The sequence below is a fragment of the Erithacus rubecula genome (genome assembly GCF_903797595.1).
Source record: "Erithacus rubecula genome assembly, chromosome: 3".
NCBI lineage: Eukaryota > Metazoa > Chordata > Aves > Passeriformes > Muscicapidae > Erithacus > Erithacus rubecula.
The window spans coordinates 47,039,104-47,183,282 of NC_136689.1; the positions used below are offsets into that span (position 1 = coordinate 47,039,104).

Sequence of the window (144,179 nt, forward strand, 5' to 3'; positions counted from 1 at the left end):
TTCAGTTGTCTTGGTCATTAAGGGTCATTAACTCCATTAGCGGCCATATCTCCACTTCTATTATGAATAATACTACATGAATACTTACTGTACAGGTTCCTATTTTCATTTTAGTTCCTATGATCAGATCTGTATTCCAATTCCACATACTTATTTCTATCAAAATAAGCTTGGACAGAATTCTTTTGGGAGGTGGAGAAGACTCATAGACTGGCAAGTCTCTTCAGAATTTTCAGTTTAAGATCTCATTAAAATGGGATTTGTGAAATTTATGTGATCCTCAGTTAATTTTCTAGGTTCGCTGGTGTAACTCTATGAGTAACGAGTAACATGGTCTGTTGTCTAGCCAAGGTAATTGGCTGTCTATACAGGGAAAGAATAGGAAGCTTTGAAATCCAAGCTCTAAGCAGAGTGCAGGATCAGTGTGAAAAGGAGAAATGGGGATATATTATTTCACTGGACTCTATTACTTCAGACAGCATCAAATTAATTGATGGTGAGAAACACAAGACTGAAAATGGAGAACCTCATGGTATCCAGAGCTCAGATGGAGAAGAGCAAGAATCTTGCCTTAATTTTTTTCATGTCTTCGTGGCTACTCATATTCTTGGTTTTCCTTTCTGTTATCCCTTGTAAAATGAGATTTTCCCCACTCTGTTGTTATTGAAGGATTACATTAGCTTGTGCTGCAAAATGGGGAAGATCTAACCTCTTCCGGTTTCTGCACACCATTCTGGTTAGTCCTTCCCTTTCAAAAAGTCGTGTGGCTACATTGTGGCAGAAGCCTCTGACAGTGCAACTTTCAAGTTTTCTCTTCCAATTGGACGAGCTTAGTTATCTCTATAGAGTTTGCTCAAGGTCCAGTGAGTGTAACAACTGTTAAAGACTGAAGATATTCAATGCTGCGCAGTGGCTTAAATCCAGCAGTCACAATGCCTAAGAAGGGTGGGAATGAAAATTTTTCCAGAATTTTGTCCGAGCTGAAGAATGCTGAATTGATGGGGAGGACAGTTAATAGTGTTAGGAGCATTACAACAATAATTAGAAATGCTGGAAGTCCTGTGCAAAATAAATTAATTGATCCTATACCAAAGATTGCTCTTTAATCAAATTGGTTTTGATTCACTAAGTTTAAAAATGTATTATATAGCAAAAGGGGTGAATCTGATCATTGTAAAATTACCATAAATAACTTTGAGTTCTTGAAAGCTACTCAGCTTCCTAAAGTGAAGTATTCTTGTCTTATTTTAGGGAAATAAGGGTTTCCATTAGTTTTTTTATCTCTTGCTCTATAAGCTAGATTTTCTTCTCATTTGAACAAATGCAGTTCTACTGCAGTCAGAAAGGCTGCATTTTATTTAGAGGTATAAAATAGTTGCATTAAATACACTTGATAGTAAAAGAAAGCTTCATGCCCTGTTTCCATTAGCTTATACTCTCCTCTCTATGGTGCAATAATTACTTGACTGCATATAGTTTGTAAATACCTAGTATATTCTGCACTAACTTAAATTTTCAGGGATGTAGCTTTTTCCAGAAGCATTTTAGGGAAAGCTGGAATTAGCAATTAGATGTACGGTTTGATTGTGACTGAGTGACTTTAAGTAGTCAAATTTTATAATACCAAATGTCTGTGGAAGGCTAATCAGCCCTAAATTAGTCCTCCTTTGATACCTTTCTTGCCTTTCTTGCCTTTCTTACCTTCATATCTTTCTCTTCCTTCTTTGATATCTTTCTTACCCTATTCTTAGAGCAAGTATTCATTTTTTGCCCATCATCTAAAAACTTATGTGCTTTCTCAGTAGAAGAGATCCACATCAAGGTAGGAAGTTTGGCTCCCTGAAAAGATCTGGGAAACTGAATACTTGGAAACTTCAAGGTGAATTGGTGGTTTAGAATTTTTTTCAGTGCCTTGGTCAATTGCGACATCACTTTACCTCCCTTGCTTTAAAAAAAAAAATAATCCTTTAGTCTCCTCTCTTACATAAAAGAAAAGGGTCAGCAAAAGGCTATGGTTCAGTTTCTCTATGAGGAGGTTGGATTAACAGAAGAAAGGAAAGAGCTTTGTGCCTTGTTCATCCTTTTCATGAAGAGCTGAAAATTAAATCACATGTGTTCTCGGTTTTCAATAGCCAAAGCTGAAATGATAGATTTCCATCAAGCTTAGTTTGTTTACTGGTGGACAGCCCATAAAGTCTGGAGGTCATGTTGCAAACAGACTTTGCCTTGAAACTGATGCATATCTCACACACTTGCTTCTTTACAGTGAAGAAATGGAAAATCCGCATTTGAATTGAAGAATGTCTTGTATTTCAAGTAACCCTACCCTGAAGAGAGGTATCTATGTATTTCAACAGGCAGCAGGGCTAGTTATTATTACTGAAGGCTGCCAAGACATTTAAGTGTTTGTGGATGTGCTCTGGCTTGTCAGAATGAAAGAAGAGGGCCATGTTCAGCTCCTATTTATCTAGGCTTGTACTATGGTTCAGAGTGACAGGGATGTGACAGAGATATTTGGATTAATAAAATAAGAGGGTATCAGCACCAAGTCACTGCAGATGGGAGACTAGGATGCTGAAGGGCCTTATGAACAAATTTTAACAAATGTTAAGATTTGAGGAGAGATACAAGTATGTGCTCAAGATCCATGTATGACCCATGGCATGAATTGAGCACATAAAGGAAATTCATGGTATAGTTAAGATCCCAAATTCGCTCTTCACCTACTATATTCCAGCTTGCTAAATATTCATTTGTTATTTGTATGGAAACATGTGATAGAGCATACTGGTGGAAGCCCATGTGATCCTGGTCTAATTGATGTTAGTACAGGGTCTCCAAGTTCTGTGAATAAAACAGAAAAAATACAATTTCTGTCTATTTTTTTTTCCCCTGTTGCCCCATGAAATAGCCTCTAATAGCATTGGGCTAATTTGTGCTATCTCCTAGTGAATTGTATTTATGGATAGAAAAGCAGTCCTAGTTTGAGTTCCCTTCCCTGAATGCAACATTCATTCTTCCTCCCTTTCAGGAGTGAAAAACAAAGTGCTGTACAGCAACTTCTTCTCTGATGTCAGAGTTCACAACAGTTATGTCTGCAGCCTAGTGAGACAAGTTTTTGTCCCATTTTCACAAATGAAGAAAAATCCCAGCTATGAAGGAAAGGCAAGATGTTTTAATTATTTTTATTTTATATTCAGAAACACCTCAGTTAATAGAAACATCAGCATAGGTACTGCAAACTGTGATAAGGGAGATACAAGCATGGTAACTCACAATGATCTTGTTTCCAGTCATGTTTCAAAGATTTCTGTCACCGTGAACCTGAAAAGACACCTATCCCTTCAGAGGCTTTGGATAAAGGTCTGGTCATGCATGGGTATTTCAGGGAACCAACACAATTCAAAGTGTTATAAATGTGATTAATACTAATTAAATTGTAAGAATATTTACAAAATTGTTGCTTAATATCGATAGAAAAATTGTACTTAATTGTTATAAAGCAAAAAGGATAAAGGAAATGGTTAAACAAAGCAGATAGAATTATCCTCCAGATGTTCGTTGGGAGTAAAAGATAGTAAGGATGTAGATCTAGTAACAGCAGCTAGAAATAAAGTTTTTGACCTTGAATTGGGCCAAATTGGGTTGATTCCAGGCATTAGACACAGAATAAGGCCTGCTGTGGGAACATATGCCTAATTATATAATACTAAGCTTAGTGCACCTGTACTACCTGCAAGGTCAAACAGCAAACACTGAGGAAGACCCAGACCTTCATCAAAAACAAGACCCCCGAAAGGAGGAGAGGCCCGGACCACTGGTGAGGCAAGCACAACACAACATAGTGATGTAGATTTTAGGAATAGAAACTAGAAGGATCTTTCTAGAAGATTTTGTATTAATATGTATTAGCATATAGTGTACAAATAAGATTTTTAGCTTGGTTAATTTGGTACGGTGTAAGAGGAAGAGCCCTACCCTACCCCCGGTTGGTGTATCCCTAGTTTTGCTTATGCTTTATTCAAACCTTGAACTTAATTATACTAAATTTCTCACTGCCAAATTTTGTATCTATGTAACTAATACATTTCAATTGTATTCATTTATATACAATTACTGTTATTAATAAATTGCTGCTACATTTAATTTTGTTATTTGATTAATTGGACAAATCAAACAATCCAAATCTATTCATAACAAAAGGACAGACATTAAAACACATTTTTAACTATATAGGACCTGCTTCCTCATTCCCATATGTTTAGTAGATCAATATTAGCTCCCCTACAGTCAATAGAGCTCACTGATGTAAAACTGCTGAGCTCATGTTCTTAATGATTCATAGTTTTGAATCCCGACCAGTTCTATAATTCAACCCTCGCAAAGACAAACAACCTCCTGCCAATCTGCCCTTTCTTCTCTTATCCTGTTATTTGTTAGGCATCTGTGGCCCATTAGCTGGCTTACTATGGTATTAATAAGTGATATAATTATTCATAGCCAGATCTGCTGATAAGAAATTGAATGCTCTGGTAAACAACTGACTGGTTTTTTCCGACATCAACAACAAAGTCAAACACGGTACTGGAAAAAGGGTAATTCCTGTGACCATGCAAAACGATTGCATAGTTATGTAGAAGAGGAGAAAAGCTGCTTTCAAAGCACTGATCAGGAATGTTCTGAGTCATTTCCAGCAGACACATGCCACCATATCTTCTGCTCCACCACTGACATATAAACTTACATGGCTGATCACTCCATGCCCAGTCTGGCCACCAAGGGAACTTGTCTGATCCCATACACTTTTCCTCCATAAAACCAGTGCCTCGGGTATAGGAGAGCACGAGTGACTATTGGATTAATTTACTTCTCTCCAATGCCAGTGTTGCAAGTGCTTGCTGCCCCTCCCTGGCTAGGACAGCGCTTTTGTGGGAAGCTCTTTGCAGGTCTGGCTGAGCAGGTGTCTGTCAGCACTCAAGGCTGCTTCTCACTGCTGCTGACTCATGCCAGTCACATTGGCATGGGCAGAATCCCCACAGTTAGACTATGTGTGGTTTGCAATATTTGTGTGTTTTATATTAGATGTGCTTTACATTATTGTGATTTTTTTGTTAGACTTTGTTAGGGTTGCTGTGGCACCCTGTGACATCAAACTCTTCCCCTCCTCCCCTTCCTTTCTCAGTGACTGCTTGACTATTAAGTGGTTTCAAGGCTGAGATTTACTGTGGTTAGAGAACTGGCAGCATTTCTTGACAAATTAAGTGCCATTTTTAATGCTTAAAGTCATTTAAACTCCTTGTTCCTTTTTGTTCTCTGAATAATCTGCATAGGAGTAAGGATACTTACAAGGAAATACCTCTCAGGGATTTAATACCATTTTCAGGTTTCAGGGTAATAACAATGATTTTCAATGATAATTCAGAGGTTAAGTTCTGACATGACCCTTATACTATCCTTCATATTTCCTGTGTTATTCCTGGTTTGGCAGTGTTACTGCTTTTTTGAGGATAGTAGCTTCTGTGCAGAATGAAGATAGTTTTCTAAGTCTTCTCTTCGTCAAACTATCATTCTTCTGGCATCTTGTTCAATCAGTGAGTTACCCTTACTCATCAAAACATTACAGAAAAATCTAAATTTTTCTCATCTTTGAGTTTTTGGGGCCTTTTATATCTTCTTTGGCAAATAGAACTTGTCACTGGCCTTGGCTTTGCTCTCTGAAAGCATTAACACCAACTGAAAAAATTACTCGGAAACCATCTTTTTGATAAGTTTCTGAGTAACTGTCTTGCTGGAAGTAATTTTTGATGTGTCTGACATAGTTTTTATGCCTTTTTCAGCACTAGGTTTTTCAGCACCTAAATTGCAACTAGTTCTGTAGCTAGTATTCAACTTCCCTGTGTTGCCTGCACAGCTAACATGATGTCCCTTACAGCTGGTCACATATTTATTTTTAAAATGTATTCTAGGATCTTTTATTAAATCACTAGGGCTTCCTGCTGAAACTTCTTTTGTGCTGAGTGGGAAAGCTGTAGAATTTATATTCTTTTCAGTGAGTTCCAGGATGTGACTGTCCTGATCTGAAGGTCTGTGGTATCTCTAAAGGTCTGTCTGGGAGAGATCTTGTGTCTGTGGGCTGTCAGACCACAGCATGTTTGAATTGGTCTGTTTACAGATGTTTCACCTCCTTGTGAGTATCTCTTGTTATGGCTTTGCAAAAAGGTAAGAGTTGTATTTGTCTAGTGCTGAACTGGAACTTCTGCATTAACATTAGCAGTTCTTAATATAACTTCAGTTGAACAGTCTGAAAACTTCTCTCTCCCAATCCTGACCATTCTAGATATTAACCTGGTATCTTCAGCACAGAATTTTTATGTGTAGAACATAGAAAATGAAAACTAAAGAATAAGGAGAAACCTATAAAATTTTTTTACGTGTTTTAATTTGTTCCATGTCCATTTCTACCAGCTTCTAGTTTTCTGTTTTGTAATTTCAGCAAGAGCATTCATTATTAGAGACCGAAAGAGAGTGTTTAGCAAAGGATTGCTTTCACGTTGTTGCACTAGAATTCCTCCATAAACAGAGACAAGGATTTGACGGTGTCCTTGGGCTAGCATCCTTTTTTCCTCAGAACGTATCTTCTCACACAGAAGTGACTTGGAAACTCATTCTTCTGTACTGACAATCTACACATCATCACCCTCATCCTGGCTGCAACATCTTCTTAGGTGGGCATTTATGAACTTCACAGGGTAGAGGATGTTTTTCTTTAAGGAATACGTATGTAGGCATCCTAAACATTCTAATTGCTAACAATGATGTTCCATTAATGGATCTCCTCTTCTCTTGAAATTTTAAGCTTTTTCTCAAATGCACGAATCTCCACCTCTTCCTTCTCTGCCTTTTGCACTGCACCTGTTTTGAAAAATAAATTTCTTAATCCATCTTGTTTAACCTGCCCTAAACAGGGAATGAGAGGTCAGATTCCTGTCTCTGTGAAAGTCTTTCAAGATTCTCAAATCATCAGGAGAAGCAGGATTAGGACCTGTTTGGTCTGAGCCATGAGCTTTTGGCAGTTAACACTTTTGCCTACACAAAATCTCAATGGTAACTCTGGGACTTTACTCAATGGGGATGAAGACCATCACATTTAAAGCAAGGACAGAGCACAAGTATTTCATTTATTTCTCTGGGATTTCACTCTTTTTCAGAATATAGGAGGCATTGTCAGTGTTATTTTACTCCCAGTTGTTTCAAGGGCAATGAAAGCTGAAGTGCTATATGCACTTGCTCAAATACAGATGTAACATTTTCTGTTGCTTTTCCAGTGGTATTAATTTAACAAAAGATGTCTGTCAAGTGGAAGGGTGAGGGGGTGGGCCAACACAAGATGACTGTCCTGGGTACATACAACCTTGCATTTCTGAGAAGAGTTTTAGCAGCTCATTTCTGAGTATGGAAAACAAGGCAGAACAGAAGGGCAGGTGGCATACCCAGCAAAAGGCTAAGGATAACAAACAATACATTAGTTGCCTGGATTTAGGTTTCAATGTTGTGGCAATTTGGGCATGAAAGCTTACCAGCTCTTACAATAACATCTGACTATTTTTTTTTCCTAGAAGGATGCTTATGTTCTGGAAAAGCCATTCTGAAGTTATTGTTTTATCTTAATTTAATTTAAAACCGTCCACTCTTTTATAACATTAACCTCTGCATATGACTACTGAGTGATAGTAATTTGCAGGGGGGAAAAAAAGGCCTGATAATTAACTTAGTTTTGTGTGTTTATCTACAGAACCACTACACCAGCAAGAGATTTGAGAGGACTGTTCCTTCTCCTTGTTCACCTTCCAATTGCCAAACATGCCATCTCTTCTGTTTTTCAAAGGAAGCAGCAGAGGTGATAAGTCATGATCTGCTCAGCTCATGCATTGTGCTCTGCTTGTGTATTCCATTCAGTACGAAATGCTGGAAATAAATAAATAAATAAAAAGTATTTTCCTTAAAAAATGGGCAAAGTTTGCACAAATATTTATTAGTTGTAAGCAATGCTTGAAGTCACATAATGCCATAACAGACCCCAAAGTTCATAGGAAGAACTTGGAAACAAATGTCCAAGTCAGAATATTCAATTAAACCCAAACAAACAAACATTAAAAAGACAATATAAAAAAAAGTGTGGTGGTATTTGTACTACAGAGGTCTTTACTGTGGGGGCAAAGCTGGACTGCAGCATTCTTCCTAAGGGAAGGTGTGTGTCTGGGCTTGGACCCACTACATCCAGAGCAAACAGAAGGTTTGCTGGGTGGGAATGTGTTGCAGTGCTGAGACCTGAATCACAGGTGAATTGCTCTAGGTGTTTGTCCTTGCAGGATGCCAGTGGGCTGGTGGTCTTGGGACTGTTTACCAGAGAACTAAAGACGAGTGGATGCTGGAAAAAAAAACAAAAATACAAGTGTTTGATCCTCAAGAACCAGCATACCTGCATTTGGTAGCAGGTGGTTTAATGCTGCACTTACAGTTATTTAACTCTTCCCTTAAGGTACTAGAAAGATAAAGTGTGTCCACAGCCCACTGCCAGGGGTTGGATGATGGGCTGAAACTTATCCTGAGACATGCTTTTCCCTTTCAATTTCACTTTTCAGAAGCTCCGTTTTCTCTAGCTATCATTCTTATCATGAGTCATGCCCCACATCCTGAGCAGTAATAGTGCATGCAAAGAGAATTGTACCAGCCAACATATTCGAAGAAAACAAAATTTTTGGAAAGTGGAATCTGCCATGTTGCAGCAGAGCTAGTTTCAAGTTCCCAATTTAATGAAATTGCTACCTGAACATTTTGTTCCTCTAGATGTATTTGCAGTTCTTTGAGATTTATTTCCAGTACATGAAAATGTGATACATGTGATACAGCAGCCTGAAAAGACATCACAGATCATTTGCAGAACATTTCGTCTCTGAAGTCAGCAGTATTGTAATTAGTTTAATGTCCACTAAATGACAGCTCAGTATGTGAACCTCAGTTACAACTGCTTTGGATGTTATTAGTCTTTCAAGACTTAGGATGAGCCAAGTAATGCATAAATGGTGTTTATCTCTGTATTGAAAATATGTCTGAGAGCTTATTATGAACTTCTCCAATTTCCTCAAGACTGATGCTTTAGATCAACCTGGCTTTGTATGCTTTTCCTATGAGCTGACCAGTATGTGTATACAAAAAATGGTCATTGCAACAAATACTGAACTTTGAATAGAAGTCATCAAAGTTTTATCAAAATTGGTCTTTTATTCAACAGGAATGAAAAAGTAATGACTGGATTCTTCACACATGTAGCAATGGAATCTCTAGTCAGTTCCATGGAGTGTGTGGATGCCTTTTTATAAAGCCATTCATCAAAACTCAAACTCAAAGAGGACTCTTTCAGGTTTGGGTGGGTTTTTTTTTGGTTTTTTTTTTTTTCTGTTTTGTTTTGTTTGTTTGACTAGTATTTTGGTTTTTTGGTTTTGTTTTGTTTTGTTTTTGGGGGGTTTTTTGGTTGTTTTTGTTTTTGTTTTGGGTTTTTCTTTTATTTGGTTTGGCTTGGGTTTTTTTGTTTGTTTTATTCTGATTTGTTTTTTGTTTATGTTTTTTTTTAAATGAAGGGGAAGTGGAGAGTAATGACTAATTTATCTGAAAACCACCATTCCAGGACCAAAGTGTGCTCCAAGAGGTAACTGGTCTTTGATGCTTGTATGCCAGGATTCAGTCAGAGATGCACATTTGAGGCACAGAGAAGATGAAAACTTAGTTCTCTGCTCTAGTTTATAGACTGTGAGGTATTCAGTAACAGCCAGGAGAGAAATTCTGAAAATATGACTATCTCTGAAATAAAATCTTAGTCCTGTCTTCTCCTTTCTTCTAGATAGAAACAATTTATGAATTGTCACTGATTATATTGATGAATTTGTAGATTATTTTTCCTCCTGGAAACTCTTCCCTTTCTCAAGTTTCCTCTGAGACCAAAGGGTTTTTATGGCAGCTGCTCATATGGCAAATTTGGATTGTGACAGCAGCATAGTGTGTTTTCCCTAAGTTGTACCAGACCCTGGCTGAAAACACAAATAGTCTCAACAGGGAAGAATAGCAGACCCTGCAAATAGATACCACAACCCTGTAGCCCCTACATTGTCTTTAAACATCTAAGTACATAAGAAGCACTATCCACTGCTATGTACAATTTTTTTCTATATGCTATTTTCTTATAGAAATGGCAATATGTAGTGGCTGAAGTTGGAATTTTTTGAGCTTCCAACTCAGAATATGCCATCAAGAAATTTTTTGCATTTTGCATGTATATCATCAAATTTATGTCATAGAGAATGTATTGAGCTTAATGAAGAGGTAAAAGAAACCCATGTTAAAACTGATTGCAGTTAAAAGATTGTGTTATAAATTGCTTACCAAAATTGGGTAGGTCAATCAATAAGGCAAATTATCAGTCCATTGATAAAGAACAGGCAAGCAGCGCTGGAGTTGTGGGGAGTCTGCACTCCACCAACACGTCCACTTCACCTTTTGCCACTGCCTCTTTTATAGACAGTTTCTTGGTGGCCTGTGACATGCCCACTGTGCTGGGGTACAAGTCTGAGCAAGCCCAAACATGTTGGCTAGCACTCAAGCAGCAATGGCTACAAGCCCCCACCAGGTCTGGATAAGGCTCAAATGTTCTCAGGTTACACTCCTAGCAGGCAGGTAACAGCAGTGACAAGTTTTTTTTCTGTTTGTACAAGCCTGCATTTGCTTATAAATAAAAAGTGATTATAGTGGCAAAGTAAAAAAAATACATAAAACCAAAAAGCATAGAAAGAGTGATTTTAACAAATATAATGAAATCATTATATTTTCCTGTGTCTCATGTCCATGTTTTACTTTGAATTCAGTATTGTTTATATTGACTCCATGGTGTGTTTATAATGACACGTATCACTATATAACATCTCATAATTGTATGCTGGTCAAGTCTTATCTCCCAATGACCTTTATGAATATAGCTTTTTTTATTGCTGAACACGATAAAAAAGCATTTCATCCCCAATTGTTCTAAACATAAGACTTTTCAGAGGAAAGGCCTCATAGGAATCTTTTAGGTATTTTTAGATTGTGGGCAGGTTTTATTGTGTTATGTTGGCTCTTCAAACCAGTCTATTTCCTCAGTTTTTTAGCACTTCCTTCTGAAAGAACATGGAAGCTGAAGGTGTTGCAGTCATTTTGACTGCACAGTAAAAAAGGCTCTCCGTGAGTCTGCAGCAAATCTGGGAGAGGTGAGTGGTCAGCAGAAGTTTCCCAGACAGCCCTTTACACAGTGCCACGTAATCTGTCTGGTGAATGTCAGCTGGACCTCCTTCCTACAATAACCTCAAACCCATGGTGAACTAGATTATTCTAAGCCTAAAGCCAAGTAGAGAGTCACCATTCCTCAGCAGCTCTGTACAAAGCTGATGGTTCTCTTTTGAGAGTAAGGGACTTGTGGTGACATAATAGATTCAAGACTATTCAAGATTCAAGATTCTCAGGAAGCAGGAATGCCATATTTACTTTATTTAAGAGTCATTTATGTTCCTGTTTACAGTTCCTGCTGGAACTTCCACCGTTTAAGGGAAGCTTTGAGTTTGGCTTTGGTATCACCTACAGTTATTTGGTTTTACTCCATCCAGTTCATTTAATATTAGTCTGTATCTGGTGTGCCAAGGGGTGGATCAAATAAACTGGTTAGCAGGTACTACTAATAGAGCAATGAACCTTAAAAGTAACATCTGTCTCATCCTACTCAGGCTCTCAGATGATTACATCACCTGCTACATAGCTCATTAACACTGTCACCTCTTTCTTCCTTGGCTCCCAAGACAGTGAGGGGAAGGCAAGGCACCTACTCCACCACTAAGCAGGTGTTGAATCTTCATCTTTTCATGTAGAGACTCAGAGGCTACAACGTTACATTAGATGCTGCTCTATCTACTTGTCAGGACTTTGTTTGACTGGTTGGTCTGAGACCAAAGCCACAGTGATATTACTTAAAAGAAGATGAAATCTGACTTACAAAACTGTGACATCTTTAAAAGCTGGCTATGAAAGTGGTATTGGTTTCATGGGCCGGGGGTATCACCCTGATCTTGAAGTTAAAACTTGCAAAGACCACTACCTGGTGATGCCTGCCTTCAGAAAGAACTTTTAGGGCCTGAGGATGTGGCTTAGTCTGGAGGTAGAACCTGGAACCCCCTTAAAGGGAGAGCAAAAGTGACCTTTCCTATTACCTTCACTGCCCAATGCTACACTAATCTGGCAGGCAGAGGAGTTCACTCACAGAGACAGCACTGAAGGCAAGAGGCTCCTTTGATTCCTCTGGCCTACTGCAGATTGTTTCATTAATTGCTAACATTAAATGTGAGTAGTGACCTAACTCTATGAAGTGCATAATTGGAGCACTGAAGTACTTAAAACTCAAGAAATTAAGGCCTTTCCTTCTCAATTACCAGACTTCATGTAACTGAAGGGGTGAGTACAGTGCAGTCAGATGAAGAGCTGTATGTCTGCTCCAACATCTGATCTCTTGGTTCATGTGTGATGGTGATTGGATTTTTGTGCTGGGGGCTGCATTGTGCAGAGAAGTGACATTACTAAAGTCACATGAGCCAATATAAAGGGCAAAGAGATTTTTGAGAAACCAAGCTGTAGCATCGTAACCTGTGAATACAATATGGACAACACTGGGCACATGCTGCCTGACCCCAGACTGGGAAGTGGTGCTTTCTGCACAGCTAACATTGACCCTGCTGAAGTGCAGCTGAGACCTAGCCTAAGAAAAAAGCTTCATTGTCTGCATGGAGTATTCTGTAGATACAGGAATGACTAGTTTGCTATCTTTTATTTGAACAAAATGCATATAAGTGTGCAGAATACAGAAATTTTCCCAGTTAACATTTCAGGCAGACTTGCATGTCCCATTGCACTCCTGGTACTTCAGTGGAGGATCAGCATAGGTTCTTTGTGGCCTTTCTGGGATCTTTAAAGAGCAGACCCTTGCCAGTGATGTGGAGGATAGCACTGCTCTCTGCAGTCTTCAGGAAGAAATGTCTCTCTTCCAGACTGGGTATGTAGGAGTTTTTGCACTCCTAAGGAAAAATGTTAAGAAATGCCTTAGCATCCAATGAAGATTTATGTAAAGGAATGAAACAAATTTTCTGTTTTTTTCCATAAAGCACGTGTGAGTTAGTTTCAGGATGTCAGTAAAACAGATATGCCTGCCAGTGGTACTAATAATGTGTATTACAGTAACCTCCAAAAGCCATAGGACTGTATGCATCTTTACAGAAAAACTACAGCAGGCAGTTTAAAAGCTGCAGGTATAAGATGAGGGGTAAGAGTCTATTAATTTTGTGTTGGATTACTTTTGTGTATTTACCATTCTATTTACATGGTAAAATACTACAAACTATATAAATACTAATAAAACTGATAGAGGTCTGATCACACTCAATCCTCAAAATCAAATAATTCAGCTTTCCAATACTCATCTATGGTCTACTTGTGCTTAGGTGGTCTACTATGGAGTTTTAAAAAGCCCACATGACCCTATGTTACCTTGCAGCAGGATGAATTGTAAACCAGGTGGCTGTACTAGCCATATTCGGCTCTGGCTGAGATACAGGTACAGTAATAGGGCTAGATGATGTCACTGTACCTTGGATACACAGAAAGCATCACCTGTGGAGAGAGGGGAAAAGCCAGGGAGAGGAGATCTTTGCAAGACTGAGCTGAAAATCACAAGGCAACAGCTGATGAGGATGTGGAGTGAGTGAAAGAGAAAGCAAGAAAGGTTTGCATTCAGTTTACACTTCTTGAGCCAAAATGTGGCAATACAGAATAATAAAGAATGTGGATGGGGTAAAACCAGAAGTTGTTCTTCCATGTTTAGTATAACTCATGCAACACTTGGGCTTAGAGACACTTGTTCCAAATGCGCAAAATAAGTTAGCTTTCCCCCTTCTATCCTTCATCATGTGGAAGTGGGCCCTGCCCATTCCCTGTGCTGGTGGGGATGGGGCCCATAGCAGGCCCATGCCCTTTTAAAAGAAGCTTTTTCAAGCAGTTCATAGATCTCCATGTGGGAAGGCTGCTGAGCAGCCTTCTCCTGCCAGGACCGAGTGAGACTCGGTGTAAAATGAGGATAGCTTGTGAGAAAGGTGCTGCAGCCTGGCCAGACAGAGAAGGACCAGGAGCAGAAGAGGTGACTGACACTTCTCAGGGAGGCACAAAGAAGAACCATATTTTGTAGTGCGGTTTGCAACACCGTAGGGGCTTGCAGGAAGGCCAGACTCCAAGGTTTTGGGCATTGCTGCTTTGTTTGGCTGCTGTTTTCCTTGGGATTATTATTATCTTTTACTAGACACAAGGGCAAGCAGTTGGCAGCCAGAAGCTGAACTGGCATGACCCTTGAAACGACGAAAGGCTGGAAAGGTAGTGGCTGAAATGAAGAGTGGCTCGCTCTGTTGGCATGGGGTAGGCAGTCTGGAAAGAGCCCAGAGATTTGCTCTTCAGTTGTGCAGTCGTTCCTGCAGTGCTGCCCTTGGAAGAGAGCAAGTGGTGGGATCTGCTGCCATGGCCACCCAGATTGGGCCTGCCAGGGAGAGAGGGCTACATGGAACAGACAAACAAATTGAAGGGTTTGCTTTAGTACCACTGCTGCATGCTTCTGTTAAATACTGAATTTTACCCACAGCTTTGTCTTCTTTTTTGCATCACTATTTGTGACTCTCACGGTCTCTCATTTTTGTGTTGTCAGTCTCTGACCCTGTCAGCCGGCAAACTGCTAAGTAGCATAGTAAGTATCCAGATGTTGATTTACTTCATTCTAATGAAGGTAGATTTAGGTGTGCAAGTGTGACTGATTAGCACTTTTTAAAGCCTCCTGGGTTCCTCTCCTTCAGGCATACCAGGAGGTTACTCTTTATTTTCAGTATCGCATAATTGTGAGGCACTGGGTCAAAACAGTATGATTTAAATGATGTTCTGACAATGTTTTCAAGCTGCCAATTTGTATGTGGCATGCAGTGCCCTCTTGCCTGATGAATGGCATGCACTTCAGAACTGTGAGCATCTAGACTCTGCTCAATGTACTGCATTATTTCCAGTTCAACTGCTGAAACTCTGGCTTTATATATTATATATATTGTCTAATATAAACAAAACTTCTAGACTTTGTCTATTTAGCTGCCTATTTCGGTACTTACTGGGCACCATTCATCAGTGTAACTTGGTGCTGAGCACAGTATGGTAAGAAAAAAGTCAGTCATGACAGAATTTTTAAGAGCCTGTACTCCTGCAATTGGATTACTGTTAAAGTATGTAAGATATACATACATACATACATATTTATGCATGTGTTGCCTGTATGTACATGAGTAAAATATGAAATTAATTTAGCTCATTTGATTGAAAAAATTACATTTATGCAGGCAAGTGCTGTAAAGAGTTTCTTGGGCCACTCAGGAGATGGATGCACAAGACCTGCAGCAGTCCTATTAAAGTTTTTCTGGGCCTCTGGGCCAACCCTGCCAGCTGTTCATTCTTGAGACACGTAACAGTTTTCTATATAAAGGATGGTTTTAAAAATAGCTCTCATGTACCTCTTAGTTCCAAATGCTCTTTTTAGCCATGGAAAACTCAACATTGTGATGACATATATTACTGCTTGGGAAAATACTTTTTCTCCTTGCATTGCAAAATATAGTTTGCAAAATCTGGATAATTTGGGACAGCATTTATTACTAAATGCCTCAAATATGTAATGAAACACTTGTGTTCATCTGATCCTATTTGTAGTAGAGCAAAGTACAGAAGGAGTATGCATGGGAATATCATTCACACTCCTCCCTCCTTATATTTTACGTGTTCTATTTAGGAAGTGACCCTTACCTACCAGCCAGTAAAGGAAATTCTATAAAAAGAAAAAGGGAAAGAAATGCACATTTTTTCTCATTTCTAATAATAATCACAAGCAGTATTTTCAGAGGTACTGTAAAAAGTACAAGATATGTGGTAGTCAGGTGTTACCTACTACGGATATAAATAGATCAGACAAATGACAGCATAGGTTTTTGGGAGAACAGAAACACTGATGAGCCTTTTGCAAGATAATGAACTTTAGTCCGTATGGCACTCAAGAGTTCTTTTTTGCTTTGGATTTAAATGGGATATGATTGATATGGCATATTGCATTTATTCTGCATCCTTTATGGAAAGATGTCTTTTAAATGCTCAATAAATCAGACTTGTCTGCACACATTTAAAAAAAACGAGTTGGGTTCATTCTATAAAGACAAATATCTAATTCCATTTTAGAAAACCTACATGGTCTCCAGTGGCTTCTTTAGAAGGTTACAGCTCTTTCAAATCTCCCATGACACTTTCCGCCGACCATGCCAGAAACAAGTGTTCAGGGTGGCCACACCACAAAACTTCCCTCTGAGTCTACATGTTACATACACTGCAGAAATGCGGTAGAAATGGTTTGCTAAATGTGGCAAATGCAAGTGCTGTAAATTTCAAATGGAAATGCTCAGTAACATCTGTTGCTGTTGGGTTTAGTGACTGTGCTTCAAGGTGGGTAACTGAAAATTCCATAGTCGATGCAAAAAAGCCAAGACACATACACTTCTATTCTACTTCCAACCATCAGATAGTCTTTATTAAGCAGAATATTAAATTAAATCTGAGCAGCATTTATCTCCCGGAATTCAATTGTTCTGAACATATGTCAGGATAAAATACCTTCCATCTTCTGACTTTTAATTGCTTGCTAACACAGTAGCTATTGCAAACAGCATATGGAAGTAAAAAAAGTGATGAGATACTTGTCTGGATTCAGAGTAAGGTATCCAAAATAAATTTGAGTAAAATGACCTTAATTTAGCAAAGTACTTCAGCTTTAAGCATAGAAATATACAATGAATCACATGCTTAAAGTAAGACTCATGTATGATATGTGCTTCTTGCTAAATTAGGCATAAATTACATCTACATATTGAATGGCAACAAAAGCCCTGTAAAAACACAAAACCAATCAACCAAAAAAATACACAAAGAAAAGACAAACATGAAAGCTTTGGTTCAGAAGCAATAGTTTCTCAGATGTAATGCAGTCCACATAAGGCCTGTTTTGTTTTCACTCAAGTCACTTTATTATTTATTGCTCAGTATCAAGAGGAATAAAACTGACATTGATTAAAGGCCATTGTGATTTGTAGGTAATATTAATATAATTATTTGAATAGTATGATGTACATTGTAGGGATAAATCAAAGTCATAGAAGACTGGAAAAGGGGGTAATCACAGTATGATGCAATCATGTAAACAGTATCCCATATGGAGAGATTAATACAAACTGCCTTTTGTCCACTTGACAGCCCTGATCAAAAAAGTGCCAAATATTTTAGTTGTAACAAACACGAGTTCTTCCTTCACATGGGTGAATATATATTAAAAAAAAAAAATCTTATAGACCAGACTGGATTAATATGTCTCTACTTCTTTTCCTCTTGATCCTTAAGGATCATCAGAATCCTCTCCCACAGAGTTTATTGGTTACTTAAGAAAATGAGCTGAGCAAATATTGTTTGAAGTGGAAAAAAAACCCCTGCTGATATTCCCATAGAAGATAAAAAATCAGATACTTTTCACCAGCCAGGAGTTTGTTAGTAATCAGTATGAACCAGCTGCATTACAAAGAGCCATTTTTCAGCAGTTGACAGCCCTGCAACTTCCTCTGCAATTAAATGATGCATAAGAGCTGCCAAATATGTCTCTGAGAGGCTGATGACCAATCTGCTCTGAGAACTTCCAGTTCAGTGTAGACTTCACCTGGATTTTATAAGGCTTTGAGCAAGATCAGCTATTCAAATAGGGCAATTCAGCTACTGAGACCTGGGCTATGCAACACAGATTCAATCTGACTGAATATATGGGAACAGGACCAGTAACTGCTTTTTTTAGAAAGAGAATCAATTTTGCAAAGGCCTATATTAGCCTGACATGCAGTATCAGGATATAGAACACCAATTTGTGGTTAGTCACAGAAAGGACAGGCATTCAATTTCTAGCTAGTCAAAGAAGGCATGAATTCAGCAGTGAGCTTTAGGACAGGGCTTAATCTCTACATCATAATACATACTAAGCTGTTTAACTGTACTTGGTGCAATTACATCCAATTAAATACTTGGAAATTAGGTTCCCTATCTTCAAATATAGGGCCCTTGTTCTACAACAGAATTGGCACCGACTGACTTTTGTAATTTAGTCAAGACCCACATGTTCCACTGCTCCCCAGTACTGAAAGGTTCCTGTGCCCGAACATATTTGAAGATGGAGGCCTATATGGACAAAACAGGGATGTCTGCACAGTCTCACTAGCATGGAAAAGACTCAAGGGATGATCATGGTTTATGCCAAGGAAAAATTTCTGTTGGTGTATTTACTGCTGAATCTACAAAACTTCTATTTAGCAAATGGAGAAGAGAGCTTTGATTTGTGAACACACCACCAAGACACTCAGTGCCCTTCTGACCTGAGTTCTGCATTTTGATAATTACAGACTCCAGTCCTGTGCAGCCCATCCTTTCCTAACATTTTCAGCCTTCCAGAGGGTTATATAAGTGTTTCTTTTTATTTATAAGTAGGAATAATATATAAAATGTTTTAAGTGAAATAAACACAGAAAAATATAAAATGTTTCAAGCCTGTGGCTGTCTCCCAGTATTTTACCCATTTTCTGTATCACCAGACAAGGTGAAGGAAACACAGAGCAATGCTTCCAAGCAGTCTTGTGAATCCAAGGACCAGAAATTTTTGTGACCTATGAGAGCAGTCAACACACAACACATGCTGAGGGCTTTTGTTCATATACAGAGAAGACAGAGGACACACAAATTTGCTACTTGTTCTTATGGGAAGATTGCACAGAAAGTTGCCAGCTTCTAGGGCACAGTGCATTTCTTGAACTGACATTCATATGGCGTCTCCAAACTGATTTGTTGTGAGACTAAATACCAGGACTAAACACTTAAACTCAGTTGGTATTGGGGACAAAACTGTAGAACCACAGCCACACTTTACTACAAGCACTGGACTGTAGTATGAGGACAGTTTGAACAGTATTTTCCCCCCTCCCCCAAAATACACACTTCAAACGAGAAAGCAGTCCAACAGTTTTCCAAGACACAAGAACAGGATGCTAGTTTAAGTCCTTCAGAACAAGCTGCCTGTCTCCATCAGGGTTGTAGCAGCCATCTTGCACCAGAAATAGTCCAGGCTTTGTTTTTCTCACTCCCTTACCTTATTCCTGTTAGAATCCAAGGACGTCTCATTTCTCTGGTGGTTTCTGACTACATTTTCTTTCAAACATTCAACTTTTCATATTTTTAGTATTACTGTGGCAGTCTAAATGTCTTTTTCTTCATATTGTTGCAGTTTTCTCACTATTTCCCTGAACATTTGCAAGACAGTCCATCTGGGTTGACACAGTGTGAGATGAGGCAGACAGGCATTGCCAACAAAGGGCTCCCACTGCAATGACTAGGCTGTTGGAATCAGATGTTTTCTAAGATGTCTATGGGGACAAAGCCTTTCTTCTTCCCGCTGTATACCTTGATAAAGCCATCATGTTCCTTTTCAGAAGTCACACAGATCTGAATACAAAAAAGGTATGAAAATGTTAAACTCTTTGCCATGATCAAAGAGACAAATTATTCCAGGGTGTTTATCAGGCAGGTTACACATCCTGCTAGTTACTTCTATAAGTAGAGCAATCCTTGTTGGATTCACACTGTTTTGATAAGAATCTCAAAATCATGTATTTAGAGAGTTACCTTTCCCCCATCTCCCTAAATTGCCACATAAGCATGAGAGAGATCAAAATTGTTAAGAATAAAATATTCTGAAACCTTGAAAAGGTTTGAATATCCTTGAAAAGGATAAAAGATTTTGAAACTTGAATTTTGACTTCAGCCTACTGTGATGATCATGCTGCAGTTGTCTGTGTATGACAGAAATGGGTATTTCAGATCATGAGTATCTGACTCCCTCAGTACCTGGTTGTGAAAAGTAATCATGGTTCACTTGTAGCAGCTGACCTGAATGTAAGCATATTCTCTTTTGCATGTTAAAGGAGCCTCAGTACTTCTGATTATGTTATTTGCTTAGCCCTCACACCTGCAGATGCCTGTTTTGGATACCAAAATGTGTGACCCAAATCCAGCTCTGTAAGAACATTTCCATAACACCTACTCCACAGGGAAGCAATCATGAAATTGTGTGGTCTTTATAATAGCACAAATATTACATTGTGATAAAGGTTTTAATTTCCTCCTGACCTTTGTGACCTCAGGCATTTCCACTTTAAGGCCCTTTTTGAAACATCTGATAATGGCAGAGCCATTTGAAAGCCTAGTGGCCCAGGCACTTTAGACTGGGCACAGCACCACATGGAATAAAGACTTGTTTTCAAACATCTGTGCCAAATAACTATGTATTTCCTACCAATCAAACAAGCTTAAAACTTTGCTGGAAAACTGATGGTCCTATTGAGGCCACTCCACACACTAATTTCTCATTTTGTCAGTGCCAGCCCTTTATCTGGACTAACACTCTGTCTGGTAAATATTTAAAATGTTCTTTTACAGTAATTCAGAGGATATGAAATGAACAAAAATAGCTCTAAAGTGTTCCTGGATAAATTAATTTCAGCATGACTATTATGGGTGACACCTAAATACCTCATCTGAATTCTGGGCCAGCTTGTCCTGTTGTTGCATACATAAAATTTATTAGCAGCACTGATGCTGCCAGAATGAAATGAAAGTTTACAAGAAGGAGGTGAAGCTGCTTCATATTTACCACCTCCAGTATTTAGCAATAGAGAGGTGGATCTCTGTACCTGCCAACAAAATTTTGGAAAGCAAATGGACTCATTAATTTTCTTACTTATTGTGCCTACTCAACACTAACTGAATTTGGATCCCTGGGGCAGAATGACTGAGGACACCAACAGGGCTGACATGTAATTAGAAAGAATAATGTATTGTTGCTTGGGCTAAATCAGAGGGAAAGTGTGAGAGAGGTTTGGAATTGATGCTGCCTAGTTTAGGTTCTATTAAAAAACAGCCAAGCTTATTTATATGAATCCCAGCACAGCGTCTGCTTCCTCTGCAGTCACATCACCATTCAAAACAGAGAGGTGCAAAGCACATGGACAGAGAAAGGTTTTTCTAACTACTGCTACATGTCTCTGAGAAAGAAATTATGAGAGAAAAAGCCTGCAAAGAAGCCCAGGACTAAGGTTGGCCAAGTATAGAAGACTATCCAAGTGTAGGAAGGAGCATTAGTTGAAAAGTTGATCAGTAGTTGATCCCTACTGCCATGAGCCTTTGCAGCTATTCTGTAATAGAGTGGCTGGTTAAAAGGAGTGATTCACCACATGACTGTGCTTTTCTCCTAACTGAAAATGTCTGCAAGACATCTAGCTGTTTGATATGATCCCCAAAATAATCACATCTCCAGCAGGTCTACATTGCTCACTAACCCTGGTGCAGTTTTTTGCTTATTCTGCTGCTGTGCAGGACATATTGCAAGAACAGAGTTGTTTTCCCTGTTGTCTTGTATTGCCAGCAGAATGATTTGTGGACAAAAGAAAAATACTTACTGAGTTTTCTGCACATTCATTTTCTTTGTTTTTGGAGTAAAAAATATGGCAGATTTCTTACTTTTTCAGTGTGGAGTATTACTTTTTTTTTTTATGTTGCTTGTTTGAGTGCTCCTTGATATCAGTGAGAGTGCTCTGCTACAGCAATAACTTTAGATCTTCAATGGGCATGAGGAGTACATTACTTTTATGTGAGAACTCTCACTCTACATACCAATGCACCTGAATTCTCCCAAATTCCAGCTGAAATTCTCTCATACTAAGACACTAAGACTTGCATGTGCCAGACCCCAGAGGGCAGAGGTTTTTTCCACTTCTTTCCAAGGAAGGGTAGGGTTCAGGGCAGAGTAAGCTTGGCCACAATATGCCAGACTTCAATAATCCTGTGCAATTCAGGAGGTCTCCTGGGTCAGTGCCAGCTGCTGGAACTTCTCAAAGCCCTGGACCAGCTCCAAATTCTGCAGTTTTCAGAGAAGACTGAATAAAACACCATCTATGACCACTTCTGCTCTCATCTCCTTTTAGGTATGCTACCAAGGATTTCACCAACAAATTTCGTCAGGAGATTTGGCTCTTGATTTTCTTAAATGGGTGTAAATTCAGAATAATCCCAGATGAGGACATAGTAGCATTCAGAGTTTTGGATTTCACCTGATGAATCAGCTGTTGTTGAGGATTACCCCTGATGAGAGATGGCAAAGATGATAGTTGTTAAGGCATGAGGTGCCAGAGGAACTGACAGGTGGTCATGGTTTTCTGGGTGAAGTTGGAAACTGTTTAAAATGGCAGCTACTCAGACTGGCATGCTAGCCTGACTAGAAAAGTGAGACAGAGAAACTACACTCCAGTCATTTTGGTAGGATCACAAAGAGAGACAGTTAGGATTTTTCCCTAGCACTCTGGCTCAAGAGATTAGTAGTGGAGAATGCCACAAGATAAGAAACGACATCTCAGGCTATTTCTCACTCAACGAGTTATCTTCAGAATTATCTGAAAGTGGGATCTATTATTATAAAATTACTTCCCCACTCTTTCATCTAATTTTCTTTAAACAATAGTCAAAACATTAAAAAAAACCCAAACAAATGTTCAGATTGTGACTGTTGTCTGAACTTGTCAACAGATGCCCTGAGAATTTTTTTATCTGTCAGTCAGCCCTGAGAAGGTGGGGGAGATGAGCAATTAGGAAATTGTCCTTTGACCTGCATGGTCATTCCTGTTCTTCTAAATCCTGTGCCTTCAATTTGGGCACAGTTCTTCAATGGGCCAGTTCTCTTTGGGAGTAATTATGAACTTGCTGTAACTTTGCAGCTGTCTTCTTTCTTCCACATAATTAACCCATCTGACAGCCACAGACTAGTTCTGATGAAGTACGACTTTGGTGATGACGGCAGTCCAGTTTCAAGAGCTGTCCTGGAGCCTGCAGACAGTGCCAGGTCAAGAGGTCTACAAGTTCACGTCTTCTCTTTGCAAGAATGACAGCACAGGGACACTGTGAGCTCCTATATCTGCTTCTGCGAGTGCACCAAGGTCCTTGACTATGTGAACCTTGTGGATGGAAATGCTAAGCAGTTTGGTTTCCACACCCATACAGTTGTAGTGCAAATGATAATGAAGGGCTTTATATCAGTTATTTCACTAACTTTTGGACTAGAACACTGTCTTGTTTCACCTATATAATTTAATTAGGGTTTTAAAGAAGACCTGGACTAGACTGTATGCATAATGATCTGTGCCCTTGTTTTGGACTCTTGCAAATCTTTTGTGCCACTCAGTATCCCCTAAATGAATGGGGACATCCATCCCTTCTCAGCAAGACTGATGTGAAAGAAAATCAGAGAGAGCTTGAAAACAACCCTGCTCCTTTTCAGCCTAGTTGTAAAGTGCAGCACTTAGAGTTGGGGAGCACATGAAGAACTGCAACATTGCTTTCAGTGATGAAAGCCTTTTAAGTGATTTAATTTGAATGCATAAGTCACTGTAATGAAACTGATTTTCAAAGGCAGCTGAGTCATGCTGTTAGAAACTCAGCTTCTTTTACAGCATTCCAGAAATATGGGGCCATAAAGCAACTCTTAGGAAATGAGGTGAAAAGCCAGGTAGCAACAAAGCATCTGGGCTAATCAGAAGACCTGAGAGAGGTGGATTTCCTGGGTCTATAGATCTGTCCTCCAATCCTGCTTTATTAAGCCTAGCCTTGTGGATATGTGACATTTATAAAACACCCATCAGAAAATGGGTCAGTTGCACTGACTTTTATGTAAACTCAATGCGTGCTGGATGAGGCAAAGAGGTTCTGATTCCTAGTTTGTTACAAATGTCCTGGTTTGGAGTAATTTCTGTTGCCCAAGATCACTTGCACAATTTAAAATCAATTGTGCTATTTAATTACAAAAAAAGCCCAACTCTAAACTAATTTGTGTTAGTGTGACTTTAGATATCAAAGGTAATCAGGGAAAGGTGTGAGTAGGATCTTTACGATCAAATACCTTAAAGACATTGTAAGAGATGCTTTTCCAAAGATGGATGTATTAGATATTGTGATTTTTTAATTTATTTTGTGAACAGAGGTCAAATCAGAGCCTGTTGTCATGCCAAGAAGTATTTGTATAATGTTTGGGAATGAATTTGGGTAGTCTAGGGCAGAAGTTACAGGCTGGAGAAAATTTTACATATATACAAGTGATGATACAAGAGATACAGAGTTGGAAATTATGCAGTTCATACTGTTTGTGAGAGCAGTTTAAAAGTGTGGAAAACCACTGAAATTGGTCAGGTTTGGTTTCCTTATTGATAATCTTGCTTTACTGATGTCAGGGACTATGCCTGCCTACCTCCTACAGAACCCTGATTGAGCCCTGTGGTGCCCAGTCATCTTCTGAAGTGGTTTCAAGACTCAAAAATCTGTTGGTCGACCCTAAACTGTAAGGTACTGGCATCTCTGAAGCAGAACACTTTTTTTCCTCCAGCCTGGGTTTCATATTGCACAGTGAAATTTTCAAGGGATCCTTTGTGAAGACTAACTTGTGCATATTGCTCAAGATGGGTGAACAAACTGGTTACTCTTCAGCCCTCTCCCTGAATATTGGCTTTGCCAGAAGGGTTTGCATGAAGCTGAATCTACAAATATTTTTTCCAAGGCATGAAACTGCCAAATGATTCCAGAAAAAGTATCACTCACTGTGCCTCAAACTTTGAAAATATCTCTGCTTGCCTAAAATGGCTTTTCTTAGGGTAGTCATGTGGCTTTGTTGATGTGAATTTATTGCCTTTTGCCTTACAAGAGTAGACTCTCTACCAGAAAAATTCATATAGGGCATGAGGGGACAGAGACCTGAAGGATAAACCATGGAAGATATCAAGCAATGTAAAGAAAATTTATGTTGTCACTGGATAAGTTTTTCTGTTAGTATATCATCCTTGCTTTCATTGTCAGAATGGTTCTGTACTCTGTTAAACCACACGGAAAGTGACTCAGTGAAGTAACTTTGCCATCCTATAGTCACAAGAATTTATTTAGACCAGCTAAAGTAAGACTTGATGGGAATAAGTAGTGATGAATACTCTCCCCTGTTTGCTAACCTGGAAGTTAGTGCTTTGCACATAGTACACGTATTGCACTCTGAACACTGTGCCCAGAGACAGGTAACGCAGCTGATGACATCCCACAGAAATTCCCAACAGAACAAAAGACAAACAAAAAAATTCTGCCAAAGTTTTCCCACAAGTCCCATTCAGTTGACTTTGTTTTCTTCATGCCTTTTCCTATTGCCCTCTCTTTCAGCTTTACATGAAAAATGTAAAATGGAGAAATAAAGGACAGAAAATAAGAGAAACAGCTGAAGAAATAAGAAAGGAAATTTGACTTTGGAAATATAAAATAATAATTTAAAGTAAAATATTCATAGTAACAGTTAAAATGTTTTTCAGAATAAGAGTTCTTCGGTAGTGAAGGCAGAGTTGTTTTTTTTTTTAATTAAAAAATGTAAAAAATTGTGCTTTGTATGGAGGGACAGCAGAAGCAGGTAAGTGTCCATGGCCTCACTGTTGCTGTCCCACTTGGGAAGTACCCAAAATGGCCTTCAAGCTACTTAAATGTCCCCCTTTTGCATAATTAGTGTGGGAGTGGAGTGGGACCTGTTTCTTATGGTCCTTTCCTCTCATGTCCATGCATTCATGTGTTTGTGCAGTCTGATCTTTGCCCCTTGTTTCACAACAAATATTTTTTCTTCCTCTGAAACCTCTCCCACGTGGAGTGAGCACCTGACAGCATTAATATTAAGCCTCAGCATTTGTGTGGGCTTGAGATAGAACTGAAAAAGTTTTTTTAATAAAAGGAGGGAGACAGGATAGATTAATCCCTTCCTTTACCTCCTGCCTTGCCAGAGATGATGAAGCACCCCGACCTTTTGTGACACTATTATGAAATATGGACAATAGGAAGGTCCTTGTGTTCAGGGGAAGCTGCCAGAACTACCCACTCAGAAATCATGGTTTTGTGATGACTGAGGTAAACAACTGCACTCTCACTGCCTGCAGCCATAGCCACGCTGACAGAGATGATCTGCTACGCCCCCTAATGAGAATTGACACAGATCTTGACCATTCCCTCATGCTGGCATGCCATGCTCCAACACTACCATTTCCTACCTTTGCCCTTGTTTATTGCTTATTTTAGAACATAAAGAATCCAAAAGCTCTTGTTCTGCTCTGGTAATATTTCTTTTGTCTATGTGCACAGATGGAAAAAAAATTAAAAGAGATGTTGAGTAAAAAGAATGTAGGAACTTTCTTTCTAGAAATGCCCAATGTACTATGTGTACAGGGGCAGTTAAAATATATTCTGGTCACTGTATTTCTGTGCCTTCTTTAAAAAGTTGTGTGCAGCCAAGGATTGTTAGCACTTTCATGTCTTGCTATGCACAAATCAGCAGCAGCCAAGCTACTTTATTAAATCAGTGGCTGCTCAGGCTATAAGGAAAACTATTTCTGGTTATGTGACACATCTGGTGAGTTGCCACGGGAATGGAAAGACCTAATGAGGTGGAAGAATATTGGGCTTCACAAGGTATAGTAAGAAAAAAATCTACCTTTTTATTGAATCCAGGTTTCAGAGAACTCAAGCTGTGCATCACCCTTAGCATGTCATCCTATTTACATGAGCTGATGCCACAAACCTGTCCTTTAGTGGAAATTTTGAGTCATGGCTTGTGCCTAGTGAACCCACCTGAAGGACACAAAGTAGAAGGAGCTGCTGAAAATACACCAGGGTGAATGGATCCTGCAAGTCCTCACTGTATGTAGTGTACTTAAGCTCACAGGAGCATGTGTACTTTAAAATATATTACAGCCTGTAGAGCGGGTATTTAAGTGGCCAGACACACAAAAAAGTATTAAATACACCTTGCAAATGGCGAACAAGTGTTACATTTAGGATTTACACCTTTGTGTGATGCTGTCTTAACTCTTTTCTTGTTGAAGCAAAGACAATGGCCTGTATTTAGTCCTTTAGGTAGTAAAGGTCTGGGGAGGCAGGCACTGTATTTTATTAGATAAGCTCTAATAGTGAGGAGAAAACAAGATCATTTTTCAAGCATACAAGGTCTACTGCTAAGATTCTGTGTTCATCCCTCTGAAGTCAGTAAGAGAGTGAGAAATATGTTAAGTATATGTTAATCATGAATGTCGGCTCTTAAATGGCTACTAGACACTGTTACCATACAAATAACAGAACTTGTAAAATTGCAGTGAAAAAATCTGCCTGTCTTCATCTTGCACAATTTTCCCTTCAGTCATTGCTAAGACTGCTGGATGCCCTAGTCCAGTGAGGGTCCAGCACAGAGGATCTTACCTGGTTCTCTTTCAGAGTTATCTGTCCCTGTTCCTTGCAGCCAATAAATGTTCTGATACACTTGTAAATCTTCTCATTTTGTTGCACTCTCTGAACAAAGTTAGCAGGAAAATATCCAGTTCTGTCATCAATTCTTCCCTATGAAGGAAACATATTGATAGTAGAAGATTCTTAACAGTAGCAGCCTTGATAGAGTTTGGTATTGAGAACAAGATATTTTTCCTTTTGGAAAGAAAATATATAAACTGACTAGCACATACCTTCCACCAGTCTTCATTAGAGTCTTCCAGAAGTGTTACCATATCCCCTGGCCTGTAATTAGAAGAGGAATAGTATGTAAGATGGCTCTTAATTGTCATGTTGAATGAGCTTCCACAATTCCATTCTAATAGGAAGGTGGTCTTTCCATGTTTATTTAGTCTGAGCAGATTTTGAAGGTAGACTCAATAAGGTGGCAAGGTTTTCTTCAGTCACACAAGTTTATGTAGAGAGTCTCTATATCTTGGGGCTAGATCTTTATTTGGAGACAACATCTGAGAACTGGAAGCTTTGCCTCCTGTTTATTAATGAACTGTTTAAAATACAGTCCCTCTTTGTTAAAGGCATTTTGCTTTATTTTAAGACATTTCACACTGTTGGGACACACTATTTCATCATTTGTGTTTTCAAGCTGTGATTGCAGAAGGAAGGCAGCAGGAAAATAGCTCTATTTTACTGACAAAGGCAATTAGTCAGCAGGAATATAATTCAGCCTAAGAATGTATTTTTTATTTGAATGGGACAGATTTACCTTTATAATGTGTGGTGCTGAGTTGTGATTGCTAAGTATCAGCATCCAGCTGACAAGTTCCAAAGCAGAGCTAAGAGAATCATTTGGTTGGAAACACTAATGGCAAAATTTGCTAAGCTGATTTTGTGCAGGTAGCTAAGCAGTTATTTGACCTTCACACCCCCCTCCCCCCCCACCCACTTGGTGAGACCTCATCAACATTCCTACGTAATTATAAAAGTGGTACGTTGTTCTTAATAAAAATAATTTTTGAACCCTAATTATTCAGCTTTCCCTGTTAGGCTCACTGTATTGCTGAGGTATCAGCACAAGAGCCTGCAAACACATCTGAAGCATCTGTTATGATGGATAACAGGTCCAGAGCCAATTTAGCAGGTTCTTTCAGAGCATGCATGGAAAATGTGAGTATGTTCAGGATGCAGCTGAAGGTGTGGTCAGTGGTGGGCCTCTTTGGTCCACTTTCATTGGTCCACTTATCATTGCTGCTGACAACTGGAGAAACAGGCATTTAGTCTTCTAACACTGCGCAATCTGAAACAGCATTGTCCTCAAGCCCTCCTCAAGAAACTGTTTCAGTGTATTTGGTATAATTAAATGTTGCTGAAGTGAGGAAGGAAGCTAGAGAAAATGGATGAGGTGAGGAAGGAAGCTAGAGAAAATGGACAACTTGATATCCCAGCTGTGAAAGATTTTTTTTCAATGGGAAAGAAGATCTGAGTCCTTTTTAGAGCTAATATTTAATATGAAACACTCAAAGAAGTTTTAAGGTACTCATAACTTCAAAGTGAATAAACTGGGGCAAACATCACTGGACCCATTACACTGAAAGTAAAAAAACTTTCAATAAGGATTTAGAGAGCCTTGTCCACCCAGCACTCTTCAGCCTGTCTGTTAGAAAAATAACCCAGAAAATATACATTTATTTGGCTGTCAGAGAAAGATGGCAACTGAATCTAAAGTCTCTCCCCATCATTTGTCTGAGCACAGAGAATTTTAGGTTGAAGGCCTGCTGAATTTAGTTGATTTTTTTTTCCTAGAAAAGGAGCTAATATAGATGCTTTTAATCTCCAGAAAGGATTCAAAATAGAAATCCTATCTGGACCTGTTATTCTTGCAGTCTAGATTTAAGCTGCTAATCCTTGATAGGGGGTAACCCACTTGGTTCTTACTACTGGTTGAAATCAGTCTCTTATCTTTTTCTTCTGTAAATCATAACCCTGGATAAGTTGTCTGCTCTCAGTGATCTAGATTTCAGCAGGTGGCAAGATAGGTTCTTTCCAACTGTTCTATTCTATTCTATTCTATTCTATTCTATTCTATTCTATTCTATTCTATTCTATTCTATTCTATTCTATTCTATTCTATTCTATTCTATTCTATTCTATTCCGTTCTCTGCAGTGTCTGAAACATGGGGTTGCTTGCCTTCAGCATTCTTTCTTGTAATAGAAGGCCATCTCTTAGAATACATGTGTTCTAAGTCCTACTTTACTTATGCCAGAGCACTGAAAAATCTGACAGCTCCTGCTGTTAGGGAAGAAATCCAGGTTGTGATAAATTATAATTTCAGTTGAAATAAGTGCTACACATCTTCACTGCAGTAATCTGCCACTCACTGTTCCTCTCAGAGATGAGCTGGGAACTCCAGAAATCTGCTCTAATTCTTCCTCTCAGCTCAGGTCCTTCCTCTGCTATTTGCTTTTGTTATGATGAAGCTGATCAGTGCCTGGCTGGTTCCCAGCTCGGGCTCCCAGGACAGTGCTTGTCAGCCTTGACAACATTGCTCTGCTGAACCTACCTCCAGCACCTCAAGTATGCAAAATGGGTATTCATGCAACTGAGTTGGATCCTGCCCAGCTCTGCAGTAAAAAACATTACTAGTTATTGGGCATCCCTTATGGAGCAATGTTAACAGGTATATTAAGGACTAATACTAATACTAAGGGACAAACAGCACTGCTGTGGTTGAGTACCACTAGTCTAAAACCAAGTATTCCTATTTCCTGATATCCCAGGAAAGAGCCTGGTGTTCCCTGAAAGAGCATGTTTCAGACCACAGGCTGCTTTTCCCCCTAAAACGTGGAACAGGAGGATTTTCTGGGATTTCTGTGTCTGGATGAGGATGGTAGTCCAGTGCAGGCTTGTCTGAGTTCTATGTCATGGAAGAAATGCACAAGATGGAATACACTCCTAAAGAGCAGAATGCAAAGTGGAAACTTTCAAGCAGAATAGCTGGCAAGTTCCAATAAAGGTTCCCATATACTGTGGTTATTTCTTGAAGAGCTAACATTCCTAAAATAATGATCAGGAAATGCCAGTAAAGCAGAATGATAGGAAAACTTGTAATTTCATTTTACATCCCACTGTTTAGTTCCAGAATATTGGGAGGGCACAGCTGGGAACAGGAAAAAGGCTTTCAGTGTTGGAGATGCTGAGGAAAGGGGGATTTCTCTGTCAAATTCCCTAAATTCTGTGGCACATGCATGATTATTTTGATATCAGGATGCTTTGAAGACAGGTGACGTGTTTCACAGTAAGAACTCTAGCAAGACCATGCAAAATATAAGTTGCATGAACAAAATCATTTCTGTGAAAGAAATGCTGTTATTTTACTTCAATGGTCTTGGATTAGACCTTGTAATGCAAGCAACTGATGCAGAACTGAGGAAGTAAGTGATAAAAATAGCAATGAACAAGTTTAGTTTGCAAAGTTCTCACGTGAAAACACTGCCATCCAGCAACTAGACACCATTCTCTTTTTTCATACACAACTGAATAAGAGGGAGGATCAAACAGGACTGTAGAATTTTTAGCATTAGCATGAGAGCTGGCGGGTAATTCCTAGCTGAAAACTTCTGATTGAAAAACCAAGCAACTGAGAACATTTTATAGCTGAAAGCCATCCTGCTACTAAAGTGATGTGCTTTGGAAGCTTTTAATCTGTTGTATCTCTGCCAAAATAATTGGTCATCTGTTTTTTATAATTGTGAGAACATCTTTGTATCTAGATGGTTACCTCCATAAAAATGTGTACTAAAAATGTCAGAAGAAGCCCTCCCTTCCCCAAAGTCATATATAACCAAATGACCATCAGTGCAAATGTGTCAAATCAACTAACAAATATTTTGGAGTTTACCTCATCTCCAAGTCTTCATTTTCTTGTGGTACAAATTTGTACAAGGCAACATAGGTGTTCATTTGTAACATGCTTTTATAAAATGGTCCCTTTAAGAAAAAAGAGAAAGATGAAATTTAAATATCTGCTCTGTAAACTAATTTGGTTCACTTTGTTAGAAAAAGAGAACCAGAAGCTGATCTTACAATAAATCAGCCAGAATCATCTGCCTGTTGTCACAACTTGGAGGACTACGGCTCTAGTACAATACAGGCCATTAACGCAGTAACTATCTTAATTTAGAAAGAAGATTATTTGAACTCCAAGATTAAATTCTAGGCTAGCAGAAATTTGCACTGGCTGGTCTTTGGGACAAGATCTTAAAAATGAGTGTGCCTTTTTTCTGTCTTTAGTATGTATGATAGCTCCTATGAGCCGAGTAGTGTATTATTTGCATTATATAAGGCGTCTAGTCTACAGTCCTCATTATGGATGGAGCTAAAATTGTACATTGCACAGGTCCACATTCAGAGCAGGAAAATCACTTTCTTAAAGTGATGTTAACATGTGAAATCTTTTTGTATTCGGTTTTCAACAGAGAAGACTGGCTACTCTCTCTTCTTGATTTTTCCACTATTAATCTGGGGGTGGGGGGGGGGAGGGAAGGAAAAAGCAGCTAAAACAAACACTAAATAATTTTCAAAATCAAATCTGTGATTTTTATACTATGGCAGTTCTATCATAATTACATGACCTGCACACTGGATCTTTTGTATTCCCAAATCAATTTTCGATAAGCAGAGAAACACAAAGTGATGACAAAGGATAAGCCAAAAAGCCATCCAATAATGTATATTGCTTCAGCTGTCCCAGCAGCCCAGAAATGGTGTAAGAAAATGACAGATATCAGTAACCCATCAGACCTAGTCAAGGCCCTCAGCCATAAAAACAAGAATTTTACATGACTTCCCATTACCATTGCATCATCACAAAATTTATGCTCATACCGGGCAATGTATACTTTTTGGTTCTTCTCCAAAGTGTTCTGTGCCATTTTCAGAGTATGTAAACACTGAAATAAAGAAAATACATGACATTTTAGGAGTAGCTTCAGATTCTTCACCTTAACAGGATCACTTGGATTTTGTTGATCTCTTCCCTTTCTCCCTTATTTTCTTTGATTCCTTGTGGTCTCCTCTGAACCCTTCTACACTCCCCCAAGCCCCACAGATGTTGTTGGCACATGACACAATCTCTGTCCTCCAGAATTTACAAGTGTAACAAATGAACCATTTTGTTCAGATGAATATACTTGCATTACTGTTTAAAGTCCAGCAGACTTCTTCTCATGCTGAGTACTCTGTTTTCATGTTTAGGGTAAGCAGTATTTTCGTTCTAAAGTACCTTGAAAAGCAGATGATCATATATGAGCAATATTGGGAAAGTCTGTATGTAAAACCCGTTCCTTCCCCTCTCTTATCTCTCTGCCTCTGTCTGATTGCCTTCTTTAGTCCCTCTCTCAACTAGTCCATGCCTGAGGTGCACTGGATAAACTACTTCTCTCTCTGAATTTACAGGATGTACCTGAATTGCTTTCAAATCAGGGTGGGTAAACTTAGAGGCCTGTAGATGTAAAAATTTGCTTTTAAGTTACTAAATAGGAAACTCATAGAATAAGACAAAGTCCCAGCACCTAACATACCTGATAAGTAATCAGTTACCCTCTATTGTAATGGATTCATGAGCTGATTGATACTTGTCCTCAGTTATCTTCATAGAAAAAACACAGTGGTTTAATCATTTTGACTGAATTCTCCCTTCACATTTTAAGAATTGCCCAGTGTTTGCTTTGGATAAAGTCTGAATATGTTTGAGGGTTTTTTTTTAATAGCCAGAGTCTTTGAGCAGCTACAACCATCAGAGTCTTCTCCTACCATTTACCTCTGTAGGTAGGTTTTGAGCAGAAGCTGGACTTTGTAGTGTTTAACAATTTGGAAATCTCCAAAGTGGTAGTATCAGGTGACTTGGTGATGCATTATTTTTGTTTCTCTGTCATACAGTGTCGAGATCCCCTCACTCTCCAACTCTCCAGTTTCTTCTGGCTAGCTTTAGGTCAGAGATGGGGGGGTTCAACATGGACAAAGCAAACCAAAGGAGGTTTCTTTTCTGGGATAATCCAAGGTTTATTACTGAATGGGGCCCAGGGAAAAGAGCAGGCACAATGGACTGACAGGGATACTCAAATCTCAGGTGAGGTGAGGGGAAACTGAGCTGCAGCCAATGGGGTTGCACCGGCTAGGGGAGGGCTGAACCAACTTCACCGAACTTCAGGAGAGTACAGAACAAACCATTTTTCTCAGTGCAATATAAGCCATTGACAATATAGAGTCATAACAATGCAATACATTGTTACATGTTGCATGCATTCAGGGGAAAAAAGTCCAGGGAACACCATACCACTGAATCTTTCTCCTCTGTTCTTTCTCTTATTCATCCTTTCATTAACACATATTTCTGGGACTAGTCTACACGGTAGTTGACAATCTAACAGAGTGTGTGGAAAAGCTTCATAAGGGAAATAGTAAAGTTCTTTGATAGTAGAGAGCTGTATTGAATATTGAAAAACATGGCAGTGTTCTTGTAACAGATGAAAGACAAACAAAACAGCATTCACAACACGAATGAGAAAGATTTTGTACAAAGTGACAGGCATTCATGAGCACACACACATATTCTCTGACAAAATGTAAGAGAATGTTATTGTCATAACATTCAATCTGTTAATGTGAAGGAAGCATGTGAGCTGATACCTGCCACAATGTGAAAATGCCCCGTATTGTGTCTGGCTGTCCAGACTGCAGTTGACTTGGGGCCTCAGTATGCTCCTCACCGAGTGAGTCCTATTGCAAAGGGGCTCTGACCCTGCAAACTGTAACAGGTATCAGAAGGAAAACCTTAGAAATTAGTCTAATTTTCTGTACCATTAATATAGGCATACATATATGTCTGGCATCTGTATGAAGGGGTTTAAAGTGCTGCTATTAGAGTTTGGCAGTGTTTAAGTCCTACTCAAATCACTATGCTTTGTTTTTCATATTCAGAAGAACAGGAGTTAGGAGGCAAATTGAAGATATTCTGGTGAATACTGGGTTGGGTAACCAGGAGCCTTTTGGACTTGCAAAAAGTCATTCACCAGATGAAGTAAAAGTATTTCAGCATCACATCTAGAATAATTCTGTTTGGTGACAGAAAATAAAGCAAGTTAATAATGTAAAGCCTCATGAACTGTGGAGCTGACCTACTACACAGGGAGGGAGCTGAACTGTATCCTTGTGTTGGCTGAGAAATGCTCACTAAAATTTGCTTTGCAGGAAGGACATCCTGTATTTGATTCAAGGGGATAGTGCTCAAATCTCTGTTTGTAACAGACTCATAGATTTAATCTAAAGTACATTTTGGCTTTTGGGACTTCTGTTACAGTCAGCAGTTAACAGCAGTTAAAGAATATAACTGGTTTAGAGGAAGCTGAAGGTCTGGAAATTAGGTAAAACCTCTCACAGTTGTAAACTGGGAAGCTTTCCTTTATAGGATTTATGCCGGGGCCTGACTGAAAGAACCCCGCCTTGAAGTTGTTGTCATAGGAGTTCTACAGGAAAAATTACATGGCCACACAGTTGCTAGATCCTTCTGGAGGCTGTCTTTTCAGCAGTTTCTCTTTACCAAAGACCATCAAGGGTACATTTTCCCAAATACTTATTTGCAGAACAGTATTTTAGTAGGAAAAAACCAAACACAAATTCAACCAGAATGGACCTGAGTCATCCAGGCATTAGTAGGGAACGTCCTGATAAAGAGGCAGTGGACAACTGAGGGAAAAGGAGGCATGAGTCAATTTGTAAAAACATTTTGTACTTAAATTTTTAATCTATATATAGTTTGTGGTCTCTGCATGTTAATAAGAAGCACATGAATCCAAAAGCCACAGAGGTATGTTGTTCATACCTCCACACAACAGAAATCCATCTCTTTTCCTATTTGTTTGCCCTAGCAGCAGCAACCAAAAAAAAAAAAAAAAAAAACAAACCGGAATTTTTACACTCTGAAAAGGATTTTACCATTTCCATAGCTTGTGCAAACAGTGCAGCCAGTTTATTAAAAAACTGCCAAGAGGAAATTTTTGGAGTGACTGATGCATAATTTATACCCTGAGACTCTAAAGGACGGATTGTAAAAAACCCAGTGCTGAGCTGATCAAAGGAATCATTAATGTGCTATGGAAGTTATATAGAGATTTGACACATGCTGAGTATTTAAACTAATCTTTTTAAGTAAGTTCATTGAGCTCTTTCTTGTGCATTCAGTGAATACAGATTTCAGAGAAAAATGTTTCTTTGGGTTTCAGAAATGAAACTACTGACTTGCAAAGAAATAAAAGTTATCTGAACATTCAAACAGGATCGATTTAATCTCAGGTGGGCAGGATTAAACAATGTGGTGCAGACTGAATTCTCTAACCCGGTCAGGTCAACTTGCACTTGCAAGATAGAAACTTCACAACATTTTCAAGAGAAATCAGATAATATGGATGAGATGTTCACAAAATGAGAGAGAGGAACTGATTGAAGAAAGTGAGGAGAGGTGATAGGACCAAGAGGGGAAGAAAAGAATAAGGAGGTGGCAAAATACAGAAATAGACATCTGAAGGCAGCCTTTTACCTACATGAATTGCTAGCAGTATGTGAAGAGCACTGGGGATACCACGAAGAAAAAAAGTTATGCTAATTGTGGTTGGTTTTTGTTTCTGTATATCTTGTGAGATTCAGTAAAGTAGATTTCAGTTGCTGTTAGAGAAGTTGCCCTGATGGTTTGGGCTGAAGCTGCACTGAGCAATAACTCTTTTTGTTTATGACTCCCATCACCATGACTGAATTCAAGAACAGGGTCACAAACACCAACTCTTAGTGGCTGAGATTTTATTACTAAACTCTTGATGCTACGCTGGTTTTCAAATTTCATCAAGCCAATGCTGTAAAAAACATTACCTTGGTACTGCATAACAAACAAAGGAATTTGGCCATTAATATTACTGGCACATACTGCAGTTGTATTGAGAATCTGCAATTATAATCAAAATTCACTGTGTTGTGTATTTTACAGACACAAAGATATTTTATGATTCATTTTCTGCCCCAAAGAGGTTATGATATACAAAATCATATGGAAAAATCATACATATGGAAAATAAAGTATTTTTTGGTTCCACTTCTCCAATGTGGAAATGAAGCATGTTAAATCTACAGCCATGATCATGAAGTAATGGTAGGAGATAGGGAATGGACCTGAACCTTGTCTAATTGCAGTTTTGGACACATCACATTAAGGAAAGTGGTGGCTTCAATTTCATCTGTATGGCAAAAAACATTCTCCAAATTCTTGCACCAACTCACCTCCTGCTTTGAAAACTACAACACTGCTAAAACCTGGACATGCCATAACCCCCCATCTGGGGAAGACAGGCTGTCCATGGGCCTTTACACCTGAAGGTGCTGTCCTGGCCTGGAGGGCACTCACCGCTGTTGCTGCGTTTTCTGCTTATGTTAAGTGTGCCTGCAGAGCTATTGCCTTCCTCCGGAACTTCCACCAAGTCAGCTGTCTGCAGGGACAGAAACAGCAAATGACATAGGATAAGCCAGAAAAAGTGACTGATGAAGTGAAATAAAACCACAGCAAAAGTCTTTGGGAAATGCAGTACGTAAGTGGTGTCAGAGCAGAGCAGAGTCAGCCTAATGGGATGGAAGGAAATATTTGATCTGGTGATGCACAATGCATACCTACTGCACAAGGAGCAGTGTAATCCCAGGAAAAAAATTCCAGACCAAGTTTGGAGTCTGAAGCATGAAAGATTTCTGTAGTATAAAATAAAGTGAAAGTGCTTCTCTGTACAAAACAGAAAGGGCACGAGGGAATTTGCAGATTCTGCAGGTATACTAAATAGCTATCATCCAGGAGACTGAGTGTTCATTGAAACTACTGAGTTTTAATATATCAGCCCTGAATACATTATTCAGTAAAATAACTGTAATGTAAGGGTCATTTAAAATACGTTAAAATGCTGTAAAAGATAGAACTAGAGGGCAATGGAGTGGATGAAGTCAGTCTTTAAATAGTCTGCCCTCACTTTCTTTTTAAACAGTCATTTGGCCAGTATTGTTAGGGAAATTGAAACCTAACTGTTGCTTTTAGAATTACTATGATTTCTTCTTTATATCGTATTAATGTTAGTCATGATTAGGAACCCTGTGTTCCAGGGTATAGGAAAACATGGGATGATATAATCTCAAGCCTCATAAATACACTCTGAATACAACACCAGATTCCTTGGTTGGGTAGTCAGCTTCTCCTTGTATAGCCCAACAGGAATGAGGAGCTGCTCCAAACAACTCTGTGCGAGTCTGACCTTAATAAAACTTTAGTCGTTGAACTCTCAACATCTTTGATAACCAGAAAAAATCCAAAGATTGAACATTAGTCAGGTGCTTTCTCTAATATGAATAAATGTTTACACTGTTATTAGATAAATATATACACTGTTCCTAAGATTCATTTGTTTCTAGCTCACAAATTTTAAGTCACAAGAAGGATTTAATGTTATTGTGTGATGTTTTACAATTGTACTGTACACATAGCTTGCTCTATTGCTTTGCAGTCTTGTGGCTGAACATTCCTGTTTTTGTTTAGAGAGCAGAATCTGAATTGCTTTATAGATTTTATATGTTGGCTTATTTTCCCTTTTACTAGTGTTGACAGCAAAGCTATTTTTACAAAGTACTTTCATAATTTTATTTCTCCTATCTAGTACTTTACTAGCTATTTCTCCATGAAGGAAATCAATGAACAAAGGGGTTAAAAGTAGATTAGTGCCACAGGTGTTTTGTGACTATCTTGTTTCCCTTGTTATTTTAAGAATATATACTTTGCTGCTCTGTTGCTTCTTGTTTTCAGACTCAGTCTTTTGCAGCAGGTCATGTTTGTCTTGCATCTTGCCCAAATAGGTAACCTGAGGACAAGAAGGCACCGCAATAGCAAAGTTTACACAGATCCAGTGTAGAGAATATCCATTGATTCTGGTTGCTGGGTGAAGAAGAGAAAGACTGGCTTTGTTGAAACACTAACTCCCAGCTATTTTTCAGCTCATTGCTACATGTTTCTCAGTTTTCACAGACTAGCTTCATTATTGCTGATTAGCAATTAATGTTATTTTGTTAAGTTCTAGTGCATATGGGATGTGTAGTGACTGTCTCTTCAGTATATACCTCACCCAAAACCTTCTGAGGAAACCTCATTTACCTTTAATGATTTTTTACTAAATGACAACGTGACAAACAGTCTAATAGAAATGAGGTGCAAAAGCTGATTTTGAGAAGAGCTGATCCACAAAAAAATTAACAAGAATTCACATTTGCATCACCTCAAGTGACTTTTTGTACAAATGTGGGTTACAGAAGCAGAGTTTTGAAGCAAGCAGTAGGTAGTAAATCTGGAGCATATGGACGCTTTCTTTTATGGGAAATGCAGAATCCAAGCGGAAAAATCTACCTACACAGCTCAGTCATGTTAAAAATACTTTGGCTAGTTTAGAGGAAGGTCGTTGTCTCTACTTTCTGCAGACATGAACTGCACACAGTATGAAAGCTTCATGGCTGTAGGGGCAAGGTGCAGCTCCTACACCTGTTGCCTTTGCTTTTAACCTTCAGCAGGAGCAGTTCTGCTTTGCTGACCCAAAGTGAGGCCTTGGACAGCTTGGACATCACCTGGAAGGTGAAGTAGTATCCCAGGTTTCCCCATGTCCCTGGCATCCTAGTTTGATGACATGGCAGAACCATGAAGCACATTCTATCTCCCAGGCCTGGGACTCAACACAGCCTTACAGCTGCATTGCTGCTTCTGCTTGGAGAGGAGCAGAGTAGCCGAGAAATGAGGATCACTGGGGAAAGGTCATAGTCCCTCTGAGTTAGTCCCACTAACTACACATCGTTCTAAGGGCTCTGTGCCACATCCCTGTTGCAGTCATTGGTCAGTACCTACTCCCAGGTTACACATCAGTTTTTAAGGTCCACAGCTCCACCATTTCATTCAGGGTTGTGTCTACCCTGTTTTTGTATTCTTGTCTCTATACACAAGCTTGTGCTTGCAAAATGTATGGTTTCTCAAGTCTGTTTATTCAATTCTCTAATGTCTTCTATTTCCTGTATGCTGACACGTGTTGCATTCCCTCTAAGCTTCAATACCCTGGAGAAATTCCTGTAATGAACTTGCGTTCCTAATTCTACACCCACATCTCACCTGATTGTGATCAGCTCCCTAGAGGAAGCTGACACAGCATCAGTGATTTCTCTGCTTGAGTTTTCATTTATAATTCAACATAAACTTTATTGATTTAGAAAGCAATAATTACATTAGTAGAAATTTTGTTTCAAAGGGAATTAAATAATTGAAAGAAAGAAATGTAATAGTGTGACAGAAGGTAGAGTCATTTTGGTTTTAAAAAAAGAAAAGGGTGTTAGCAAATTCCTTTTAAGGCACAAATGGGGTAGGATAGAGGACATATCCCTTAATAAATCCCTTGCAGGCTTCACTTAATTATTGCTTAAATTAGTTTGTCTTCTTTCCTGTCTGACACGAATTGATGCCTGTTTAGAGTCCACCTATACCACCTGATATTACAGGTCAGCCATGTGAGTGAGCATGCATTTAAATGCCAGGGAAATGTTGTACCAAACATATACTAGCATCAATTAATATTAAGCATATAAGTATTTGTTTTAAGACCTGGAGGCCAACTCTCATCATGTCTCTGTGCTCAGTGATTTGTCTTATGAGGTGTGTGCAGAAGAGATTGTCAGATAATGTGAGTCTGATTTTTAAAGGTGACAACCAGCTTTATCCTCCAGTGGATTCAGGTATGATTTATATATTTATATATATATATATTTATTTATTTATTTATTTATTTATTTATTTATTTATTTAGTAATGGGGGAGGGTGGAGTGGGGAAGATCTCTTGGGAATGGAAGAGAACCTCAAACATAGGTGTAAGCACCTATTTATAAGAGGCTGAGAGGGTAGAAAATGTTCTTTCAACACTGTGAAGGAGCTCCTGATCTTGTGGAATCAAATACTAGGATAAATAACCATTTCTATAAGGGAGAAACTGGCAATTGTTACTGTTGAAAAAGGTATGGATATAGCAAAAGCAGGGCCAAGAGAACTATTACTTCCCTTGCTCTCCACCTCTTCTGCCATGGTCCTTAAAAAAGTGACTTTTATGATTTGAGAGAGTGAATGACAAACATTAGCATTAGGGCTAAAATCTCCCTGTCTGGATACAACAACCTCATCATACCTCTATGTATTGGGGTTTGGAGAGAGAAGCCCAGATCTGTAATGCTCACCTCAAGATTCTGCACTGGACAGGGGTGGAGGTCCCAGTCCCTTGCTTTGTTGCAGTAGAAGTGTCTTAATTTGGTCTGGGCTTGTACTGGGGTAATTTACTTTTAAATCAAGGTTCTGAGGACTCCAACTCATCATTATCAGTTGTACAAAGATGAAATGGCCACCATCAACAACAGGCACTATGCATCTACTCCAGCCTGACAGTTCAATATCTCTGTTGCACTTCTATATGGATATGTAAAATAAAAGTATTAATGTTTCCTTTCCCAATGTGATAAAAACAGTTTACTAATTTAATTCGTCCTTCTCTCTTTTTCTTAAGTCATCTAAAAGATACATAAAACTTGAATTGGCAAAGATAACAAGTTTTCTGTTCTCAATATGGAAGCTAAGAGTAAGATTTTCGGGGTTTTTTATGGTTTGAAAGACAAGTTTTGTGAACTCTGACACAAGCTCATATAAGTGAATATCTGTTGCTCCTCCAGAAAGAAAATGGAAAAACATGTGGGATACTTACAGAGTTTCTGTTGGGAGAGTCAGACCCACTTCCAGAGCTGCCCTTTTTGGTTTTCTGTGCTAAAGAAGTCCCAAAGCGGAGAGCTTCATACACAGGATCAACCTTATTTCCACAGGCTGCAACAGGAGCAAAATATACCTCAATCAATACCTAAAGGATATTTCTGGTCAAGTTCCTGCTTATCTTGGACCAACACCTTGCCTCCACCAAGAGGTTAAGCTGTATGCTTAGAAACAATTGAGAAATTATCTTGATAAAAAGTGAGTGCTGAACTTAATGGAATTGCTGTTAATTTTCTGCTGCCTCTATAGTCCCATAAAGATTATCCTCCTCTCATGCTAGCTTTTCCATTCTTGGCCATTGCCTTGTCTCTTGTCACCTGCTATTCTCCTTCCCTAATCATCACTGATGCTACCTACATGGAGGTAAGAAAGACAAAGTACCAAGAGGTTCTAATCCATGTTTGTCTCTACCAGTAACTTCCTGGATTGTTCTCAACAGTAGCTTTCCCTCATATCTAGCCACAAAAACTGTCTCCCATGGAAGAGAAATGGATGTCTTCACCGGGAACAAGCAAATTCAGCTTAAACTCTCTTCTACACATTGCATTCTTGGACCTCGACTTCTGTTGTGACACAAGGCCGTGGGCATGTAGAATATGGCACATTTGTAGCACTACATAGAAGGAGGGAAATTTTAGCCAAAGTACAGAGAAAATAGAACAGATTTTGGATTTTGATTCGAGCAAAGCGCACTTCATTTTTTAGCCAGAGTTTACTCAAAATGTTTCTATTACTTCTGATAAAAATGATGGGTGTTTTTTAGAAAGAGAAACTTAGATGAAATCCTTGTAATTAATTTTTTTTAAAACTGCTGACAGTAACAATACAAATGTGATCAGACAAGTAGTTTTAAACTGACTGTCTAGTTTTAGCTTTGATTTTTTGCACTTCCAGATCTGACTGGTAAGAGTTCTAGTGGGGAAAAAATTTTCCAGAATAAACTTCACTTCTCCATTTCAAAATGTTTCTTTTCAGAAATTTGGTATTACAGTGAGAAAAAAGTAATCTTTCAAGTACTGAGACAATGTGTAGAAATGATCAAGGAAAAGTATTAGGAAAGTAAGAAATATGGATGAAAAAGGACAGGAACCTAGCAGCACCCCTCAGAAGCAAGGAGTATTTGAATACCCCCTGCTATTCTGATCTCCCTGTCTTTTATCTGTTTCTTCCTAGCTCAGATTCTCATCTCAATATTTGACTTCTGAGTTCCTACCTTGATTTCAGGTAGTTGTTATTACAAACAGGGTAATTGCTAAGGTGTATGTATATAGGGTTTTGTATGAACACACCCTCTCCTCTTCTAGCTTTGTATCTTCGAAGTGGTGCTTTCCTGAGATGGCAGAAGGGCATCCAGTCCCTGAAAGGGGCTGGATGGCTGTTGAGGGTAAATACCATGGCTGGAAGTCTGCCACTGTTGTTGCAGAGCATTGCTAAAGGAAGACTGAATGGAAAAGCAGTCAAAAACCTACCAATAGGCATCACTTCTTTGATGCAGCCAAACTGTTCGTGAATGAGCAGTGGTGAGCTGTAGTACCGTCTAAATCCCTTTGGCTGGAAGGAGAAAAAGCAAAACCAAGTGAAGTACATTTCTTGCCTTGATTGATGAAATAGAAATAGCCTCAGCTCTTTGGTTAATTGAACATTGTGGTGAGGCTGAAAATTTGCCTCCTGTTGTCCAAACTGTGAGGTTTAGAGATCATATGTTAATTTGATTTTTCTCCTAGGAAAAAAACCTATTTCCTATATTTATGTGGAAGGAGGGGCTCATTTTAGCTCTCCTTTTTCTTTTGTCTTACACAAAAGCAGCAGCAACTAATTGCTGAATCATTAGAGGTTCTGGGAAGTTTCCCTCTTCCTGTCGTCTTACATAATGTGAATTTGCATTGTGTTATATTTGTTAAACATGTGACTATCCTTCCCCACCGTAACTCCAAATCCTCATGTTCTCACATATGCATATGTGAAACCCAAGGAACACAGAACATTTTTATAGGTTTTTCTAAGTTTTACTGCTGACTAATTGCTGCTTCACTTTATTTTGTTTTTGTTTTGTTTTGTTTTGGGGGTCTTTTTTGTTTGTTTTTTTTTGTGGGTTTGGGTTTTTTTTTTGTTTTTGTTGTTGTTGTTGTTGTTGTTGTTGTCGTCATTTTTGTGGGTTTTTTTAATTTTTCCTTTTATCTTGTAAGATAAAAAAATTCTCCTAGATATTCCCACAGTGTCCAGTAGAGAAATGCACCATAACAACTCAAGCTATATTAAAGAATACCATAATATGGAAATAATGGTGCCTATACCACTTTAAAAAATGTATCTCAATTCAGGCAAATACTTAGTACTCAAAATGAATGCCTCCAAGGCATTGGAATGTCACAAATGGTCTCCTCAATTTCTAATGTCTGCAGGCTGTGAGAACTTCTAGTCACAGTGAGAAGTGAGGAAGATTTGCAGAGATGTGCATCTTTTCCATATCCATTCCATGTTCAGTGTACCTCAAAATCTGATAGACAACTAATTCTTTGGGTAACGAGCTGCAGAAAAGATTGAAAAAGACTGAGGGGACTGATAATCTTGGAGTCTTAGAGGAATAAGTTCCAGATTCTTCAGCCTTTGTTTAGTCCCAAGATAGATTCAGACAGAGCATCAGGATGACTTTACAAAATTCCTGTGACTTTGCTGTAAATTTGGTCTCTATATTTTTGGTTTTGTAAACTAGCAACCACAAAAGCTGAGGCTGGAATCAAGAAATGCATGAATCAATTAACACAAGATAATATTTGCCTTATGTGGGACTTGTCATTTAGCTCTTCACAGACCAACTTCCTATACCAGAATGCCTCATACTAGAACTATGATTATGATTTAGATACAGAAAGATTTGCCTCAGGGATATAGATAACAATAGCTTCCAGTGAACACTCTTGGACAGAAAAGATCTTTCCAGTGAAAGGTGAGGTTTGCAGCATTCTTGAAGTCAGTACTTGCATTTTCCCATCATTTAACACAGTAAAACTGGCTTTACCATATAGTTTTCTCAAGTGCCTTCAAGTTGCAACAAATCTGAGAACATCTGAAATACAAATCTACGTATTCAATTTTCATATTCCAATTGGCATTTTTCCAAGTTGTTTTCCCGAAAGTAACTGAAACTAATAACATTCCTGTAACAGTCAACAAGGTGGGTTAGGATTGTCTCAAACACAGTGTACTGCCATTGCCAGTCATGAGATTTTGCTGCTCAGAGGGCAATCCAGGCACTAACGTGCTGTGTCCATACAGAGGCAGGCTCTTCCCAGCCTCTCCTGATGACAGATTGCTTCAAACTCTGTGGTGTCTTACTGTGAAATATCCTTTGGTTTTCTTTTTAAGGTGAATTAAGTTTTTTTTAAATTCAATCCCTAACAGTGGAGAAAACAATAAAACATAATTTGAAGGATTTTTCATTTGTTAAACCCTACTAAAATACTATGATTAATTTATAGCATTCTTTGAGATGTTTACACTACAGCAAGCAGAGTTGAATCAAGGTAATTCTGTTAGCTAGCTAAATTTTTATTCTTTAACTGTATGTTAACATCCACAAAGCAGACCACATTTGTACTTTGGTTTTGTTTGCATTCTTGTGCAGCAGCAACTGCCCAAATTGACAACAGGACACCACCTACCTTTACTTTTCTCACCTCAGTAAAGTGATCTGGTGTGGGTTCTGTTAAAGCAGAAGCTAAATGCACACATGGCGTTCAGGCACACAAAGGAAGTGGCTCCAGGACAAGCTGCCCTGGGCTGCTCACTTACCAGCTTGCCCATGCAACGCTGCTGTCCGATACTGTCTGCACACTTGTGGTGGATGCTCATTTTACAGGCCTTACAGCGCAGACCATGCTTAGCGTTTGCCCCTGTGAAATATACAGAAAAGATTGAATTAGGCAAAGTCAATAGTTTCCATCCATTTAAACAAGTGACCTGAAAGAACTAATGAGGTCAGTTGCAGTAGAGCAAATATTGACAGCATTTTTTGCCTTACCTACTTTAAAAAATGCACATTGTGGAGCCAATTTCTTTACAGCCTCTACATTTTAGGCATTTGTCCCCCAGTCTCTTTCCCAGGCTGTTGCTGCCTTTAGATATATATTGGATTATGCTCTGCTATATGATAATCTGACCAACGGTGTCTCTGTCTCACCAATACCAAGCAAAACCCTTTTGAAAGGTCTTGGCATGGCTGTGCATGGCTGAGGGAGCCACTGAAGGAGCACCCTGGCTTTGGAACAACTGGAGAACTGGGCCACCAGTGAAGGCCCAGGTTTTGTGGGTGAGAGATAACACCAGGCATGTGTGAGAGGGTTAACCCTTGTCATCGCTCACCCACAGGCAAACACATCCTGGTTTGTGTGGTTTCTTTTTCCTGTGTGGTTGCACTGGATTACTGTGCTGTGAGGATTTTTTCAGTTGTAGTTTCTTTTCAATTATACATGCTCAAAACAATACTGACAATTGCTCCCAGGGACTGCTGCTCTCACCATCCCAGGCCAGAGCTCAGAGGGTGCAGGGAGGACTCCTTGCATATCCCTTAGTGGGGCAGTGAGAGTGCCATGAGTTTGACCGTGTTTTGCTCCCTTGTTAGTTGAAAAGTTATGTATCACAGGTAGAGGAGCTACAGCACAAATTTTGTTTTAGGAAGCAGAATTCTCCCACTAGGCCAAATGTAGCTCTGCATTATCTTCAGTGAAGACCAACTCTTAATTGATGGATCCAAGTCTGCTTGCTTCCAGGCAGGAACAGTGACTTTTATTCATACAACCTAAACTATGCAGAAGCGGTGACACTGCAGCAACTCTTTTATCCCCTGTGCTGGTTGTGCATTGAAGGCACCTGGGGGGAGGGTATACTCGGAAGTTTTTCTCCCTGAGAACTTTGTCTGTGAGTGGATGGGACCAACTGGACCAGCTGGAGGCTGGTTTGGCTGCTGACAGCCTGGCCAATTACAGAAGTTAGTTCGCCTCTGTAAATTCACATTTTGAAGCAAGTAAAACCTCAGGAAAGCCTCTTTCGTTCCTGGCCTCTCACAATGTAACACTGACCGGTCCGGGTCCCCTCCCATGCGGTCTGGGCCGGGCAAGGGTGGACTTGGGAGGCCACCGGGCCCCGTTTTCAAACAGGAGCCCCGATAGCCAGGGGGAGGAATGCCCGTTGCTATTTTCATAGCCCCCCACACACACCCCGGGGCGTTCCCGCGGCGCGGCCAAACTCTGGAGCAGCCGTGGAGTGGCCGAGCCTGCCCAGGTGGCTGTGGGGGGAGGCAGCTGAGTCCCGTTCTGACATAGCCCTTCCACACCCTTGCTTGCTGGACAAGGTGGAGGGATGATAGGTGCTGGCGGGCAGCCCTCGTCCAGCTCCCCAGTGCGGCCCAACTGTCCTGAGAGCCTGGCACCGCTCCAGGATGGCCGGCCACATCCTCTGCACCGTCTGTGTGAGATTTTAACCCTTCCAATGCTCAGATAAGACTTGCAGACCTTCTCTTTTCCTTTGAGTGAGAGGAAAAAGAACAGAGAAGATACACCAAAGTCAGTGAAGCAAAAGCCAAGTTCTAGGTGGAAGGCGAATGAAGAGATGCTGTGAGGGACGGCTGAAAGTCCTTTTATAAGCTATAGGGATGGACTGAACTATACTAAAAATTCCTATAAACCGTGGAAAAACACATGGGGGGCTGGAGTGTTCAGAAAATCCTTTGCCCCGAGGGAAAAGGGGATCTCTGTCCTGCGGATGAAGTACAAAAAAAAAAAAAAAAAAAAAAAAAAGAGAAATGAAGAGAACTTTTGCTTTTGAACAGTTCATTCTTAAAAGTATATACCCCATGAGTTTAACATGGTCAGTAACACAGTTCGGGAAAGCTGTGAAGATAAAAAAAGTTAGTAAAAGGTGAAGCCACGAGATAACTGTTTTTTTATTTTTGTGGAAAAAACCCACAACCGAACAAAGAAAAGACTTTGCTCTCTAAAGTAAACTGAGAAAAAAAAAAAATTAAGTTGATAACTGACTGAAGGGTTTCTGTGTGTTGTTAAGGAGTGGAAGAGGGGAGGAGGGGATGGTGTGAAAGTTTTATTCTGAATTCATTATTTTATTTGTGGTGTTAATAAAGTTTTTCTTTACACCTTTTAAGTTTTAGGCCTGCCTTGCTTTTGCTCTTTATTCTATCTCACAACAGATGAGTATATTAAAATTAGCAAATCTGAACTATAAGAGCCTACAGGACTGTGTAAAGGCAATGAATATACAACGTGTCTATTTGTTATATCCACTGCAAGAATGAGTATGAAAGGAGGTAAAAAAAAACCCCACAAATAAAAACTCTTGACATTTTAACCAGCCTTCATTAATCAGACATGATAAATATTAGTCCGAAGGATGCTGCATCTGAAAGTACTCACTTAGCTCACTGGTTATTTGAATAGTCAACACCATGTACATGCTGCCAGTTTCATTCAGTGAAGTGCTTCCTCAGAAAGAAGCACGTCAGGGAATGTTTAATCAAGTTGATGCCAAAACCCAAGCCTTGTATTCCACTTGCCAGACAACTAAGGCAGGCTGAGGTAGACGTGAGCTGTGCAATGAGCTGGGCGCAGATGCTTCACCTGTGTGCTTCTTTTAGGGCAGGGGACTGAGATCCTTCCCACCTTCCTATAGAGACTGCTGGAGAGATAGGGACTGAATGGGGTTGAGCATGGGGTGTGCCCCAGGGGCTTCAAGGGAGTGGGGTCAGTGCCTGCTGTCCACTTGTTGCTCCTTTTATCCATCTTTCAGTGTGTGCAGCCATCCTTTCCTCTTTTCTGGGCTATTTTTTCCTAGCAAACACATGATTTCTTAGAAGAACACATGCCTGTTTTTTGGTCTCTATTTCCTGCATGGTTGCACTTGTATTGATGTGCTGTGAGGATTTTTTCAGTTACAGTTTCTTTTCAATTACATGTGCCTAAATCATTATTGACTTCTGCGAGTTTGTGCTTTTGCTACTGATGATGAAATGCTGAATCATCCTTCCTGGTAATCAACAATTGTCACTGAGAAAAGAGTAGTTCCCTCACAGTTTTTCATTATGTTTATAAGGCAGAATGAAAAAAGGAAAATGACAGTTGGCCTATGCAACACATCAGTGCTTATACCAGGTCTAATTCTGCTCTCATGCTGGTTTGTACCAAGTTATTCCTAAGATTTAGCTATGAAAAGGCAGACAGTCTCACAGTCGTCCCTGCTGGCTATGTTATGCTTTTCCAGCCATTTTACTGTTAACTTTATGAGATGGATATTGGTCTTTACTGTTGTAACCATGTAATCACATAAGATACACATTTGTCAAAACAACTGTGTCCCCAAATGATGTGCAAAATGAATATGAAGCATCTGTGTTGCTTTCGAAAATCAAACTTGAACTGTCTCAGAACAAAAATCTGTGGTCATGTGAATATGAGTAAGACATATTACCATAAGTAATAATTACAATAAGTAATTACAAAAGAACAACATGGTATTTCCATTGCTGAGACCCATATTTTTACATCTGAGTAGCTAAGTAGAGGCTTCAAAGAGAAGAAGAGTATTTCAGTCACACACTTGAGTCTACAAGAAGTCTTTGTAAATCAAAATGAAATCCCTGTAACTACCAAAAGCTTCAATCTTCAATCTATTTTCAACTACTTAGTTTATGGCAGGGAAAAATATTTCCTCGTTTCTTCCTGCCTCCCACTGAGGAATAACTACGGAGCTTGGAGAAGAAGCATTTATGCTGTATTTATGCTTGACCACCAGTAGTATTTCTACAAGACACATATTTTTTTGCCACAGAATAATTCTTTCTCTTCCCCATTACACTAAGTCACTCAGAGAACCATGGCTAAGCTTTTTCAAAACTAGTGCATGCCAGAAATCAGGTAACTTTATACTGGCGATGTACCTGACCTAGAAGTTCCTGAGATTCAGCAATAAGGCACATCCAGAGCTCACATCACGGAGAAGAGACTGAATTTAGTACATGTGTAAATGAGACCAGGGTTTGACTCATTTCATCAATTTTTGGCTTCCCAGTTATGCAAACTTATTGACCTTGCAGATGCCTGAACGGGGCAGGTTTTAGGAGACATCTGGTAGCTTGAAATGGTGAAAAAGCAGGCAGAACATGCATCTTGCAAGGAAGTTACTTAATACTGAGTAAGTACAGTGAGAGTTCTACAGTCATGCACTGGTATAAGAGAGTTATTCCATTATGCCTAAAGTACTGGCACAGGATACTGCAATACGTTGAAACATTATTTTCTAATAAGTTCTGGAAATCATAAGAAAGTTTGGAATTTGGTCTGAACATACATTAAATAATAGAAAATAAGGGTATTAATGACTCTTATAAAAGTAAAAATAAAAATGGACCTTGACAAAGATAGTAACAAGAATAGCAACAGCTGTGACAACACAATAGGGCAGGCTATTTGAGGATAATTTTTTTGTTGCCATAGGGTACTAGGTTGTTTGAAGTTGAAAACCTCTCTGTGGCGTGCTTATTCCCACTGGGTTAATCTTTCTGTGGATTGAAACATGGGGCAGGAGAAGGGTAAGGAGAGAGCTGGTTATAGCACTGTCTGGAAAATGCAGTGCTCCAATTAGTGGTCTCGGACACTAACACAGTTTCCTCAGGGACGTCTGCTGAACACATACTGATGATCTACAAGGCTGACCATCACTGTCTAGGTTGATTCCTGTTCCCCTAAATTGCTGATAGGCTTGATTGCAGCCTACTGTTTATTTTCACCAGCAGACATTCCCTTATACCAACCTTAAAGCAAAGCTGGAAGCTACTCATACTTGCATACAGTAGTCACTGCTATGTCTTAGCCCACCTGGAATAATTTCAGTCAGTCATGGATCAGAAATACAGGAACTAAAGGCTTAACAATTAAGCTCCACTTGGAGTAACCTAACTACCTTTTTCTCTGGTTTTCATTCAAAAGGGGAGTAGACTAACAGCTTTGATAGCTTTGCTATTACCTTCAAAGAGTAATCATCCCTCCTACCTTTTCCTCCAAAGACCCTTACTAAGGTTACTTAAGCTGGTTGTTAAATACTGAGCAGGATGGAACAAAATTCTGCTCGGTCACTTTTTAGTTGCTGTCTGGAGATGTGATTTTCACTATTTTTATTCAAGGCACACTACTATATTCACCAAACAGAGCAGACAGTGTTTGATGAATGGACAGTTCTATTCAATGTTTATTTTTTAGTTTCCTTAGTCAGTGTGTGTCTTTAAGCACCATCTCTTGAGTACCATGTTAGCCTTAACCCAAATACAAAGTGGTTAACGGCCTCCTGAGCTGTCTTATGGGTTCACTGTCTTTGTCTCTTGCCAAAACTTGTATGAAATGGCTCTCATTTAGGGGACTAAGGGGTAAATCTGTCAGAGGTTGCACTAATATTATTTTGGCCCACATGCTGTTGTTTAAGTTATAGAAACTGCAAACTTTAAAGGTGGAGGTTTAGAATGGAAAGTACTAGACTGACTTATAGTATCCATGAACAATTAACATGTCCTCTTCAGTGAACAAAGTGGAGTCAATGTAGTAATGAAATTCATATAGGGAAAAAACACACAGTCATTTGAACAAATGTCCTTTGTGTCCTATTCATTACCTATTCATTAATGTATCAACTACCTACAAGTCTGTACAGGCTGTTATTCCTTTTCTAAAAAAAAAAAAAAAAAAAAGCAAAACTGATGAAATAAACAGTATTTCACTGGAAAACGGAAAAAAAGAGGAAATTTCAGGTCAGAATACTGAGTAGCTCTTAAATAAACTTACAATTTAGGTTTTGCCTAGTCATTTTCTTCAGATATCAGCTAATGTATCCAGGCACCTAGGTCTGGAAGGATGCATTGTTTTGAGAAACAGGTCATGTTTAATAACACTTCTCTAGAAATACTCTGTGACTGGGTCAGCTCCCCTTTGAATATCTAAACCAGTGGCTAGGTTTTCCAGAACAGTCATGTAAAATTGAATCCTAAACTGTTCTGATAATATGACCTTAAATACCACTAAAAGGACACACTGCATTACTTCTGTAAATTTAAATCTTTTTTGGAGGAAGCCTAAATGGAAACAGAATATCTCAATATAGGTGAATGGAAATATTTGGAGGCAGAGAAGGATAGAGGGAACAGGGCAGAATTTGATTCCAACTCTTTTTGTCTGTGTTTCCTACAAAAGCAGTTTAGTAACTACTGTGCATTTTAGGAAAGTCACATTTTTCCTAAGGAATGCAAATGACAATCTGCTTGTTACACAAAAAGGGAACCTGTGTCATCCTCTTAGCCAGCACAGCTATGACCACAACACTGTTGGCTGATGCTTTTTGCCTATTGTTCCAAGTTTAAACATAAGATTAATAACTGGAGAGGGAGAACAAGCCCTGCAGCCTGGAGAAATTTCAAAGAAAACTGCAAATGTTGGTAATAACATGATGTTATGTTGACTGTATAAACATAACTATATTAGGAACTTACACCAAAGTGGGATAAAAACCAAAAAAGGAGAGGATAAAAACATTCAGGTCTATTAAAGAGAGAAAAAGGAAGGAAAAGAGACACAGAGAGACTGTCACCTCCAGCTAATCTAGCTATGACCCAACCACTATTTTTCATCATTCCAACTGAAAGGAACATACCAGTCAGAAATTGTTTTGATTTAAAACTTTCAAAAATAAATACATTTAAAACTACATAATTTCCCTAGCACGTCAACTTCTGCTGTGGGAGGCTGATAAAAATAATGAGTGTCTTGCTCTTTTCTCCTTAAAGGCATTTATAGTTGTCACCAGAAAGCTTCATCCATGCCAAAATTTATGGGAAATGGAGAACTTAAGCAAGCTAGGCAGTATTGCAGCAGTGAAGAGTTAGGATATAACCTTAAAAAGAGAAAATCCTGAAATGGTATTAGTGCCTCTGCAGTTAACTCTAAGCCTTTATGCACTCTACTGTCATGCCCTCTTCTTAGTTTTTAATTACTTGGTTTTGCATAAAAGCTCTGATGCTGAAAGAGATTACTATTTTTAAAAAATTCTTCTGTACCTGCTTCCTGCCTCTGTACCTGGCTGCTGCTGGACAAGTGATTCTTCTCCTGCTCTATCTCAATCAAGAGCTGTGAGGAGACCAGAAAATGGCATTTTCTATGCAAGACATCCAGATCTTTAAAATTAAAAATGTTGAGCCTAATTCCAAGCCACTCACTTTGTAAGAATGGCTGGGAATGAGCTTCCTCAGCCTCCAGCCTCCCTGAGTGCCTCTGGCCACCTTGGGAACTACGCTCTGTCCTAGTGCTGGGCACCCTTCTAATTATGTTTTTTTTTAAACTGATGCTGCCTTATCACCTTCCCCAGCTGACATTTTAGGAAGTATAGAGGTACAGATCCTCAGTTGTTCATTAGGTGAGTCATAGACCAAAGCCTGAACACAGATTTCCCCAGCCACCCTAGAGGGCTGAACACTGAAAGTCATTGCTGCCTGATACCTGATTGAGAATTCAAATTTATGGACACAGAGTTACTCTTTAGTAATGAGATTTTTTCTTTATTAAGTTGTGGGTTGGATTTTTTACAGTTAAATCTGCCAGTTCAAAATGTACAGTGGGTGTATTATATTTATAATTCATATAATTTATTATAGTTTTATTATTTCTATAATTTTATTATAATTTTGGTGTATAAAATTTATAATTTCTTGGGATGAGGTACACTGTACAGGGATGTCCAACAACATGGAACTAGAGGAGGAACCTCCGAACTTGGGAGTAAGCTGCCAGGTCTTGACCTGGTGTATTGATGGCCTGAAATGTCCTCTTCCCCTGAGTCTACTTTGTGCTACTCTAAACCAAATAGAGTGTGGAGAGAAGCTGGAGCTTGTATATTTATGTTCTGTAGAGCAGGACTTGATGTCAAGTCATGGTACCTATCCTGTCAAATGAATAAGTTTTATATTATATGTCAATAAATTTTATATGTCACTGAGAGGTGTTGGTCCATTCAAATGCCTATCCCAGTTTCTCCATAACAATATCCAATGTTTAAATAGCAAGAAAAGTTGTCTTGCTTGTATGCAGGCTACAAAACAGTGCATAAAATTAGAACTGACTTCCTAGTGACATAATTTTCTGTAGAAATGACATGCTGAGAAAAAAAATGAGGCAGTATTAAGCAGTATCAGGTTTTTCTACAAGACTGTTATAGAGATGGAAAATATCCCTGCTAAAATAAAGTCTTTTAAAAATTTGGCCATAAGAATTTTTTTCAAAATGCACTTTTCACATATTCAGCAGCTTTGATATAAAAATATATCTCTGAAAGGAAATATCCACCTCCTCAATTCTTAAAATATCGGCTCAGGTTTTTGATCATCTAAACGTTAATTAGGATGCTGGAATACCATGGTAAATAAATTAACACTGTTATTGAAAGATAAAGTCCCAGTCCCCTAAACACTAAACATACTAAATCATGTCTAACATTCTTTGCTCTAAACAAACTGGAACTGATATATCAATACCTACTTTTCTAGATAATTTTCAAGATTGATGAGCCTGTGGTTATAGGTCTTTGAACTGGGTTACTTTGCTGAAAAGGAAAATATTTCGGAGAAGATAGGCATAGATTTGCCTGTTTGAGATGATGGTGCCAGAGCTGAACAGGACAAGGGGACATGGAGAAATTAAGGTTGATGTGTTATCTCAAATGAGTACAAACAGAGATGAATTGCTGATCTTGGTCTCAGTAGTATTAGTAAACATTGTAACTCTTCTTGAGGTGAAGGTGATGAAATTTAGATTTCAAACAAGATTTCCATTATGACAGGCTCAGATTACTTGCACCTGTGTTCTTACATGCATTGAAATGAAAAGTTATCAGTTACAGCCTTTTTTTCCTGTGTTTTGAAAAGCTTTTAAAAAGCAGTTGAATTTTGTAAGGCTGCTCATATGTGCCAAAACCTGCATCTTCCAAGGGCATTGTACCATTGCAGAGGAGTTGGAAAACAGAAACCAGAAATCTGAACAAAAACTGTGATGTGAAATGAAGACCAGGACTGTGAGCCTGCTGAAAATGTGGGAAAAGAATTACAGAACAAAAGAAGAGTCTGCTCAGCAAACAAATTTAATGTCTTATTTCCTCTGCTAATGGATTTTTAGCACAACCTGTTGCTTATGTGGCTCTATCATTATCAATGGGCTTGAAATGAGAGACTGCTATTTGCCAGAAGATCAGGAAAATCAATTATAATTATAAAATGTTTCATTAAAAAAAAAAAAAAAGAAGCCCCATTATATATATATATATATATATATATATATATATATATATATATATATGGTTGTTTACCGGCCTTCTGCTGTTTCAAACTTTCTGAGGGTTTGGGCTCTTTCTTCCTGCAGTAAAACCACTTCCTCACCAGCACAAGCTCTCAGTGTTGCTGCACATCTATGTTAGCACAAATTGACTGGCAGTGCCTGCAGTGATGGGCCTTGCATGCAAAGTGCTGATGTATGACTTACCAGGACTACAATTCTTCTTCCTCCTTCCTTTTTCCATTTTACAGTATCTAGTGATGGAGATGGGAAATGGAGCAATGAAGATATCTACATGGGGATCAAATCCAGTGCTTGGTCAGGATTTGGGCACACATGCAGACTTCCATTCCAAAGCCATTTCTTTTTTTGGACCACACATAGCTAAGGAGGATCACCAGAAGCTAGAGATGTAATTGACAGCATGATTTGCTTGGACTGGAGGGAATTCAGGGTGCCACCATCAGTAACTGGGTAGTTACACCACTTTGGTGGGATCAGGTTTCAGGGTAATTATTTCTACAATTAGTCACTATGTGCTTCTATCTTTCAGAATTTTGCAATCACATTTTATAGCAAAATGTGTTTCAGTTTCTTTTCCATGTGGAAAATATACAATCACAGAATCAGTTAGTTTGGGAGAGACCTCTGAGATCATCGATCCAACCCATGATCTAACACAACCTTGTTAACCATGGCACTGAATGCTACATCTAGTCTTTCCTTAAACTCCAGGAACAGTGACTCCACCACTTCCCTGGGCAGCCCCTTCTAATATCTGTTCCTGTTTTCTGTAAATACTTCCTGATTTCCAACCAGTGGAAAAATATTAAAATGAAACCTTTCACACCAAGTGCAGGTTGATGGTGGGATGGTGTGTGTGTGTGCGTGTGTGTGTGTGTGTGTGTGTGTGTGTTAACTTTTTCTGGAAATAGTTACAAATTTCAGTGAAATCACACGGGTTGGGCAGTAAAAGTACTTCATTTACAACTGGCATCTGCTCAAAAAGGTAATCTCAGCCTTCACTGTTATAATCTGAGAGAATTAATTATTTGACACATTGCAGTATTGGCATAAAACACACCTACAGGTACACTTCCGTGTGGCGTAAATTACTAATTATATAAGAAAAACTTCTGTCAAGTAATTGTAGAGAAGTTTATGTAGCTCAGCAAAGCAAAAAGAATATTACCTGCCCAAGGGTCAATCTGGAAAAAACATGTTGACTTAAGCTGAAATTTCACTCAATTTCAAAATATTTAAATCACTAATCAAAATCACCAAAAATCAGCTTTTTAAGACTTTGTCTATCAACATGAATAATTAAATGCATCATTTATAAACTGTCCATATTTAGACAGTATTTGCATTACCTGAATTCACCATGGATTTCAGTAGGAACAAACCAAGCCAACAGAAACCATAGATTTTCTCATTTACACGTGCTCTGCACCAGCATAGCTACATGGTTGATTGCCCAAAAACCGTAATTAACATCAATCATAATTGTGCTACCACTATCAGGGGTAGGGAAACCCACAGGGGCATCAAAAGACTTCGCAGGTATTATCTGTCAGTTGTGCAGTGTACAAAGCTATAACATATAAAGAAAGTCCAGCAAAAAGCAGATATTGGAGCTGAATGCCAATACAAATATTAAGATTTAGATGCTGTCATAGGCAAAGAACAGCTGAAATTGTGAACAGGAACAAGCAGCATGTAACTGCTGTGGAAGTGCGTGGGTGAATGTATGAAATGTATGAAATGGAACCTCTGAACTTTCAGATAAGACGCTGCTACTTGCAAGCTGCAACTGCTATTAGCGGGTAGAAATGTTGATAATGTCACTGACTAAACAAAAGCAGTGTATCCCAAATTCTCCAATTAATAAAGAGACAGGAGACCAGAGCACTAGCAAAAAGGCTGATCATGTGCTGTTCTTATGCTTATGCATTATTTAGACTGGAGGAGCTGTGAGCTTGGTTTCCAGAAAGAAAATCTGGTGCCAAGAAATGAGTTTCTGAGAGAAAGAAGTGGTCTTAGAAAAAAAAAAAGGGGCCAAAGATGAAGATCCTGGCCTGGGGAGGGATCCGGGATATGCAGAAAGATCCTGAAGATGAGGACGCCATGTTGTACATCAGTGATGGACATTGAGTGATGGACATCAATGCCAGGGGATGCCCAGGAACTGTGCCTGAGATGGGCATTTTCAAGCCACATCACAGCAGGAACAAAAACTTACTTGCTGCCCAACGTCACTAGTAGTGACTCCTTCATGCAGGGAAGGGGAGACTTAGGGAATGAAAGGCTGGTGGGGAAGAATAAGTTAGCACAGGAAAAAATAAATAGGGCAAAATCTGTAATGTCACTGTTTCTTCAATAAAACCTTCTACTCAGATGCTCTCCACATTGGAATTTTTTACTGTGTAATAAACACTGTAAGACAGACATCTCACCTTGCTGCTGTAAACCAATGTTATAACCTGATACAATTAATTACTTGACACATAGCAGTACTGGCCTAAGCACACCTATTGGTAAACTTCTATATGGCACCAATTACTAATTAAATTAATAAGAAAAACTTCTGTCCAATGATGGATACAGATAACTCCCTGCATCTCATAAAGGAAACTACCATGAAACCACAATTTTCAACCACATGTCATTTTCAGCTGAGCATGTGCTCAGAATTAAAAGTCAGGACCCATGTGTTTGCAGCATCCTTCTGTGTACAAAATAAACTTATGCCAAAGAAGAAAACAACTCCAGATTGTGTATACCTGGAAAACTAAAATTTTAGCAGTTTAGAAAAGAGCATTGGTGAAGTTGTGGTAGCTTGCATTCCTATTACCAAAGAAGAAAAACGTGATGATCTATGTAAGCCACAAGGATCACTGCTCTCTGAGACATCCTTCTATAGTAAGGGCAGCAAAAAGCAAATGTGGGCAGGCACTTTACATGATGGCAGTGTGCTATTTCTCATGAAACCATTTATTTTAAGTGTCTCATTTTTAGATTTCTGCAACTCAGAGTAAGGTAAAGCTTCTAATAGTTTTGCTTCTAGATAATGCTTTTGTCAGCTATTCAGCATTGTAATTATCCACATAGCAGTCACACTCTGGTAGATAAGGACTCTAAAGAGAAAACTAATGTTTTTGCAAGAAGGTCAGCTTTAAAGAAGATGCACTTAGTTTGCTTATCTGTAAACACCCAATATCCCATGTGAGCTCTGGAAAAGTATATAGCAGGACATAAAAACCCTACTTGCATTCTGCTCCATCCCTTGGCTTTTAAAAAACCTTGACCTTCCATTGTGTTCTTCACTAGTGCTGATAGCAGGAGCAATGGTACCAGGAGCCTACTCACTACTAAGTAGGGTGTTTGATGTTTTAAAATGTGTTTTTTGATTAAAAATCACCATGGCTAACATAATATTAAAATATTAATTGTAGATGTTCTAGAAATGCATATTGTTTTCCATCTAATTAAACAGCAAATGTTGGTCTACATTTTTAAAATCTCTTTTGACTGAGGATTAACTGCAGTTTCATAATAATAGCAATTTTCCCCAAATTAAAGTGAGCTTGAAAATTATCTAGTAACAAATGTGAAACATGTCTGATGTTGTTCAAGGGCAAATTCGAATTTGAAATACATTTCTACCCTCTTTTCTCAGCTAAGTAGTTCCTGATTATCCAACTTACTGATAACATTCTTGCCTCATCTCAGAGGAGGAAGCCCTCCCGGAGGATAAACAAATTAAATATTTTCTTTTCAGTATTTGCTTTAAAATATGTTTAACTCTTTGTTAACAAAGAAAAATAATAATTTAATGCAGGGATAATGTATTGCTACTGTAGCTTTTCTACAAATGTGGGGCTGTGTGAATTGGATACTTTTTGCCATATTTATAACAAAATAGGAGTAGAAGTAGATGGAACACACCTATATTGCGCATACCATATGTGCTTCTATGTCTTTACTTCTGTTTATTCCCACTTCATTTATTTTAACAGACAAACTATCTACTGTTGGGACATTTTGGAGAGTCCAGATGATATTACTTATACCTGACTGGTCTATAACTAGCAGTTAAATGCAAATTGTTCATTTTGGGTAAATTAGTACTTTATATTTCCATAAGGCTTTTGTTTGGCCCTTCTTACAGAAGTGTGCAGAAGTGTGAAGGTCTATGCTTATGGAGATTTATTAATTCAAGAAAGAGATTGTAGGATTAAGCCAGGTTCAATTTCAATCTAATAGGGTAAAATAATTGTTTTACACCAAGTTTTAGCAGATGTGTGTTAAAAAATGCAATGTTTTTGTTTGCCCTAAATATTATTGCAGCAGAGAGAGATGACTGAAGTGTCTCACTCACACTGACTCTCAAAAGCACTAGAAGATTTAGGTGCCCAGAGCCATTCATTGTTGTCAACTGAAACCAAGTGCCCTAAATCCAGGAGTAAATTTAGTGGAGGGAAGGAGGAGGTAGAGGCAAGGATTGTAGATCATTTAGTAATAAATGGGATGGCATGCAATACCAGTTACTGAAAAGGTTACACAAAGGCCCATTTTCAATGAATCACAGCATGACTGGATTTGGAAATGACATCTGGAGATCATCTACTCCAATTACTGCTGAATCAGGTTCTATTAGAGCAGGTTGTACAAGATTGTGGCTAGATGGTTCTTGACTATCTCTCTAACATGAAACCCCACAACCTCTCTGGATAACCTAGTCCAGTGCTCTATAACTCTCATAGTAAATAAGTTCTTCCTCATTTTCAGATGAATCTTCCTGTTTCAGTTTTTGCCTGTTGTCCGTTGGCCTCTCCCAGGGCACTGCTGAATCTGGCTTCATCCTCTTGCAAACCCCCTTCAGGTAAATATGGACATTGATGAAATCCCCTCCCAGTTGTCTTTCCTGCAGGCTGAACAACCATAGCTCCCATAGACTGTCCTCTAAGTGAGGTACTCCAGGCACCCAAATCATCTTTGTAGCTTTCTACTGGACCTGCTTCAGGAGCTCTACGTATCTCTTGCCCAGAGAGCCCAGAACTGGACACAGCACTCCAGATGAGGCTTCAACAGGGCTGAGTAGAGGGGCAAGATCACCTCCCTCAGCCTGTTAGCAAAACTTTTCCTAAAGTACTCCAGGATACCATAGGCCTTTATGGCCATAAGAACACTACTGGCTCTTGGACAGCTTGTTGTCCACTAGGATCCACAGAACTGCTTTCAGACAGGTTGGTTCTCAGCCTGTACTGGTGCCTGGGATTATTCCTACCCAGGTGCAGGACCCTCCATTTGCCTCTGTTGAATTTCTGGAGCTTCCCCTCCATACAGCTCTCCAGGCCGTCCAGGTCTCACTGGATGTCAGCACAGGACTCTGGGGCCACTCCTGATTTTGTAATGTCAGTGAACTTGCTGAAGATGTATCCATCCCTTCATCCAGGTCATTGATGAATGTGTTGCACAAGACTGGACCTGGTACCCTCCCCTGGGGAACATCACCAGCAATGAGCCTCCAACTGGAGATCTCTACCTTTTAACCAGTTCTAGATCCATATTATTGTCCACTCATCCAACATCTAGTTTGCCTACAAAGATGTTATGTGAGACAGTGTCAAAGCCTTGCTGAAGTAAAGGTAGTCAACATCCACCACTCTCCCCTCATCTACCCAACCAGTGATGCAAACATAGAATGCTATCAGATTGGTCTGGCATGATTTCCTCACAAATGAAAAAAAAAGGAGTCTGGATTCAGCTGCTTTTGAAAGTTTCTTTCCATTGGAAAACTCTTAATAATAAACAACACAAATTTATTCTATAATAGTGTCTGTGGAGAATAGATGTGGGAAGGCTTGGCTGTGACTACACAAGCCCTGCTCCAGGGGTATGTCCGCTTCGCTGGAATCGCTTTACCTTTCTCTAGAGGGGACAACTCCTGTTCTGCTGAAGTGGTGACAGCGAATCTCTTCCCTCAAGGACATCTGTGTTGGGAGATGCTAGAGAGACTAGGAAAAGTGGAGGGCAGGACTGAATGAATAACATTATTTTTTCCTTCATCCTGCATGATAAATAAAAATGCCTTTTTTTGGTTTTGTTTTTTCCAAGATCTCTGTCAAAAGACTCCTCCAAACTACTATAGACTTGGAAAAAGTCAGTTACAGTCAAGCTTCCAGGAGTACTTCTACTTTGTCTTGCTGCCAAGAAGTGGTGATCAATCTGTGACCCTTTACTGCACCTTTGTTTACCTGGATAGTGCTGGATACAGGCAGGTTTGGACCAAACCAGAATGTCTACTTCATGAAATCAGGCAGCAAGCTTAAAAAAGTCAAGCATATTTTTAAAGAGAGAGCTGATCAGTCTGGGTGTAGAAAGCACTGTGTCATAGTTCCTGTGATGTTTTTCTGTATTTAATAAACTTCCACATGAATTACAGTTATATAAATACTTCATCTAACCATGGAGTTTTTCTAGTACTTATTACTTGCAGTTACTGATAGTCAAGAGAAGAGTTCAAATGCAGGATCTAACAGAAAAGGGGAACCACAAATTCAGTCTAGATGTCTTTCTTTCCCTATTCTTGCATTTGAAAAGCTTGGTCAGTTTATGAACTTGAATCGTAACTTTCTGGAGGATTTTACAATACAGTTTTGGGGCTAAAAGCAGTTGAAAGTTCCAGCAGCCTCAACTTCACAGTGAAATAAAGAAATACAGGCTGCTTTTTAAAGATGAAGTCAGAAAGAGTTATTAATGGCACTTTTTTTGGCTGTCTAACCTCCAGAATGACTGTCTAAACCAGAACAGACGGCGGTAGGAGTGAGTCAATTCTGAAGGGATAACACCATTTCACTGCTTAAGCACTATTGATTAATAGACTGAAAGGAAGCTATGCTACAGCTATATTTTTTACTTTTATATTTGTTTTCCACAGATTTCTCTAACTGCAGTCTGGTTAGTTCCCCAGGAAGACAGGTACTTAGTTATTTACCTCCAGAGCTGCAAAGGTCCAGAGAATTTGCATCCAAACCAGAAACCCGGTTGCCCTAAGAACACCTACAAATGCATACATCTCAGCTACCTAAGTCAGGGGCGGCATGACTCAGAAGGACATGATTTTGACTATTACTGGACGTTGCAGACCACATTTTTTTCTGGTCTTCCTGGAAGTTTGTTCCAGGTAAACTTCTAACAGGTTCTAACAGGTATGCAAAAATCCCCCCAGGTGTATGATTAAAATTCTGTGCCATAGTTAAGGCTAAGAATGGAGTGAAACAGTTAAGTACACTTTGGAAACACAAAGAAAGATACAATGTAAACAAGCAGATAGTTCTTTAAAACACAGCTTTGAAAGATTGACTTTAAAGTAATATATTTTTAAACAAAGCAAATTACTTTTTTTTCTGCATTACTTATATTTGAATTAGATGGGAATACATTAATCACACGTAATAATCTTGGAACATTTTTTCCATGTGAATCAGCACAGGAAATGATCTGCAAATGAGTAAAATGTTGAGAATTCTACAGATGGAGGTGTTTTTTTTTTTTTAAATACACAATATTTTTTCAACTATTGAGTACTGACATCATGTTTTCTTCAACTGTGAAGTGTCACAGAGATGATTGATGGCATACCAGAGACTGAAGAAGAGCAAGAACTTTCTTCTGATCAGTATAGTTTAAGACTGTAATCTGATGTAACATTAATGTAATAGTATATATCTTTGCTGTTGCCAGGCGCTTTTGCCTCTCTTAATTTGCCATTGCCAAAGCTTACCACAATCTTGTTAAACACAAAAAAATGGTGGATAACATGATGTAAATTTGGAGGTAACTGACTCAGTTTTCTTTTCACTATGATGCAAAATAAAAACCCCCAAAACCCAGTGTCTCCTAAATTATGATCTAATAATATGTTCCACAAGGCACTTTGATTTTCAAAATTTTCCCATGCTGGGGTTAGATACTAAAATAATGATAAATACTGCTACTAAATCCAGAAAATTAATGGCTTTCTAGAAGACATACTGTGAGAAGATTTCAAGGGTGGATAAGTTTAGGAAAATATGTAGTCCTCCATGGAGCTGAAACCTCAGTCTTAAGCTAACCGATTCTAGGCACTCACAGCGGCAAAATGGTGGGTGCGAGAAAGTTCTGCTCCAATACACCACTGATTTACTCTGAAATTTTGTGAATTATTACTGTTGAATTCAATATTAGAAATTATTATTTTATTGGAGAATTAGATGCTGTAAGAAGGCCCCATTAATGTAAAAAGGATTCTGCATGCACTCTTCAAAGCTCCCTCAAATGTGAAATTTCCTCCATTATTTCGTTTGACAGAAAATTGCTGCTTGTGGAACTTGAGTCTTGGTCTAGTACAATTAGTAGGAACACTCCCACTCCTGCCTTTAAAATGAGATATGAAGCACACTATTAATACTCTGTTTTTCTTTTTTTAAATCAAATCAATAAACAGATTTTCTTTTGAATATGTTGCATTGCACCCTGGGATGCATGCAAAACATTTGAAAGAATAAGTTTACTGATATATATATTGTGATGTCTGATGGGTTTTATCTTTTATATTTTTCAGATTTTCTGCTGCTTGGTGTGTAACTCTGAAGCTTCTTATTAAGTGTTAGTAAGTTCTCTTCAAAAGGTAGTTAGACAAAACAATCCCTTCCCAGCTAGAGAATGAAGGACAACTGTTACCCAAAAAGCATAAACAATGGCAAAGGGAATGGGGCAAGCTGGGGCGTTGAGACTTTCTAACCTGAAGCTGTTGGACAATTGACCCCAATATGTAGATGAACCACTGCATCCCAAAGGCAATATTTGGCTCATAGTGCCCCAGGAATCAAAGAGAGATGATGCGTGTATTTTTTTCTAATAAGATAATGTTCCAAGTTCTTTAACTTTGCTGTGAAAAGAACAGCACAGGTAAACTCCTCTGCTCCATGTGTCCTGTTGCCTTTGAAGCTACAGATTCTGCCATATGAGTGAGACTGAAGCAGTCACTGCACATTCATGCTGTGCACTGTTCATTACACTGCTATGTACCAAACAGAGCTGATTAGTTCATAGATCAGAGTGCTGTTTAAGGTGAACCTGGAATCATTCCTGGTGGCAAAATTGAAACCATCTAAAGTCAAGACACAATTTTCCTCCAGTCTTCAAAGCATGTATCTGTCTTTGTCTTTATTCTCATGAATGAGGAATTTAAATCATAGACTCATTACTCTAAAGTGTAGCTGCCTGTGAAAAATGCAAACAGAGAGAATAAACAGGCTCCACATTTCAACCATAAATTCAGAGTCCCTTAACAGAAATGAGGCTTTTTCAGTCTGTCTTTGGGAGCAGGCTTAACGGAGTTTCCTGGGAGCAGGCTTAACAGAGTTTCCTGAAAGCTGCCTGTTTTGGTGCTCTATTCCTATAACCCACAGCTTCATAACCTATACGGATTAAATGAACAGCAAACAGAAACACTGAGATCTACCATGCTGCTTAAAATACAATACAACAAAACCAGGCAGTAAGGATTACAGAGAGAAGATGGAAAGAATACAGAAGATGTTTGCCTGTGAAAATCAGGGCATCTGTATGCTAAGGCATCTTAAGGTAAAACTCTTAACATCTTATCTGCCTTACCTCCAAACAAAGATGGGGTGGAGGGGGTTAGAGCAATTCACCTGACTCAGACTGCTACCAGACAAAATAGGTCACATTAGTTTCTTCAGCAATTATAAAAGCTTCTTTAGCTAATGAAGTGGCTAAGATACAGAACAGAAAAACAAAGCCATCAGCAGAGAGAACAGAAAAAAGTTCAGAAAGCACAGGAGTTAAAGCTGATGTTTTGAAGCTTAGAGCTGTGCTTCATGACTTTCCTATTTCAGCAAAGGAGAAGGATAGGAGTGTTTATGAACTGGATTTACTCTCTGCAAAGTTTGCTGCCAGCAATAATCTGTCATGAGCAGCAGTATTTTGAAACACTACTGCTGAGTCATGCAGATTTGTGATGATATTTATGTCCATACAACTTCACAAGAACCTGCCAGAAATTCAAGGAACTTATATTTGCCGTATATAATTGTGCAAATAAGCTTTGATAGAACATCCATCCACATTACTGAAGGAGACAAATTCTGGGCATTTTCCCATATATAAAGTTATTTCAATTAACTGCTTTTTCAGACTTCCTATCAATTCCTGGACTGTGAACTTCACTGATACTGATACTTTACTGCTTCTCTCTTTCATTTATTTTACCACTTCAAGTAGAAAGAAACCTTAAAAGACTGGACAGTGACACCAAAACTTGTGATTAAAATTCCTTAGTTTCCTTGGATTCAGTACAGCTGTGGTGAAGTGAGAATATAAGTTAATTTATGGAAGCAAGATGGTCTTGCATCAATTTTAATTGTTCTATGGACAGCTGCCTTTTCCAAGGACCACAAATTCCTCACACAAGTGGAAAGCACTGAGCACCCTCATTTGAAAAATGTTGATCAGTCCTATCAGCATCTTCAAAGAAATTACTATACTGTCACCTAAAAAGGCAGTGACTTCCATGCCAAGGGAAGCTATACAGTAAGCTATACAAATTACAGACAATATTTTAAACTCAAAGACCTGTACTACTACTACATGAAGCTAAATCAGTGTTTAACTTCTTGTCCTGCCTAAATGCTTGGAAATTGTGTCTCTTGCTTTCACATGGGTAAATTGCCACTCAATTTACTTCTGCTCTAGTACTACTACTGCTGGGAAAAGTAGATGGTAAGTAAGCAGGAAGACCAAATCATGTGCACAACACTAGTCACAAGGATGTGAATTTCCAGGATCATATTTCTGAATAGCAACTCCTGCAGCTTCCCACTGCAGTGGCCATGAAGGTTCTACTCCTCCAGGCACTTGCTCTTCTCTCTTGACCTCTCCTTGCAAAGCTCCATGGATGATCTCCACGAAGGCTGGCTTTTTAGGTCTTCACACTGCACTGAAAATTACCTTACAAGCAGGGCTCAGCAGGGAGGTTTTTTCTGCACACTAGAGATAGTAACAAAATGATCTATCTGTCAGTCAGTCAGTCCCTGGCTAGAACTTACATACTCATGGACAGGTTCCGAGAGCAGACAGGCCTATCTTTCAAAGGTACAAAGTTCATGTGAGGTTTATGCATAGGAGGGATCAGGTAGAAGAACCCCAAGCAAGTCTACAGTGTAAATTTGGTTATTATATTTGGTTTTTGACCTGGTCTCCCCAAATATTCATCCTAGATAGCCAACACCCACACCCATACAATCAGATGAGAGCGTGCCATCCAGCAGATGCTACTGCTTGTCCCTTAAGTGACTTGTGGGACAGCAGGGGGAGTCGCCATGGTCACCACAGTGAAAGGGAATTGAGGGTGATGCAGGGTGTGAGGACAGACACAAGGAGAAAGTGAACTCAAATTACTGCTGTGGAAAAGAGTGAGGATAGTGGACACATTTGCAATATGGATTTCTGCTGCTTCTAGTATAGCGTACAACTTGTGCTTGGGGCTCAGTATAACCTGAATGACAGAAGAGCTTGATTCCTGCTGAATCCCTCACCTGTAATTTGTGATAATAATATATGTCTAAAGGGCGAGACATCTGTCAACAAATGTAGAACTTGTGTTAGCTTGTGGCAGATATGACATAAATCCACAGCATCTCTGCATGAATATTCTCAAGGAGACATCTGGGCTCACAGAAGTTAGAGAAACTTCCTCCTGCAAGTTCTAGCATGAGATTTTAAATAAAATGTTTCTTACCAACAATCATATGGTTGCAGACATCACAAAAGGTTGGTTTTTTGAAGATGTGCTCCTGGAAGATGTGAGTCTTGTTTTCTGGCAGTTGTTGGGATCTGGTGGGTGAAGATGCCTGGTTCTCTGAGTAGGGGAGCTGCCCAGTGCTTGTGCTCACCTCAGGCATCAAGTCTACTTGCAGTTTGACATCACTATTAGTCCTCTGGAAGAAATTGTCTGCACTTTTACTCCGCAAGCTTTTTGTCTTGAAGGAGAGGGATCGTTTCAGTTTCTGAAGCTGCAACAAATAAACCAGTTATAATTGCTATTTTTTCTACTCTAAAAGCAATGCAAGGCTCTTGATTTTGGGGTGTGTTGCTGCCTAGTGAACTTCAGAGCTTCTGTTAGACCTTGAACCACCTGAACAATAAACCTGACTTTAAAATTTAACCAGCAATTTCTGAGCAAACAGATCCAAATATACCCTGCATAGGTTATCTGATAGACAATAAACTTGATAGTCCTAATGAATGCTTCTTTTGGTCTTTATTTGCAGGTATGACAGTAAAGAAGTATTGCTGCAAGTTGTAGGCATTGAAGAATACATCCTTTGTATTCAAGCATGAGGGAACTTAGAGCGTTCATCCTCTAAAAGTACTTAATCAGTCTGTAAAACCATTACAGGAATAGCTGTTAAATGGTGGTACATGACAAGTGAATTCAGTAAATATATTTGATATACTTAAATTTCTTGAATTTGGCTGAAAAAATATTATATTTAAAATTATATATATTTGATTAGCTTTGACTAAGAAATTCTACTTTTATTAATTTTTTTAGGACAGAAGTCTTAACAGAAGTAAGAATGTAATTAGTAAGCCAACTGATAGTTAATCCATTAATTAATACTAGTTAACATACATTCACGTGTTTTTGTATGTTGTATTGTGTGTTGATTGTCAGACTATCAAACACCACAATAAGGCATTACTAAATTAGGGTTGTTAACTCAAAGTCTTTATCTGTAAATGCTCTGTGCAATATCAGCCATCAACTCATTTTTCATCATCTTTTCCAGTTTTGTATAAGGCTGAGAAGGGTACTGGATGAGGCACGGAAGTTATTAGGAAATTAGCCACACAAATTTGTGGTTTTGTCAGCTCCAACATCCCACAAGGAGAGGCCAGGTAAAATGAAAGACAGCTCTGAGTCTGCTTTGTGTTTGCCCTCTGTGAAGTGAAATAATTCTGTATCACCTTTCACTCAACATTATGCAAACCACTGCAAAATAATTTCAATCACCGCTGCTATTCTCTGGGTGACTGTCATGTAACAACTGAAATTTTCCATGCTGCTCAGGCTGTCTGTGGTAACCAGAAGGAATGGTTTATATTAGAAACTGTTTGTGTTAGAAGCAATGATTATTTGGAATCATAATTCACACTAATATAAAGGGAGGGAGTTTACATGCTTTCCCAAAAAAAGCATAGAACTGGTACATCATGCTGACTTAGTAGCTTCAGAGTACTTGCTCTCCCTAAATCCTGTTCCTGATCCATCCATCCATTTTCTTTATGACATGGCTGTCAGCAAGCTGTTGGAGAGAAAAGTCAAAACACTCTGGGGAGAAGCCTCTCTTCCACCTTCACAAACAAGCAGCTTGTTCCTGGAGAGGAAGGCACTAGCTCTCAACCCAGTGTTTCACAATAAAATCAGTTTCAAATAAACGGACAAGGAACTCTTGACTTTAGTTAACACTGTTTTGGTTTGCTACATGGAAGCAAACTGCATTCTACTTCCTGAGCTGTTCCTCCAAAGTGGCTTTGGGAGCAGGGAGGCATCACAGCCTGGGGCCCATCCCACATGCACCTCTCCCACCTGCAACTCACTCTGGGTTCAGGGGAGGAGCCCTGGATCCAAAGGAAGGAAATACCTGTTTGCAAGACACCTTCAGTCTCTAGAGGAATGTGAAAATAAGAACAATTAAGTAATTAAATGCCAACTATGTGGTAAGTGTAGTTTATGGTTTCTGATGCTCTTTCAGCTGAAGCGCATGCCACAGACTGATTGAGCCTAAAACTCACTGTCAACTGCACCATCAGAATGTGAGATCTTCCCTCTTCCTCTTGGTTGTTAAGTTAACAGCTCTTGAACTCACTTGAGGTTATTCAGTTCTGAGATTATTTCATCTCTCCAGTGACAGCAAGGAACTCAGGCAATAATTCACCTCCCTTCTCCTGAAATATTTCTCACTGAAGTCAGACCTAATTAATGTAGCAAAACACAGAGAATTACAATACCACAAGATGACTGAAATGGCATCCATTATTGATTTGCCATCCATTTCTATAGTGTCACATGAAGTGAACTAAATTTCAAAACACTGTTCCTGCCAGAGGAGGAAACCTAAGCTACACAATACAGTATTTGTTTTATCATAAAACAAAGTGTCCTGCTAGTTTGGACAATGTATGCAGTACATTTTAAGAGGTTTTGCATTTACTGTCCTTATCCCGTTTTCCTGTGAATAACCATTTACCAGTTGAGGGGTCTACCAGCAGCTTTTCCTCCCTCAACAGAAAAGTCGAGTTTGCCAAAGAAAAATAGTCCAACATTCAGACTATACATGCCCAAACTTATGGATAAACACTAAAGAGCATGCAACTGTGCTTATTCTGTGCATTCCCTCTCAGAATGTTGAGAGGACACATACCCAAGAATGAGTTGAGCAAGTTAACCTTCACATATTTGGCAGGCATCTGTGTACAAGCTGATAGTCCTCTCTGAAATTCACTGAGAAGCATCCTGTGTTCATGTGGTTTAATAATTCCCAGACAATATTGGCATCCTTGTCATTAGTCAAATACTGATTTCATGCCCATTTGCATTCAAACTGCAAGACACCTACATGTCCGGCTTGCACTGCATACTTAAAACACCAGTGGAAATCTGGGACTATTACATCCCAAATAGGTTATATGTGTAGAGAAGAGACTCAGAGAGAATTAAGAATATCAGTGAAATTTAGCATTTTGCACAGCTAATTATTCACTTTTACTGTTAAAAATACCTCTCAGATCTATGCCCTTCATATGTAAGAGAGAGTATATGGGCCACAGAAGATTTGCATCAGGTTTTAAAATCAGATTCAACTTTCCTTTCTCATATTAGGCTAATGAGAGAATTTGAAATAGGGCATGTGATTGTTTATTTAGGAAAAGTTGGCCTAAGCAAAGGCAAGGGCTGGTTGTTATACAAACAGTGTAAACTATAAAACCATAAAAGCTTAAATAGACTGCAGTTGAGTAAGCATAATTTCCCTTGCTTAAATATCACCATCTCATCATTTTGAAATTTTCTGTGGATTATCCCCATTCTTTATTGCAAGATTACAAATTTAATTACAGGTATGTAATATGTGTCTGATTTTGGTCTGCTGTAAACTGAGTTAATGCACTTGTGATGCAACAGCTGCTGTAATATTCACCTGAGGTGGGAATCAAATCTTTCACTAGAGAGAACCATATGCAAATTTTATTATTTATACTTTATTTTTGCAGAGTGAATGAGTCCAAAATTAAACCTTAAGAAGAAACACTACAAAACTTGGGGAAAAATCCTGCAGCTAGGGTTTTTCTACACTCAGTACTTCAATTCTTCAGTGAAAAATCATATATTGAGACTGAAACAACCTCTAAACCAAGCACAAAAAGGCTTTAAGAAACATATTTGAAATAAATGTCCTAAGACTTTCAGATTTTCTCTATTGTGAGCAAGGCTAAAATTTAATTTTAATTTAAAAAAAACAATATTCCCAAAAGCACAGGAAGTTTTCTAGACTTTTGGTAGCATCACGAGACCTTACTTTGTTGAGACTTCAGAAACATGAATCCTTGATTTTAAAGCCAGGATGTTCCTGTGGTTTGAAATTAGAGTGAGGGAAAAATCTTTGTTTCTAGTTAAAAACTTTTTACCAGTCATACAGATTCTTAATGACTGCACACACTAACCCCACAGGGAAGGTAGAGGTGAGTGCTCTAGCTCAACTTCAGATCCTCATTAACCATCTTCATCATGTATCTTGCAGCACAATCTCAATTTTCCTCCAAGTCACTCAATGTTCAAGCTTCAAGGGATCAGAAAGCTCTGTTATCAGCACTCCTCCATTCCTAATTCCCCTATACTACAACTGTTTAGTTGCTATAAGCAGAAAACAGGAGGAAGCAAAAGAACAGGTATTCAGATTAATTGCTAGTGTTAGCTACGTGCTACTGCTTTTGTTGTGAATGGGAATTGCACCTGCCCTTACCAGGACTTTATTTGATGCAATTGTTGCAAGCATCCAATGCTTTTCTACAATTTTCATTTAAGAAGTTCCCATGAAAATCAGAATAATGTAAGTGATTTGAGCTGTTTTAAACCCCTAGCTTTGCAATTACAAAGATATGCATCCACCCTGCAGAGTACTTTATTCAGGCTCCTAAGTACTCCCAGACACCTAAGAAAAATTTTCCCCTTGATTCTCCAGCTTGTCTACATTAGCAGTCAGAGGGGCTCAGTAGAAGCAGATGGGAAGAATGAATCAAGGGCTGTTGAGCACCCAGCATGCACACATCAGGTTATTTCACAACACGCTTGATCTTGTTGCCTTCTTGGTCACTGCTAACCATCCCTGCCAGCAGCAGAGGCTCCTGTGCAGTGTGGGGCCAATGGAGAAATTGTTTCGTACACTTCCACTCTTAACTATTTTCTAGGAGAAATTAATGAGTCTCACTTATCAACTGTAATTCACTGACTGGTTATATAACCAAGTCCTTATTTTCAGACATCAGCTGTTTGCCATATTTGCTACAGCAATAAAAAAAAAAATATATATTGCTCGCTGTTCTCTATCTCTTTATATCCCTTTCATTACACTGGTGTTAACAATATCATTCGATCCATTACAAATAATTCAGGATATTAACAGAGTTGGAATGAACCATCAAGCCAGTTTGAATCCTGCAAGCCTTATAAAATGTAGCTATTTTGTTTTAAAAATGCTCTGTCAAGAGATTTCACTCTGCTGTGAGATAAACATCCACCTTCTGTAAGGAACCATTTCCTCGTCCTTGCAGCTTCTTAGAGCAAATTTCTAAATTATTTGACTCTCACATTGTTATAAAAGAAGGACTTTGACACACATGGATCACATGATGTTTTGTAGAGATTTGCTAGAGAGAGTGTCAGGTACAGGGGCTATTACCAAAAGGCACTCAGACCAAAAGCATTTCAAATAAGGGAGAATAAAGTCTTGATGAATAGCTTCTCCTCTGAGTACAGTCCATTTTCTGGGTCAACGAACATTCAATTTGATTAGCAACTCTCAGAACATACTTCATTTGTTTACTTGCATTGTTGAAGGACTGGATGTTACCAGGGTGTAAGCTACCCTGGTGACATTTCTGGGCTGCAGCTAGCTGTGTTGATCCAGAGCCAACAGGGAACCAGCTCAAATACAAGTGCTTATTTTTTTGTAAGCATGAAGGCTAATGGTTTGCTTCTTAAAACTGAGAGATACAAAAGTAAGTGATTTTTGAGGACAGACAAGAGTGTGTTTTATACTGGGTTGGATTTGAAAATGCTCTGCCTTGGCATTTTAATGAGCAAAATTGAGATTATTACATGCCTAAAGGCAGTATGCAATTTCATAAACACTATGTGTGTTTGCCCACTGATGAGAGGAGTATCACGTCTTATAACATTAACAAGATGAAAGGATATTTCTAACATTTGAAGGGTTGTATTTTTTATTGGCAAAGGACCCATGGTAGAACTTGTAAACAAAGCTGATTTCTTCTCTACCATCTTTTTTCTAAATAATAAATAGTCAAAACACTTTGCTAGTACAATTAGCTAAACTGACTTCCATTGTCGATGATTTATACAGTCTGAGAATCCGGTCCTATCATGTAGATGCATTTGCTCTAGCCAGCTTTCTTGGAAGCTGTATCCTTTTAATTCACTACAAACAAAGAAGGAGCGTTCATTATTGCAGAATCTGTTACGTATTATATTTGTGTATTTTCCCAAACAGTTTGCAGAGCTGTTGTTAGAAAAATGTTTTTTAGTATTGTAAAAAGTAAGTAATTCAAACTTTCTGTTTGAGTATTGTACTGAAATAGTCAAAGAGGAGACGTTTTCCATAATACCTACCAATAATATTATTAGTGATTCATTGGGTACCTTCAACTATTCTGTTTGGCTCTTGCAGCTCTGATAATCGTCCTCAGATTCTCCTCTCTGTCTTGTATTATTTTTTAAATCCACTTGCAGATTCTCAGACTTATTTAGAATATAAACCCTTCTAGAACAGGGCTCTTTCTGTGATTTTGTTTCACACATAGAGTCCTAAACTACAATGAAATGCTCTGATTAGCATGACGGAGTGTAGCGGCAAAAGATCCTTGAAAGAGCCTCAGGGCTTGAAAGCATGAAATCTGAAGGGGTTCCCAGGAGTCACCACCCCCACAAATGGCTCTGTGAATCTCATGTCCTCAGCCCTCTCCTGAGGCACTACATCTTTGCCAGCTGTGTGTTTGCATCTCTAGTTAGCAGACCTCTGAATTATCAAAAGGTCAGCCTGCACATGTAGCCAAGCAGGCAGTTTGCTTAAAAGAGCTGTTCATTCTCTATGACTCTGGTTTGGTTTAAACCAAGTTAAAAATTCACTTGGTCCTCAACAATTGCTCTTGCGCTTGGTTTGAACTTATCCTACCTTTTAATGTGTGTCATCTTCTAACTCTGCAAGGAACCAGGTTTGGCAAATATGTGAGGTAAAGGTGAAATAAACTACACGAAGTTTTAAAGCCTGAAAATATGAAAAGTCTCCTATATGATCCAAAATCCTTTACATATCTTCAAAATTCAGCATCAGATATGACAGAATAAAGTGATGCAGTCCAGTGAGTGATAGATTTGAGGAAACACAATTTATTAAGTATACCAATTGCCATCAAATCTCAGGGAAATACTTTTCTCTCTCTTATGTTTAGAACTATCCATTTAGTTCTAAGGCAAAAAAAGGGTAGATACTATTGGATTTTCTGTAATTGTGACTAACCCTGAGCTCACATTACCTTCCATGCAAAATTATATTTTCATTGTAGCTTCAAAAGTCTCAGTCATTTAAAAAAATTAAAATAGTTTATAAAAAGGAGGAAAAATATGCAAAAGAAATACTTCTATGAATGAAAATGGAGAAAAATGTAAGCTTTTTTTTATCAAAAACTGAGCAAAATCCACACCCAAACTCTCACCTTTTATATCTACCATCATTTTTGCTTCTGTCATTTTGAACAGCTCTATTTTGATGTATTCCTTTGTATTTCTTTAAACCAAGCTGTATTAGAAAAGGTAATCTAGAAAGAAAAGAGTTCATATTACATTATCTTCATGAGATCTAGTGTCTATCAGTATTTCTTCAAACTTCTTAACATGTTTGATTCAAGTTTATTTTTTGTGGGGAAAATGCTTGTAATAACCCTCAACCATGGTTTGCATTCAGTCTACTGCTTGCAGAGAATCTTTCTCAAATTTGCAGTATTTCAAGACAAGTGACAATATCTTTCAGAGAATCTGTACTGTAGCTTTCCAAAGTTTGTAATCCAATTGATGAAAATCAGATTAACTGTTCCAAAGTAAGATCTACTGAGTTCACCATGTTGAGCTCAATGATCATCAATTATCCCTCCTTTGTCAACATGTGCATAAATCAAAACACTTTGCAAATCAAACTAAAGAACCCTTTGGTCATTATCAAATATCAGGGCTGCAAAATATTTTGTCTCTTCAATCTCCCGTGCTGCCTCACCTAACAAAAGAAGGCCTGTTTCTCTCAGGAGCAGAGGCAAAGACTACAAATCCTGTAGCTCTATCCAGGATTCTCTTCTCCCTGCTGCTAAATAACTGTTTCCACATGGGTGGCACCAGCTGCATGACATTCTTCACAATTCAGGTTACAAAATGTGTCTAGTGCAGTCCTCTGTGTAGCTACTGTCTCCCTTTCATAGTCTGACAATAGAATTGTCTCCAATTTTCCTCCTGAGACAAAAAGGAAAGCTTATGAAGAAAGCAAGATATGGTTAGGAATAGTCCTTTTTTGGTTGTTGTTGTTGTTGTTTTGTTTTGTTTTAAATTAGCCTGTACTGTCAATTTCAAGAAAAGTAGGTGTTTACAGCATCTTTTTTGTACTTTGGGGTTCACCTCAGACACCTGGTTGCTGAGCAACCACCTCCATACTTTGCCTCTATTAGGATATTGTTATCTCTTGCCTCTTGATGTAGAAGGCATTTGGACTGTTATCTCTGAGGTGCCTTCTCAGAATCCCGTATTTTGCATCTCTTCTTGGATAGCTCTTTTCTATTTCAGCTCCTAAATGGAACACTCATTCCCCTTTGGTAACTCCTGATTCAGTCATTTATTAATCTTTGCTGTGGTGGATGTGGCCCAATGAAATTTGGACATTAAAAAGCTGGATTTCAGACTTATGTAAATCCAGGCAGCCCTGCAGAGGTGAAAAAAGCTACACTGGTAACCACCTGCTGAGAGTATTACAGATTGATAGAAATACGACCTGAGTTTTGCTCCTTTTCCTTCTCATTAATAATCTGGAGCAAATGTGATTGTGAATGTAAGATTAATCATCCTTGACTGTATCTCATGTCTGTACCTCTATGAAATGTGCATTTCCCTCAGTATATGCCTCAGTATGATACCCTTGGACCTCTGAAAAAAAACCACAATAGTGTTTTCTGCTAAAAAAAATTCTGCTAAAAAAATACTGAGCTACCTACAGCGGTAGTTTCCACTAATATATTTTACCCATTTTATTTTCTTTTTATTTTCTTTTATTTTTGTTATCAGAGCAATTTAAAATAGCAGTATAGCTCTTGAAGCAAATACGAAATACATCTCACAGAGAGGCTGATATCAGCCAAGAGCAAATTAACATGAACACCACAACTACATACTGAATTATCACATTTGTGTCATCTTAAAACAAAAGGCAAGTCTGAGACCTGCTGAGAGTTATTATAGTTAATACTTTGTCAGTGTTTCCACTCTTACTTCTGGGGCTCAAAACTTATGCTGTTAAAATTGTTTTGCAATGAAAACATCTAAGTGCTCAGCTCTACAACAATATAATTGTCACTGGGCCAAATCCTAAGGTCTTTGCATACTGCTAACTCCCACTGACTTCAGCAAGCATGTATCCTGAGTAAAGGCTCAGGGTTTGGATGGGGTATTGGAGGTTTTTTTTGCTTGCATATTTCGAAATAAAACATTTTAAAAATGTTTTATACTGTGAATTTAAAGGATTTCTGCATGCAGCATGAAAAAACTTCTGGCCATATTTGACATTCTGTTACCTGGCTGATGTTATCTGACTTTTCAACTCCCTTCTCTTTTTCTTAAACTGCTCTTTTCTAAACTGTGCTTCTCTACAGCCAAATACAGATGGATCCAAGTGACATTAGCTTCTGCTTCTTCTGTCCTTCCTAGACACTTGTATCAATTCATACTTCATGTGAATAATTCTGTCTAATTCTTGCTTAGCTCCTATAATTTAATTTTGAGATGATATTACTTTGTTTTTCAGTCAAAGAAAGAGCTAGAATACAATGTCAGTATTTGGATGTTGTATTGCCTATTGGCTTAAAAGAAGCCCAGAGGCTGATATTTTGTCTTACTTGATCCCACAGGTTTCTTCACTCTCTTCTTTGCTGCCTGTTCACAGAGATTCAGATCCAAATTTTACAACTTGTCTCCATGCTTCCATTTCAAACTCTTCTCAGTGGGAGATGGCATAGGGACTTATACCTTACGGAGTATTAGCAGTGTGTGTCAGTTCCCTTCCAATTTTTCTTTTTCATTGTTCCCTTCCTCTTCTTGTGCATATTTTTGCAATCTGGTAGCAGATTTGCTGCCTTCTATCTTCCTTTTACTCCTCCTGAAGATTAACAGTGTCTCACCATGTGAACACTGCTTCTTGCCAGCCACTCAGGAGGCCAGGACATTTGGCCACACTGGCAGTGCCTGTTCAGATGCCACAAGCCTAACAGGATCGATACTGTTCTGGTGCACACTGCTGCCCTGAAACCACTCCAGCATGAAGTCCTGAATCTGGGGGTAGAGCTGATAGCACATGAGGAGTTAATCTTCTGGTCTTCTCCATGGGGTTCTTCTTCTACCTGGGTACCCACAGGGTTTCCTTTATCTCATATTTTCAGTTCTTAAGTCCTATAGCAGCTACCACATACATAACAAATGCTGTGCTAATTAAATTTTTTTCTACCTTGCTAGTATTTTTTTAGTCATGTGGTCTGCATCTAGTTATCTTACTGTCCACCATAACAAAGACAGATTTATTTTCAGATCCAGTCCAGATCTGGTACATTTTCTATTAAAGCTCTTCTCAAAGTCCCTTTAAACTCTAGTAGCTCTCTAATTTAAAAAAAAATTTTTTTTTTGGAAAAATTATGCTTGTAGTACTAGTTTCCAATGAATCTGTTACTGCTACAGCAAGTTTCCATTTCACTCTGTCTTTCACCTTTTTGCTATAACATTTCAGTAATACCAGCAAAAACTACATTCAATGTCTTACATAAAGAATAGGGCAATTCTCCACATGGAAAATCTGTTTAACTTGATGATGATATTGTCATACAGATGACATACTTGGCACTACATGGAGACATTTGAAGGCCTGAATACTGCTTCAAGAAGTTGACAATGTAAGCACATCTATTTGGAGATGTTAATTAATTTGAGTTGTTAAGTATGAGATTTATGATGTATCTTCGACTCCTTTTGCCTCATGCTAATCAGTTTCTTTTATATTTTTACCTAAACCTCCATGCTGCTGAACTTATCTTTGGCTAGCTACTGTTTCAAGATAAACCCCACAAAACAAAAATATTTTATCCCCACCAGCTGCACAATTTTCCTTCTCAAATTGCCATGATCAAAATTTCAATATTATAATGGCTGAACTCTAAAAATGTGGTTTCATATTCAGATAACTTGTTTTGTGTAAAAAGATGGTTACATACAGAATGCATGTGTAGAAATGTACAGAATTCAAGACTATAACTCTTTCTGAAGAACTACATTTTTTTTCTGAATGTTAAGACTTTTTTAAAAGTTCCTCAAAACTATCTAAAGTTAAACTGTTCCTAAAGAAATCCTGCACATAAACATCTAATAATTGTAATAATGTTTTTGAAAATAAAGCTTGTTATTCTGTCACAATGTTGTGTTCACCTAATAAATGAAGCTTCATAATTAATTTTGGTGTTGCAAGAGAAAAGAGCCATTTTCATTGACATAAGTTACCAATAATTCAATTTAATAAGAATTACTGCTTTGATAGGAAAGTCAGAGGTCTTGAACCAGTAAAACTGTGAAGCCTTGTCTGACAAAAATAATATCTATGACTTCAAGAGGAATAGCATACTGCATGGTGCTACATGAGGGATTCAGGCAGGTAGGAAAGCAGAGACCTAGGAGGAAGAAAAAAAGAAATTCAAGTTAATAGAAAGAGAGTTTTAAAGAATGTGAATATGAATCCTATGAAAGAGGGGGGTTTTCCATTAAGACCTTCACTTTGTCTCCTCTATTCTACTATTAGAGTAGGTGTAATTCTTGAATTCTTGATATTAGCTGAGTAACACTGACTTACAAGGCATGTGAAATATTACAACAGAAATGCAATTACTGTCTACTGCTGAACTAAAGAGCAAGGTGCAGTGTTAAATTCTGCGACTTATGTCAATTTTGTCCCATCAGTTGCTTTTTTAATATGCAGCAGAGGCTATTTTGGGACTATACTGGAGGGATATTAACTCATAGAAAGAAGATTTTTATTCTAGAATTCAGCAGCTGGTAGTAAAGATAAATTGACATTACCTTTATTGCTACTTTGGGAACACTGTATTTATTACAATGTGTTCCCTACAATGTCAGAAAAAAATAGGCTAGCTTTCTCATCTTGTTTAAAAAATAACTGATGCTTTTTTGACCAGACTGAGTGGCTACATCTTATGGTCAGAATCATAGTTGCATTCTCCTCTGAGGAAAATCACACTATTAAGATTTTTTATTTAAAGTTTGACTGTCTTTTTTTTTTTACCTTTATGAAATGTTTTTAATTTTTCTACATTCTAGAAGGATTCAGGTTGGTCTATTACAGCTGTTGGCATTCATGTGAGCTTTGATAATCTGTAAGGAAGATGTCCAGAGCATTTTTCTTGGATGCCAGGCAGGTACTGCTAAAAAAACCAGTGCTGTTGAAGGGCAGAACTGCAGCCTGAAGAAGTCTCTGGGAACCTAAACTTCTGGGGGAGGCAGGAGTTCAAAAGACCTTCAGCAGCAGTGCACTTTGATTAGCATTGGTCCTTAACTACCTACCCTGAAAGATGTGGAATCTAGGGAGAGGGCTTTATTTCTTCTCCATAAGTAATGTTTTGTATTCCCTCATTGTTAGGATTTAAATTTGTGTATAGTTTCCTGCATAGACTTACAAAGACATGATGAGGTTACATCAAGGGATAGATAAATAGGTATCCACACATGAGGAACAGGCCATGTAAAATCAGAAAATGTGAAGAAATCAAATGCAAATGAAAGAATTCTCTGTGAATAATGCAAGTACAGCTTGAGTATAGGTGATAGGGAAACTATAAACTGTGGGATTTGCTTTTTTCCCAAGCATACTTATGGCACGATTGTCAGCACCCACACAGTGTTTATCAAAGGTCCTTTTCCCTAACATAAGAACCACCATCCATTTTTTTAACAGAAGTCTCTAAACTTGGCTAAGCCTGGAAACATGGAAGTTTTTCTTGTAAAGATTCATTGAATCAGAGAGCTTGGTCATGGTTTAAAGCATTAGTGTGAGAATAGGAACAGAGAGGGAAGAAAGAAACATCGAAAGGCAGAGTGTGAGTGGGTGAGGTAGCAACAAAGGTAACTGATTGCCTAGATCTTTAATGATCAGGAGAATAAAATCCATTTGTTATAATAACTACAGGACGTAAATCTATCTGCTGTGAACCTGCCCAAGATTCCAGCTTGCCCATACTTTGTGAAACTGATACATGATTCATCTTGTGGCTACAGCTTAACAGCTGCACTTCACATTCTGAAGCCTGGATAGGCTCACACTTTCCTCTCTTTTTCTCATAGGTGCATAACTTTCCATTATAGGACTGCCTGGAAACAGTAGTTCTGCTTAGCAAAAATTTTAAAAGTTTGATTTTGTTCCACATTGGGATAAAAAACAACTGCAGCTTTTCAGAATGTCTTTGACAGATGTGTGGGCAGGAGAGGTGAAAGTCTGACAGGGGAACAGACAGCTGACCAGTCATTGTAGGCAAGGTTCAAGACCTCGCTCTGACAGAATCTCACTGGTGTTCACCATACTTAAATCTGAGCTTTTAACTCAGCTGTAGCTGCTGCTACTCTGGTTAATGGAAAAAGATTTCTGCCCAGAGAGACTAATTTAGATCACGCAAATCAGGCTTTTCCTCTAAATCACCTTTGATAAAAGAGTTTTGGTCTGTGTTCCATTTATAACATATGGGGACCGAACTACTTACTCACCTGCTTATAGTTGGTCTCTAATTACAGGTGAAGCTGTACAATGTAACCTAGGATGCATTTTTTTCCACGCTCTTTTGTCTGGAAATTTTACTTGCAATCAGGGAAAGCTCCCTAGCAAAAGTTTACACAATTAAGAAACTGAACAATTCCTCAAGATCAGGTGTTTTGACATTAAAAAATAAGCAGTAAGTGATTATTTTTAATAGCACTCAATGAACATACATTTCACTGAAATGCTCGTTATCAAAAATATTTGGCAAATCATTATGTCACCTTATGTTTATTTGTAAATTATTCCTTAATTAGATAATTTAAATTAAAAGAGGATGTGTGAATGTGAGAAATTATTTAATATCACATATAAATAATATAAAAAAGTACACTAAGAGATAGAACAAAAAATTGTATATGCCAAGGTCTATGAGTTGACTAATACTAGCTGATAGGAGTAAGTACATTTTAAAAATGCATATGAGTCTGAAACATCTAAAGAACTGGATTCTGAATTTAACTGGAAAGAAGTCAAGGACACTGACAACTTTACCATGCTGAATGTTTTACTGTGAACATACAGATGCCCGGTCCAAGGTCATTTCTCACTCTGTGCATGAAGGCAATAGAGGCTGGATTAGGGCTTTTAGACTCTCATTTCAGTCTCAAGACATTTGGATTTTGGGAATCACAGCATTTAAACTGGCAGAGAAAACACTGGAAAATCAATGATGAATAGTACACCTATATATGTGACATTTTAGAAAGAAACTTGTTACATCATGCCAGAAATCTCACCCTTGGCTGACAAGTGCTGTTAAAACTCTCCCTTCAGTATGAATGAGCAATTTTTGAAAAAAAAAAAAAAAAAAAAAAAGAAAAAGAAAAAAAAAGATGAATACTGAGGTATTCAACTGAGGCATTTGCTGTAACAATCTATCAGGTTGACTTTGCCCTCTCACCTGTAGCTGTGACTCCAAAACATACATTTCTTTGTCTTACTCTGATGAAAAACTGAAAAAAAAAAAATCTAAATTCTAAATGCAGATTTTACTAGCTCTGTGAATACCAGTTTATAGTATTTTGCTCCTTTCTTAGGAAAGAAGTTAGTTAAGCTAATCATCAGTTACTGTAGGTCAGCTTAATTTTCCTTTTCTATTTAGAATACTAGACTGCTAAAATGATCTTTATTCATAAAGCAGTGCATGTGTAGCATTTTAATAAAGCTTTTAAATGGCACTCAGAGATGGAGCCCATTTTGTCTACAGAAAAGAAAAGCATTAAAGTTGTTGCTGTTACTCAGCTAAAGGACTACAATTCCATATTGAACTTGCCACCTCCTGTGGCTGGGAAATACCTCTGTCTCACAATTATTCATGTTATGGTATTTTTAATGCCATTGCAGTCTCTAAACAGTAACACTTTCATTTGACAGTACTTAGCAAACTACTCTCATTACTTAAAAACAGGTCAACTAAGAAATGCTGACCTGTCAGGGATAAACATTCCATGAGCCTGCAGTACATTTATGTGAGACTACAGACATGAAATTAATTTCATTTTAATAAATAAGAAGATGGGCAAGCCATTTGTCACATGTAACTGCTAATGTCAGAGACACAAGAAATCTGATTTTTAGTCATCCATTGTACATCTCTTTTACACAGCTTCTAAGTTAAATTCCCTGACAAGGAGCATTTACTCTCTCAATTGGTTTACTAAATCAAAGGGAGTTTCCTCCAACAGAGGTGTATGTGAAAAAATCCAAAATAATTTCAGTCACTTGCACATAAATTTCTCATTTTCACAGCTGTCCCTCTTTGTTAATGAACATGCAAAGTTTACTTATGCTTCAGCACTTTTATTTAACACTGAATGACTACTTGCCTATACAACTGGAAGTTGAGCAGGATTGAGTACTGTGTTAAGAATATTCAACTCATGCTCACATCTGAAAACCTAGTCCTCTGTCTGAAAAACGTGAGTATACATTTGTAAAAAATACATTCTTACACCCATCAAGAGTATGCAGCAATGGCTCCTAGGCAATAAGCAAAATGCTTGTCATACAAAGAATTACAGTTTTCTATAAAGTGGTTATGATTTACTTGCATTTAAATTAAATAAAGTGCATAAGGAAAATGAACCTCTAAGCCATGTTTTGGATTTCAAAAAAAATCCAAGATTGATGGACTCCATTACCCTGAAGAAATTTCAGGCCTTCAGCACTTTCATATACCTAGAAGTATATTTTAGACCGCATCACTCTTTGGACTGTGACACAGAAGGACCTGAACTAGTAACTGTAGGAATGTATGAATGTTCTATCAGTGGTCTGGAAAGCAGCAGAACAGTCTTGAATGTGCTTGGATGTGTAAGAGACGTAATTTCTTCAAAGTTGTTAATACTAATACTAATGCTAGGAATTGAAGATAAAAAGACACTGTGGATGTGTGCTCTTGGAAAACAGCAGGAAAATAGTTACCTCAAAAAGGAAATTTGGACTAAGAAGAGTCTACAAAGAAAGTGGGAAGGGGAACAAGAAAAAGAAAACAAGCAAAACAAATGGTGTGGAAATAAAACTGGACCTTTCAAGCACAATTCCTTAGGTCAAAGGATATTACTTGTAAAGGAAAGCTGAGTGAGTCCTTTGAAGATACATTTTAGGAAATGTCAATGGAGATATTTGGGCTAGGGAAAGAAAAAGAAGAAAAAGGCTGTGGTACAATAAGGACAGAATAAAAGGCTGGTTTGGACTACCTTCTTCTCAGAACCATGATCCTAGGGGAAAACAACAGGAATAATAGGAAAGAGATTACAGAAATTTATTAGCGTGACATTAAAAAAGCAGTTTAATGTGTCTATTGAGGTGAAAGGGAGAAAAGAAACTAGTTAAACTCTGTTATAAAATTTTACTTTGAAAGCCCAGAAACTAGTTTCCTTTACAAGCTTTATCAAGACAGAATAGGTCTCTGTTGAGAAGCAGAAAATATGATCCCAGCAAATACAAATTTGTAGATCTGACCTTAACAGTTTGACAAAACTAAATCAAACTTAAACAATAAAAAAGATGAATCCTTCTAGATCAGTTGTAATGAATAAGAAGAACAATTTTCTAGACAATTTTCTAGAAAATTATTTAGGTCAAAGGTAGATTGTGCCTACCTGGATTTCATTTAAATTATTGAATATGCTGCTGAAAGGGAATTTATTAGCCAAGACAGAAAAGAAGGAAAGTTGTAAGTTTTATGGAAAGTTCAGTGGGAGATGGTTACTGTTGAAAGGAGAGATTGAGAGTTGGTCATTGGTGTTCTTCAAAGAACAGCACTGACAAAGTCTTAGAGTCAATATTGCTCTCTCTACTTTCATTTTTATGTGTTTTTGCAAAGATTACGCATGTCATAAGGCCATCTCCCTCTGGCATTGTTGAGGAATACATTCTGTACAGACAGCTCTGTGTGCAGCTGCAGATTGAGCTCTGGGTGGCAGGACCTCAGGCAAGACTGTGAACTTCTGACTCTTTGCATAACAAAGGGCATGGGGACCTGTGGCACAGCCTAGTGACCAGACACTCAGAGACAGAGCAGGAGCAGAGAACTCCACACTTTCTCACACTTTCCTGTAACATTGAAAACCCTCAGGGTTTCCTTGGTTTGGGGTCTCTCCTTGGAGGCAACTCTCTCAAGCTGTTATTTTGCTATTGCACTGTGATTGTTTTAAGGTTCAAAACAGCTGAGAATGTGCTATGAGAAATCTGGGGTCAAGTGGGTAAGGAAACCTGGTGTGACTGTGTGACTGTAGGATGTGAAGAAGAGAAGGGGCCTTGGTCCCAGCTTGGTTGGTCTGAGTGTGACACTGGATGGTCAGATGGGGAAGTTTAATATGAGGTGAGAGGCATTGTCACATATGGAAAGGCCTGGGGTCAAGGAAATATGATGAAGTTCAGCCCTGGAAATGCAATCTTCTGTGCCTGAGGCCTGTTTCAAACTACTGCAGATGAGGACAGGAAAATATATCCTGTCTGGATCCCTGGAAATTCCAGAAAAGTAGAATTGAGAGTTTTGGTTCATCAAGGGGGTGGGTGAATAGGAGATGTAAACATTAGAAGCAATGTTTCTGAGAGTTAATGATATTGTACAAGCTCTCATAGAGAATACCATGCACAAACTCAGTCACTTTTTTTTTCAAGGAAGATTATTCAATACTGAAATGGGCACACTGCTCTGCTACTAGAATGAGACGAAGAATGTGGAGTTTGTTTTATGTCAGTCCAGATTATTTAGTATAAAAAATAAAAAGCTGGTGAGAGATATGAAAGTCTATTATGTGATGGAAACCTGCACCAAGAATGCAAAGGAGATGTTTAAGCTAAAGCAATATTATTATAATTAAAATGCCACACAAGCTGGCAAAAAATAAATGTAGACTGGAATTAGAAGAGAATGAAGCATAGACATCCCTTAGCCATTATGAGACCATACAGGTGTTGGCAGAGCCTTTTAAAATAGCAGTAAAAGCTGAATTCAACTGAATTACTTTATGAAGAACAATGCTGTGTAAAAGACTGAGACAGTGGACTGAACTCTCTTCCAGCTGAGTAAACAACTTGTTTTGTTTCAGTGAAAATTACCCCTATTTTAAAAATGCATTTTTTTGTTTAGTTTTTTTTTTTTTTTTTAACACACCAGATTTCAGTTGAGTCATTTTTAGCTGTTGAAAGGTAATAGATGTCTTCTCCATTTCGGCACCATTGAAAGTGTGGATAGAAGAGAATGAACTTCTATTTTGTCTTGGATATCTCAAAGTGCCTAGAAACTTATCTGACATACATATCAAAGTAAAAATAATACCAGATAGTTTCAATCAGAACAAGAGCAAGAAAGAAATGTCAAAGCAAGTGTAAACACAAGAATTGAGTCTGCTGAGGAAACATTCATAGGATAGAGTATTACTTTCCTGGTTTAATGAAACTTTCCTTTATATAATTTGTTGCAAAACAAATAAAAATATGTATCTAATTTCTTTCCCTTAGTCTTACCTTCACAGAATGTACTCACCATTTTACACAGAGGCATGGAAGTAACACCGAGAAGCAAAACTGTTCTTTGTTCCCCTTTGACGGCATGTTTTTAAGCTGTTTGGTATTCCTTTGAAGACTACAGCAATAGTTTACATGCTGGATATTTATCACTGGTGTGGAGGGTGAAACACTAACTGCACATCATACTCCCTGCCCTTTTAAAATATTGATGTGTAACCATCTATGGAACCTCATAAGTTATTAAATCTTTCATTGAGGAAGATCTCTGTTTAACAGCATAACACAAATTCTATGTAATTTAAATCCCACACAATCCAAAGAGTTTCAAACTGTTTATGTTAGTTCAATATCCAATATTAACAACTAGTTTTGAAATCTAAAGTAATCAATATTGCTGTATTGATCCAGCAGGACAGTGTGGGGATATTCAATGTGGGGATATTCATTAATGAAGTCTACATCTTGCTCATCTTGATCAATGCTTAATCCTTTTATTGGCTTCTTAATATTTTCAACTTCCATTTTATGTACTGCTTATCAGGTTAACTCATGTTGGAACAACTGTTGCATCTCCTGAATTTGAAGCTAATGGTCTGCATTTCCCTGAATATTGTCCACTTGGTAGTCAGTGAGTGGAAGTGTCAGACAGAGACCGACTCATTTATTTATTTAAATACACAGTCCACATATTTATTTGTAGATCTAATTTATCTTTTTTTTCTTCAATTTTTTTAGCTGTTCAAATTACCTAGCTGACCCAAGTGCAAGAAATTTCTTTGACCCATGAATTTGTGGTTCAGAGGAAAATTCTGAATCCCTCCAAAGATGTGTGATTACAGTACAAAACAATTATAACTGTATTTTATTAAATGAAATAGATGAAAATGGGAAAACTGTGGGGGAAAAATCATCGTCACAGAAATCGATCAATATTTTCAAATAAGTAAATTTTACATGACAGATTACCCTCAATGACAGGAGCAGGACTTGATACCCCTTCTGAGGTATATGAGAAAGCCTGAAAGGCTTTTAACATATTGACATGGAACTCTAATAGCTTGAAGATCAGCAGTGCTAATCTGCCCTAGTGGCACTAGTTCAAACATTGTAGATGCTTAGGTGTCCCCTAAAACCTAAAAATGCTAAGAGAATTTTCAAAGATAACCCTATTGTCCAGGAATACCCCAGCTATTGCTCACAGAAGAGTGATAATGATTTGATTCATAAAGAAATTAACAGATGGGTTCTTTCCTCTTCATATACAAACATCCATGAGATAAAACAGTAATAAAGTTAACAGAATTATGTGCCAGCTGCACTAAAACATAAAGGAATCATGCCATGTGTAGGATTCCTTTCTTTGGACATATATTCATTCAAATTTTAGTTTTCTTTACTAGATTCCAAGGTACATTTAGATAAAAGACATCAGAAATATGATCTCTGCTGCCATTAGATTTCTGCTTATTTGCTAAGTTAGTGATTCAACAAGTGTGCAGTCTATCTTTAATTGCCACCACCCTGAAGAAATTTTTCCTCAGGATTCATTAACTAATTACTTTCTCCCTTGCTGAGTTGTAAATTTACAAAATACTTTGACAAACTAGTAATTTGCCTGCTTCAAAACCAGATGTAAATGTCCCAAAAAGGTGGGAGCCATTATTACAAACACATGAATGTAATAAATTTAGCAATTGCATGTATTTGTGAGTCCTAAAGTAATTCTCCTCATAAATTTTAAAGAATCCACTCAAGTCATACTGAGGTGAGAAGTCGATCTTTTCAAGAGACATTAAATTAGTTTAATAAATTAATTATTAGTTTTGCAAGATTTTTAGCCACTCAGGCTCTAGGGTTTTTGGCACAGTAGCGGTACATATAGTACCACAGGATGGCTCTTTCAACAGCCAGGGTGTGCTCACCTGAAACTATGCTCCTACTCCATAGGAAAAGGTGGCGGGAGGTTTTAGCATGTGTTTAAGAGTGAGCTGCAACATAGGTGTGTGACTAACACATGAGAGTCGTCCTTCCAAATTTCAGCTACTTGGTAGCAGCCGAAAATTCTGCCTCTCAAACTCTATTCAGAAGTTGCAGTACCTGCTCTCTATCATCTTCTAAGTACAGTCTGGAGGGTGCAAGATAAAACTAATTTCTGGACTTTAATATGACAAGAGATTATGTGCCACCAATGTCTATGATTACACTGGTCTGGAAGGAAGCTTGGAGCTATTAGTTCTACATTACTTTTTTAAAAATTGCTTTTCCACTGAAGTGTTTTCAAAGGCATTTTGAAGGTTGTTATTATCCATGTTGGTTCTGTTTGTATATTTGGAGTCATAATAAATGAAATGTTTTGCCACAAGAAAAAAATTGTCAAGTTTGGAGTGTTTTGCCACTGAAAAAAAGTTATTGTGGGCTCATTAGTTACTGCACAAACAGTTCTGTAGTAACTGCAGCAGACATGAACTTGTTAACCTAGGCAGTAGAGAGTACCTGAAGAAAGCTTAGTTTTCTGTGAATGACAGGATAGCTCCCTTGGCATGGGAAACCATGGATAAAAGCATTGACTATGTTTCTGTCAGACTTTAGTTTTTGAAGTACATCAATTATCTTAGCAAATAAAAGAAAACCCAAGCATAAACAACATTGTTATAAAATCACTGAATTTCTTCCATCCTCCTGTTTCCTTGGACAAAAAAAGAAAGCTTATTACCCCAGTGATCAGAACGCTCTTTTGACTTTATCTATTGAAATGCTAATACATCATGCTATCTGTTCATATTTGCAGCTCTAAAATGTGAATACGCTGATTATTTGTTTACTAAGAATATCTCTATCCCAGTAATGGCATCAACTGCATGGTCATAGTTTTTGCCTATTCTAGTATATCTCTTCAAATGCTCAAAAGACTGAAAAAAATTGATGATGGTAATGTTTGATTGTAAACTAGTTTGCAGCCTGTTTGTTTTCTGGCCAGATGTGCTAATACTTGTTGTCATTCTTTGGAAGTACGTAGGTGGACGAACAGCAAGAAGGAACCCTCTGTGCAGCTCTTCACTTTCTTTGAAATTTGGATCTATGCCAGTCTGTTTTGGGCACAGCATTCCGTGACCCAGTGGGAAAGTCCCTCAAGGGCCATTGTAATTAAGTGGCACATGCAGCTTCTTAACCATTCTGACACAGGGTGAGGATCACAGGGGGCACACAGTCCCACCAGGCCGCATGCATCAGCCCAGAACACTTGAGCAGCTGGTGCTGGCAGTGCAGTGAAGGCTGTAGTTACTTTTGGGACCTCATTAGGGGCAAAGCTTCCCACTGCCCATATAAAACTTCAGTAATTCCAGAGAAATGGACTGAGGGGGGTGGGATTTAGGTACCGTATCCTTTTAGAGGTTGGTCTTATACCAATAATCCATTTACTTTTCATTTTCCATAAACCAGGGAGACTCCAGTAGAGCTAAATGTGTATAGTGAATATTTTATGCTATTGTTACTGGAAAAGCTCTTTTCTTTTAAAGAGGTATAACACAGGAAATAGCTCTCATCCTTGGAGTATAAATTCTAAATAAATATATAAAATAAAGAAGCCCAAAGCGTGCATCAAAACTCTGCCCACACAGACAGATAATTTGAACTCACTCTCCAGAAAGTGGAGAGCTATAACTGCATAATACTGTAGTAATCTTTCTGTATTAGACCTAGGCAGCCACTGGCTTTAAACTCAGTCCAGAACGTACCTTCAAGCAGTTTTGCTCACACAGTAACTCCTGAGGCTTTACCCACCTGTAAGCTCCTAAGTGACAAGAACCTCCCTCTTTTTACATGTTTACACAGCATCACTATAAAGTTCACAGAAGATCTGTAAGGTGCTATCATTCTTTCAATCATAAGTAACAGAGGATCAGAAAAAGCATATTATCCAAGCCAGCTGCAAGGAACTTTCATTATGTAAGGTTACTACTTTTACCTTTTACCTCTCTGTCTTCCAAGTAACACCCTGGCAGTAAAAAAAACTTTTCACGTGCAAGTCAGTTAAAAATTCAGAGGCCATGCCATTTGGGCTGAAAGTTGATTTTCAGTAAGGTAAATTGAACTGTTGTAATTCGATACCAGAGGTACAAGGAAGGTCTTACCTCTTCCCCTACTGTCCCCATCCTATTGGCAGTGAGCCAAAAATCCCCTCCCTGACCCTTTCCTAGAAAAAGCCAAGACCTGAGATGTTCTTTCTCTTTTGCCCTGGCACCACCATGAAATAAAGAAAGGCAAGGAGCCTCTTTTGAACCTCGTGCTTGTCTCTATGCTAAGCCTAACTCCTTCTTATGGATACACAGGAAGAAGTTACAGTTCATAGCATTGAACTACACTGAAAAAACTCACAAACAGAAAACAGGCTGTGAAAAAAAATCCTTTTCTTGGCAGTTTACATTGTGATAAAGCTGTGCTGTGGCTTAGCTAATTTTAAAAGCCTCGTTTAACATGGAAGTTCATTAATGAGTCTGCTAGAGAAGTCAGGTGAAATAATCCAAGCCTCAAAACAAAAATATTTTCCCTTAACCTTTGAGAAAAATATTTTTTCCAACAAAAACCCCTTTAAGTGGTCTGATACTTGGTGTGAAAATAGCTATCAATGTCCATTGACAGCGATCCACTCCGTGAGCCCCTCCACTACCCCAGAATGTTACTGGAGGAGAAAACAAAGGCAAAAATTCACAAACCCAAACATCTCAGAAGGCAGGTATTTCCCCAGCTCAGGCTCCTGAGGTGACAGGGAGAATTCAGAAGCAGGGATGTCAGAGCAGGCACTGCAGTCAGAGGTGGCTCATAGCACTCTGCCGCTGATCCTGGCACAGTGCTCCAAATGAAAATCAAATAAATACATCTCTTTTCAAAACAAAGAAAGAGGGGGAAAAAAAATCTCGTTCTCTGAGTACCTTTGATTCCTGGCTGGTAGTTGATGCTGGAGAGGGGGGCTGCTCTGTGCTCTCCACTTCATTCTCTTTCTCCACACTCTCCACGCTGATTTCAGTCGTGCTGCTCGGAGGAATCATTTTACCTCTAAAATACTGCTACTATTAGGAAAAAAAAGCTAAAGATTGTTCTTGCTTTTTTCATTTAATGTCCTCTCTCTTCTCTCTGCTCTTCTAGAGCAAATGAATTCCGACTGCTTGGTTTCACTGTATTTTGCCAGACGAGAATTCTCTGGATTTTCTCCCCCCCTCCTTCCCCCCCCCCCCCGCCCCCCGCTTCTCCTCCTCCTTCCCCTCCTTTCTCCCTCCCCTTTCCTATGCAATTGTGCTGCGAGGGAGTAAATTATCGATGGTTCTGTAGGTCAGTTGTCTGCCTGCTTTTCCCTGATACTACTCCCCTCCGTATGAAGCCTGGAGGTGCGGAGCAGCGTCGTGACCGTCAGCCCCACAATCAGAGGAGAGTGAGCTGAAGCAGCAAGCCTAAGCCACAGCCATAGCCACAACCACACACACACAGACACACAGACAGACGCGCGCACACACACGACACTGGAGGGAGGAGTTGCATTTCTAATGCTGTGAATAGCTCTGGAGGAGCATGTGCGGTCATAGTAGTGAAAATAAGTAACGCGCGCATGCACTCGCACACACACTCAGGGGCATGCAGTGTATATGAGGTTTGGAAGCATTTTACCTTTTAACGGACTGGAGAAGACAGAGTTGAAGGATACCCTTATATTCTTTCAAATCTTTCACTGAAGAAAAATAATCCAGCAAAAGGGCTCCAGAAAAAGAGGAGAAAAATAGCTCTTTTTCCTTGCCCCAGAGAAGTTTGTTTAAAATTCTAGCTACTCAGTGTCTCTAAGGCTCCCATCTTGCTAGCATTTGCTAGCAAGATTGCCCATTTGCTAGCAAACTTGCTAGCAAATGACAGGACAGAGTCAGGAGAGAGTTACCTGTGGTTCCATGTCTTCCTTGCTCCCCTTCCAGGCAGGGAAGCCCAGCTCTGAGCCATGCACATGCAATCTGGGTCATCTGAGCTCCCACTATCATGCATGTACTATACCTGTAGGTTGTCATAGTGATAACACTCCATCAGGCAGCAGCAGAGCAGAGACAGCCATTGGGAAGAGCTTGTTGGCTTCTCTCAGTGCTGTCATTCCTGAGGATGCAGCACCTGAAATCATGCTTGGGTCTGCAGTACTACCGGCAGAAAGTCAGCGTGACTTTGCTGTCTGGCTCAGATTGCTTTATATTGCTTGAGGTTTTGCCTCCGATTTAAATCTGCTGCAATTAAGCTCTCTTCCCTGCTGAATTAAGGTCTGTATTGTGAAAGGTTGAATGGATGTGCTTCCCACCGGATACACTTTGCTGAGTGGGAGCCACTCCATATGGCTGGTGGAGATGACTCTTTCATGTAAAGAATACAGACAAAAGGAACCCAAATGTGGTTCTAATAGCAATACTTACATCCTGGAAAGTGAGAAGAAAAAAAATTTAGTTCTTTAGTGGATCTATACAGGTTTGGAGGTGATTTGATGGGGTCCAAGTCAGAGATGATCTTTAGTACCTTGTAGCTCGGGGAGAGGACACCAGATTCCCCTCTGGCCCCATCCCTTAGAAACACAATTGCTACTTGGAGCTGCCTTGCATGCCCCTTTCATCTCAAATAATCAGTGTGTGAAAGTGAAAGCAAGTTTACAAGATTGTAGGGGTTATACAGATGAAAGCCAGAGCAGCAATTGCCCTGCAGTCTCTCTATTCCTAATAAGTATGCAGAAGCCAAAAAAAAAAAAAAAAAAGTCAGCTTCTCTTTGAATCTCCAGTGAATCTTCAGGACTATAACTTAGATGGAGAAGAGATCTTTATGTTTTTGAAAGAGAGCATATAAGATACCAAAATTCTTTGCAGACAATAAAAAATAAATGCTGCAATGCTATTTGTGCAGCTACTTCAGAGCAACAGTGTCTGAAGAGTCTGCCAGTAGAACCTATTATGTGGCCTATAGTCACTAACATGATTATAGGGATCAAAATGAGTCCACTGTTTGTTCTTGAGGCAGTGGCAGTGACAGCTGGGATTGAAACAAGGAAATACAGAGCTCAGAGGGGCAGATTTGGCAGGTAAGTAGGAGAATTCATTTCCAAGGGCATGCTTTCTAAAACGCAGTTGTGTCTTAGACCATTCCCTTCGGTGCTGGAGGAATTCTCTAGGTGTAAAGACAATTTTTTCACTCAGCAAGTAAGATTTTGCCTTTGCTGTAAAATCTTCCACTTAGCAATGAGCAGTGCCTTGTCAGCGCCACAGTTTTGGAGAATTAGGACAGCTGTGGGCAATGGAGATCTTGGCAGGGCAACAGAAATTGAATACTCCAGCTCTGGTCATAGCATCCTTCCCTGATGGTCCAGCCCAGAACAGCCAAGCCATGGTCTGCCCCCTGCAAGGATTGTTCTGTGAGCCCAGCAACCTGACAGGTGGGAATCATAAAACTAAATTCTTAAAAAAAAAATTCAAAGCTAAATTCCCCACAAGTCACGTGATATGATCTTTCCTGTTAAGAGGCTTAAAAACATCTTATGGTGAACTTGCAGGTTATCTTTGACATGGATGTGGAGTGGCTGGTTAATAGTTAATTTTCTATATGTTGTTAAATTCTGCACACATTTTGTATGAAGAGCTTGTAATGTCATGACTCTGTAAGTGCCTATTATACCACTCTTTACTCTGTTTTACCAAATTAGTACTAACTCCTGCTGCACTCCTCCCAATCACTGCTTGTCAACCACAATGGATTTGGCAGTTTCTTGACAATTAGCTTGGGAAAGATGAATAAAACATAAAATTTTATCAAAAAAGCAAAAAGGAAAAGTAATTTGTTAAATTTTTATTTCCTTCCACAGGAGCTGGCCTTCAAAGATCTAATACACAGTATAACAAAACAAACTGATCAAGTTAGATGAACCTACATGTCTCACCCATGCTTCAATCCTGAGAAACTGGACTTGTGATTACCGCCGATCAGTCTCTACATGAAGGCACGCAGAGGAAATGGGAGCACTGCAGCACAGTGCTAAACAAGAGGAAATTGAACAGCTTCTGTAGTGTAGAGGGGAGTGTAGATTTCTGGAGTGGGGAAAAGCAATTTGGATGAATAAGACATGAGCCCAAATTCCCAGCCCCAGCTGAAGTTGTTTTGCTGTGTAAAGGCTTTTGCGTGTTGCCTGGAGTTTCTGCCAACCATTCCTTTGCTGGAGATCTGATGCTGGCTGTGTGGGTGCTATGTCTTGTCTTTCCTCCTTCACTCCCAATCTCTGGTCCCACACACAAAGGTGACAGGGTGTGGGGTGGCACAGCCCCCTGCACTGGGGGTCCTGTAGTACTTCCTAAGTTGTGGCTGAAGCCAGCCTGATAAGAACATCCCTGAGGCTCATGACTCCAGGAATCTATAAATATACATTTGCTGTACTGCCAAGTCCTACCTTCTGGAGACCTCCACAGTGGCAAGAGTAAGCCGGTGGGATCTGGTCCCTGCCATAGTTTTTGCCTCCTTTTTTTTTGCTTTTTTTGTATGGACATTCCTTTGAAATACTTGATCACCTCTCTGCCAATAATATACATGCATAGTGCTGGATTTCACTATAGAAATCATAAGAAATCAGTACTTATCAAATATTTTATTTCTGTTTAGACTTCTATGTCAGTAGAGAAAAAATAATAAGGAAAAGGAAAGTGTGTGATATAATTTACAGTATTCAGAGCTTGGTGCATGAACCATCCCATATTTCTGAGCAAAGAAGGTCTAAGAGAGCACATAGAGATGATATTGCTTGTTTCTCTCCAGCAAACACTGCATCCACAGAGAAAATGAGATTAAAATAATATCATGTGACTGGGGGTTTTTTTTATAATCAACCACCCTTGTTTGCTTACTATACAATCTTGGCAGTTCATCGAGAAGCTAACATACTGACAAATCTCTGTGGATTCTGTTTATCTAAATGCCATCTGAGGGCTACAATCATCAGCTCATCAAACTGGAAGAAAAAGCTGGTTGATGGCCTGAAAGCATTCCCAGTACTAATGGAATACTGGTGGCTTGCATTTTGACTGAATAATCTCTAAGTATTTTTTAGAGGTAAAGTATTAAGCATCCCATTGCTCCAGGGAGTGTAGTGAATGCATAACTGCGGAGGAAGCCCAACCAACAGATTTGTGCTTGTACTTAAGAAGGAAAAAAACTGGAACCTCTGCTGAGCTTTAATTTCAAAGCCTTCTTTCTCTCCATCCACGACAATGCCACAGGGAATGCACAGATCACGCTACATCTTGGGCAACTTAAATATGTCTTTTAGGGAGGTCATGATAAAATTGAAACACTGCTACACAGACATCTAGACCAGGAAAATTAAGAGTGTTGCATTGCCTTGTGACAGCAATAAATGTTTGAGAAGGGGAGAAGAAGATGTAATTATAAAAGATGAAATTCAGCCAAGATAGAGCATGTAATATGTTCAGTCCTACAAAAAGCATGGCAGTGCCTTTAAATAACCAGCAACAGTCCCGACCTGATTTTACATCTCTGCTGGCAATAAATTCTTTCTCACTTTGTATTGGAATATGATATAAAAAGAAGAATCAGTAGCAACATTTCCTGCAACTCACAGATGCTCCTAGATATTCCTGTTTTTCAATAGCCATTTACTGATTTGGTCCAATATGAATGTAACAGGAATGACCTGAACCAGTTCCATGGGTTGCTTTAGTGTTGATTTACCCACGTACTAAAACCTTTCAGGTTATCCATGCCACAAAAAAAATAAAGTGATAATAGAATTCTGATAAATAACATAATCTTCTTTACTCTTTCTAGACTGCTTCCCTTCCATTTCCTTGGATAGTCATTAAGACTCTTCCTGGTGACTGTCAGTAGCAGTCAGAGTGGTCTCACACAATCATACCATCTCAGCCAGGTCTATGTCTCTTTTATCATCAGCATTTTCCAGGATATGGTGGGAGGAAGCACCAAGAGGGTAACCATGCTGAATTTCAGGCTTTTTTTTTTTTCTGAAAGGTTTTTGGTAGAAGGGGGCTTCAATCACTTCTTTCTTCCCTAGACCTTTCTTGAACTGAATTGCTCCTTAAATTCCTTTGTCAGGTTGTTAGATTTTCCAGGAGTGAGCTGGGTATTACACATTGCAGAGCTTTACTGGATTTGTTTCAGGTTCCTGTTCTTTCCTTTTACTCTGTTCTTGAATCCCGTCATCATGAGCTATTTCTTAACTAATGTCAGCAAAAATGCATTGAGAGCAATGTTTAGTTTAGGCTGTAAATAGAATGCAAAATAAGATCCGGCAAACATTCCCAGCATAACTGGAGGTGAACAAAAGGGTGTGTCTATATATTGTGTTTGTGTATATATATATATATATATATATATGTATATATATATATATATGTATATATATATAGTTAGGTTTTTTTTTTTCTTTAGATATCTTATGGGTATGCACCAATTTTAAACAGGCTGTGCATGCACAGTATTTCCTGCCCTTGGTAGTTACAGCATGCTTGTCACTGTAATATTTAGGTACAAATATGCATGCTGAATATAGAATGAACCTTAGCATTGACTGCAAACCTGCTACTGCTGTACTAATGTATTTTGCTTTGGAAGAAAAAAATATTTCTTATTGTGCTAATGACCTTGGTCAGGAAAGGGTGCTTTTCTGTAGGGTTTGTAGAACTCAGTAGTGCACAGCAAATATTTTAAATGCCTTTGGACATTTAAGAATTAAAAGCTTTGTAGCAATAGAAGAAATTATTATAAAGATTAACATTTCACTTGATCAGATTAGTGCATGTGTCAAGTGGAATGGAATTGTGTATGATGAGGGGTTGCCCACAATTATGTGATTTAGTTTAAAGATCTATCACAGCTATCAAATAAGAATCAAGAAAGTAATTGTTCAGCCCTTTATAAATTGGATGCAAATATACTGAAGACCAAAAAAAAAAGTGAATATATTGAAGACCAAATATATTTGGTTTATTCCTTGATTCCTGATAAGATGCAAAAAATTTGAAAGATATTGATGGCAGCTGGGTTGTTAGCTCTCCAAATATTTACCAATTCAAGATAGAAATGGAAATAAATTTTTAAATAAACAAAAAGTAAACTTTAAAAACACTGCAAGGGGTTATCTATAATGATTTATTTTGTTTTATTTGAAACAATAAAAAGTCTTAGACCTTAGTGAAGAATGATAGTAGGAAGGCAATTTTGTCTTTTTAATAAAGATGAGACTGTCACAATCCTACAAGCCTATGAAATATGCCATTTTATAATATTCAGATCAATTTACATAGAAAAAAACCCCAGATCTTACTATTAAGAATACAAGCAGTATTTTAACCACTAAGCATTGCAGTTGAGAATGTTTAAAACCTTGTTTCTTCATAGAAATAACACCTACTTTTATTGTGCTTCATTTCATACAGTTGTTTTATTTGTGATGACTGATGTCCATATGAAATCTCAACATAGAGCGTCCTGGACTTACTGTTTCTTTTAAGAGTTACAGTTCACTGCCTCTTATTATTTAAAGGGGTCAAGCTCAGCAACAAGACTAAATTATTTTATGATTTTACTAGCAGAGATATTCAAGATTTTAGAAGTGCACATGCCATAAACGAGGAGCAATCAAAGAAAAATAAGGGAGAAATTGTCCGAAGTGTGAGTGCCTTTACTTTCCTTATTTATAATTTTATTTTCATTGGACTCAAGAAGGAATCACAGGGTTTCCTTATGTTTGTTAGTCATACCACCTGCTGTAAAACCACTCAGTAATTGTCATTCTGATGCCTCAGAATCTGTCTGAATTCTTCAGGCAGAATGGGACTGCACACTGGACACAGCAAGAGCTGGGTCTTTCCTTCTGTTTCCATGGAAAGAGGTATCTCAAATTCACATGCCTAATCACTGAGGTTTATGATTTCAGATTTTGAATAAGCTGGGTAGGGTACTGAAGTATGTAGGAGATTTATCAATATAGTGGGTCAAAATGATTTTGGTAAGATAACTGAGACAGCTAAAGTTACATGAATAATGACTTAGGTAATGTAGCTCTGCAATTTCAAAATTCTATTTTCATTTTGTAGTCCATAACACTCCTGTGTCTTATTAGCCTCTTTGCCTGGACCATGAGGAAAGAAAAGACTACTGAGCAACGAGCTCAGGATGGTTGAAATTTAACCAAAAGCAGAACTAACAGAAATGATTGCTAGTGATTGGACATATGTAAGCATAGTAGACCAACAATTAAAGAAAACAGAAGTTTATAGCAGAAATTATACCCATCATCTCCTATTGTAAGGAATGGTTTCAAAGTAGGGCATTCCTCTGGAAGGACAGATACAAGGAAATTCAGCTGCCTCTGCAGTCCACATTCAACATTCAAGAGATGAGACATTAGGAAAAGATAATTTCTGTCAGAAAAAACACTTTGATTTACAGGAAAATATGAAAAGTTCTAGTAATCAAACTGGAATAGAGAAGAGGTTGTCTTTGCAAGGGGATGTGATCAGCCCTCCAATATAAACTTCTGCAAACAGAAAATTTGTATGTAAATTGTGAGCTCTTCAGGCTAGGTATTGTTCTAATTTGAGCTTGTACAGAAACTAACAGATAGTTAGAAATTCTGTCTGGTCTTAATATTGCAGAAAAGGAAAGATGTTTTAAAAAGCAGATATATGTCTATTCAATCCCAGTGGCACTGGAAATGTACGTTGTGCAATAAAATCACCAAAAATTTTCCTTTTTCAGCTCCCCTTCTCCCAGTTTGTTATGATGCTGTTCTGCACTGACTACTAGATACTGGAGGAATTATAAAGCCATTTTTCTTTTTAGAAAAAAGCACAGTGTTGGTTTCAAATCTGATGACTAAAGCAAAGACATTGAAATAAAAAGGTGGAATCTAAACAATAGCTATAAATGCACACACTTCCACCTATGTTCACATGCTGCATATTTAGCACAGTAGTGGCTTCATGTATAGCAAACATGTTGGAGCATAACATGCTGGAGCATAGCATGCTGGAGTATAATGTAAGGAGTTATGCTTAGGAGAGAAGGGGGGAAAAATCACTACACAAAGAACTCCATACATCAAAAGTAATAGTGAGATGATCTGATTTAGAGAAAAATTTCCACTCTGTATTTATTGACCCTCTAATCTGAGCTTTGTGTGGGGAATCTGTTTTTATTTTCTGCATAGAAAAGCAGAGAATATGGAGAAATGTGAATGATATGCTTTAACTGCAGAGTTGGTAAGGGGTTTGAATTCTTTGTGATCTATTTTTATAATCCATTGCACCCAGTGGAATTATAAGGATGTTTGGAACATGTCTTAACAGCTGTTTCTCCATGAACTGTAATACACTGTTCTCAGACCATCCTGGGATTTTTAAACATGCTTAATGGACCTTTGTCTTATGTCACAGATATGAAACCTGCTTCCTGTGGCCTAGACTGGACTATAATCAAGCGCTCAGCTGAAAATCTAACACCACTTTGGTCCAAAACAATTTAATCCTATTTTCCTGGCTGTTACTATATTTATTTTTTAAAATTATCATTAGTCATCTAAAAATTCCTCCTGGATCCCATGCTCAGAAGTAAAAATAAAAAGTAATATGGTGCTGGCTCCACTCACCTTGTAGCCTTATTTTTTACTCCTTAAAAATGAGAAGTGAAAATTTTATTTTAGTGAACCAAAACTTTATGTGAACTGAATGCAAACGGTAAGTTGTAAGTAGCATAAAAGACATGGTAGCAAGCAGCTAAAAATGTTTTTTCCAGTTGTTTATTGTAAGGTGGTGTTTATTTACCAATTGGTAAATAGGCTATTAAAAAAGTCTTGGAGACAATTTTGCAAAAGATGTGAATGACACTCAAGTCTTGAACTGTGGCTAACAATGGACAGATAAACCTAATATTTCAGTTTAAAGAGAATGCATTTCCCTCCCACCCAGAGAGGCACATTTTGAAAATTACAGTAAAAGCTTCTGTGACAATTCTAAGAAACATTTCAGTCCGATTATTCTTTTGAAATGGGGGAGTCATTCAGATTCAACTATTAAAAAAAAAAAGTTGAAAAAGGATTATCTTAGAAAGAAATTTTGAATATGCATGCAAAATCCTGAAATCAGTAATAGGTCCCAGGATTTCATAATTTCAAATAAATTGAAGTGGTTCCAGTTAGGCATCTCTGCTGCTATCTGTGGGAATAAAATTATTCCAGAAAACCAGGTCACAACAGTAATCTGGCAAACAGATCAGACAGTGCTATTATAGTCAGCATGCAAGCCATTTTCCCTGTTAATTATATACGTCTAATGTCAGAGATCTAATTATCCACGAAAAATTAAAATTCCTAAAAGAGCACAGAACTGAAAAAAAATTGGAATACAGCCAAACATCTCTGAAGTTTTAACTCATTGAAATGTTAGCCAGAGAGATCAACATACATTCTAATAATGCTTTAATTGTGTTGTGAGCTTTTTTCCAAGTGGAATGAAAAAAATAGGAAAAAAATCCTTGGATTTATCACTCACAAGTGCTTACTTCTTTCCAGTGCTTTTTGTACTATCTGGTTGCACCAAATTATGCCAATTACTTTTTTCTTTCAATCATTGTGAGAGAAACATCTCCTGAAAGACATGGATTTATTTTGTGAAACAGTTTTACATCAGTGTTCATTTTATCTCTGAGAAGACCACTCAAAGGCATGAAAGAATAAAAATAATTGCTCTGTTGAATAGTTAAGGCCATCAATTGTGATTAACATATAAAATAGAAATTAAATTTTAGATGAAATTTCTTCCTGAAAGCATATTTTTTTTCTGCATAGACATCCAGCTTGTTTCAAGAAATGAGTGATGATGAGTATTACTTCTTTCTGTCTTCCACCTAGAGGCTCCTTGGGCCAAGGACCAGGCCTCTTGGGAAGCAATACCTATGTCAACAGCAGGTTTGCAATTGGCAACTTTGTCCCACTGTCTCCAGCTGAAATACCGTCTCCTCCAAGATACTGTGGGACTGTGCTTGTCACATAAAAAAAAAAAAAAAAAAAAAAAAAGATGCAAAAATAGAGAGTGGAAGAAAGAGGTAAAATTCTGTGAAATGTCAGGCAGTGGGTTGGCCCCCCACTGAAAAGAGGGGAGTCATAACCCAACTTGCTTTTGAAGACATATGTGGAAGTTTCATTTCTTTACATCTTATAAATTTTTTTAGCTCAAGTCTAAAGTCTGTGTTCCCAAGTTTCAACTCTTCTACTATCAGAGGGTATAATGCAAGCTGAGGGCAAGTTTGTAAAAGAGTTCACCAAAATGAAGGAACAAGCATTAACCAGAAATTACAGAAACTATTTTAACTACATCACCTGGGACCACAGATGAGACACAATTTAATGGAATCATTGCTCTCGTTGTTCCCACAAGGGAACAACTTGTGGGATTGAAATGTCAGTCACTGTTTTAAATGACAAAGCCAAACCAATTTATTTTAGCTGTCAGACATTCCAATGCCAAAAGGACAATCCCTGTTTTCATAAATATATAATACTTTCCTATTTTCTGTATTTTTCTGTGTAGTCTGCCTCACAAAGTGTAACTATTCCAGTGCATTTCAGCACAGTTTAAAAACTATGTCCCTATTTCAACCTCAGGGTTCCTGTTAATTCCATTCAAATGCTATATGTTAATTCAGGAAGCAAAGGTTTTCTTCTTTAATTAGTCACCTTCGTTATCAGCTCATATTCCACTATCTTTCCTGGACATGTAAATGTTTTTTATATTCCCCACAACAGTAGCTTTGATAATGGGGGCCTTATCTAACAAATGGTTTGCCAGGTCTCTGACAAATTAAACCTACTATTTTTTTTACTCACATTATACTACAACACCATAATTATTTTGGGATTTATTGGCAGATGTGAAGAAGTATGGTTGCTGGCTTAGGTAGCATTCTAACCAGTTGGATAAGATTTCCCAGTGTGGAGGAGGCAAGAGCATGGCTAGTATCCTTGCCTTTGTTAAAGACTTGTTGGAGATCTGGAAGAAACCCATGAGCTGTAAGACTTCTTGGGGGACATTTTCGAAAGACATGTAAACATGTTCCTTTGAGATGCTGCTTGAGGATTTTCCCTTTTTCCCCAGGTGGGGAAGGAAGGCCCATGGAATTACAGAGTGATTTGTCTATCAATATGTTTGATAGAACCTGTGTGCCTGTGTTCACACCATGTGGGCTCAGAAACAGAATGCAGGCAGTTTTCAAAACATGTTTAGGAGAAAGCTAGAGTTTGGTCACTGATTAGCTGAGGAGGTAAGAGGAAAAACTGCTTCCTCTTTCTTAAAAGTGAACACTGATGCACCAGAGACTCATAGGCTTCATTCAGCTTGATGCTAGCATGAAGGTCTGTTATTCAAACTGAAGAGAAAGAGGTGGTCTTTTATTTCTTGAAATTCTAATTCAACAATGTAAAGTAGCTTATCAAAGACTGTTGAGCCTTCCCTAAGCCCAGCTTTTCAGCTGTAATGCCTTTAGGTATGAAGCCTAATACCTATAATACTTACTGAGGCATCAAACACAGCTCTGAACGCCCTCACATTTACACCAGTGCAAACTGCCCTTTCCCACCCATATTTGACCTTGGTCTTTGTCTGAAGAGATGAGATAAATTGTGCACAACTATTGCAGTCAAACTTCTCCAGTGTTTAACATTTATGACATGGAAAAAACCTTTCAAACCTGTGAGTCAACACCTTGGTCAAGCCACATGGGTGCATGGAAGGACGAAGGAGTGTAATTGTGGAAATACACACATTTCTTATCTGTAACGTGTCTGAAGTAAGACCTTTTCTAGACATCTACTCACAAGCAGTGATCTTTCTATAAAAGAAGCTAATGCACTGTATATACGGTGTTCAAATGAGCTTTTAATCTTGAATGCAAAATTCTTCGTGCATGTCAGCTGTACATACCAATGTATATTTGAAATGGAAAACTGGATCAAATGTTGCACAGTGCTGCAGCTGCAACACCTACTTTCTCTTCCAAAATGAAAACAAAAATTTTTTTTGATCACCTAAGAGTAAACAAAGGTAAAAGAGCAGAATATGAAGAACTCGGTTTCTGAAAAGGAATGTGGTGTTTAGTTTTGCTGAGTCAGATATATGGATGGTGGCCTTACTGCAGTGCTTTCGAAGCTAATGGCAGCACTTTAAATTTGCACAGCAGTACATCAGATTATGAAACACTCTCAAATGTAATCAAATGAAACTGCAAGAAGTGTCTCTGATTTTGATGTAAATCTGTCAGGTGGTTCATCTGTTTTAGAGGAACATGATTTTTGCAAATTGTGATGCACTTGACATTAACTGTTGGTTAACCATATCAGAACTTGAACCCAGTAGAGCACTTGATAGTTCTAGGTTTAGAGATATTTAGAGACATTTTCACTACAAGGTTCAACAAAAAGGAACATTTGGCCATATTAAACATTACAGCATTCCTGTGACTGCTCATCAAAATCAATAGATAACTTGAAGGCTGTATTGTAAAGCTGTGGTTCCTCTGAGAACAGAGAAATTGCACATTTAGGAGAGTTCAAAATCCAATTTTATATATATATATGTGTGTGTGTGTGTGTGTGTGTGTGTGTGTGTGTGTATATATATATATATATGCGTGTATGTATATGCTGAAAATGTTTTCCTAGGCATGATGTGCTGAAATGATTATTTTGCTTACAAAAATTACAGCCAATAGAAAATTAGCTCCCAGGCCACCACTATGGAGTGAATAAATTTAATTAATCTAAACATCTTTACGTTTTGGATGTAGAATGCTAAACTCATGACTGAATTCTGCTTCACACCATGCAGCCTCCTTCTCTCCCCTGTTTCCCTCTGGGTCCTGCAGCACAGAAATCAGGCAGCTCATTCCAGGCACATCTCTGTCTCACCCTTCTTGTTGCTCCAGTGTAACTCATCATCAGCCTCTTCATGTGTTTTCATGATACTTCTACTAAGAAAAATCTATTTCTTATGTAACACTGGCAGCTGTGTTTCTGAGGCCCGTGCTCCTAAGCAAATGTATCTGGCCCTGGAGGAGAATTGATTGGGATCACTGAATTATGAAAAGGCTGCAAGAATTGCGGCCTGAAACTGTATCAGCTATAGGCTCACAGCCCATGATACAAGTACAGCGGGCTTTTTGTTTACTTTCTACAAAACTTTTAAAAGCAATTTAAAAAATATGTAAAGTAATCTGGGCCAAACTTAAATGGACCTTTAAACGGAAATTTACCTTTAAACGGAAAATTAGTTTAATCAGCCTGCACTAATCTCTGTGTTAAGATCTCTGTTTTATGAATGCCTAACCAAAACCTTTATCTTTGAACTCTATGGTGTTTGGGGTTGGGTTTTTTTCCCGGTTTAAAGAATTTTCCTATTACCATGCTAATGGAGCCTGCCGGATTACACCCAGGATCTTTTGACGACTCTAGACAAAGGGGTAGGTGGGGGCGGCTTCTAGAGCACGGGGACTCGTGTTTCCAGCGAGCTCGGAAGAGGATCCCCGTCTGCAGCGCACACAGTCGGGACGCAGGAGAGCCAGACCCTCTGCGATCACCTGCCCTGTATCTGCACCGCTCCATCCTCCTGCCTCTGCGGACACAGCTGATCACCCGGACACAAACGGTGAGCGAGGAGCCGCCCGCTCCAGCCGCTCCCCCCGAAACACAGCGCGGCCGCGGCCGCCCCCGCCCCTTCGCTCCCGCCCGCTCTCCGCAGCTGCGCGGGCTCTGCCACATCACCGGGAACAGACAGGCCGAGTGTGTCCGCGGCCAAAGGAAGGACTGGAACTGAGTTATCTGTTCTGTTTTGTTGGTAATTTTAACAACTGCTGTGTTGTACGGTTAGATATATTTGTAAAGAGCTGTTATTCCTATCCCCTTATCTCTGCCTTATAGATCTTGATTCAATTATAACACTTGGGAGGAAGCAGAATTGAATTAAATTCTGCCTTTATTGGCAAACACCTGTCCTTCATACCAAGACACGTGGCTGTTTTTTTTTTTTTTTTCTCTCTATGTAACCACAACTTAAAACTAAGACCTCAAGGTATTTTGGCATAGCTCATCCACAGCATGTCAACAGGATAGGTTTTACTTCTTCAGCATTATACCGGTCATGCATCTTTGGTTCAAGCTGGCAGAGTGGCTCCCAAAGGGCCTCAGCAAAGGTTCATTTAACACACAAAAAAGCAGTTAAATATAAGGACACTGAACCAAACACACCTCTCAATCAGGTTGGCTCGCTGCTGTGAACCAATCAGCCTAATTAGACAGATGTGATGAGGAGCTACTGACCTCTAGAAAGACCCAACTGTGCACAGAGCTGGCAACAGTAATCAGTCTTTTGTAGGAGACAAGAAAAAAACCACTATTACCACTATTACCATGGACTGACACTCAGGTGTAGAACCTTGTCTATCCGTGTGTGTGTATGTGTGTGTGTGTGTGTGTCACTGGGGCATTTTGAGGTTGTGATAAAACTCTGTTCCAATAGCTCGACTTACAGAAAAAGAGAGTAAGAAGAATGAATGATGTATATTAATTCTAGTAGAATTAATTGAAAACTGTCAAATCTGTGAGATGCTGAAAAAAAAATCTCCAAAAGAGGTAATTATATACCTGCAGTTTTATGATGTTATCTCTGTGTTGATACAAAAAGAATTGAACGAAACTTATTTTAAAATGTTGAAATGAGACAGAATTTTTTTTCATTATGTTGTATCTGTACACTTTAAAAAAGTTATAGTTTCCAGTCCTTATGATTATGACTATAATTTAGAAAACATTAATTGGAACACTATACAGAGTAGAAGTGTCTGCAGTTACTGCCTGAATAGCTTGGATGGATATGAATTACTTCATCTTAGAATATATTAACTATGAAGATGTATAAGAATAATACAATTACCATTTTACTAATATTGTTTTAAATTGAAATACCTAGCTAAAGCACATCTCAAAAACTCTAAGCATAAAACAAAGCATTGTCTCTGTGCATAAAACCCTCCTGACTAAATTCTGTGTAATCAAGCATGAACACACATTTTTCTTCCAACCTGTTGGTTTTGTGGAGTTCCTCTGACAGAAATGTTTTCTTCAGGCAAATAGTTTCTTTCAGAATCTTTAAAAGGGTCTACTTTCAACAAAATATGAACTTTCTATAAAGCTGAAACATTTTTTCTGTTGCTTAAGTTTGAATTGGAAGAGGCAGTTCCTTTCATATTTGGGTTACATTCCTGAGACTCCAAAGACCTAGAAAGCTGTGGGTCATATTTGCAAGGTAAGTTTTATTTAAGCTTTTCTTTAAATGGTCTTTAAGTTCCTTCAGGATCTGATTAACCTTGTTACAAGCTGCACCATGTTAGACAAAGCCAGAAAAGCCAAAAAATATTTTATGCTTTTTTTTCCCCAATACGAGAAGGAACCAAAGTGTTTTCTTCCAGTCTAATTTCTCTTACATCTCATGTACTAACTATTGTTAGTTTTTTTCCCTCTCACTTGTATTTTCTTTCCAGATGCAGATCTGGAAAGTAGTTCCCTGTTTCTAAATTTGTGTCACAGGCACAATGAGCCAGTGAGAGATGAAGGCAGTGGAACTCCACAGGCCCCCCACGCACACCAATTAAAATGAGGACCAAAAAGCAATTACTTCCTGAATGTATATATATTTCTGCAGCCACATGGGAGGGGTGCCATTAATAAAGAGTTTCGATGCTTAATTAGGAGTCGGAGAGCCAAGATGAGCAGTTTTGCATGATGCAGTGATTAAAAAAATGACAAAGAAATAGTACTCCTAAGGTAAAGAAGGCTTCACTTCCAGGCTTGAGCCAACTACCATTTCATCTCATAACTGCATGATAGTTGGAATGAGTCTAGGAATAACAGAATTTTCTAAGTTGGAAAGGACCCCTAACATCATTTAGTGCAACCGTGAAGAATGTCTTACAGATTCTGGAATGCCACATCTTCAAGAAAAAGGAATTTCACCTCATTAGTTGTATTAGGAAAGGAGTTATCTTTTGAACCTCACTTCTATCTAACAATACTCTATCTCCCTCCTCATGTCTCGTGTTTGGGCAAATGCCAGCTTTGTGAGGGTGACTCTTCAGACTCTGGGAGATCTTTAAATTGGGTGGTGCTTTTGTACCTAAGTAGCAAGAAGTTCAGGGGCTGAAACATCTTTGTTTATTTTATCTGGACCACTAAAAATTAATTCAAAAGGGATCATCATCCTACTCATGATAGGCAGCTCTCCCTCCTTGCACTAACACAGTGAACTTGATTGGTGGCCTGTCAGGCAGGCAGGCTTCAATCTCCATCCCCTACTCTCAACAGTATCTCTGTGAAAAGCCAAACCGTCACCTCTTCCAGAGGAGGTCAAAGAAGGGTTAGAAACCAGCTGTTTAGCCAAATCAAGCTGTACTACAGGGTTTACTAGGAAACTTTTTCTAAGGGTGCTGCAATGCCTCCTCTGCCAAACTAGACTACCTTTGCTGTATGACAAGCTGATCTGTACTAGTTTACAAAGACAGGTTCACTAGATCCTGTTCAGTCAGACTGGAAGAAGAACTTGAGACAGACATTAATGCAATCATTCTTACTAGAATGGATAGGAAACTCCACTCACATGGCAAGGCATATGAGACCATGCTCTGCCTGCTGTTCTTCAGAGCCTTTGTTTTGAGTCTTATTAATCTGGGAGTCCATCCTGAGGGAGAGAATTTCCTACACCTAATTTGATCATTGGTGAATTTGAGGTAGAAGCACAACAAGGTTCCAGATTTCCAGCCACTTAGCAGCCACCCTTACCCTATGTGTATTATCATAATTTTTGAGGCCGTGGTCCCGTGGACTATAAGCTACCTAGGCATACAGATCCAGTAGGTTTATGTTGGACACACTGGCACTGTAGGCATTTCATTAACAGAAATATCTACTTCTCATGTGCTGATTATTTACTTTGCTGCTGGGAAACATGTGACCCTAATATTAAAATAGAGAAGAAAGCATATAACATTTACAAAGCTCATTTACAGTGAGCTTTGAGTCATGTCAGGTGCTACTGGAACATCTAAGAACGAGAATCTTATAGACAGCTACTACTTACATATTTAGAGTATGACCAGAAAAAGTTGAATTGCACTCAAATGCTAGGATCTCTTTATATATGATCAGCAGGGTTAAAGGTGATAAAGATAGTGTTGGGGGTTGTTATTTTTTCTTTTCCTCCTTGCCTGGACTTTTCCCATTGCTAAGAAGCACTGATGGTTAGATTCTTGAGATGGGGTAGGGGGAGCCCCTCTTGGAGGGAGGGGGACACTGTGAAATTTAGAAGCAGGTAAAAAGAGAGGGGAAGTTGTTCTCTCTCACTTGCTCTTGGCTTCAGAGGAGGGAGGTCACTGCTACCACCACCATAGCCCAGCCAGGAGCTGCCTTCTTCTCCTGGAGCACCAGGACAGACATTGCCCCGGGGTTTGTGAAGCAAAGCCTCTCTTTTCCATCCCTTCCCATCTTGGACACAGCCCCATCACCGCATGCTCCCTGAGCTCACTCCACAGCGCCCCCTGCAGGAGCGGGAGAATCGTTGCACCCGCCCTGCCTGGCTGGGAGCCACCAGCGCTCCCTGCCGGCTGTGACGGGAACTGCACCAAAGGGGAAAGTGCCTGCAGCTAAGAGAACTGTTACTGGATTCCTGTTCTGTTTGTTATTAATTCCATGGTTGTTGTTGTCTTGTTTCCCTTGTTATACTTACTGGTAAAGAACTGTTACTCTTAGCCCCATACCTTTGCCTGAAAGCCCCTTAATTTCAAAGTTATACTAATTCAGAGGAAGGGAATTTACTTTCTCCATTTCAAGGGAGGGCCCTGCTTTCTCTAGCAGACACCTGTCTTTCAAACTGAGACAGGTAGGTTAATGTATTTTTTTCATCCTTTGCTGTACAATTAAAGCGATGGGTACACATATTACAGTAAGACTGTTCAAGTCTTTCTCCCCAGGGCTTATATCAATCAGGAAGTGTAGCTGCCTGGGCTAGGGTAGTTCTAGCTTTGGGCTGCTAGGGGGTTCGGATGGCTCCAAGGGCCCCCGAGGTAGAAGGTCAGCTTCTCAGCTAGTAAGGAATTAGACTTCAAGAGTTGCCGTAGAGGTTCCGAAGGTAGCTTTATTTCTTTGAAAGGTTCTACCAGCAAAATCCAAATACATAGCATAGCAAGGGGTTTTTATAGATTTTAGAGGGATTGAAATTATAACCAGTAAAATTATAAGTTGAGAACTATCCAATTACTTTAAGATTCTAGGTGAGAAAAGACCAATCATCTAGTAAAGTGAAAGACCAATAGAAATCCTAAATGATAACAGTGGTTTCGGTAGGGCGGGAGGGGTATTTCTCAAGAAAGGTTTCATGTCTCAGGGTATAAGTTCCCAGGGGTCCTTTTCAGGGATAGTTGTATCATCCACAAGAAAGATATATGCTGAAGTCCTATTATATCTCTGTACTATCAACTAAAAGAAAAAAAAAAAAAGCCTCATCTGCCTTTCTGACCTCTCTCGATTGACCAGTTTTTCTCTCTGCAGCCAGTCAACTTGCGAGATCAGACAAGAGCAATCCCCATATTTTAGGTCATTCAGAAACTATTCTTTCACTGTTACTGTCATAAGGAGGAAGCAGGAATCTTACAAGAAGTCTAGAGATGTGACAGGGCTTTCTTCCATTTTCACCACCCACACAACAGGTCCACACAGAGGACAAGGAGAGTGCTTCTCATGGAGATTAAAAGATTGCTCTCCCACTGCCTGTGAGGAATTAGACACTAGGGCTGTGGCTTAAAAGCCACCATCCCGTTCACAGGCTTCCAAGTGCATGCCAGGATTCCTGTTGTTATGAAAAGCCCTCTTATTAATTTCAGCTGGAGCTTGGCATGTTTTACCTGTGCTACTTTGCTGGGTACTCTGGACAGAACTCCTATAGCCAATAGTTTGGGTTAAAAACACAGAGGGGACAGAAAGAAAAGTGTGACTTTAAAATATATTTTAAAAATATTAAAAATCTTATAGAAGAAAGATAGTGACTGTACAGAATGTGAGCATATTAAATGGTGAGTAATTCTGAGTGGCTTTCTATTATGTGAACCTGGATGATACCAGGGGAGCCCTGAGCCAGTACAGGGTGTCAGACTCCCATGAGATAGTAGAGAATGGTAGTAGTAAGTAGCTCATTAATTTTTTTACATGACATTGTGAAGTAGATTTTATGATAAAATAATGCTACATCTACCCAGCATGTGTCTGCACCATGCATTTATTTTAGCTCTAGTCTACCTGGTTTATTTTAGCTTGAGGCAAGTGTTTCACTACAGCTTTGACTCCATTTTCAAATACTTGCCTTCTGTGCTGTTCTCCCTGCTTGATAATTGTCTCCTGAGTAGCAGACTTCTTTCAGTTTCTGTAAGGATGTCATACCAGAAGCCTCTGTTGAAACATTCCTGACAAATGACTGTTAATGTCACCTGTAAGAATTAAAGGGAGAGGCCAGAGATTACAAAGAAAGAGAACAAAGTTTTTAACAGGGCATGTAATACAAATGGATTTTTGCTGTATTTCAAAATTTTCCCTTTAATTTGCTGAAAAAGGAAAAAGTGGTGCTCAGTTCCGTTTCCTCTCCATTTCTCCACTCCTCATTCTTTCCCAGCTGAATCCAGGACATTTTAGATGCTCGTGGGAGACCTTTTCTTAATGCTACCACTTGTAGAAATAATACATTTCCTAAATACACAATTGAAACCCTCCTCCCTGTAAGTGGAATTGAAGAGCCATTCTCTCAGTTTTTATCTTAAGGTTAGTACACATGGGTCTCTCAAGAAATGCTGCAAACCACATTAGATTGTGGTGCATCATGCTTGGAAAGAAGTGAGTTATTTTCTCCAGCCAGCATCAGAGCTTGCACAGTTTTTCTTGCCCATGTAGCCCACTAGAAGGACCCTTTAGGTCTACGATCCCAAATGGAAACTTAATCCAGTACCTTGGGCATGGTTTATGCTAAAGCCCTGCCCTTATAGCCGTGAGTTAGAGATCCATATGACTTGTAGGCCAGCCTCATTGTTTCTGTATCCACTGAGCACTAGCAACTATATAGCAAAAAGCAGAATATTTGTAGAGAGACTGGGACTTTGAAGATGAAATGGAAAGATAGGAAGTGGAAGGGGGTGACTTGGGTACACAACAGTACTGGTTATTGCTCATTACTAACAGGCACTTAGTCCTTTATGTAACTTTATAATAGAACAACAAGGGCTGGAAAAAAGCTGTCTGTGCGTTTACTTACAAGTAAAAGACATCACAAATCACTGGAATCTCAAGGAATTGAGAAAGCTATCAAAAAAATCCAAGCAGACATGCTGGCCTCCAACTAAACTAGAAATGAAAATGCACTTGCCTGAGCATTATTACAGATTGAAAAGGAGATTTTACTCAAATTATGAAAACAAAATCTATAAAACTTGATAACAAGTGCAGATAAATTTTTTCTGCTGGTGGAATACACAAGACTTCCAATTTTCTATTAGCGATAGGAAGAACTGGGTTTTCATCAAATATGTTGAACAATGAGTCCAGGATTATTTGCAGTGACATTTCCAGGAATTAGTGTCTGCAAATATAAGATGATTTTTCAAATTCTCTCTTCTCTTACAATTTTTTTTTTTTTTTTTTTGTATGCTGTTTTGAAAACTAGAGAGCTCTCAACATCTTGCTGCTCTAACATTCATAATGGAATTTTAAGTGTTTACAGAGTCCAACTTCTTGAGCTCTTTTGAAAAGCCCCTTAGCCTGGTGCCTAAATACGTACTGTGAATTTAACTTAATGTGCAGAATCTGGCTTGGAATATAAGGATTTCCTAACTTGTGCTCAGATTAGGTGGCAAACATCTAAAGAACCACTGAAACAGGTAAGAGATACAAGCAGTTTAAAAATGAATTAGTATGTCATTAAACCAATGAAAGGAAAAGAACCCCCAAAACAGCTTGCATATCAGGGTAGACCATAATGATTAAATGTTTCTGTAGCTCTTTGTTAGAACCAAAGCTGTTTGAAACTATTAAAACTCTGTGGTTCGGGGTCTGCTGATGAGGTAGAAGAGGGCAAAGTTCAGGGAGTCCCACGTGGATGTGACATGTTCATTCTGAGGTGAGTGCAGTAGGAAAGGTGCCTGCAAAAGGCACAGCCCCAGCAGAAAGGCTGGTGTTGCCACAGCCCCAGTATTGCCCATGTAGGCATAGGTTGGTCAAGAGACATGGTTGGTGCTTCATGGCTGTGCTCCAGGAGTGCATGGCCCTAGGAAGAAGGAGTATCACAAATCATGGAAGGGACCCACAAGAATGATCAGGGGCCTTTTGCATCTGTCTTCAGCCATACTGATCTCACCAGCTCCTATTGCCAGGAGCGCAACAGGAGCAGGTGCATCAAAAATGTCCTCCCAGCAGACCTGATGATGTGCTTGCATGATTGTTCCCAGAATTTCATGGCAGGCAGACAGGTGAGGCATTTGGTTTTGAACTTGCTGCTGAGGATGTCTTCACAGGGCTGTGTAGACACCATCACTACCATGAAATTGTCAAAGCAATTTTCACTTCTACAGATTCACAGGCACAAGATTATAAACAGCTAAGTCCCAGATAAACTCTTTTCATGTTAATTTTTTTCCTGATGCCAGCATAAAAAGCACATTGTTTTTTCCCCCATTGATTTGTTTGTTTGTGGGGTTTCTTTTTTTGTTTTCTTTGGCTTTATTTTGCTAGCTTCTTTTGTTTTTAATCTGACAGTTGATTTTTGACTAGGTTGACAAGGAAATTAGATGATGAACTCCTATTTTCAATTTTTTTGCTCTCTCTTCTTTTCAGTAGCCAAAACAATATATTTAGAGAAAAACATGAAAAGAAGATTAAAGATATAGACTTCCTATTATAGCATTTTGTAATTACTTCAGAATCAAGAATCAAGAACACTTTCTAAAATGGCTTCTCTTTTCCTGACGGATGTGATAAAACACATAGAATAATTAATCTGAACTTTCTGCCAAAAAAACCAACATAAAACGACCTAACACTTTGTATTTTTCCCTACAGCTGATTCTAGTTGGGAGAGATAGATAGGATGATATTCGAAACAAATTCATCAAAGGTGGCAGAATGTTAATAGTTGGGAAGCTCAGGAATCAGTTATAGCAGGATAGTAGCATGTCTTTTGACTGTTTCTCTGAAGGTTTTGCAGTGTTTTGGGGTAGATGGTGGTGGTTTATTTTGGGGGTTTTTTTGGGTGGTAGGGCTCTTTTTTAAATTTATTTTTTTTTTTTAATTTTTGATCAATTCTGATAAGTTCTTTGTGTCTAGTAAAAATATATCATCTCATGACTTTCTTAGATGCATCCTTCTAGTTCCATACTTAAAAGCAACACATTAAGCTTTCCTCCTACTAATTTCCAAATTCTGTATGACCACAGAAATCTGTAGTTGTAGGAATAATTAATGGAAGTCTTAAATATGTTAAGCTATTTTTTATCATAGCTCCTGGAAGCATGGAACTTCAGAAATAATTCTTTTGGGCTAGTAACTGAAACAATAAACCAGCCAGCAACAAATAAAACATAGTTTGCAGAAGGTGCTTTCCTTCTCCAACTCATCACTAGATTAAATAAAAAGCATACCCATTTTTTTAGAATTTAAAACTGCACTTTTCTATTAGTGCTGGTATCTCTTTCTTAAATTTTAATTTTGTTTATCATGATTTAAACTTAGGATTTGAAGATAAAATGCTTTCACTTTGAAAATGCTGCAAGAAACAAGAAAATGAATATTATAAGATCCTCGTTTTTACTCAAAGAATTTTTTTCCTGCATTTAATTCCCTACTGGGAGATTGTTTAGGTCATGCAAAAATTGATTTTCCAGCTAGTGAACAATATAACTGAAAAGTTTTGCTTTAATCTAATATTCCATCCAGTTTTATCTCAAACAGTTCTGTGATCCTAACCTCATTTCATAGGTTACTTTCCAGATCTCCTAACATTTACTTAAATGTAGATATGCCATTCAATCAAGTAGTAATTGCACATTCAACTAAATCATATGTTTTTCAGTAACCAGACAGTTATATGAAGTGCATTAAAAACTTTAGTCTTTTCTGATTGCACATTCCCTAGAATATTCCCTAGAATTCACTAGCACCCATTAAGAATTCACACACTGGACCCTCAGGGTCCCTCTAAATGTAATCATATAATATATGAAAAATGTGTAATCATGGAAGAAAAAAAATTCTCCATGCACAGGAATGTATTTATAAAATATGTTTACAGACAAATTCCCACACTTAGCATTCTGTGCACTTTAAAAATGTGGTAATGTCAGTTAGGGAGATTTTAAGAAGGTCTAAAGAATACCAGGACACACAAAAAATACTTACATCTGCAAAAGTGTGGTGCTAGAAAAGGTTTTAAAACAACCTATATGTAGCAATCTACAAAAATGCAGCTGGTTAATAAAAAAATTAGGAACATGGTAGATAGTCCCACTATGGCTGGGAGAGGAGGAAAAAGCATTAGGAAGACAAAATGGAGAAATAATTTGTAAGATTATTTTTGGGGGAATCTAATGAAGAGAGGATAAAAGAATTATAAAACTTTATGTCCTGGCTCTGTGCTCTAAGACAGGTACTCCATAATGTGTTTCTCCAGAGAAAAACACATACACATATAAACAGATAATTAAATAGGATGACATTTCCCTGATTGTACCTTAAACTCACAGATAAATCTGAAAAGCAATGGTGTGCAGCAGAAATTCAAATGCTCTACCATAGTCTTGGGGCCTATTGAGCTTTTTTGATGTAAATCATAGCAGTTTCTGTAGCCAGGAGAGCTATTTTATTTTATTTGTCTGTTTGAAGGTGTCAACAATCTCATTAAAACTGACTAGGTCGTGGCTGATATTACCAACTCATGGAGGCAGTGCAAAAGAATCTTGTTTTGGAGAGACAGTATCACATTTGCCTTAATTATGGCAACTTACATGCTGCAGATATAGCACGTGAAGATATAGCACATAGAAGATACCACATGAGACCATGCCTGAAACACACACCATGGTTGTGGTCATCAGTGCCAGTGCTGATTGCATCTGCTGGGAATTAAAGAAGAACTGAATAGTTCCCAGGAGATGTGGGTGTCCCATCTTTGCTCTGCTATGCATTGAGTGGCAGAGAAAATTGAAGGCTTGCATTTCCTGGGAGAGCTTTGAAGCTCAAAACCCCAAACCACAGTCAACAGCTTCAGCTTCTTGATGAGAAACTGCTCAGAAGCAGCTATTTTCCTCGCTCTTCATCTTGGGTTTGGAGTATTTAGCCAAATCAGAATTTTGTTTCTACAGGCCTTGGGTTGATAGCTTTTAAGCCATAAATTGAACAGTGAGTGGGGCTATTGTTTTCCCTTTGTAGCACATCTCAGTGATTCATAGTTTGAAATTATTCATTCACAAACTCAGGGACACTCACAAGAAATTATTTTTTGAAGTGGCCAAATATCCAAGCATTGAAATAGCATCCTGAAGAGCTGCTTATCCAAAGGCAGAGGAGATGGCTGAAGGATCATAAGTAGCTGAATCTAGAGCTCTGCTATAAGCCAGGATGAGGAAATGCTCCTGTGTGTATGTCCCTTTGTCTGCTAATAAGAAACTGAAAAAGGTGGTAAGCAAAGCAGTGATATGACCCATTAAGGCCACCAAATTATTTTCTGCACAATCTCAATATTTTCCTATTATAGTTTCAACCTTTTTTTGGTCTGAGGTTTTAAAAAAATAAAGAGTGTTAGAGAACAGACATGGCTTTTTGATTTGAAGGGATTTTAACTGAATTTTCTTCAAGGTAAATAAAACTTTCTAACTGTTCCCTAAATAGCAACTCACACAAAACTCACTTAGTTATCCATGCTGTTAGAAAAAAAGCCCTGTCAGTAGAGAGGGAACAAACATCTTATTTCAAAAGGATACAACTCAACAGCCCTCCCTGGGTGCAATGAATAAGTGCGGTGGAGTATGTTCCATGCAACATCACCCCTGAGCCTCAGGCAGATAAATTCTGCATTTAATGAGGGGGATGAGCTTCTTGCTCAATTCCCCAATAGTATGAAAAAATTAATGGGGACAGCAGTAAGTGTAGGAGTAGTCCTGGTTTCTCTGTCTTATCAACAGAAGAGAAATAGCTGTTGGCAGCAAAAAAGGGAAGACCACCAGCTTGTGAAGTAACTGCCCTCTCTCTGGACTGAAAGGGAGTTTCTCACACTCATCACTTGATTTTAGGGCCTTCTTGGTAGACTTTTTTACCTCTGAGAAGAAACTGTGCAAAGTTACAGTACTTTCTTTACAGGCTGATTTGCAAACAAGAGGACAATGACCCCCCTCAACACTCTCCTCAAGTAACGTACCTGAGCTTTACTCTAACTCTGAGTGTGAGGTCAATACCAACCAAGGAGATGCAAGAGTCAGCCCAAAAGAACAAAATCTCATGAAGACTAATTCATGCCCTGAAGAGGAGGAGTAATAAAATAAGAATTTATAAGAATAATGAATTTACTCTATGTTTCTTGTAATAAGCAAATGCATGTCAAGTGAGAAAAGAAGTTTGAATGGCTCTGGAATTCAGTTTGGCTCTCTGTATGAAAACAGTTTTGGAGTGGAGTGTTTTTTGTTTAGATTCAGTTTCTGCAGCTCATCTTTTGAATATTGAATTCTCATAAAGTCGCATTTTCTCATAATCTCATTTTCTATCGGTATCTACTTTCTGTGTAAGAAATCCATCCTCATGTGCCAGGGCACACCCTTTTGCCTGCATTAGAAGCTCCTGTTAGTTCAGCAACATGACTTTCTGAAGATGGATTCTTTCTGGTTTCTTTCTTTCTGGACGGGTCAGGACTCTTTTGATGTTACACAAATAGCAGTTTTATACTCATGGTGATTATAATTCTCTCACACTGAGTTTAGGAGTTTGTGACTCTCATGCAGTCTGTCCACTCTCTATATTTAGATTCATAATATTCTTCTCTCAGGAAATATCATATTCAGTCCTTTCATCCTCTGAGAATTTCACCACTCTGCAATTGTTCAAAAAGACAGAAAGGCTCAGTTTTACCCTCTATTTAGTCATGGGACAATATCATAGTCTGAGGTCTTTTTTTTAAAAAAAAATTACAGCTTTCAGTAAGTGACTCAGCTGCTTTTCCCCAATCCCATTGGAAATTCTGGTGCTGATTTTAGTATAGGAAAAACAGTTCAACTCATTACATCTAAATTTGATCAAGCATGAATTATCTTTAAGATACCACAGTGATATTAACTTTGTGCCATTTTCTTTTTTCCACCACTAGTGGACAGTTTGATGTAAAGAAAGACAAAAAAATATTATTGTGGCATTTTAAAAATGCCTTTCTAAGGTACTGAATTTTAGAACCTTCATGACATATTTATCTAATGAAGGTGAGCATTCTTGTTATCAGCTGAGATGGAACATCAATAGTAAGTAATATTATTTTGTAATGATGAGATTTTATTTTCATTCTGGAGAAGAGTGCAGTATTGCTCTCCACTAATTGATTCCTGGGGTGCATACATACTTGCTCAAAGCTTCTATCAGAACCTAATCGAGTATCACCTAGGGTTAAGTGAGTGTACAAACAATTAAGTGCAACATTTGTTTTCCTGGTTTTAAGTACTGGTTTATTTGATGATTTCATGTTTTTCATCAGACTGGTTGCTTAGCATATGGCAAGGCATGGATTATACTCTCTGAACACAGGTATAAAAAGGTAATCCGAAGTGAAAGACAGAGATTCTCAGCTACAATATAACTTGAGGCAGCCATATATCATGCCTGGAAGAGAAAACTTATCTTACAAAAAGAAAGGCAAACCATGGAGGAGGAGATACTTAACTTGAAAAATACTCATTAAAATCAGATAAAGGATAATATCCAAGGCATGGATTACAAAAGCTACATGCAAAAGAGAGAGGCATGTGTATTATATTCTTTCTTAACCAAATGAGGATTCTTTCTTAACCAAATGAAAAGGTTATTTATGGATGACTTTTATACATAGTATAAGTAGTAACCTATTTTTACATATGTACACAGCTGGAAAAGTACCTGAAGTAAAATGAGCATGAGCTTTCTGCTCATCATGTACCTTGTGTGACGCAGGTCGTTCTTCCAAATATAACTTTTCATGGGAAGAGCACATGCTGGAAACTCAAGTTTTCCCTCAAAGAGTATTCTGTAACTTGGGAGGCTTGGCAGAAATCAATGAATATTCACAAATTGCAAATCTCCATGCCCAGAAAGGACAATACTCTGATTTTCTGTTTACGCTTCTGTAGACGAAGATTACTAATTTAAATGGATGAGAGCTCACAAGAGAAAAGGCAAGGCTAGATATTGGAGGTGAGATACTGAAAAGGTTTCTGGGAAAACTGAAAGATACAACTTTACAACCTTATCTCTACACTGAAGCAGAATTTCCAATGCATTCTCAGTGTGTCTGGTCCCAGTTGTGATTTTTCAATCCAAAAGGGTAGCAATCCCTTTGCACATCTGGAAAAGGATCATACCCAGAGAGATGTATTTGAATGGTCTTATACATGAAGGTAAGAAGAACTGTGTTTTTATTTGGTGCACTTGCCAAGAAGATTTGGATTTACTATGTCTATACTATGTGGACATTATTGAAGGCCCAGGAAAAATTTGCTAGGTGCTTTCAGGCTCGGAGCTTCCTTTCTTTCTTTCGCTGGGAAATCTTTCCCATGCTGAGACAGTTTCTTAGCTCCGGCCTGAGCTTTTCCTACGATGATAACATTTGGGAAAAGTAGAAAGGAATTAATAATAAAGATTAAGCACCAGGTGTTGATTGAGAAACAGTTCTCATGTTAAGTGCCAGGATTTGTTTTCTTGTATTGTCCAATGGACTGATGTTCTGTTTGCAGCTTGCAAGCCACACTATAAATGTAGTTCGCCTTTTCAATAAATCACTTCTTTAGCTACTAGCTCTGGAAATCTTTGTCATCATTTGCACGACTCCTAGCGCTCACAGCGACAATATTAAGAAAAAAAAGATTTCCTGCACCTGTCGTAAATGAACAATCACAAAATATGTGTTTGTAGGATTTGTTAAGCAGTCAGAAGCACGAAAAAATTAAAAAGAAAATAAACACATTTAAGCTGAGAACTCTGAACACAGCAGTAGGGAAACAAGAATTACTAGACGACCACTTTGAAAACAGTGAGCTACATTAATCAGGTATTTTGCTCTGAGTTTAATCTGAAATATGAAAACACACACACACAAAAACTTGGAAAAAGCAGCAAAAAATGTACTGGGAATTGCTTTGTCATACCTCACCTACTGAGATCTGATTTCTAGCAGATCTGCATCTGAAGTGTGTTAAATGTGGTGACAGAGAGCAAGCACACCACCTCTCCCAGAGTGACACAATCTTGAGCCACCCTCTCTCACACAGCTTGTCATAAAAAGAAGTTCCATTTCTGGCAGGCTTGGTTAAGATTGGCTAATGGTATCATAGATACCAGAGACAAGTGAAGGAGAGGATTGGTAGTCTGACTTTTTTGTCAACACTTTGTTGGAAATACAGCAAAAAAAGCTCTGTAAAATTGTTCTCTATCACCATTTAATGAAGTTAAGCATTACTGGAATTATGTTTATCCTCTAGACCAAAGTGATGGCAGAGAGGAGTTGCTACAGCTCCAAATACAGCTTCAATAGTAGTATCACAGGCCATTAGACATTTTGGTCTAATTCTGCTTGCTTAGCAAACATGGGAACTCTCACACCAGCAGAAATTATCTTTAAAAAAGTACTGTCAGCTCTACTACCTCATTTTTAACTCTGTATTTGGTAAGTAACAATACTGTGAAAGTATTACCTGTCAAGTAAGCATTAGCTGAGAAAATAGGGTAGAAACTAGAAACTGGATAGGTAGGCAAATGCAAAACAAAGAAAGTGTGGGTTTGTTTTCAGCAAAGTGGAATTACAGAGAGGGCATCTCAGAGAACAGCAGCAGCAGAATCAAGTTTTGCAAGTATGTATGAGACCCGACTATCAACTTTGATTAAAGTGCTTCCTCAAAACATCGTATAATGTGCTTTGACTGTTCAGAAGTAGGCAATCATAAGAAAATAAGACGTGTTTTTTAGAATATTGCAAATAGAAGTGAGGAAAAAACCCCTAACACTTACAAATATTTTAATGCTCCTATCTCCATGTCCTTATAGGTCCAAATATAACAAGGCAGAACAATTTAAACCCTAAATGCCTAATCATTAATCAGTTTTATTGGAACATTCCTGCCTTCTTATGAAATTATTTGGTAAGAATCTCAATTAAAATGCAGATCATTAAACTGGGATTATAAAAATGTCTTTCAACATTTTCCCCTTAGTGTCATGCAGGAAGCTGTAAAGAAATATTTATAAAACATACTGTGCCTGTAATTAAAGAGATCACAGTGTTGGTAGTGAGAGGGCTGAATGGGTTTACATCACAGTGTTCTCAGAGCCCTTATTAATTTCAGAGGTTAAGCTCTTCATAATTTTTTCAAAATCCTTAAGTGCTAGGAAATAAGAGGAAAAGCTCTTTCTTTCCCTTGAAGTACCCACACAGACTTGAGAAACTTTGTTGTGTGCTATGAAGATAGGGAAGACTGCCTTAAAATCTTCAGCATACATCCACATACTGCATGGAGAGGGTGCCAAGAGTTTGTCCTCCTTCTGTGTAGAATGCAAACTGCTAGAAACTTGTAAATAAACTGTGTGAGTCTCTTCCCAAAGCTGAGAACTCAACCTGGTGGCATTTAAACTTCAGATTAGAAGAAGATATATTTCTGTCTTCCATCCCTTTGCTGTGCTTTCCATGGAAATTGGAGCTGGGCATATGGGTCACAGGTAGACTGCAGAGCACCAGTCCCTCACTAGTCGAATAGCCACACCACAGCCTAACTGCTAAGCCTTCCTTTTCTGTATCACATTCACTCCAGACTCCTGCCTGATATAGCTGAGCTACAGCTGCAACAATGTGCTATGCAAGTCAAATGAGAAATTGCTTTAATATTCCCTTTTCATGGACTCTTTTATGTACTGAGGTCTCATTTTCCCAGTTTCAGGAAATGCGTTGGTTGGGGTTTTGTTTTTAGGTTCAATGACATATGTTGTCCACAAGTGAAAAAACAACTGGTCTTTTCTTCTTTGTTCACCTTTTCCTTAATGTGACATGAGAAAGAAAAATCAAGAAAAATAAACATTTTGACTGACTTACTTGAGACTTGTTCTTTTCTGCCTGCTACAAACACTGTTGTAATGAATCTCAGTTCATTCCCATTTTAAGGTATTATGAGTTGCAGCACCATCTCTGCACTTAAAATGGAGCACACTCTCTGGATCTGGCACAGATACCACAAACATTAAAAGCTTCTTTTAATGTGTCTATTATATTTTGTATTTATATTGCTTAATAAGAACCAGTGTGGGAATTTTGTCTTTAGTAACTTCTTGACAGACATTTTAGCAGGAGGGGAGTCAAGGATTTTCCATTATGAAAAAAAATCTTGTTTTGCATTCAGAAAATACCTTATTGCAGTTTGTGCCTGTTCAGCCAAGAATATTTCAGTTTATACAATTCATCAAGAAGCATTAAGTACATATCATGTTTGATGAATCATTGTGCTGTTCCTCATACTACAGCATAGATTTGAGAAAAATGGGTGTAAGGTCTGGTTTTTTCCCCATGGGGATGCATTTCCTAGAAGTGTAATTCTTTCAGGGTGAGGTTATACAGAACTTTTCCTTCTATAGCAAAAATTATAGAAGATATTCCACATCCACTTGTTTCCATTCTCTACCTCCTGTGCCATTCTCTTGGAGATTATGGTGTAACCTGGATCATTGGGCTGGGTAAGACTTCGTACTGGAGCCCTGTTTTTACTCTGGTTTATATTGTGGCTCCCAAAATCTTCACCAGGTGGAAAGAGGTGTGGAAAGAGCAGGTGAGGACCAGGGCATCTCAGTCTCGCTTTAGTCCTAAGTGCAGCACACTCTCAGACTGTTCCTGTGCAATGGCTCCTGCAACCATCCATCTGGCTTCTGATTCATGATCACAAAGTATGGGAGAATTGTGGGAGATGCATCCCATGGGAAGGATGCTCTGTCTGGAGGGAGATGCTGAAAGACCAGAAATTCCAAGGGTTTTTTCCTTTTTTTTGAATTCACACTGATGAGAAAATGTACTGTAATAAGTTACTCCAAAGTATTGAGTGATTTCAAAGGAATCATCCTTTGAGAATTTTAATTGGAACAGCTGAAACATTTCTAGAGTGAATGACTTCTGAGAATTTCTACCTCAAAGCTATTCTGATTTTACCACTTTCACCAACTGACAAAATATCCTATACTTTTCTATGAGATAGGAATCCATTGAGTGTTTATTTCAATATCATCAGATGTCATGTAGAGAAATATCTTATTAACCTTTGTGTATTTTTTAAAAGTTAAATAAACACTCAAGGAGTATAATAAAATAAGCTGCAATAGAAATAATTTAAAAGCAATTTAACCTATTAAAGGGTTGAACTCAGTATTTCAGTTCTGTTTTGATTACATAGACATTTCCAACCTTTTAAGGGGTATAGGAAGATTACTAGCAAGCAAAGACATTAAAAAAACCTCAGATTTCATCAAACAATGTTAATTCTTTTCAACATGTTAGTCACAGCAAAATAGATTTCATATGAGGAGTTACCAGTTTGGAAAATGTCACTTCAAGAAGCATCAAGCAAAATATTTACATCTCATTTTGCTTTTCTTAGCAGTTCATCAAAATAAACAGGTTTGAAAAATGAGTTTGGTCAAGTCAAAAGTACAAAGGCATCAAAAGAAAATTTCAGAGAGACCTGACTATATTGCATTAGGAAAACTAATTACCTAAAGCACAATCCAATTAACACAGGGCATTTAGGGGACAACTAGGATTGCTAGAGGACTATTAGTAAAACACAGAGCAGGGAGATTCACAATAAAATATTGTATCTCCCACATTAAACCATTGCCATTTTCTAACAATACTCCTGAGAAATCACTTCTCTGTTTGAGCTATGCAGTTTCATTGTATAACATGACTCTAAAAGATATGTATTAAGCATAATGTATGGGTTTCCATTTCTATATCCTTCTATTAAAGGCAATATAAGCCAGACATGAGCATGGATATTATACAAGTAGTCTGTACAAAGCCGCTCTGGGTATGTAAATAATGATACTTTGCAATTATTCTTTAATAGCCTTCACAGAACCAGCTCAGCCTCAGAAAAAAATAACAAATGAGTCATTTTTCACACTTAATTTGCAACACTCTACAAAAAGCTTTTCTAAGTCAGCTTTTCTAAGACCTACTGCTCTCTATGGTCTCCAGCTAGATACCAAAGTCAACAAAAATCGCCATAAATTGAAAGAAGCAAGCAATTGAATCCCTAAATATTATTATTTTATTTAACTTGGGTGTGGGGGAGAAAAAAGTGAGAAGACTTCTTCAAAATCTCAAAAAAATATTTCTGGAAAGTACAGTTTCTGTCTAATTTCTATACTCTGCCTTTAGTCATGGGACTGCCCCTTCTGATGGCCTCAATACACTTGCTTGTCATCAAGTTGTGGTGTCTTACTGAATAAGTGGCTCAAAAAGTTAGCAGAAATTAATATATTTAATGATAAAAGGTAGAGGGCATGAATTGTAGCACTTGCAGGAAGATACACTTAATGAATTATTGAATAAATTATTAAGAATTGCCCTTTCTCTTAATGACTAAACTAAGACATGTTCCAAAGATAGCAATTTTGTTAGTAATTTAAAATGTAGCTTAGAGATTAAAAGAAAACAAACCCAAACAAACAAACAACAAAAAAACCCCAACCCCAATCTAAAACCAAACCAAAACAAAAATGTAAAGTATCCATAAAGAAGTGACTGAAAGAGACGTTATTAGAATATTTATCCTGGTTCTCCCAAGGTTTGGTGGTTTGACTCTATAGGCCTTTTGGGACTGAGTTACCGTGTGTCTAGACTTTGAATATGTTGAGTATGGGCAGATGGTTGTAAGAGGAATACTGTAGCCATTCTCTGCATCCCTGTCAATTTTTTTTAACGCAAATTTTTGCAGTTTTAGAAAAGTCTTGAAGTTGGCCTATGCTGTGCAAGATTAGCCTCCAGCCAAGAAGAGAATCGCAGAGCTGTCAGCAACTCCTCTATTGCTTTTGTATTTGTTGACAGAAGATATTTGGGTCATGGCATTGAAACTAGCTCAAGTAATTAGAAAACAAAAAACACCAAAACCACCAAGCAACTGGGGAGAGGAAGTTGTGGTGAGAAACTAAAGAAAGAGGAGAAAAATATACCTGGAGACTGATTTTACTATTTAAAATAGTTTAGAGATTAAAAATCGATTATGCATCAGATACTTTAATGGTAAAAGTGAAATACAAATCAGACTACACAGTTTGATTAAATAATGGTGTAAAATATAAAACCAAAAATATTTCAGGCTTATGCCATCAATTTAGAAAACGCCATAGCAGTCAAGGAGAACACTCTATTGATTTTTTAAAAGTAATTGTCCTAATATAGCTGATATATTCCCCAAACCTTATCCTAAGATACTCTTCCCTGGGGTCACCCATAGTACTTTATGTAACTACTTTAACTGTCTCTCAAACTCATAACTGCTCACAGTCAGTGCCACTTTTAGACACTGCAGTCTGTTCTTGCATGTTAATACGTGATATGCACTAGAGAAACTATAGCGAATGAGTTCTGAATGGGCATCTCTACACTGGAAATCAATATGTTTTCTGTGGAAATATGGAATCTAAATGACATTTTGCATGCTAATGAGATTTTGCTGAAGTTTCAAGTCTACTGAGATGTAAGATCTATTATCAAGATGACCTAGTAGCTACCTGATATTTTGATAAGTGGGCAGAACTGAAAGTTTTGTGTGTAAGCAAGAGAGCTTATTTTTAGAAAATAATAAATGAAAAGCAAAGTTTTATCATAGGGTATAGCTACCCCTCTATTCTATTTCAAATTAAGCCTGCTTGGAGTAGTAGACTCTTAGGAAATGAAACTACTGCTGCCAGAGAACAAAGGCCCCCCAAACCATGATCAATTAATCTGGCAATTCAAATATCCATATCTCTTGTCTAAAGAAGCAATCTTGATGAGTTCCTAGGGAGAATCCCCAAAGAATGCCTTTATTTTTTTCCTAGCTTATTTATATTTTTTATCTTCTCTATCTTTAGGATACTGCATTATTATTTGGTCTTGTGACAGCTGAAAATGTTTTCAGCCAGTTCTTTCACAGCTTATGCCTGTACAACCCTTTATCTTAAATTTTATACAACAGGAAGGATGTAACTTCTTAGCCTGCATTGCTGGCTTTCACTGCTCCCCTGGTAAATATGACAATTATCTTACTCTGTGCTTTCTGCTATTCTACATCTGAGGGTTGGGATGAGCGACCTATTAACAACCACAGCACTACATTTTTATTCACATCCACTAACTTCCCAAAAAACTCTTACTTCAAAGGTTACAAAAGGCATCGTTTTGTATTTGATAGATGTCAATATTATATTGACATCTATTTGTGTCCATGTGTTTCTTATATATTCACAACTAATATTAATAATATAATCTTGAATAAAATCTTGAATAATAGACCACAGATATGCTAAATGCACTCATCATCATCCAAGAATTTCTTTGTGTCTTTAAATTCTCTTCATCTGTCTTGCATTTCTATTCTAAATTCTGGGGGAAAAATATTTCTAAGTTTTTATACAGCATGCAAAATAAGGTGAGCCTAAACTATACCTTGAGACCCTAGCCACATGAGTTATAGGTAATATCTTTTGATCATGAAACCTCTTCCTACACTTAAAACAACAACAATTGGAACAAAGTCTTTTACACAGTGCTTAAAGCATTTGTAATCTGAGCTTTTCGTGTATTTCACAGCTATTCAACAGTATCCTATATAATGAAAAAATGGCAAAAGCAGAAAGGAATAAGTACAACTGCTATAACAAAGTGATAGAGATGTACGAGGTTATATCATTAGGGACTGTTGGTGACAACTTGCTGCTAACTACTTTGGCTGTCTCCCACATTAACTCATTGATGGCTCTGGGAGATGCTTTGTGAATAGAAGTCAGGCATGCATCTTCTCTCAGTTATGCCTTCTTGTTTTCATTTCAGTATTGAAGTGAAACACATGTAGATTTGATTAATTCTTTATGATACTTTGCTAAATTGTTCACCTAAATGTGAACTTAAATGTCAAAAGATTTTAGCAGATGTAACTGGGAATTAATTTTTTCAAGGTTTTCATGTTCACTTAGATGTCTGAAAAGATGGCAAGCTTTTCAGAAGAGCTTATTGTGGTAGATACTGAATCAACCTGGAAACATAGCCCTTATTTATAGATGTGAATAGAAAGTTCTTTTGAAAATCTTACTGTGAACACTCTAGAACAGTTTGCATTTAAGATGAATGCGTTCACAAGTTCTCAAAAAGTGAGGCTCTAGTACAGTGTTGCTTCAGCTAACTGGTACAGAATGAGTATAGGAGTAGCAGAATAGTGAAAAAGTGACAAATACACAGAGGACATAAAAATTCTTCTTTCTAAATGGCTATTGTAATCCATAATGATGTGACATTATTAGACCATCATTAAAGGATCAAACACAAGACATGAGTTTTCTTTAAAATAATTACTTCCAGCAACTACAGAAGTCATTAAAATTTTTAAAAAAGGAGGACATGCAAAGTAACTTAAAAATAATAAAACTCTATAAGCTAAAACTCTCCTTGAAGCTGCTGTAAGGATGCACTGAAATAATGAACCCAGGAACAGGAACTTCCAAAAATTTCTACTTCTATGAAGAGCAAATTTGGAAGCAAAATTGTCAAAATCCTTCAGTCACTAACTTTTCTTAGCTTAAGGGAAGCATAAGAGCAATTGAAGGGTCAGCTTTTTACTGGCATCCGTCTTCACAGATAAATATAACAACTGTGAAACACGTGATGTTTTCACCACAGCTACAATAATATTGTTCTCATCAAAGTTTCCTGTGGGAAGGATCCATACTTGCAGAAAGGTCAGAGAAGATGATAAGTAAGAGAAAGAAACACCTATTTCAGACCTGGAATAAAACTGAGGGAAAGAGATTTTAGAGTAGCTCAGCCTAGAGGAATACCCAAGGTAGCTGATCTTAGCGTTCCTCAGCACTATGCAAAATCATGTTGATTATCAACATGGTTCTTCCATGAAATTGGTACTTGAGAATAAGTATTGCTACAGCCTCAAAATCAAAGGCTAGAGCATGTTTTAACTATGCATATGGGGAAAAATGCTGAACTATTTTCCTTAGAGACTCCCACTTCTGACTGAAAAATAACTGCATTTCTTCATGTAAAGACAGCAGCATAGTGGCCATGAAAACAAACCTGCATCTAACTCACTATGCAACCAAAAGGCCTTAAAGCCTTTGCAAAATGCTAATTCTTTGTATACCTTGAGTTCTGGAAGTAAATGAGAGCATCTAAGAAAAGGATGCATTTGAATTGACAAACAATGAATTGTTGCAAACAAGCATTTCATGTTTCAAGTACTTGTCATGTCATTAATTTTTCTAATTAAGGTCTTCTTCAGAGGGCATTCCAGTCTTTTTCAGCAAAATTCTTCGGATTTATTAAAATAAATAAATCAGGATTAAGAACCACAACAAATCACCAATTCAATGGGAATTTTTCCCTTTTTATTTTGCAATTGTTATAACAAAAGCCTGTTTAAACACCTCCAATTTCCTCATGAAAGATGGATGATAAATTCTCCTTCTTTGCAGTGTACAAAGACACAAACACACACACTCTCAAAGTGTCAGGCAACATTTCACGTCTCATCTCCAGAAAGGAGATACATATCTACCAGGACATCTGGGGGCATTATTGCCCTGTTTTCATAATTCATTCCCATTTTGAAAATTTTGAGAAATTGTACCTATGGTCTAGTTCAAGTTTCAGTAACAAACAAAGAAAGGACCAGCATGATAAGTCAAATGGAATGAAGAGGGAATTATACAAACTTGAAATAATATTAAAATATAGACATTTCATCCCTCTGTTTGCTCCTAGGCCTTTCTCCCAGTTACAAATATTCGAACATTTGACTGTTGTTCAATGTTTAACTTCACAGAATTAAATCAAAGTTAATATGAATTGTTGTACATTACTATCTGCTTTGTGATGCATGTGCTCTTTATCAAATTTTTAGGAGTATTTACCCTTACAATAGGGTAAGTCTCTTATATGAGAGTAGACACACTAATGTTAATTTTAAGGCTCTCATTTTTAGTTTAAATAATTCAAAATCTTTGTAGTGTACAATTGAATCCTCATCTACACATCAATTGCATGAATGAGTTCTATATCACAGCAGCCTATGTAAACTACATGGATTTTTAATTCTAGGTGCAATTTTCTCCTTACTTCCCAGGGATTGCTACACACCACACATTGCACAAGAACATATACTCATCTGAGGCATCTCTCAGCAGTTAACATGAAGAAGCTCATGTTTTGCAACAGGTGCTACCAAATCAAAAGTGGTTCTTCACCACTCTGAACTGTATTTGGGTTGATTTTATTTCTTTCATAAGCAAATAAGCTGAAGACAAGATTGATTGACTTGCTCCAGCTATCTGTAGATTCAGTAGTAGAGATCAAATCCAGCATTTTGCTGCAACTTAGTACCAAAGTGCAGTAAAAAACAATGGTGAAATCCCCATGAGTGCAGGCTTGTTTTGGATTACAGCATCCAAAGAAGAAAAGGGAGAAGTATTAGCAGTCATATTAGGCTGACTATTAGGCTGAGTACAGGGACATAGTCTCAAAATCCGTATTGACTTCTGAATGTTACTGGAGCATTTCATGTTGTACCTTTTTAAAAAAAATGCTTTTCATCACAAAGCAAGATAAAATGTTATGAAAAAAAAGACAGGGACACAAAATGGCCACAAAATATATTTCTGAATTAAAACTCCTGATAAAAAAAAAAAAAACCAAACAAACTATTTTTTAAAATAATTGCTATCATTTCAATCCTGCCAAAATATTTAAAATTCTCTGTTGGAAGCCATACTGTCATAATTCTTTGTGTCCAGCTCAGTTCAACCAGTAATGCTGTGAGTGCAGGTGAGCCTTTGTCTGGCAACACAACTGCATAGTTCCTTTCACTCTAGTTTCCATCAGCAAGAGAGGTGAAGCTTTTGCCTTTTGTTACTTTTAAAGTGGTAAGAATCCTTGATGTGATAAATGCAGTGTTTTTCAGAGTGAAGAACAGTTTAATCTTCATGAGATTGCTCTAATTGCTTGGCAGTACTTCATTAGGGCTGGGTTTTGTCATTATGAGTCAGAAAATGGATTGCTGGAATGCCAAGAACAAGGTTTTGGCTGCTTTGACTTTCTCATTAGAATACTTGAAAAAACTCAACAGGTTTATTGTGGTTTGACTTTCATTTCTTTCCCCATGAATTAATCAATAGGCTGCAGAATAGTCTGGAAAATGAAAATACTTGTAACATTAAAGCTATTGCAAATGGCTCAGCTTCTGTAAACAAGCCCCTAAAAGATCAGGTCTATTTGGACCTGGTTCTCAATTTCTTATAATTTAATCGAACTGCAAAATATTTTCCAGTTTTCATTCTGGATTCAAGGCATGCTGCTGAGGTAGAATGCATTTTCAGAAGAGGTCTGTAAGCATTCAAGAAACAGCTTGCAGGGAAAACACTAGGAGCAGAGGAAAGCTCTATCAGAAACTCCCTCTGCTCTTCCCACTAGGACCTGCATCAGGCTCAGTGTTGCAGAGGATTTCATCACATCTATGACCACACCAAGAACAACTGGGTCTGTGTCTCTTCATCATGAATTAATACAGACTTGGAGCAGCTTCGAATCCTCTGGGAGCCAGGGCTGGCCTTGACATAAATTTCAAAAATTTCCCTCTCTTTCTCCTCTTCCCCGAGCCAGGGATGGAGCAGTGCAATCTCTTCTTGGACTGCTGGTTTAATTCAGCAGAACCAAAGTTAAAGCTGAGAAGAGTAGGGGGTGCAAGACATTCTGAATGACAAAGCTGCACCATCAAATTGCACACAAGCCAGTACCCAAAACTTTCTACATCTAACTAAGGAGTGGAAAATAAAGTGACTGAGGTCTAAAGTTAGGCTGCTACCTTGACCTGCAAAAAAGCACTCTTTTCTATTTTTTTTTTCTTTGTCCTCCATTTGAAACTGGCACAAGAAGTCAGAAGTAAAATTATTAAGGGATTACTTCAGAGTTTCAGACTTCAGAAATTTTTTTCTTGACAAATACCATGGGTGTTGGGAGAAAGCAATGGGAAAGATTTTAACAATTAATAGAAAAAAAAAAAACTAGTGAGCAATCACTGTTTGCAGATCTGTGCTGGTATCACTGGATGCTTGTGCACAAATGTGATGTTTTATCAAAAAAAGGTGCTATGTATTTCAGTTTTAAGTTATCAAATAAAAATAGCAAAGATAATTTCAGCTCCTTCCACAGCACTGGGAGCTGGGAAAGGGATGAAAGTGGAAGTGGGAAGGAATATTTGTGGAATGAAAAAATTCAGAATTTCTTTGGGGTGAGAAAAGAAGAGGAAAGATTTATATAAATCTCTGCAGGAATTGCCAGAAGAAGAGAACACATTTAATCCAGGCCTGATCCATATGCAGCTTTCTGAGAGTCTGCCAGTCTATACATACAATGCTGTGTGCCACACATCATCAATATAATTTTGTGAACATACTCACTCAGAAACATTTGTGCCACAGGCATTTGCACATATAACCTCTTGATCCAGGCAGCATCATCAGAATACATGGCAGGGTTAGTAGGCCTGTGAGAACTTAGACTTTGAAGAGACCAGAAAGCAACTACATGGAGAGCTCAGCCAACAGGACTCTGAAGTACACAACCGACAGCTATGGGCTCAGCCAGCAAAAGCAAATGCAAGCACTTGGCACAAATTCCTAGATGGGAAAAAAAAATCATAGACATCAGAGTTAATCTATGTTAGGACATTCAGGAAAGTTCATCTGGCATATTTCTTAATGTTGATTGGCCACACAATCTTAAAACAAGTAGGTGACCACTTAAACAGTATGAGCAGCTGACATTCAGCTTCCTTAAAAAAAAAAAAAAAAAAAAGAATTAAATAAAACAAGCTCAACTTCAGCCATTTGTTTCACTGAAAATAAGTCCACAGGAAAGGTACAATGCAGTTTAGCTATAATAGAATTATATAATGTCTGAATTCACTGTAGTAGAAATAGAAACCCCAAAGAGATAAGCCTAGACATTGCCAAATGAAAATTCATACAAGAAGAGAAAATCTCTCATATAGGTATATGCCTTCTAAGCTAACAGATTAAGAGCAATTTCCTTTTCTCAAATGAAAGTCTGGAACAAAATAACATATGCTGATTTATTACAAATTCTGAGCAAAGCAGATTTTCCTACACTTCATATTCATAAATCCGATGAGGCCAATCTTTGTATCACGCAATCTGTGTTTTCAGCAGAATCATCCTTAAGGCAGCCAAATATGTCAATTTGTGGGGTTTAAAAGGCTTTGGGTGTAAACAACACATGCATGTTCCAGGGAATTTTAGCCATTATTGACTCAGCAGGAGCAATATGGGATCTATGGACTATAGACCATATTCTCTGTTCTCTCTCTCTCTTCTCCACTTTTATTTTTGTCTTCCCTTGCTTTGCCTGGGGAAAACAAACCTCTCATATTCTACTCCATACTCTGTACTGAAGTTTATTGTGCTACTGGGGACTTTGTGGAAGAGTGTTTCTCCTATTGAGGCAGCATCTTTTAGAAATTTCTTTTGAGGAGCTGAGAGCTTATTGAAGGGTACTGTACAGAATTAATTAATTACAGAATTAATTGTTACCAACCATCTGTGAAATTCTATTGTACAAACTTGAGGGCATGTTAGCCAGGACCTTATGAGTCTAAATAGTAGGCTGGTTGCCAGAGTTAAGGCAATTGTACGATAAAGCACAGGAATTCCCTGACCTGTGGTCTGGTGTCTTTGTTCAGACTGATGAGAATTTATAATAAACATCATGGCCCCCTACTGATGGGTCACAACACACACCTTCCCCTCCACCCCCTTCCTTAATTGAACAAATTTTTTAAAAACCTATTAAGCAGGGGGAAAAAAAAGGTTGTACAGCTGGTTCCCTGTGCTAGCTAAAGTTTTCCTCCTCTCATTCATTGGTACCATTTCCCCAGGAAAATTCTCTCCCAGGAGACCGTAATTTATGAGAAGAAGGGTTGCTTAGAGAAATGGAATGCGTGGCACAGTCCAGGGTAATTGCAGCTGGGGCTTCCCATGTCCTGCATTGGTGAAAGGTTTGTTGCAGCTGTATTTCCTGAAGGTAATTTAAATTTAATCCTGTGTTCCCTGACCACCCCCATAGGCCTGTCAGTACAGAGTCATGGTAGGCTGTGTCTGAGCAGCGTGCTCCCGTGGCCTGGTGGCAAAGGTTATGTCTGCATCCCTGCTCTTCAATTCTCCCTTTTGGGTGCCTGGTTAGTATCACAGGATATTTTCACTGCTATTGTGTGCTGAGAGTACAAGTACACTTGTGTCCTCACACTTGCTCAACACTACACATTTGGGATATATCTGCAGCTGCCTCAGAGTGTAGAGGGAGATTCAATTGGTCTCTTCTTCCTCAGTCTCATCAGTCTTAGTCCCAAAGCTTTCACATATGATGAATGGATTTCTATGAGTCAGAAGTTAATATTTTTAAGCACTTTGGTTATCGCAGGAGAAGAGTGTAAGACAGAGCAACATGATTAAGCACTACCTGCTTGTGAGCAGCACTGACTCACCAAACTACAAAGGAACAAACCGAAAGCAGTCTCTGCTTTTTCTTATTTCCCAGATGTCTTTGCAATGTAACCATGTCCACTCTCATCCAGTAGCAGTGACTGAAAGGAAAGACAAGTGGTTCTCTGGGACAGTGTTATGCTACAAAAAGTCTCAAGGCAAAGTGGATTTAAACAGAACATCTCCCTACAACTTCATTTTTGTAATTCCCTTTCAGACTCTAATCTCTGATTTCTCCACCAAATGAACTAGCTGCAATAGCAAAGCTGAGCAAGCCCTCTCCTTTGAGTGATGCTTGTCTTGCTAAAAAAAGTCCTCCAAGACAACTATCAGTCACTCTGTGGAGGCTTTGTCATTCTTCTCACAATGTGTTTTTTTTCCGAGGGCTGTGCAACATGACTCTGCCTGCATTAAGGCTGCATGAACACAGCTGTCACTGCCTGAATTAAATGAAAGAGTGACTCATACTATATTTTTGATATTGAAAAAGGTCTGGGTAGTATTTTGTAGCTTTCAAACAGCGATGATTTCACATTATGTTTAAATAAAGGAGGGCAATGACTTTAGAACATATAAACCCTAGATGATAGATGATGTACTATGTATTAAAAAATTAGGGCAATATTTTATATGGCTTTGTCATCATCTATCATCATGAGGATCACAAGCAGAAAAGAAGTTCAGACAAACTTTCAGAAGAATAAGCATACATTACAGGAAAGGAAAATAAAGTAAGGAATTAGAAACACAAAGCACTGCTCTATTCACTCCCAAATTAGATTTTCTTTGGTAGGGTAAAAAGGAAAAAAACTGTACATGAGTCTCTGGCTATATTTGGCTTCAACTCACACATTCAATCACCTTTCTGCAAAGTGGATTCCAGTACTATTGTTCTTGCAGAGTGCCACTTTCATGTCTGCTTTTTGAAATGAAGGCCCCAGGTCCTAGCAATGGAGAATTGTAGGCAAGTAATTTATGGGGAAACACATATATGTTCTGCTTCTCTCCATTTCTCTTCTCTTCTACTTATCCCAGATGTGCAGTTTTAAAAATATTTTCAAAAACTGATTTCAAAGCAAATATAGTAGACACCAGAAGTACACTGTGCATCTTAACCTCTGCAGGAAATAAAAGTAAGGAGAAAATACTAGGAAATTCTAGGATTATAATAAAATATGCATATTTAGATTGCATAGTGATGGTGCACTTATTCTGCTGAGAAACAAGTAGAAGACCCAGTGGTCAAATTGGTAATGAAGGCAAGCCATGAAAGCTTGATGAATGCTTTCCTTTTCATGCACTTCAAACTACAATCTGATTAAGAATCATCTTAATTTTTAACTCTGTTCCTCTGTTCTGTGTATTCCAACTCAGCATGACTCATTTCAGGTAAGAAGCTGATTTAGAAGTTTAAGTTATCTGGGAAGTGTTAGGCAGATGATACTCTGGAGTTATTTGGAGGACTGAATTTAAATATTTCTGAGCATCATTTTGCACATTGCTAAAGTCCCACTTCTTTGTAATTGCCAATATAAGAGTGACTCAACCAAGACAGTTTTAATTTATTATGTGTACTTTGCATCCACCTTTCTAATTTGCATATTTTTCAATGATTTACTGTCATTCTGCTTCAGTCCTCACCCCTCTGTCTTGTAGTTTCTTCAAGATTGAAATTCTCTAGGATGCCACAAAGTACTAAATAAAGAATAAGCCTTCCCCAGTATTTTCCCTATATTTCCTTTGCCTTCATCATGGCCCATTAAATCTAATTATATCCACTGAAACATCCCCAGGGTGTTAATCCAACAGATCTCCATCTGTCAGATAAACTAGTAGTACATTCTAGAGAACGTACTCAAAAGTCTGCTTGTGATTCAGGCCTCACACACTGAATGACACAGATACAGATTTACCTCTTCCTCTGACACTTATCAGCTCACAAAAAGGGTCATTGAGAAGACATAGCAGACTTGCAATTCAAGTTGCCTGTTTGCTTGCCAACCCTTTGAACAATATGGGAATTTCAAGAGGAGCTAGGATAAACAGCTTTTATATGTTTCAAACAATGGTCTGCTTTTGCTAGAATCTTGTCCCTGACTACATACAACATGACAAGATTTCAGATTTCAAGGGATCCTAGCTCTGGATTTAGTTTGTTTCATAACTCACTGGAGTGGTCTTACCTTGAATATTGGGTGCAAATTTGGGCACTACAAAGCAAGAAAGATATTAAATTATCAGAGACCACCCAGAGTGGGGCAACAGAAGTGGTTAAGAGCCTTGAGAGGAAGCTCTGTAAGGAGTGGCTGATGTCACTTGGTCTGTTCAGTCTGGAGGAGACAGAGGGGAGACCTCACTGCAGTCTGCAATTTTCTTGTGAGGAAAAGAGGAGGGGAAGGCACTGATCTCTGCTCTGTGATCAGTGATAGGACCTGAGGGAATGGCTTAAAGTTGCATCCAGGGAAGTTTGGGCTGGATATTACAAAAAGGTTCTTCTCCAAAGTGTGGTTAGGCACTGGAAAAGGCTACCCAGGAAAAGTGCTCCCAGTACCAGCCTGACAGAGTCCAAGAAGCATTTGGACAGTGCTCTTGGGCACATGCTGTGACTCTTGGGGTGTCCTGTGCAGGGCCAGGAGTTGGGCTCGATAGTCCTTATGGGTCCCTTCAAACTCAGATTATTCTGTGATTCTGTGATTCACATCTGGTTCTTCTTGGTCTTTGGAAACACTCTAGGTATACAGAATTTTAGGCTTAGCATTAATTTTTTTATAAAGCAAAAAGAGAAATAAGTATCTACTTTACACTGCTACACATGATTAAGACTAGGCCATTTGGGTTGAGTTTTGTTTATTTGTTTTTAGAATAATAGAATAATTTTGTTTGTTTTTAGAATACTAGATGTCTTGGTTTAATTAAGGTTTGCCAATTTTAATATACTCAATTTCTCTTGGAGATAAGATTTAGGAGCAAAGACAAGGCAGGCCTAAACTTAAAAGTGTATAAAGAAGAAATTTATTAATAACAGAGAGAAAATAAGGAATTCAGAATACTATTTTCAGATCACTCCCTCCTCCCCCCCCACTTCCATATTTCTTAATAACAACATACAGAGAATACTTCAGTCAATTTTCCATTTAAATAATCATTTCAGTTCACTATACAGAGAAAAGTTCTCTTTTGATTTAGCCATAGGGTGTGTCTTTACTTTCACAATTTGCATCCACCTGGGCAAATCTGCAAATTGTGGAACTCCTCTCATCTTCACAGTCTTTCAAAACCTATGTTATGGGTTATGTCAAAAACTTCTGGGATATTGCTTTTAAGAGCAAGCTGTTCAAAGACAAAAATTCATCTTTTTTTCCATCAAATGTCTCTGTTCATCTTTCCAGTCTCCAGAATAGAGACCCCCATTCCCTCAGGGCAAAGGATCTTCTTTTTCTCAAGCACTTCAAGCCCCCAAGTAGTTCTCCACAATTTAAAGGAATTTCAGTGTAGTCCAGTCTCCCACAACTGACAAAAAAGGTTCTTTTCAGCCAAACTTTTCATGCCATCTCATCAATCTCTTCCCATCTGGAAACTTAGCTTCCACTTCACTGACTTCAGTATACTTCCTGCTTTATTCTACTCATTCAAGGGAGGTCAGGAGATCTGCAGTCTTATCCGAGCATTAAAAAGGTTAAAATTGCACACAGAAGGTGAAGGGAGTTGTGCCAGGATTTTTCCGGCCACTCAGGCTGCATAGGGGAGACTCAACTGGCCTCTGTTCCAGCTGTATTTCTTCCAAGCTGCATGGGCAGCTGGGGGGAGAAGGGGATGGGGAAAACTAGGGTCTTAGCAAAGACTTCCCTTTTCCCTGGCTCTCAGGGCCCCTAGTTGAAAAAAAAAGGTGGGGGGTGGGGGCGGCTCAAGGCTCCCCCACCCCTGCCCGGCCAGGCATGGGGAGGGGGACTGTCCTGGGGCCAGGTCATGTGGGAGCCCAGAGCATACCCTGGCCTCCTTGGGGGTCTCAAAACCCCCCTGGTGAGGGTCTCAAAGACCCCTGAGTGAGACCCTGGTGTCTCAGCCACTGAATTCTAACCCTTCTGACCCTGGGGGGAAATTACCAACACAGAGGGAAAAGAAACAAGCCACCAAAATTAAAAGTAAAGTGTAAATTAGATTGTTAGAACTTTGTTAGACTTTTGGGAATGTTTATGATAAGGGACATGTGGCCAAGATGGAGAATTTGGGGGGCGGATACTTTTTCCTCCTTCTTCTCCATGTCATCCATGTTAGGTGACACATTGGCACTTTTAGATTGGATGGGGTCAGGGTTGGAGCATTTAATAAGATTGTATTGTATTGGAAAATTGTTGTAAACATGTAGCACGTAATTTAGACTATATAAGATTAGCCCTGCCTTCACCAGGCAGATTCCACCCTGGTTGCCCAGCTGAGCAGACTGCTGCTGGCCGGACAAAAAGTTCCTGAGATAAGAATCAATAAACAATTCTTGAAGCCTCTGAAAACCATCTCCTGAAATCTCTCATCGGCTGCTTTGGGGAAAACCAGGATTTGAACCACTTCATGTCCCTCTGAGGTGATCTCAGGTCTAAGGAGAAACCTCAGACTGGGGCAGGGCTGGGCCGGTTGTTACCTGCTTCCCAGACGGAAGTGAAAAGAGGGAGATTAACTTTACCTATGTGATTCATGAAAGCAAAATAACTTTTTTTAATTGGTTACCCAGGCTGTCAATTATTAAATCAGCTTTCCAATTGATCCCTGCTGCTCACAGAGGAAGTTCTCATGGAGGAAACAGCCCTTGTGTATCTCTGTGCTTTGTGCTCCTCCTCTCAGATGACTTTTCATTCAAAACCAGCACATCAGAGTAATTTAGATTGAAAGGAACCTTTGGAGGTAATCTGGTTCATACTCACTGCACAGTCTTGGACAATGTCAAAGTGACATTGGGGTGCACAGAGACTTATTAAAGTGGGAAACAAAATGAAGGAAGGAATAGCATTCTACTGCTGAGGGTGTTTATATTTTAAACACTATTGAGATATCAGAGCAAGAGCTTTTTTTTGCCTTTCATCTTACTCTTTATCACAGGAAGAAAGATCCTGATGATGAGATAGTGGAGATCCAGTCAATTAAAGAAACATGAAATTTCTTCCTTAAAACTTGTATGCTTCATGCTGAAGAGAATTTGGGGAAAGAATATGGCATTGCAAAGCAATTCTGGCAAAAAAATATGGAAGTGGTTTGCAAAGAAGCTGCTTCCTAGTTATAAGGACTTAAAGAATGCAGCCAAACTCTCTCAAAACACTGTCAAAGTCACAAGAAACAACTTCCCATAAGATGAGCCGCCAAACGGGAGATTGAGGTAAGTGCAGATGCCACAGCAGGAAGGAACTAATTCCAGGCCTAATGGAGGTGAAGGTTTGGTTACCATCCAGACAGAAATACCCATCATGGCATCTATAATCTGTTGATACCTGGGACTTGGACTGTATAAAAGTGATACATTCAGAAGAACAACTCTTGGACCACCAAAAGTAAAAAGACCAGGATGAAGAAGGACCAGCAAGACAGTGTAGGGATCTGTGGTAGTAGTATCTTTTGCTTAATCTCTCTCTCACTCCTGCTTTTCCCTCCAAAACCTATAAGGATTTTAACACAATACTACTAAGATCCTCTTCTGGATACACAACCCATTAGCAATGTATCAGCTCTGTTCCTAGCAGCATGCTCCCAGTCCATGGAGATCTCTGTTTTAGGCTGTACTGCAATATGAATGAAACTATTCTGGCAGAATAATGTCAGAAAGAAAATTAACTGGCAAAATTATGTATCTACAGCTACCAAGTTATTTGGCCTATGTTTGGCCACGCAATAATGTGACTCCTTGTCCCTCATTACCCTCTTCCCCTCCTCTTTGCTGCCAAATTTTTTCCCTTAAAAGTAAGATTTATAAAGGAACAGGAGGTCTCTAGAATGACAACAACTGGCTAATTGCAAATTTGCAAAATTGCTAATTCATTACCAAAGGAGTTTCTCTGTGCACTCAAACTCTAGGACACAGAAGGACCATAAACAATAGCGGACAGTCAGAAAGGTACCCTATCTCTTCCCTAAAGCAATGATAATGGATGCTGCAGTTCCTTTGATAAAGGAGCTATTCCACAGCTCCTGCACAGGAAACAGAGCTCAGCCATAAATGGACAAGGAATCGACATATCCCCTCCCCCTGCCTGAGGTATTTCTTCTGAATTCTCTCTGTATTTGGTGCATTTCTCTTCTTCCAGTAGTAAACCATAAGGCACCAGTCACTCTGATCAAATACGACCCAGGTTCATTACCAAAACAGTGAAAAGTGTAAGACTGCAGAAAACCTCAGGAGACACATGATTCAGTTTGTGAAATACGAACAGTAAAGGATAGAGGCTTGTTTTATAGAGTGATGATCACTCAAAGTGACACTCTGTCACATATTTAGTGACATTAGATGACAAACATGGGAGGATGATGTGAAAATTTAAGAAGGTGAATTAGGGGTCCAAAGTCACCTTTCCTAATTAACACTCCTAAACATTTATGTGTACATTTATGATGAACATTCTGCCTGATAAAAATGTATTGTGACAGAGTGAGTAGTGGTTACTGGTTTTCTGAAGCTGAAATTCCCAATCTGAGAGGTCACTGCAGGGACATGGGTAGAGTTAGGTCAGGAAGAGACTGCCACAAAGCTGTTCTGGCCAAATGAGATGGACTGGAAGAGAAAACGTAAATGATCATCAAGTGTTCCCAGAAGCAGAGACATGGACTAATACTAACAGGCATCAGGCAGAAGACAAAGAAAAAATTAATTCCTCAGATCACATGAATGAAATTTCTTGCTGCATCATAATGTAAGTGCTGAAAGCTGACACAGTCTCAAGGCTTGATTGAACAGGTTCATGAAACTGGAACTAATTTGAAGCAATTAAAAGATACTATCTTCACTAAAAACCCAAACAGCTTTGTGGTAGAGCCCCAGATTATTTGAAAGCTGAGAGAGTCTGTGAGAGAAACAGCACGGTATGTTTCTGCTCATTAACCATACCTCTCTAAGGATCAGCTTCTGAGTATTGTCAACGGTCCAGCTGAATCTTTGCTTCAGGGACTTTTTTCCTAGACATATTCTAGGAAAACACACTCTGATAGGAAAGAAGAGACTGATCACCTGTGTAACTGTAATGGCATATTTGGCCCTCCTTTTAAAACAATATGCTTTGTCTTGCAGCTTTACGATTGTGCAGAAACCTGAATGGCACTCCTGATTACTAATGGTATTTTAGAGTACTGAGGTGAGGATCTGAAGTTAGTCAGGGTCCTCAAGTAGGTGCAAAGGAGAGCCCCTTTATTCCAAAAACCCAGCCTTTTTAAGCCATTTAGCTGGTTATCAGTTTCACACTTTTAAATAATAGCAAACATAATTCAATCAACCACCATACACTATGATGGGAACACACAATGATTATGTACCATGTTTTTCTACCCTTAATTCAGCTGAGTCTCTTTCTCATAGTCCTTTTCTTACTTAGCTGAAGTAACAGGCCTGAAACATGATTTTGCAAGGCCTCTCTTTAATAAAGCCTTACCAGTAACATGACAACTGCGATGGTAATGCAAACTATGTGCTACACAACAGAGTCACGGCATATATTGATGTAAATTGCCTGGGCTTCCTAAAATTCTCAGTTTTAGGCTTATCCCCACCTGTGAATAATTTGCCATGCTGTATCCAGTCTGTGGAATGGTGGAAATGAGAGAAATTACAAAGCTTCTAATCCAGTATTTACTATGGATGTCACAGATGTCCTGGGAGAAAAGGCCAAATTCCACTGACCTGACGCAATCATTCAGTAAATCCCATAGAGGGTAAAGTTAAAAAAAGAGTAGAATAAATCCATGCTGATGTTTCATATCTCTGGTTTAATAAAAAATTAATTTTGTTCTTGGCGAAAATACCTACAGTTCCCAAGAGCGGAGCGCGCAAAATGGCTGCCTGTTTCTAGTGGAGTGTCCTTAAGGACAGTAGACAAAACAGACATTAAGTGACTTGAATGGCACACACGTCTCTGGGAGAACATTTATCTGTCTTGTTTAATTGCAAGGGAGAAAAACTTTGATAATAGTCTGAACTTCCTCTGACAAAGTGAATGTTCTGCAGGATTGGGTGCTGATCATTCTAGTATGTAATGAAAACTGGTGTTATAGTACTCTAAGCTTCTTATTTCAGCTCTAAAGAAAGACTATCTTACTGCAGAGAAATCAAAATCATTTAAGAAATGGAGAACATACACTTTTTTAAAAGGCAACTTAAAAATGCAGGTTAATCTTGAAAATTACTAGTGGGTGTTGTACTGCAGCTTCAACTGCTCATCTTCAGTATGTCTACAGATATCTAAGCCATATCAGAGAAGGATAAGGTTCATCAACACCCTTTCTCTCTTCTGCTTTGCAACAAAACGGTTGGGAAGATCCTTTATTTTCAAATCATCTTCAGTGGTCTAACTTACAGATATTCAGATAGACACAGTTTGCAAAAACAAAACGAATTTCTACATAGTGCATAGGGAAAACCTGGGCTACATGCTTTATCTTCTCTCTTGAAACTCAAAAGCCAATAAAAAGTAGTGCCTTTTATCTATTTATTTATTTATTTAAATTAAAGGTTTAGGATATTTGGGCTACATTCAATATAATGAGAAACAGTGAAGATAATGTCCTTGGAACATATGAATTGATAGCCAAGAAAAAATACTTTTTTTTTTTTTAAATTTTTTTTTTTTCCTTTAGCTACATAGACCTATGGGCATTACATTAAACTGGAGTTCTTTCCTGGAAGTTCAGAATGATTGAAATGCATTACTAGCTAAAATAAACATAAGACCTGATATTTAACTCAAAGAAGAATTGGAAAGTGTTTGAAAAAGCTGAATTATGTTCTAGAGAAATAGGAATTTCCTCCTACCAATATAGGCCTAAAGAAGCTAAAAAATGTTAGTAGTTACTGAAGAGAAAAAAATTCTCAAAAGATTAAATGCGACCAGGAACTGCAGTGGAGAAAAATAACTGCATTATGAGATTCAAATCATTCTCTCTTCTTCTACAAACCATGACAAATTTTTTATTACTTTCTTAAACATATTCAAAATTTGTACAGTTTCAGACAGTTTTCAGTTTTGGCTGTTTGTTTTGGGGTTTTTTTTTATTATTTAATTGTTAGTATACTCAGTGCTGGGAAGAGAAAGGAACACAAAAAAAAAGAAACAGAAAGAACAGATATCAGAAGATTTTTGCATAATTTTGAAGATAGAAGTGTTTCATTTTGACACCTGCAAAATAACCAAGCAAAAATGCATTTTAAGCATCATTACAAAACAGACAGACTTCCTTATTGTCCTGGTTTGAAAGGACAGGTGTCTGCCAGTAAGGGCAGAAGTTTCCCTTTGGAATAGAGACTTTGGTTCCACTCCATCCCCCAAGTATTATAATTGTTTGAATCAAGGACTCTGAGGCAGAGATAAGGGGGTGGGAATAACAGCTCTTTTACTAATATATCTAACTGCACAAGCAGAAAACAATAACAGTTAAAATTGCTAAAAGAACGAAATAGATAACTCGGTGTCAGTCCCTTTAGATGCAAGCACGCTGTCTCTGTGCTTAGTCCACAGCCCGGATCTGCCGAGGGCAGATGGGAACGGAGGCAGGAGGGGGCGGCAGCGGCCACGCTGGTCCTGGGCGGGTACGGGCTGGAGTGGTGGCTCCTCGCTCACCGTGTGTGTCCGGGTGATCAGCTGTGTCTGCAGAGGCAGGAGGCTGGAACAGGGCAGATGCAGGGCAGGTGATCGCAGAGGGTCTGGCTCTCCTGTGCTCCGGCTGTGTGGGCAGACGATCCCGGGCGTCCTCCTCCCAGCTCGCCGGAAACCCGAGTGCCCTCCCGGAAGCCTCAGAGGCCCCTCCGGGAGCCATTCCCACCCACCCCTTTGGTCTGGACTCATCAGACATCCTGGGTGTAACCCGGCCAGCTCCATTGGCATGATAATGGGAAAAATTCTTTCAATTGACACAGTAATAGAAAAACACTCAACTCCCAACACTTATTTATTTCTATAGTAGGAACTGTGAAAGTATTCAGATTGGAGTTCTCATTCATCATGTTCCACATCAAGGTTATAGCTAATGAAATTATCCAGACTAATTCTAAGATGCTGGATTTTCTAATTTTCAACATATGTAATAGTGAGAAGTTCTTACAGCTATCTTTCCTTGATAGGTCTCAAAGCACCATACGTTCACTAATTACAGACTAGAGCAAACTCATCTTCTTGACAATGCACTCTGAACAACACCAGAATATCTTGCATAAACTCTATTTCCAAGTGAATAACCTAATCCTTTATTTCAAGCACATACCCTAGCTTACAGACAGTCTTCATGTGGTGTTACTAATTTTAGTAACTGCTGGAAGGTAAGAAGGCTGTAAACTGTTAATCAACCTTATCTGTAGCATAGGATGCAGGGTTACAAACTTTTAATGCAAATACAGCTATAAGTGTGCTTGGAACAGACTGATTAATAAAAGGCAAAAAAAAAAAAAAACCCAACAAACAAAAACAAGGCAAAAAGAAAGCAGCTAAACAACTCACAGGTTTAATAAACACAGGAATTCCCACTGATAGAGAGAGCACAATTCTGTATAATATGTTGGAGTCTGTGCTTATGCTGTTAAGAATTTACTAAAACACTGCTGAAGTCTAGCAACCAACATATATGCCCAGAGCACTGGAATGTGGAATAAGATGTGCTTTCTTAACCAGCTCTTGAATACAGTCTTTTGCAAATCCTGCTACAAAGAGGAGAGCGCAGCTTTATTACGGTCCCTAAACTGCCCAATGGTTCACGGGAAAAGCCAGTATGAGATCCATTGCACAGATCAAAGCAGGGGGATTCAAAATAAAAGCAGTGTGAGGAATTAAAATAAAAATTATTCCATCAATCTGAGCATAGTTGTGCAAATGCTTTATAGATAATTATGAATTACAAGGTTATATTTCTTCCAGCCCACGCAGAATACAAATCAAGTGCTATTTTGTAACTACTGTTGTAACCCCAGGTACCTCAGGTTTTTAAGCAAAAAAAAAAAAAAAAAAAAAAATAAAAGAAGGAAGGAAAACAAAATGACATTTCATGGACCTTATATATATACACCAAAAGGTAAAAAGTAGAAAAAGGCAGAGATCACTCCATGAGACAGAGAATTCATGCTGAACCCTTGCTGTGTTATTGCTGAATTATATTATGTGTATCAGTTTGTTACACACACACACTGTACTTTATTATTTCAGGCTTTACAGGAGCTTTCTGGGATGCAATTCAAATAATTCTAAGCACATTGCTTTAGACAAAGTTCAGCAAGAAATGAGAAGCCAAGAATCCACATTTATATTCAGAGATACTTATCTCACTTGGTCCCATTAGACCTGCAGTATCATTTCGCAAGAAATCCAAGCACCACCTTTGTCTTGGGAAGTTCATTCCTTATATTAAGAGGAAGATGTCATGCAAAAGGAATAACTCAAAGCACTGATTCATTACCTAATCAGTATTGCAGACAAAGAAAATAAGAATAT

At 38.4% G+C, this 144,179-nt stretch overlaps 1 protein-coding gene and 1 long non-coding RNA gene across 3 annotated transcripts in view; one reads left to right on the forward strand and one right to left on the reverse strand.

Moving 5' to 3' along the window:
• The window catches only part of LOC306800501, an 8,074-nt gene extending 4,269 nt beyond the window's left edge, over positions 1-3,805 (forward strand). Inside the window, exon 3 of the long non-coding RNA XR_013773843.1 lies at positions 3,032-3,805. This is a non-coding gene — a long non-coding RNA (uncharacterized lncRNA). The remainder of the gene's footprint in view (positions 1-3,031) is intronic.
• A 12,895-nt stretch (positions 3,806-16,700) lies between these two features.
• STAC (SH3 and cysteine rich domain) lies at positions 16,701-90,763 on the reverse strand. Of its 2 annotated transcripts, none has more exons than XM_079302657.1 (11): positions 90,275-90,763; positions 66,692-66,965; positions 45,308-45,408; positions 42,985-43,066; positions 41,454-41,569; positions 37,054-37,135; positions 32,490-32,554; positions 31,504-31,592; positions 27,840-27,891; positions 27,580-27,717; positions 16,701-19,716 (listed from the first exon to the last, which is right to left on the reverse strand). In XM_079302657.1, exons 1-11 carry the CDS (start codon positions 90,389-90,391, stop codon positions 19,618-19,620), a joined length of 1,215 nt encoding a protein of 404 aa, XP_079158783.1. In that variant the 5' UTR covers positions 90,392-90,763; the 3' UTR covers positions 16,701-19,617. The 2 variants fall into 2 exon arrangements, with proteins under 2 accessions (XP_079158783.1, XP_079158784.1); XM_079302658.1 differs by lacking the exon at positions 90,275-90,763 and adding an exon at positions 90,059-90,193.
• Positions 90,764-144,179: the final 53,416 nt, after the last annotated feature.

Bases quoted from the DNA above. Each gene is read 5' to 3' on its own strand.
- STAC (XM_079302657.1), bottom strand. From the start codon at position 90,391: ATGATTCCTCCGAGCAGCACGACTGAAATCAGCGTGGAGAGTGTGGAG. The intron at 37,136-41,453 runs GTAAGTATCCCA...CTGTCCCTGCAG, and splicing joins ACTCTCCCAACAGAAACTCT to ACAGCTGACTTGGTGGAAGT. The intron at 31,593-32,489 runs GTATGAGCATAA...TTTTTCTTAAAG, and splicing joins CAAAAAGTATACATTGCCCG to GGACCATTTTATAAAAGCAT.